Below are 144179 nucleotides of genomic sequence, written 5' to 3'. Positions count from 1 at the left end.
CGCTTTGGCTGAGGCATGCAACTATCCAATAGGATGTACACACCTACATGTAACATAGAGAGTGACAGCTATTCTAGCCATTCGTGGATGTGCTGTAAGAATGGGTGACGCAAGTAGAGGGGGGGGGACAATTGCTCATGTTACTCTGTTAGCGTTTGTATATTGTTTCACCTTCTGGTCTCGCTGATGCATCAAGTCTACATCAAAATCTTCTGCATGAGACATCAGCTGCTGCCTGAGTTCTCCTTTAACCAGCTTCCAGAAAACTTCCATAACACAGACTAGTGTCTTAATCTGATTCATATCTGAATATTGGTGTCCATGTTATTTGTGGTGGGAATTAACATTTAATTCAATTCAAAGCAAAATTAGAAAGAGTATGTTGAACACAAACAAAGTTCCAGTGTTACTATTTGGCCCAATAGGGACAGAGTTCTCAAAGCCACTGCGTTCATCAAGAATCTGACAAATGACTCTTATGATGAGCTGGCTATTATACCAAAGAGTCAGGAACACGCAGCTGTCCTCAGTCGTGTCACCATCGATCCGTGATCACGCGTCCTGCAGCCTGCTGCATGGTGGAAGAGGTGGTCATTGATCTCTCTTTCCTAAGTGTACAGACTCTGTGTATTTGATCAGACAGTTCACCGGTTCATCCAGCTCACAGCACACAAACATTTCCCCGGTATTACACCCAAGCACGCATTCCTAGCAGAGCTTAATGCTGATTCATGCTATTTTAACTGAACTCACTGAGCATATTCAGGTAAAACAGTTAGATCTAAAAATGTCCATTACATTAATATGTCTATTGTCTCCTGTTTTATAATGTGATCCCAGCCTGACTCCATGATGTTGAGATTAGCATCATGAAGCACCTGCAACACCATCCGTCACAGGACTCCTCAGTTTTCTCTTTGTGACTCCTGCTGTATGTTGTGGGTCGTCCTGCAGGAGAGAGTACGAATAGACAAGATTATAAAATGTCTTTAACCTTTTCAACTTACAATATACTATGTCATATCATATATACCACTGTGTATATATACTGTATATACACACAGTGGTATCTGCACATGGGTAATTTGGTAAATTTCATACAAAATAGACATCCTACTACACAGTTTTCAAAGGAAATGAGTCACAACTGCGAAGAATTCTAAGACATAACACCCAGTTGCCAGTTTATTAGGTACAGCCATAACTGATGCAATGTACAACCCTGCGATAAAAGTTACTGTCATGAAGGTTATAACATTCACCTTTAGAGAAGTTGTTGATTCAGCTTCATGATCTTTTGGGAGGGTGTAGACTGTGGTGCTGTTGACAGTGTTTCTTTAATCGATTTTCTTTAATTATTTACACACGTACTCTGTCTCTATTAATCATCATCATCTGGTCGTTTGAATTCATCATTCGTTTGAAAAGGAGTTTTCTAACATTCAAAATAAGCAAAGTAAATTCACGGCATGTTCCATGGAGACCATTCACAAATTCCCCCCTGTAAACAGAAGTGTTTATCTTGGGCACAGTTTACTTCATCATAACAGCCGTCTATCATGTTCACATTCCCCACTTGAAGTTTGTCGCCCTTTCAAATAATAAACTCTGTTTTGCAGACAGCAGAAACATGAGCGCTTGTACTTTTAATTGCGATGGAGCGCTGTTGTTTTCACAGACACAGTTTTGTCGTACGTGTCAAAACATGAAGTTCTGTTTCCAAATTTACATCTGAATGAGACGCACACCTGTGACACAAACACAGTAGTGAACCTTAAAGTGCAAATCATGAAAAAAGGGAAAGCAGAGATTTCATGATTTCATCAGGTTCTCCAGTGTCTTCTTGACAGCTGAAAATTAACTCAGGCTTTTCACCCTCAGGCCATATTTCATCAACAATCTGAAAAAGACATGTTCAGAGTCATAGTTACATTCTACTGTTTTTCAGGCCTCACATCAACTCTGATAGACAGAAACAAAGTAAAGCCTTCAAAGGGGGTATTTGGAGTTGAAGTTTAAAAAAACATGTAACAAACTAGAATGGCACTAGTTGACGTATTCCAAGGCCCAACAATCCTACACATAATTGTCTAGGAACAAGGAATTGATGTGATATCAAAATGATTTATTTCTCATAAAAAAAGCCCAGAGTATCAACCCACCATGACATCAGCCGTTGGTTCGTAAGCTGCCGTTTTGAAGCCTTGACTTTGGCACTTTGTCCAGCGACATTTAAACCAGAAGTTACCATATTTGGAGGCGCGCAGGGTGGAGCCTGACTGAGAGCTCGAGGACACTGCACGCCCACCTGCTCCTGCCACCTGCACCCATTGGACGGGAATGAACTGCAATGGGAATGCCCCAATGCATACAGTGCTCTATGGTCTATTTGATGCTAAATGGATCATAATTTACTCAATGAACATCAGCTGTATTGAAGAAGACTTGAAACTAGAGACTGAGACATAAACTCTTTATTAGGAAAATGTTTAATGATGTTATAAAGTGAGAAGTAGAGTTATTTTCTAATAGACTTCTATAGAAACATCCAGTGGAGTCGCCCTCTGCTGGTCATGGTGGGGCCACTTTCACAGAGACACTTTCAACCAGTTTACAAAATGCTGGTCTGTCACACCAGAGTCCTCAACTCCTGCAGGTTGAGCTCAGGGAACAAGAGAAGTTTGGTTAATGTCAGGAAAATGTTGTGGTTTTGGTTAAGTGTAAATTAACATGTTAAAAACTTTATTAATACTCTCGTCACTGCAAGTACTGCATCAGATATTCTGGCAGAAATCAAATATGTTATCTGCATTTACCTACATTCTTTATCAACATATTTAAAACTTGCCAAATCCAGAAATTTACAAGATAGGGCATATCCTGTAACATCACCCCGGGCTGTATCTCAGAACTAAGAGCTGCTACCGTATATTTCCATGGCAACAATAAGCAGCACCAGTAGCACCACAGAGCAAAACATGGCTCGTAATTTGTGGTTGTCTAACGATGTTGTGGTGCGTGCGATGAGGAAAAAGACAAGAAATCGTTTTTAGAGGCTGCTGTGATCTGTCTGTCATCTCTGCCTGATGACTTTGCAGAAGCAATGAGAAAATCTATCACATAAACAAGATGGAGTTGAAGTTACTATTTTTGTTGTATTTTCACACTAATATCTTCTTGTAACTGTTAAATTCCTCCAGAAGTCAAGGAGTTTCTACTGAAGCCACGTTTTTCGGTCCAAACAACTTCTTAATTCACGTAAAGTTTATCAGGGCGACTTTAGATCCTTTGTGCGCCATAATGAAATTAGATGTCTGAAGTCTGACGATTAAAATCTGAGCTAAAGTCAGAGAGAAACAAAGAGAGAATATCCTCATATACTTGTACTCATAGTCAAAAGCCATTGGTCATACTGTATTTATTTATGCTATTTTCATATTTTGTTTTATTTGTCTACTCTGTGGCCAATTTCTTTTTTCTCAAATGACTGTTTTTTAAAAATCTTGTTATTTCTTATGGTTAAGCACTTAGTAATATTGTTAAGAAAAGTGCCATTATTATTATTATTATTATTATTATTATTATTATTATTATTATTATTATTATGATCTACATCCTGCCCCTCCTCTGACAAAGCTAGTTAAAGCAAACCTACCCGCCCAGAGGCTGTGTGCAGTAACAGAGACCCACACTGAGCAGGAAAACAGGACTGTGGGAAATAGAAAATGTGAATATGGCCGCTGCTGTACCACAGAATTTGACATGTGGTTGCTGGTGAGCCCTGTGCAACTGTTCCCATGGGTTTAATCCGACGAGTGTGCTTATTTATTTGGTGCATTCCTCTGAGAGAGACACCAGTGCTTGGCCGTCAACACCCGGCACAATCTCTTTATTCCTCACTAACTTTAGAGCCGTATTTCATCCAGCCCAGCAGTGGTTTTCATTGAGGGCACCCGGCTACCTCACTGGATTTATTGTTCTCCACCCACTGCACGACTTCACTCAGATTTAGCCCATGACAACACAGTTTTATTTTTACTGTTTAGATTTCATCATTCGAACTGTTCAGCCTTGTCCTGGGGTGTTTTTGATCTCATGAACAATTGATTTAAAGCTGAAGGAGTGAACATTACTCCCCAAGATGTGTTAAAGTCTGTCTGTGATTCATTCTTTTCTTTGTGCTCAGAAGGATTTATGGAACTTCTTTCCCAGCAGGAAAATCATTAAATATGTGAATAAATGAATATGTCCATGATAAAAAATACAATATCTCATTAAGTCAAAATGACTTCTTAGGATAATAGTGCCTCTGTTAGTGAAGTTTTAAATGTCACGTCTCATTGTTTCAACTGTATAAAATACATGGGACTTTCACTATCACTCAGTACTCAGTGAAAGTCTATTCAATCATGTTTAGATATAAATACACATGGAAGAACCTATGATATGTTATCTCATACATTTTACTTTGTGCTGAACTGGCTATTGTTGGATTAATTGCATCTGCACTCAGCTAATCAGCTACCCCGGATATAAATCTGAAAGATGGAAATTACATTTTATTATCATGATTTCCAATTATATGATTATGATATTAACTCATTTTTCTACTTAAATTAAAACTTAAATTAAAATAGTTAGATACTGCATGATTAAAGTCTGAACAACTTTTGACAATAAGAACTGACACTGGTGTCGATATGCTGAAAACTAAAACACTGCTTCCTGCATGACCTACCTCCTGCATGATCTACCCCGGCTCCACATGTCACCTGAAGGCTTTTTGATTTTCCTGATGTTGTGAACTTGTCCTGACTCGGACATTCTCCTGTTATTTCTTGATATGTGAAAAGCAATCTCAAAAAAATGCCCGGGCCTTATTTTAGGAACATATTCTGGAGTTAATGCCTGAAAATTGCTTCTGTAACACGCTAAACTTCCTCAGTATTTCTATTTTGGAATAAGCTTCATGAAATTTCTTCAGCTGAAGTATAAAAGTAAACGACCCTGTGTCGACCATCAGGTTTTCTGTCGACCATCATCACACTCTGAACTGCTCAGTCCTTTTCAAACATGCAGGCACGGGTTTGACGAGAAGCAGGACTGGACTGCTGCCCTCTGTGCAGGGAGGAATTGCGTGTGAAAGACAGGGAAGGGGGGCAGTTTTTAACACAGTGAGTTGTACTGAGCTCCATTACACCCCCCCGACCACAGCACCATTAAAACTAAAGCTGTGAGCATCGTCATTTATGTCCATCTGCGCTTGTGTGGTCCAAGAGCGGTGGTGTTATTATCTCGGTGTGGAAGTTACTACTGTGTATTTGGTGGGAGGCCGGAGGCAGAGACCCGACTGTGAAAACATTACTTTTTTAATACAAAATCTGGTCACTGGGACAGAACGGATACAGGACGAACAAATATACATAAAGTAGACGTGGTTTTCAGCTTTTGTCCCAGCTGTGGTTCACCAACGTTTAGGGAACATCATGGTCCAGGGTCACTGCCGGGAAATGATGCTGAAACGTGAGCATTAACTTTTAAAATGTCCTACCAAGGTCTTAATTCCACTTTAATTGTATTAAGTGCTGCACTGCAATCGTTCCTATAAACAGCAATTGTTATGCACTAGTGGCCAAAAGGGGATCTTGGAAAACAAACAAGACATTTATCTCATCCATATGAAGATTTTGTACTGTCTGTGAGCACTTCAGCTTTATTTGTCACTTCCATAATTCAAGTTATACAATATGCGAGCAAAGTGCCATATACTCCACAGACAATGGTGCAGGTCACTGGACTGGGTTGGGACGACCGTGTGTTTGACCATTGACGACCATGAGTTTCCTGGGACGGACGCCACTGCTTCTTTCACCTGCCAAAGAGAAGTAGTACAAAGACGTTGTGCTCCCTTTATGTGTCACAGATTTACATGCAAAAAGTGAAAAATACACTTTTGTGTATTGTTTTTACACTGACAAACTCCAACATTTTGCTCATATAGATTTTTCTCACATTCGATCATCTATAAACATACTCATCTACTGTTGAAATTATTTGAAATTACTGGGAAACGGTGAAAATGGTCGTCAAGGTGATTGCATTTAACTGAATTGCATTTAAACTAAAAAAACTGACAAAGAAAACAGCAACAACAGTTGTTGAAATTGAAAAGGTGGAACTAGACATTTCCATCCATCCATCCATGTATCCCTCCATCATGGGACATTAGGCTTGAGGTGGAAGTAAATAACTTTTTTAAAACAATTAGTCAATTAGCCTTAATCCTACTAATCAAATGAAATACATAATTTCAGTTCTAGTAAACATAACATTTCAAACTCCACACACACACACTTTACAAATAAGTCATGTAATAGTTAACGCAGACAATTAGAAACGCTTTGTATTATGGGATTAGAGTATGTATCACCTCACAAAGAATCGTTTCTCACACCAGTCATGTTGTGAGAGTAAATTAAGTGTGATGCTTATACTTTAATGAGTGTGAAGTCAAGATGAAGCATGTCACTGCTGCAGTGGTAGAAGTCGTTTCTTTTGGTTTGAGGCGAGTGAAGAGCAGAGCAGAAAGTACAGGCTACTATTTTGGTTGCCATGCTTTTCGACTGTTTTAATGATAAACAGAGCAGACGAACCTCCTCCCTGCTGGCACTGTAAAAATCAGTCCAAACTGCCGAGCAGTGAAATAAAATCTGTTGTAAAACCAGGGGAAATTTGGCCGCCGTTTCTTTGCCAAACCCCTCGGCTGGCCTCACAGCACTTCAGCTGTGAGACCTGAATGTGGAGTATTGTTGTTTTACTGTTGACTAATTACTCCGGTTCCTGTAGGGGTGTGTGTCTTTTGTGTGTCCGGATGTAAAGTGTTGGTACTGTAACTGTGTGCATGTGACTTTATCTCTCAGTGTTGGCTGCAGAGACGTTTTACTTGCACGCACATCCTAAACAGTATTGCCCACTTTTTCTGACACGTTACAGCTACTTTTCAATCTGCTGGATTGTCTGAGACGTTCAACCGACATTAAAATGTTGTTGACAAATGTTGTCAGTCGGTTAATCAATTTATCCAACACAGGTTGGCAGCCAGCGGCCTGACTGCTGTGAATGTTGATTTTACCTTTGTGCATCTTAATCCATGAGAACCTGTTGAGCAAAGTCTTGCTTCAAATAAAAAAAACTTTCCATCCGGATTTCCTTTTCTTTCTGGGGTGTCACCCACATTCCAGCCTCTAGAGGCCACTACTGATGCTTTGGATTTTAATGTCAGGCTGTTTTTACTGATTTGTGTTTATATTCACAATTTTGGTATGATCACATATTCACACATCTACATACACACACGTTTACAGATTCCTGTAGTCTCCATAGTCTGTATAAAGATGGACAACATGACGGCTGCGCAAAAGTGAAGCCAAATGATCTGGATCACCCCCTGGTGGCTGGTTGTAGTAAAGGTCCTAAACTAAGAAAATCAAAGTAGACATTAAATCATTTTTTCTTAAAGATGGTGATGTTTGTTCAAGTGTTCAGACGGATTAAGGGCATAAATGTAGCAGTGGAGAACCTTCCCCTCCCGTTCACATCTAATCTGTGGGAGCGAGGGGGTGAATAAAACATTCACATCCTGCGGCAGAACAAAACCGCAGCAACGTTTTGTGTGCCGTTCAGCTTTGGTGAATTTTGACCTGCGATATTTGTCCCTTGCACTTGTTAGCTACTTTGCACCACCCAGATAGCTAGCTTGTCAGCTTTGTCACAGGCATGTACTGACTCTGGGATTGGTTGGCTTGAGAAAGATCCACCCATTGGATCCTTCGTTGCACAGGGATCGAAGGCCACATTTAAAGGAGCCTTTGAAATGGCCAAGTCCCACCACTTTGAAGCAGGTGGTCTTCAAATGCAGCCTCCAGACTGAGAACTAAGACTGAGCAGTGACATGCACTCATCAATTTGTCCAATATGTGTATCGGCAGGACCTCTATACCGTGGCTTCACACCTCATTCACCACTGCACAGACTCTGGCTCCAAATGACATCAAAAGTCCAAGAGGGCAGTGCCCATATCCAGGATATTTTAGCTTAATTTATGTCCAACAAGAGACGTGTAGTCGACGTGTCGTCCACCTAGTCAATGACTCCTGCACACAAATGCACACACAGACAGTTTCATAACTCTCCACACATGTTTGCAAATAACATTGCTACGATACAACCCTCTGTTGGTAGCATTGCTGTAACAACCAGCTCATGAGGGTCTAATCAGCAGCATCTCCACCACACCTCTCCAGCTACCTGATATACTGAGATGTCAGGCATTGTTAGGACTCACATCAGAGAAGATTCCAGTCAAGATTGTGAAGATTCCTCACATTAATAAAATATTTCATGCTGAGTCAGAAACATTTATTAAATTATTTCACGGACACAGGGACAAAGGAAGAAAGTGAGATCATAGTAGTTTCAGGTTCCATAAAGGGAAGCATCAGGGGATGTTACCTCCAGGGAAATAAGGAGTAAATCCTGCTGTTCACACCTTATGAGCTTAGATCATAGTGATGCAACTTTTAGTCCTTCCTGCTCATCTTTGGAGTCTATACAAAGTCTCAATATATATTTTTGTAACTAATCTAACTTGTATTGTTATAAATAGCCTCTGGTCTTCTCTTACACCTCATTACACTTCATATTTTTATACTTCTCTTATTTTCATACAATTATATCATTTTGACTTTGGCTAACTTTCGATTGAACCACCAACCTTTTGGGTGGAGGACGACCACTCTACCCCTCAGCCACAGCCGTCCCATTAATGACTTAATATACATATTTGAAAAGGAGTGAGAAGAAGTACACATTTATTTAATTCCACCCTTCTCCATAAATCATTAATTAATAAGGATCTCATACATCTATAAATATGTTTTTTACCTGTGCTCTATATTGTATATAAGGCACAAATAATATATGTAATAATAATTACAATATAAATGATAAAAACAAGGCAATATGTATATTTATACATATATACATTGTCATACACCTACAAATCAAATAGCAACACATTTGCATTGTTATTTACTTTGATAATTTTGCTGTTTAAAACAATTAGTTTGCCTCATAAAAAAGAAATAGATTCAGGCAAATGACTGGCCACGATCTGACGTATTTAATATGAGACCGTAGTCGCCAATGGCCCCCGACTGTGACGTATAATTCACTCGCCCAAAGCGCTAGCGGAGATTCCTGGGTCAGACAGGAGGTTGTGTCTCTGGAGGTGGATCATGGCTCTGAGGGTCACTCGCCTGGTCATCACGTCCGGAGCCGCTGCTCTCAAAGCGGTGAAGGCAGCTCAGAAGGTGAGGAAAGAAAACACGGCGAATATCATCGTTATTTGTCCTCCTACAACGTTTCAATTTCACAAGGACAAGCGAAGCTAACCAGCTAGCCTCCCGGTCGTTAGCATCACAAGCTGTCAACCACAACCCAGACACCCACTGGTTTGTTTATGATAATAATAATACTTCTGTCACAGTCTGTTCACAGCTGACCGGACTTTGAAGTAGTGGAATGTTTCATTATCAACGTCACATGTAATCTCGTTAACAGCAAAAACACCACGTAGCTACTCCAGATGTGTTGCTAGCGAACTTCATCCAGATAGATGTTATATTTAACTTCTTGTCAGGCCTATTGTTTTCCTCAGTTTATTTACGTCGTTCATCACATTTTATGTTTTTTAATTGTAACTTGTTATCTACAATTTCTAATCGCTTTTCTGTGTCTCGGCTCCAACTGGTCCAACATGCAGCAGCCTGACTTTTAACTAACACAGGTCATACTTCTTCATTGATTACCCATACAATGTAGAAGAGATTTCTAGATTCTTCTAATTACATATTAAACACTACACAGGCTGGCTCCTCATTATATTTCTGAATGATTGTGTCTCCTGCACACGATCTCCTATCTTCTGACCATCCCAAAGTCAAGATTAAAAACTAAAGGTGACATTTTGTGTCATGACTCCCAATGTTTCCCCTTACTTATAAAAAGTGCACAGTCCGTTAACAGTTTATTTATTTATTTATTAAGTAAATATTTTAACTTGGTATAGTCCTTATGGTTCCATTGTTTTTGTTTCTGTGTAGTTTTTTTTCTTCTATTGTTTTACTCTGTTATTTTCTTTATTTTTATCTCAACGATTGTTTTGTACAGCACCTTGTAACTTTGGTTTTCAAAGGTGCTTTATAAATATAATTTTACTCACATATTTACACGTCATTCGGCACTGTTGTTTTTGTATTGTCGTCCTCTCTCTGATGTCTTTAAGTAGTCCCAAGTGATTGTTAAAATCAAATCCATATATAAATCAAATAGAGAATGTAACCTAAACAGCCATTGAGTTCATAATCACTGCTAAAGTGCAGGCAGTTGTCATTTAATTTGGCTCTGGTTGTCTACTCTCATCGATGTCATGTGGGATGGACAATATATTAGAACTATTCTTCATTATAGAGCAAGACAACACCTGTCAACAACGTGAAGTTGAATCTCCACCTCTCTCTATTAGTTTCAATAAAATGAACCTTATAACCTTCAGTCTTTCTTTCAGTCTATATTTTTCTACTTCTACATACAATGAACAAATTTTAGTTGTTTTACCATATGTTGTGAAGTTTAAAAACACCCAAGACAATCACTGTCGGAGATAATTTAATTACTTAAAGCAAATCACTTTAACAGAAGTCGTAAAGGAATGGTTCTGTTTTGAGCTTTTTCGTCCATTTAAGCAGCTGATCACTGTTACCATGATGACAAGATGTTTCATTTAGCCATGTAGTTTGCATCAGGACTGGTTTATCAAGTGTGGTTTGTGTGGTAAGCTGAATTATTGTAATTCTTAGGTTTGGTGTACCACTGAAACACAGTACAAACTGAAATGTCAAAGGCCCAGTGGTTCGGCAGACATTTTATTTTTAGGCCCTTGTCTTGTAACGGGACCCGGTATCTTTTATCGTTTTAATACTTAAATTATGATTATGATTACAATGGGGCGTATTCTGGTCGTTGTTGGCATCTTGTTTTCAGTGTGTTTTGTTTTTTTGTTGTCATCCAGGCAGGTGTTCACACAAGCTCAGTGAGAAGCCTTCGTTATGGCTGGTGGACGTACGCACTGGGTGAAAGGACAACACCTCGGTTTAACAGATTCAGCAAAATCATCTCTGTGGATGGAAACTTGGCATCAGGGAAAGGAGCGCTGGCCCAGAAACTGGCTGACAAGCTGGGTAAATATCTCACAGCAGATTGATAAACTCTCCCTGCAATCAGTTAGTATAATATTATTCCCCAGCCAAGATATTGGATATAACATTAACCCTAATAAAGATATATTCGGGCATTTTTGGGGGGGAAATGTGCAGCTGATCATCTTGGTAGCAGGTAAATAATTTGATTATTGGTGTATATATATGGCCAGAGCTACTGAGATATTTCAGTTGGAGGACAATGTGGGCTGTATTAGTGGTGCCTACAGTAACATACAATTGTATCTGCAGGGATGCACTACATGCCTGAGCCTGACACTTTCTACCTGGACAAGATGACGGCGGAGAAGGAGCCTCTCTCTGTTGACTTCAATGGGATGTGCAGCCTGGAGAAGTTCTACACAGACCCCAAAGCTGCTGATGGGAACAGCTACAGGCTGCAGCTGTGGATGTACAACATGAGGCTGCTGCAGTACTCCGACGCCATCGAGCACCTGCTCACCACAGGTATCACTCACACAGAGTTTGTTTGTTTCTTTCCTTTGATTAATTTAACTAATTTACTTGGCAAACATTAGATTTGTATTTGTTTTAAAAATCATATTTGTGATTATCATGCATTGATTTCATGCTATTGACAGATTCATTTTAGTAATAATAAGTAATAATAATATTTCCTGTTTGTTGTTAAGGGATTTAAAGTGTATTAACAGCATCATTCTCTGTGTTTAAGGCCAAGGCGTGATCCTGGAGCGATCCCCCTTCAGTGACATGGTCTTCCTGGACGCCATGTTCAAAGAGGGCTACATCCGGAAGGAGTGTGAGTCTCAGTGTCACTAATATTAAAAGATGCAGACAAATAGTCTTTAACTTCCCATTAAACCTAGAAATGATGTAGTTAATTAAGTATTAGACAGAATTGTCTTTCTTTCAGTTAACCAAAATATAGACAGCAGTGTTTTCCTAATTCTATTCTGTGTATAAGAAAAACAAACTGTGGGACACACCATACTGTTCTTTTTACACATTTCTTGGTTTGCAGGCGTGCAGCACTACAATGAGGTGAAGGGCATTAGCATCTGTGAGTTCCTGCCGCCACATCTTGTTATCTATGTGGACCTGCCAGCTGAGGAGGTGCAGAAGAACCTGAAACAGAGCAGCAAGGTAACGAGACAAACTCATTGAAAACACAACCGTACACAGTCATATCTGTAAGACACAGTGATGATGTCAAATATCTGCGTCCTGCTCATTAACCTTCAATAGAGGGAAGATTATTCTATTTTTAACTGGAACAGTAACCGTAATCCAAGTAACAGTCACCTCAGACGATTGAATACACTCATCGGAGATGACTGGGGTTAGTGTGAATTTTAGGCTTAGAATAGTTCACTAATATTAATTAAAAGTCTTTATTCTCAGGCGCATCTTCAGAGTGTTCCTCTGACATACTTGAAGAGCATTGAGGATGGATACAAGAAGTCTTTTCTGCCCAAAATCAGGTAAGAAAAACTCATTAGATACTGTCAAATGTAATGACTGTAAAGATGGATGACATGTCAGCTCCCTAAAAGTGGAGCTAAACATCTGGATCGCCCCCTGGTGGCTGGCTGTAGTATAGGTCTTGCACCCCGACTAGTCCACATAAGTGGTTTAGACATGGACCAAACAAAAAATATATTAAAAAAAGCGAAATATTGACTGTTTGCCTGTGTTTTATTGTAATTTAGTGAAACATCAGAAGTTCTCGCTTACGATACAACCCAAGCCCAAGATATCGAAAAGGTAAGAGTGTATTTGACGGTAGCTGCTTGAATGATTATTTCTATGTTTAATTACACCATAAAACTTATCAGCTATTTTTCTAAACCAGTTATTTACTGTGTGCTGTCCACAGATGGCAGAAGACATCGATTATTTGAAGTTTGAGAAAGGTCCCTGGTTGGATCAGGATGACGTCACCTACCACCACATGAGGATGTTGTGAGTTCCTCATGAGTTTTGCATGTTATCACATTAAAATGCAAATTACACAAAGGAGCATTTGTCCCACAGGTGAAGTTGGATTCATACAATTTGCACAATTCACACTGTATTACACTCTCAGTCTCTCAACCCGAGGTGAATTATGTAGAGAACTGAAAATGCAAATTTGCTCTAATTGCTCTAATTACCCTTTGTGTGCTGCGCTTAGTTAATCTATTCTGCAGAGCAGGTTTTCAACATATTGCAGAAGCTTTTTTTTTTTTCATCTCTCTTCTCCTCTTTATTTTATTCTCTCTTTTTTTGCAGCGTGGAAGACAAACAGCAGGTTGCAACCCTGACCCACATACCCAGGTTCCTGCCAGAGATAACCATCGGGGCCCACGACTACGATGAAAAATACTATTCTTATAAATCGGTAGGTTGAGACTAAGTATTCCACCTGGCAGCTTCACTGTCATTTCATGTCTCTGTTTTTCATTGTGTGAATAGCATCTTCACAACACATCCACCCCCTAGCTTTAAGTTGAAGTTCTTATTAAACAGCAAAATGGAGAAAAACATGATTTTGGTGACTGTGGCATAATTGTATGCCACCAACAAGCTGGTCTGAGTGTTTCTGTAACTTTCTGGGATTTTGTCTATCGTTTAACCAGAAAACATTCGGTGTGTTCTGCTGTTCTGTGGACAGTGACGTGTTGTTGAATTGCGAGGTCAGAGGAGAACGACTGTGATCAGAATCCTCACCAACCGCAGCAGTAAAATATTCACTGTAGCACATCAGTGATGTTTCTGCTCTGTCAGTGACACTCGGTCAGTTTGCATGTTGTGTTATGTTTGACAATGAGTTCAGAGCGCTTCAACAGTATTGCTATGGTGATCGTCATGGATTGCTTGTAGAGTGCACATTCCTGCTGCAGGCTATTCCGCTTTTTCGACAGTTGGTGGCAGCAACGTGCAGGAAAATTAAACTATGTGGTCACAAAGGCAAAGATTTATAGACAAGTGTCGTTGAAGGTTTTAGTCGTACGTATAGTAAAACCTTCACTGTCATCACGTGATGGCTGCAGGAGCACGAGGGAATTCAATTCAGCTTTATTTGCATAGCCCCAAATCACAACATACATTATCTCATGGCACTTAACATCAAAATCGAGACCTGACAGTATTACAGAGAGAAATCCAGCAGCTCCCACGATGAAACACCCAGTGAAAAATGGAGAGAAAAAAAACCTTCCTCTCAGCAGGATGGAATGGGACTTGAGGACAGTGTGTTTCCATGGAGATGGACTGAAATGTCTGACCCTGTTATTCCTTATACTCCTTAGTGTTTTCCTCAATGGTTTTTGATACATGCAGGTCTGCTACATTTCATAGTAAGCATTAAAGATATGGTCACAGCACAGGGAAATTTCCCCTTTTACATGAGCTGCCAAACGTTTTAAGATGTTCACATTAAACTGAGTTTCCTCACATCACAGAAGGACACAAACAAACCTCCAATTATAACAAATCCAAACTAGAACTCAGTAGAGTGCATATCTCCGCCAAGGCCCAGCAGTCCCCTTATTAAACAACAGTTAAATTCACTAGAGGAGTATTGGAGTAATCCTGCTCACAAACAAACAGACGAAAACATAACCTCCTCGGTAGTTGTTCTGCTTAAGTACATATACCAACATATTCTGTTCAAATAAAGCATAGAAAGAAAGATGCACATTTGTATGTTTTAAACAGTAGTTTTTTAACGGTTTTTCTGACAAAGATGCTTGCACCTCTCCATCATAGACAATAAATACAGATGGACAACATGACTCCTCCCCTAGAGTGAAGCCAAAGCATCTCAATACCCCCCTGGTGGCTGGCCACAGTGTAGGTCATAAACCCCACCTCCTCCATGTTAGCATATAGGACATGGCCCAAACTAAAAAGTCAAAGTCGAGTATTTTTTCTCAAAGATATTTTAGGTTTGAATTATTTGATGCTACGAAAACGGGGTAAAACATCATGATTGACAGCTGTGACGGACTCGCGATTGGTTGAGTGCGTTTATCGGCTCCGAATGATGTCATTGGCACAAGCGGGCAGCGTTCGTATCCAGGATGTATTGGTTTCCTTTCTGGATAGAGGGAAGAAGTGAGGATGCATTGCCCATCTTTATTTAGTATATGAAAAAAGCTAAATTTATACATATGATTCATATAATTTATTTCGTAGTTATTTTACGTTTTCGCAGATTATTGATAACTTCCTTAGTGAAGTTTGCTGAGGTCTGAGACACTCGTGCACGTGATGGATTGTGGATGTGAAGAGTCCTCAGCTCACACGGGGTTCTTTGTGCTCATTAAGTTCACGAGTCTGCGACTGTGTTGAAGTCCTGACATTACTGGCGGACACGCTGCCCTTTTGTTTGGCGTTTTGTAATTACCCGGCGATAACTTATCTCCTCTATTGTGTCGAATGCTTTATTAAAAAATTCACATTATCGAGGAATCCTACCTCTGTCGAAGTCGATCCATACTGTTCTTTTTCCTTTTATTCCTCCACCCTCTGTGATGCAAAGCCTGTGCAGCACTGTCAGCATGATTGAAATCATTTTCTTCCGCTGAAATATTGAGCGACTCGTAGTTACAAGAAGGCAAATGTCAGATGTGGAATATTCTGCGGGGCTTTTGGTATCATCAGTCTTGGAGGGAAACATTTGGGTTTGACCTTTTCTGTTTATTGACTGGGGACTTTTTTTTGTCTCCCCTGCTGCAAAAATCAAGCTGCATTATGCTGCAGGAGGCTGTGACCCGACATTTTGTCGTAAGCCTGGATCTCCATGGAGAGAATGAGAAACTGTGACACGTGGCGGCGTAATGTTCCTCTGCACATTTGAACCAACAGATTAAAAGTCACCGAGGATATTTGCAGCACTGGTGCATTGCAGATTCCATAGTAAACAATAATGAAAAATGCAGTTTGATAGTTGATTACTCATTACTTTACTTATTAAACTGTCTAAACAGAGCGATTTCCTGCTGATTAAAATAAACATCCGCACTATTATACTTGTAAATCAAAGTCTTTATATTAAGTATTAATAGTGTCTCATTTGATACTGTTGGTTTTAATGTTCAGTCTGGTTAATCAACTTTGTCTTTTTTATCCCTGTAGCTTCCTGGGAAGAAGTACTCTCCTGGATATAATGCAGATGTTGGAGACAAATACATCTGGCTGAAGTGAAGGAGTTCACAGGTCCGAACTCTGGACCACTCGTCTAGTATTGATCCAGTCGTCCTCTGTTGTACATCCCCAATAACATGTATGTATTAAAAGAATAAATTTTGAATCTAATGAATGTCTTGTCTTTGTTTAAATTATATAAAATATAGAAGTTCTTCCATAGTTTACTGTCGTTCATTTTCTACAAGTGTCCACAGGAGGAGGTAGATGTAGTTATTTAATACATTAATAAACACTTAATATGATGGTGCTGTTAATCATTGAAATCAACAGCATGTAACCTTTATCGAGTCTTTTTAACTGTTCAGCTTTACTCTTCAACTTGCTGGACCGGATTCTGATAATTGAAGCTGCGACTATCGCTCAGTTCCACTCTTCTCCCAGGAGATCGTAATGAAAGAGGAAACCTTCTCCATATTCAGTCACTGAACCATCATTTTAATCAAGCTGCTCGTTTAAATTTAAAGAAATTGTGTAGTGTTGCTTCAATGTTTATATAGTGCTTACCAAAGCTAAAATGAGGATCTTAAAGTTTTCCCAGGATAGTGAAGGTTTATTCAAAGTTTAAAATTGACCATGTATTACTACATTTATAATTACTCTTTCTACAAATGCTTTTATCCAAAGCTACTTATAAGTGGAGGACATTTTTTTTAAAACTCACAACATTAGGCGCAACATTGTTTTCTAAGATTAGACAGTTGACACATCTCTCTTCATTTCCTGACATCACCTTACTTTCCCTCTCAGCACCATCATCACCAACATCCGCCTACTTATCTCTCAGCGAGCTTTCAGCCTCTCAAAGTTCAAGAACGTGTTGCTTCTGTTAAGTCTACTTATTTGGCCTTGACTTTTATTTTGAAGGACCAGACCCAGAGCCCTTATTCTTTGAAAGACTTGATTCGTTTGTGGTCCTCTTTCTGAGAGGGGCCGGGGTTGTAATCAAGAATTGATCAACAGCACAGATACGGGGATAAACTGGGCTCAGCCGCGCATGCAGGGGAATCGGGCGAAATCTCCAGTGACTAGTTGCTTCCCGCTGTCAGATCTTAGTGAAGATCTCACTCAAGTGAGTCCTCATCATCTGGCTCAGCTTCCTCTTCATCACAACAGGCTGTTACACAGCTCCCACACTGATCCAGCTGAACAAGACTGAGAACAGGTCACAACACATCCAACATTTCACATGTCCGCAGCGCTGGGGACTGAGACACAAGACGACCCCTGAGGCTGAGCGAAGAAGTGATGACCAAGAAAACAAGATCATAAGAAATCACCACATTTGAAATAATTATAAATAATATAAATATACAATTTTTAAAATATTCAATGTTAAATCACATGAAACATAAATCACATAAATATTTTACGATTACGTGATCGATAATGGATTTTTGGGGCCGATGCTGATTTTAGGGCAATAATACTGATATATTTTTTTTCACTGTTGCTTTCCTCTAGTGTGTTTTTTTTTTTTTTTTAAATATAAAAGGTTTGCAAAGTCTCCTGAAACACCTTGTCAGTCGTCTGGATCACACTTCTACGTCAGTGAGACATTACATTAGCATAATGCACCCCCCAGCAGCTAGTCTGGAATGCCCCCTAACAAAGTCAGACAAAACATTTATTCAAATGTTAAAGGCCGCATATTGAACACTGTGTTGTGATATGCAAGCCTTGCAACTATGGCAGCTGAGAAGGTCAATCTTGTGGAAGAAATCTCAGATTTAGATGACGTGGATTTAAATACATATTTAATGCAGAACAAAGTTTAGATTATTGCTGATTGAAACCAAAAACCCCACCAGGATGATTTGAAACACAATCAACTGGGAAATTCTTATTGTTTTAATGATAATCTCATTTTAATACTTTAAAAATACGCTCGATGTGACAATCTCTGCTTTAATCCATAAAATAAATTCAAATTAAATAACTATGATCTTATTGTATAAATATAACTTCTTCATAAAATACTTTTGACAAACATGTCCTCTAAAATCATCAATTGATGTGAACGTTTAACAGCAACTGCCACATTTGTGCAGACCTTTAGAATCTATTGTGTCACTGTCTTTTTAATATGTCGGGGTTTATATACATGTTTCTGCTGATTGGGTGACACCTCTGACATGCCCACAAAACGAGAGAAAACACACCTCCCACTGTTTCCAGAAAACATGTCAATCAACCTGAAAGTCGAAGGAAAAGTGATACAAAATGTTTTGGAACTGAAAGGGACCCAGGTAAAGTGAGCGTGGACATTTCCCTGGACCATTTATAGCAGACTGGGCTTTCTCAGGAGAGGGGCCTTAAAGAGACAGGAGCTAAAACCAAGTGTTTGAGACAGAGGCTGAAAAGAGGAGCTGCAGCGATGGATAGTCTGAGGACAGTGTTTTCTGAACCTTAGAGCATGAAAACCTTTTCAAGTAATAACACTAATTAAAATGATCAACCTGAACATGTCAATAACATGAACAGTTTACAAGATTTGAGGCCGAGGCTGAATCCTGATGTTTTATTTGGCTCTGTCTCAAGGGGCCACACTATGGTCGATTGGTTTGACCCCGACAGGCCGGAGCTCCTGCAGAGACACAGAAAGAAAACACAAGGTTTCGAGTTCAGCTTTCATGTGCTGCTGTAGAAGCGATTTGCATAATCCTTTAATTAATGTGAGTTGCGAGTGGCTCGATGCGTTTTCCAAAGCCGGTTGAGAGAGCGATCAAAGCTGCACAATCTGTAAATCCAGACCGGAGACAACGACCTGCCTGGTCTCCCCTCAGCAGAACAACAAGTTGTTTTTTTCCAGGAGACATGGACGGAGCTGGTGCTTCAGAAAAAACGGGACTTTTTTCCCAACAACATTTTCTTCCTCTTCTCCTGTGTCTGGACCTGCTGATCGAGACATTGCGCTGTTTACGATAATTATTAATAATGATTATGAATCTAAACCCTCTCACCTGTAGTTAATTTTAAATTATATTAATTATCTCATCAAAAATGTCTCAAAATTAATTATATTAATTGGCCTAGAAATATTTAACGAGCAGTCAAGGACTCCTTTTCCTACGTTAATCACCGCTTCTGAGAAGTTTCTTTGTCCCTTTAATGACCAGCTCCTAATTATCACCATGAGCTGTCACTGCCGGACAAAGACAACTACACATTTGGTCAAAACTAAATTTAGACAGGAAGAGTAGGACCAATTCATCAGTGAGTCGATATGAGCCTTTCACAGGTATAATGTTATCTACATTTATGTTCATAGATATGAAAACTTTTATTTTACAGAAACATTAAAGAAGAAGTTTTGGTGAAACTGTAAATTATCAAGCCTTAATTACATTTCTTTGTCATAAGGCTTTGATAACAACATCTTAGGAATCATTTTTTTAAATATCAGCTGAAATAAAACTATCGACATTTTTTATGCCCCAATATTGGCATCGGCCTTAAAAATCAATATCTTTTACTTTGAAAACATCACACTCAGCTCGTGAATACGTCCATTCCTGAAGATGCCACGTCAGTACGTCCGTATTTGCAGTGTGGAAAATGACGTCATTGTATGTAAGTAACTGTTTAGTAATTGTGTTTTTTTACTGTGGATCTTCAAACGGTGATGTAGCGAGGCTATTTCCGTTTATTAATAATATACTCATGTTACTCATGTTGTTTTCCAGCTGCCTGTAAGACGTACTATGAGCCAGTATGAATTTCGCTGTGATTCATATGCTAATTAGATCACACATTCGCTCCCAGCGGCACTCCCCCCTCACCAGCCCCCCCACTGCGCTACCGGTGGTATGTTTCTGCCAGGAATTAGGCGAGTTTGCAGGCGTTTGCAGTGGCGAAAAATTCGGCTTTTCGTGCAGTGAACGGGGTGATGTATCATGACTGATGGTTTATATTGACTGGTGATGGGGTTGAGCGCAAAGTCTCCAAAGGCAAAATGGAGGCATTCGTATCTGAGATATTTTGGCTTCATCTGTGGATGGTGGTAGAAGTTGGAGACACGTCCAACTTAATTTACAATCTGTGAACCACTTTAGTCTGTCTTCACAAAGATGTTCTTTAAAGTTCTGCTCTCCAGGACAGCGAGGGCGTTCTGAGCCCAGAACAAACTCGTGGCCAGAGAGACGTCTCCCTCCAGCACACAGAGCTGGTTCAGCCTCTGTAAACTTTGGGAGTTGATGAAAGTTATGCCATCCACAAAGGCGATGTTATTCCCTTTCCAACACTTGAAACCCAAAGTGCCACAAACAAGCCCGAGGGGGGTTCTGTCAGAGTGTTCTCTGACAGATCAAAGTGCTCCGTGTTGAATGGGAAGTCGCTGAGAGCAGTGGAGAGGATTTCTGTGTGAGGAGCTTCTATATTTCAGGTCTTGGAGACGGTTACATCCCTTATAACAAGCTCAAATTGCCCTCGAAGCTGAAGAGGTGAGAAATGATCGTGATGGAGAAGTAACCTGAAGCCAGAGGGAGAAAGAAAAATAATTAAATCTGCTTGTTATATTTCTTTCCATTCTGCTGCTGTAACATATAAAATATTGTGTTTTAAAGCAACACGATGCAACTTTCTGACAGTAAAGTAGCAGCTTCAAAATGAGTTTGATGGTTCATTGACTTGGATGGACAGGGAGAATATGCAGAGTTAACTGAGCCTGACAAGCATCCTGTTTTTGTGTCATCAAACTCAAATAAGATCTCAAGATATTTTGTCTGAACTCTGCATGAAAAACACTTTATAGCATAATGTGTAACTTTGGCCACTAGGGGTCTCTCAATCAAAAACAGTAACAAAAGACCTTGTTTGACGTTGTGAGGTAGCGCAGGATCATGGGAGTTGTTGTCTTCAACACCAGTGCTGATGAAAATGTACCTGACATAACCAAAGCACAAATCATGTTCGCCGATGAGGTAACATATTCAAGTTTTATTCACGTTACGCAGGAAATGACAATGAATAATCGTGATCCATGACGAGTGACCTACACCAAACAGGGGAGGGTAAAAACAGCCGACTGGTCAACTGGCTGCCATACACCACTTCATCATGAGTCACTGAAAGTTACAGCTGAGATGGAAATAGCTGCTGGTAAAAAGGATATGATGCAGTTAAAAGGCGACCAAAATAAAACGCCCCGTTACCTTGAGTAAAATTGTGGATTTCTTTGGGTGTGGACATTATCAACAAAATATATAACATCGGTCTTTAGACATTTTAATGCAGAATTATTCCATATTATATCCCATATTATATCATTTCTCAAAATGTTTTTTTTAAGTACCAGAGTAGTGCTGTGTCCTTGTGGTTTTTTCGACAGGTGATTGGCCTCAAAACACGTCTGTTTAGTTGTTTTTATATATTTTAATGAATTGTTACATATTTCATGTCAAATCGTTTGACGACGGAGCCTGACAGAATTAATCTCTATTGCCAAAAGATCCAATTCACCTTAATCTTGCACACTGAACCTTTAAAAGACAAATTTTCTAATTTACTGCACATCCAATGTAAAATGATTTACATCAACACAAAAAATGGTCTGAGTTTAGTGTGAAGGAAGAAAGAAAAGAGGAGTAAGTGCCTCACGGGTCAGTCAAAGTGTAACAAAGTAAGAAATCAGCTTGTCTTGGCCTGGACAGTCAGCAGAAAGTGGAGGCCAAGACGCCTGCCAGCAGCTGAAAGGAGCTTGTCTGCTCGCACTCCCAGCGCCAGGTCATCAGGCCGACTCAGACAAAGGCGCTGTGAATAATTGACAGCACAGCAGTGAGCTGCAGTCACATCCAGCTAATGGAGGATGGGGAGCGTGAGGCTGGCACAGTTTCCTGTCTGGTGTAATGTAACACTGAGGTCTGAGGGGAGAGGTTGAAATCTTCACAGAACAGGTTGCTAACTCTGGACTGGAAGCAGAGACATGGTGTTGGGGAGTGAAACCCCAAAAACTGAAATCCAGCTTTGATTGAGTCGTTCATAAAGTTGACAAGGGATGAAGCAACAGCTGGACCCTTCTTTTCCCCTTCGCATACATTGATCATCACAGCATAAATAAATCAATATATGAATCAATACAAACATCTGTAGTAGCTACAGGCCAATCTGTGACGTGATGATAACACATTTAGGAAAGTCTTCAATCTCAAACCTCTGGATTCAAAACACTGTTCAAATAAATGTCTAATATAAGTCTCACTTTGAGAGAAAGTGAGATGGAGAGATCGGCACAGATAGATAGACAGAGAGTTAGATAGATATATAGATAGATAGATATAGTGTTAGATAGGTAAAGAGTTAGAGAGTTAGATAGACAGAGAGTTAGATAGATATAGTGTTAGATAGGTAAAGAGTTAGAGAGTTAGATAGATAGAGAGTTAGATAGATATATAGATAGATAGATATAGTGTTAGATAGGTAAAGAGTTAGAGAGTTAGATAGACAGATAGATAGATATATAGATAGATAGATATAGTGTTAGATAGGTAAAGAGTTAGAGAGTTAGATAGATAGAAAGATAGATAGATAGATAGATAGATAGACAGATAGATAGATAGATAGTTTTGTGTACAACTAGCTCCTGTACAATCTTATGTACATTCAAAGCTCCAGTGTTAAACTGAAAAGACGTCATACAAACTGAGTGACTGGGTTTAATACAGTTAAACAATAACCAGGAGTGAGAGTTGAGAGAGTTTAAGATATTATTCATCCAACATTTATAATGTAAGTTACTTACTGGAGCGGCTGCAGGGCTCAGGAGGTAGAGCGGGTCGTCCACTAACCAGAAGGTAAGTAGTTACCTTCTGGTTGCAAACAATAATATTAATTTCATGGCATAAGACGCAGCACGGAAACAGATGATTCAAAACAAAACATGATGTTTTTCTCCAGACATGGCGTCCATGAAATTTCCTGCATTTCTCTGTTTTTTTTTTCTCTGCCTGCAGATCTTTGTTTGTGTCTCTCCTCCTCATTTCCTGTCGTCTGTCTCTATTGTTTCTAATGAAGCCGTGATCTTGAGCAGTCGTGAACTGGTGATTTAACAGTTTAACATTTCAATCCTTTTCCTGGCAGAGATAGACAATAAGAAAACCTATACTAACCCTGATTCGTATGAAGTGAATTTTTCCAGGTAAAGGTTGATAATGTAAAGGTCTCAGGAACTTATGTATAAAAATGTGATTAATAAAAAAACGTTTTAAATACAAATAACAATAATAATAACACATTGTATATGTATAGCACTTTTAACAAGGCTAAAATACATTTTACAGGATAATAAAAACAGACAGCAGATAAAAAACAGACGACTGTAAATCTAAATGTTATGTTATAATCAAACCTTAAAAAGAAATACCCACTTTAATATCATATAATTGGCCAATATTAAATTAAATGAATCTGGTTCTTTAGCTTCACGTATTGAGATTTATTTTAATACTTTTAAAATATTTTATTTTATTTTATTTCTTTTCTCGTCTGCAACATTTTTTATTCTCATATTTGTGCTTAAATGTTTTGATCTTTCTAATTTTTTTACTTCAATTCTTCATTTTTAACTTGTAAAGCAACTTGCAACTCACACACACACACACACATACATATATATATATATATATATATATATATATATATATATATATATATATATATATATACACACATAAATCCTGTCAGTATTAATTCATCATTTCCTCACATTTCTAACATATGTTTACACAGCAGTTTATTTAATCCCATCCGGCCTTGACTCCAGAGTTTCAGCATCAAACCGTTTCAGTCTACATGACGACAAAAGACCACAATTTAGGAGATTAAAAAAATCCCGTCATTAATCAGTGGCCTGAGTTTGCACCATGAGGCTGAATGGGTTCCTGGGTTTTAGAGGGAAACCATTGCTGCATGAGCTTTGTCATGTGTTGGGGATTTTGGGAATTGACATCCCTGCAGAGCGCTTGACTAAAAGCCGACTTTAAAGTTTCATCTAAAACTCACTGCCTCCTGGATTAAAACTCATTTAACGCCGTACGACCGACCGATATGGCACAAGAAAGTAAATTTTGTTCCACACAAACGGCTCTGGAAGCTCTGTGGTGACTCGGCGATGAAGCCGGGGGGGAAGATTACTGATGCTGGGGTTCATTTCTCAGCTGCAGTGAACTGTGGCATCATGGGAGTTCTCCTGAGCCTGGGAAAGAAAAGCAGAGCAAGTGGAAGAAAAGGGGAAAGAAGGATGTCACTGTAATGAAGGAGGATAATTACCATCAATCAATCACCAGAATATGAATAAAATAATTTCCTCACTCTCTTATTTTGTCTCTCTATGAGGCTGAAAAGGACGCTGGTCTCATGGCGTCCCATCATGCCTCAGTGCAGAGCAGCAGATGGCAGTGTTGCTATCTGGGAATATGAGCTTTGTCTCAGGGAAGGTTTATAGCTCTGGGCACATGAGCCTCTGGGTAACATCACTGAAATGGAAAACACACACAGCCAGATACCTGAGTTAGTGGGTGAAGCAGCAACACTTTATTTAATCCATGTGTTTAGCATCTGTCAACACTGTTTAAAATATGTATTGATGATGTAAGTGTATATAAATGTTGTTTCTTACCACAACTCCTCCAGTGAACCTCCATCGATGGAGGCTGCTGAATAAACAGAGACATGACAATATGATAAATGTTATTAGAACACAAATATGACTTTGAAAGCAACATTAATAAGCACTTTAAATGTCCTTGATGTGAAGTAACCACTGATCTTGATTTAATCAGCTATTGTACGATATTTTAATCCCCAAATTTTATGTGTAATGTTTTATTGGTTTTAATATTTTTTATTTATTCTGTTTTCTTTCATGAATATTTTTTATATTCATATTTTAAGCCTGTTTAGCACTTTGGTCATCCGTGCTTTTTTTTAAACGTGCTATATAAATAAAATTTGTTTTTTCTATTCATATCCCGAATATTTGGCGATATGGAAACTCAGCTGGAATAGAAAGCTGATGAACAGAAACACAGGGGGTCAAACAGGATGATTCACAGCATTATAAATGTATCTTTGTCATGTCTATTAATCTTAATCTTAATTAGCCTATTTAAATTTTATTCGGACAAAAAATGTCTTCAACAAAGAAGACATTTGTGCTGCAACAACACGGCTCTAAATGTTGTTGCTCTAGAGACCATAGACAGTAAACAAAGGTGGAGGACATGATGGCTCTGCAAAGTGAAGTCAAAACCTCTCGATCGCCCCCTGGTGGCTGGCTGCAGTATAAACCCTTAATGAAGCACACATCAAATAAATGTTTTCAGGATATTTTAGCTTTATTTCTGTATAGTGGGAGGAAGATGAGACATCTTCTTCATCTTTCAAAGTGTAAACATAGTGCAACAAAACATGCAACATACAAACATAACACACAAAGGTGCTTGTTGCATACGACTGGTGAAGGCGTGCACACCCGTATGAAAACCGTAAAAAGTAACATGATCTGAATAAATGATAAAAACGAAACAGATTCAAAAACAGCAGTTGTTGTGAATGATGCTTCGTTTTTGCACCATAGTTGCTGACTTGGTCCAAATTGGTGCAGTATCTTAGAGTTAATTGATTTAAACTGCTGAAGGAAGTATCTGGTTCCTGCAGAGTTGTGTTAACAGGATGTGCATTAAAAAATAAAGCTATTAAAAGCCTTCTGACTGGCTGTTTTTTTGTAGCTTAATGCTCCTTGGGAATGGTAGTTTACTTCTCCTCATAAAGGATGGTGTTATCCTATATTTTTCTAAAACGCAGCAAATCTTAAGTAAACAACAGAAAACAACTGAGAGTTGCTCCAGCTCCCTGCTCTCCCTCTCCTCTACTCACCTTCCCATCCGAGCAGCTCAGCACAAACATCCAAACACACAAAAATGTCCCAAACCCCCAAATTACAGTTATTACCTCCACCAAGGAGGTTATGTTATCGACCCTGTCTGTCTGTTTGGTTGCTTGTTGGTTTGTTAGATTACACAAACACTACTGGACTGATTACCACAAAACTTTGAGCCGTTTTCAGACATGAGCTCTGCAGAAAGTCTGCACAATGGGGCCTGGACTTTCTCCAGAGTTTCACGCATGAACAACACAGCCGGAGGTTCCCCTCAGGTGTGGAGATCGTGTGGTTTCGTTTTGGTCCGAATCACCGAAAAACTCTTAAACCTTCACTTTCCAAGTTCACATCTTCGCCTGCGGCCTTATACATGTGCGGCTCCTCTTTTTCATCCTGACATATTCGTCTTTGCTTTGTTTGTTTAGTTTTGCATTCATCGCATATTAGAAACATCATCAAGCTCCCTGCTGTATTTTCACGTGAGCTCCCTCGGACATTCTCTGCAGTTTGCACTAGGGCGCTCGCAGGAGAAACGACGTACTGCCCTTCTGGATCCTTTCTGGAGAGGATCTGGAGTTCAGGGCACGTCTGAAAGCAGCTTTGGTGGAAGGATGTGGTTTGGGTCGGGATTGAACTCATAGAATTTTGGTGTGGATCCTGATCAAGGGGCAGGAATTTTCACTTTCTTTAACATTTTCAATGATTTCCCAGAGAAAAGTAAAATTACTTAGAGAAACAAATCTGCTATGAATAGAGGAGTGATATCTGTAATGTGAGAATATCAATATCTCTTAAAAAACATCTTCAAATGAACCACAGAAAATAACATGGTTGAGTTGCTGTTAGTCGTCTTCACTGTGCTTCACTCAACACATTTATTCCCAGTCCACTAATGTTAATTATACAAGTAACTAACAACATCATGGTTAATTTGCTGCTAACAAGCGATAATAAATGCACAGTAAATTGTATAATAAATACATATTTTGATATCTATGTTGCTTTAGGCTTTAGGGCAGATATCAGGAAACTATTAGTTCCCCCTCCCCTCAATCTCCGGAGAGGTTTCTTCTGCATTTCTTCGCCTATGGGGTGAATCAATATATTGATCAATTTCATCTCTGTGTGCTCCGTTCTGCTGGAAAAATTTTTTTTCGTTTTGTGCACCCGGTGAAGAGCCTCAGCTTGTGCACACATTTTTATTTTACACGTTCCCACAGACTGTGACTGTAACAACACGAGGCATGTGACTGGACAGCGAACTGTGAGAGACCTGACAACATCTGATGGTTTCAGTGTGTTGTGATGTGACACGGTGGCAGAGTTCTCCGTCTTCTCCTGTGACAGGTCATATAATAGGGTTATTGATAATCTGTCACCTCCGGTACTTTATGTGTTGCTCCGGTTCAAGTGTGATATTTCAGTGAAAGCGCCTCCAGTTCTCGTGGATGTTTGCAGCATTCTACTGTACATTTCATCCACGCCGCGCTCCATTAATCTGACCTGTTATTTTCACACTGCCTCGGCCCTAAAGGTGTTACTCACATGTTTCTTTCTCTGGAATTCAGACGAGCTGTGAGGGATTAGTATTGATATCGACAAGGGCCAGATGCAGCATCAGTTACATATACGAGAGGAGCAAAGTTGAACAATAACCAGATAACAGTTGATGAGGGAAGACGAGACATCCGAGAGGTATGAATCAAACTGAAGGAGAGAGGATGAGGGAGGGAGGGTAGGAATAGAAGGATGCATGTACGGATGAGGGAAGGAGGATGGAGGTGTGACGGTAGGGATGAGGGATGAACAGATGAGGGAACGAGGATGAAGGGATGAGGGATGAAGAAATGAGGGAACGAGGATTAAAGGATGAGGGATGAAGGGATGAGGGAACGAGGATGAAGGAATGAGGGATGAAGGGATGAAGGGATGAGGGAACGAGGATGAGAGGATGAAGAGATGAGGGATCAGGGATGAAGCGATGACGGTAGTGATGAGGGAACAAGGATGAGGGGATGAAGAGATGAGGGAATGAGGATGAAGAGATGAAAGGATGAAGGGATGAATAAAATAGATTTAAAACTTCCACCTGTAATCTTGCAGTTTTAGTTTTTAAATTTTTTCTGTAAATCTGTATTTTCTCCTGCAGCGTGTAACCAAGTGTTACGACACTTCTCTTTCTGGAGGTGCACGTCCTGCCCGCTGTGCAGGGAAAGTCATGTGGTGGCAAGAAAAGAAAACATATCGAAAGACTCTGCAGGATGTTCAGTACAAAGAGAGAAGAAAAGACGAAACTGTAGCTGGTCCTTTGTGCCGACGTCTCCCTGTGAACTCGTATCAAACTGTAATTGACTGTCCTCGAGTCGGCTGAACCGTCGTCCCCGAGCTGCCTCAGTCGATGCATCGTGACACTTCCCTTTGACACGTTTTCAGAAGACAGCGTCAATATGTCAACCGGGAGAATCAGGCTCAACTGAAAACCTTCCTCATCTTTGTCTGCTTTGATTTTTTTCGGCGTGATTTTCCTGAAGGGTTAAGAGGAAATGTTATCGCTTAAGTTGCACGACGACATATATGTGACAAAAGGTCCAATGCACACTCGACTCGAATCAGTGAGACTCACATGCACATTGTGCATGATTCTGACAGGTTCACACCCTGGAAATGATGAATGCAACACGTGACTGCCATTTTTGCATTTCACTTTCTTCGCTCCTCTTCCACAGCTCGACCGATTTACAGATATGAGACTTTTTTTCACTGAATAAGCAAATTAATGCTGCAAAATGCCTTTTAAATGGAGTCATTACATAGTTTGTCCTTCATAAGTTGTTGTTATTTATGTTTTAGAAGTTTACAATGATCATTACAATGTTTACAAAGATGTTTACAATGATCACAAATATGTGCATTTATCTTTATATTTTGTGTAAAACAATTTTTAATTCATGTTCTATATATTTGGGTGTATTTGTGTAATTTATAGTTATTACCTTCGCCAAGAAGCTCATGTTTGTCAGCAGGATTTGTGTGAAATTTCTTGGAGGGGTGAAGAAAGTAAATGTTACATTGTGAAGGGATACAGATAAACGGGCAGATCCAGGATCTTTTTTTCCCACTTTTGGTGGAGACATGAGCTCTGGGATTACACAGAAATTACAGGATAGATTACCACAAAAGTTTGGGAATGTAGTCTGGGTCAGGAAAGAAGTGACATTTTGGTGCAGATCTGAATCAAATTGTGAGGTAGGGCATTTTTCAACATTTTCCTTGATTTCTCAGAGAATGATTTATGGATCTTGGTATCTGATATCTATGAGTGTGTGAGATTTGGTGCACAACCAAATACATATCAAATTACATGTGGTTTCATGAGGAGACTGTTGGAGAGACATTCTAGTTGTTGAAGATGTTTACAATGCATAAAAGATTTCTACATAAAATAATGTTTATTTTCTTAATTTAAGTTTCCTTAAGTAATTTAAGGATTATATTTGTGCTCTCTTTGTCATAAAGGTTTAATAAGGACATATAACGAATCATCGATTTTTTTTTTTTTTTACAATTATACATATCAGCATCATCCCCCAAGAGTCCATATCAGTCTGGTTCTACTTCTGGAAATTACACGTTCTCATTCCTTGACCCTGGTGTGTTAACGGTCCCTCTCCTTATGCTTTGTAGCCAACATGGCGTCCGTTGAGGGTGAGAACATCGTTTTACTCTCAACTTCTTCCCCATTTTGCACCATCCGGCTTCGCATACTGCACCCGGGGTACAAACTGTGAGCTTGGAAGTCTCCAGATTGAGACACGGCACATGTCTCGGAGTCTTCTGCTAATTAATGTGCGTGATACAGGCTCGCAGGATACATTTGCAGTTGGTTGGTGATAAGCCTGAGAGGAGGATAATGTGAATAGAAATTTCCTTTGTTATCTTGTGACTGATACAAATGGTTGTATAGCAAATGTAATTTCCAGGCCATTTCCTTATCTTAGCCTTGCTTTCCCGTATAAAAGCATTGCTTCTCATACTCGAGGAGCAATAAGATCGTGAGATGAATGACAACCATCCCTCTTTTTCAACCCAAAAATACATTTTTTTTTATTCTTGTATCCCCAATTCTTTCTCTCGGAGCACTTCAGTGAGGATCTTCTGAAAAAGTTGCGAGTGATGGACATGAGTAAGTGCCCTTTGCATCAGCTCGAAGAACAAAGCAGTGAGTGGCCTGATTGACAAGCTGCAGCCGAGCCCTCGGAGGGGTTCTTAATCTTCCCCTGTGAGAGCTGGAATTATCTTGCTGGACCTCCTGCCCTCTCACTAAGAATATGCCAAGTTTGGGAATTAGACAGCACAAGGACATGCTTCATCATTTTAGCTGCAGACAGGAAGGAATTTAGGTGAAAAGAACAAAGTTGGGCTGAATTCACCTACAGTTTCATTTAATCTGGGTTTAACCCCAAACACCAGGAAGACCAGTTTTCTGAGGGAGGTTTGGAGGATGGGATTTTAAAGGCGAAACCCAGACTGAAGCCATGAGGAGTGAAGTGGTTTCTGCTGTGGTGTAAAATTGAGTTTGCACTGAGATCTAAAAAGATCAAAACATGCAGCATCATTAGTTGGATAATCACAGGGGGTTACAGGGGGATTTTTCAGGGACTATTTCTTGGCTGGTGCAGCGACTTCCTGATCGATATGAGAGTGGCATCGATCTTCTGATCTCACAATACAGCAAATCACCACATTGTCTCATGTGAACCTTTGTGTATTTAAATAATGCTTTTTTGTTGATCACATTTAATTTGACCATTTATTTTAGGTCGTTTTATCACCTGAGAGTCTCAACCAAGCTACATGTCCTTGTTCCATTGTTTCCCTTTGATCTGGTTACTTTGGGTTTTTCATTGTAATTTATGGAGCGCTTTGAAGAATTTTGTCTGACATAAGTATATCCTGTCATCATCACCTACGTCGGCTGCTTCTAACAACTTCCTGTGATTGGTCAGAATATCCCACCGCTCCAGAAAAACTGTTTTTAAATGACAAATTAAGTAAACCATGGTTCCAGGACCATTTTTAATGAGTCAGCTCTTTTAATTTTTCTTTGCTTTAACTGTGAGTACTGGTCACGGAACCTCAAAGTAAGAATCGGGTTGCAACAAAGTTTGTAAATGTGTGCAACAAAATTGGTGGCAAGACCGTAACTGTCCTTCATCACCTGTGCTTTTCTGAGAGATTGTTACGAACTAAAGAGTCTGAACCTCCGGACCAAACATGGGAGGTGTGAAAGAGCTCTTAGATATCAGAGACAAATACATTCAGCTTCTGCACAAACAGAATATATTTAGTTTCATCAACATTTTGTTCAGGTCACATTTCGTTTGTGTCTTGATCACAAGAAAACAGTCGACTTTGAGTAAATAAAACAATCAACACCCCATCAATGAAAACAACTTCACAGCTTATGTTGATCACAGAAAAATTCTATTTCTTATCACACGTCTTGAGACCTTGGTGTGAAAACCAAATTTCTCTCTTGTGGCTTTTTCCGCAGATAAAAACCTTCTGACATTTCACCAGCGTAGACGTGTGATTGAGCTGTGTGGTGGAAAAGTACATTATGTCGTTAAACGTACTTTGTGGTCTGAACCTTTTGTGACCTGAACCTCTCCTTTAGATGACCTATTAAATGTGGCTGTGGGGTAGCGCAGTCGTCGCCTAAGCAGAAGGTTGATGGCTCAAATCCCAGCCCAATGCCGAAGAGTCCTTGGGCAAGATGTTGAACCCTTATTGGCACCTCATAGAAGTTGAATGCACTAATTGGAAGTTGCTTTGGATTAAAGTGTCGGCTAAATGACATGGAATGTAATGTAACTGACCCATTGTCATTTTTAGAGGACTTAACCTTCTGATGACTTATTTAGTTTTTCAGATCCTGTCTCAAAACTGCGCCCATGCAGAGCCAGTCTGAACTGGCTCATACAGCAGCCTTAGTTCTCCTACATAAGAGGTTTTCATTTGACTGTTCTCCGTCAGCACTCTGAGATCCCTGTGACTCTGTGTTGATCCTTTCTGCAGAAAGCTCTTGATAAAATACACAAAGACAATTTGGTAATCCAGCCTCTTGTGTTTTCAAATTTCCATCACAGCTGCCTGCGAGGCTGGATGCTAATTAATGTTGCCGGTGAAACACAGCAAGGCGTTAATAACAAATATTTCCAAGTTGTACCTGGTAACGAGAGACAAATCCGTGGCAACTATTACACAACTGTACATCAATTACCAACAAACCGATGTTAAAGATCTGTTCCAAGTTACTTTGAGATGATTGGTATGTTTGTGGATAGGCTGTAAAACATAGGCTTTATATAGATATATCTAGAGCATAATATTAACGTTGCAAAATGCTGCCAAAGAAGATTATCCTCATATGCGCAGCAGGCGTAAAGAAAGATCTACCTGCTGGATACAGTTTTGTTTCTTAAAGGACAGGAACAACTTGAGAGTAATTTTTTCTTTGTTGAATTAAAAAATATGAATTGGTTCAGCTTTTCTTCATTATATAGATTATTATAGACATTATCATTATTATTACCTAGGTTAGGTTATGGGTTTTGTTTTTCATTCAGGTTACACCAGGTTGTAGGAATCTGTTTCCTGAAATAATACGCTGGCTTATTGTTATTCCAGTCTCTTCTGTGCCTGTGCTTTTGTCAAAATTTCTCAATTTCTCACTTCCACTTGAGAGCAAGCTGTTGGTTAATTGGATTTTTTTTTTCTCCCTGGCAAATGAGGATTGTGACGGGGGCAGGACACACACACACACGCATACACACACACACACACACACACACACACACACACACACACACACACACACACACACACACACACACACGCGCGCACTCACACACGTGTTACTTTTAGGGACATTAAAGACTTTGGGTTAATTTCCTGGCGACTCCCTTACCCTAACATTAACCCAAGAATTAGACATGGCCTTTGTCTGAAATTGGACAAACCATTCCATCTTTATTCTGAAATATGTTTTCAAAGGTAATGACACACACACACACACAGAAAAACACACACAGTGACTTCAGAGGACATTACATTTACGTAACACATGCAATCTACCGACAAGTCCCCACAACATGAGTAATACCTGCCCCCTCCCACAAACACACAGTACTCATTACTGAGGCATTTAATGGAGGTTAATGTGAAACTGAGGGAAATTGCCAAAAACACCATTAAGACTATTCACAGATTGTACTGTGACTCAGATTAGTTTGCAGACTCCCGACTATTAAGTAGCAAATCTAAATATCTCAACTACAAGAGGGACTGACTGAAAAAAGACGACACATTGATCTGAGCTCTGTTAGCTGATATTTGTCTCAGAGACGTGAAGCCGTGAAAGTCGAGGGGAGCTAACAGCTCGCAGTGGATGTACAAAGTTCTTTAGTGCGCTCCCTAATCTACGATGTGAAAACAAAGACATGAAGCATGATTTAGACTCTCAGGTGAGAAAACGTCCTGAAAGAAATGAATCAGAATTTTAGTTGTTTTGGATTTTCCAAAGAAAAAAAACTGTTTCATGAATAAGAAATGTGTTTTTAATCTTTAATCAAACCTGAAACAAAAAAAACCCATTATATAATCAAGGTAACCCACAGTTCTCTTGTTTTTGAACGTACAAGAAATGTATCCCGCGATGAGGTTTCTTCTGCCCTTGTACCGGACACCTCAGTGTTCCTGAGCCTCGTCCCTGAAGTCAACCTTCATCCCGAGTGCAAAGATAAGAGCCTGCTCCCGATAAATAAAACAAACGCAGTGGGTAGTTTATGGAGTGCTCTGTCACCAGCAGTTGGATTCAGTTGAGTGGTCTGTTGTTAGTAATAACCCTCTACTGTCACAGTCCCAGCGATGTGAAGCCCCATTCGGACTGGGTTTATTTTCCGCCCGTGGAGGTTGGGTGATTTTTACCATTACCTGCACTGGTCAGTGATTTTAATCCCATAGAGCGAATGAGGGTAATTTTTCACTCCCAACCCCATAATAATTACAGCTGCAATTACCGACAGTTTTTTGCGAGCCCACTGGCCCGCTTGTAATTTAAATTCCATCTGGAGAGAGGTCCTTGTTTTTTTAAGTGGACCTCTGAGTTTGCTCTACATGAAGGACTGCCTGTCCTTCGACTTTCTGTTTTTGTGAGTGTGAAATTTGACTTAAGTGTGAAAGTGGAGTAGGCTGCATGTTTTCTTCATAAATGTGAACATGCCAAATTCACATATATCACACAATTATGATTTCTAAGTGGATTTATGAACGACGGATATCAGAGATCATGATTTCCCCCTGTTGATTTAAATGTGTTTTGATATTTTGGACCCAACATCCGGGTTGTATAGGGGGTTATCGTAAGGTGGTGTGGAAGGATTGGGAGGCTCTGGAGCTGTAGCCCCAAATCATAGTGTTTATGTCGTAAAGAACATTTCTTGCCAATTTTCTGTGGGTTTCTGATACAAGGGGTAGAAACAATAGTTCCATTAGGGAGATTTGTGCTGATCAGCCCCAGTAAAAACCCTTTCTGTTAGTAAGATACTTTACGACATTCGTGATTTAGGTTTCACCACAGCCTGATTTTGTGAAAGTTTGGAATATAATTACAAACATCACCACCAGCAGTCAGCAGCGGCTACATTAGCCAGACAGACATTACATTTGCCGTCCTCCTTTAGATGGCTGTTCCTCAATCAGCAGGCATCAGCAGAATGCTAGGGTGATATGGGAAAAGTGCAAGAAAAAGGAAAATTTGTATCAGTAATAATTATATTCTGATGTATAATATTATGTATGTATAATATTTTTGTATAGAGGAAGGTGTAAGTAATTATCGTTTAGCTCAATTCACTGCAATTCACTGCAATTCACTGCAATTAATTGCGGACTATCAAGCGGCCTCTTGGCGAATTGCAGCCAATTTCGTCATAACAGCGTGAACAGGAAGTGGAGACGGGCTCTAGTGATACTATCACAATATTTAAACTCTGTTTACTTACCTCTGTACTAAGCTCATTTAATTTGACTAACACGATTAATTACTGTGTCCCATAAGTAACATTTACTTGCCTACTCAATCATGTCCCAGAAGTAATTAATGTTAATATTTACTGGTGATACTTTGAATAAGGAATAGAACAGCTACTACATGGCACAAATACATTTTTTACTTCCTGTTATAACTCACCATCACTGGATTTGATTTTCAAACCGTTTCTTTATTGTAAAAGAACAGAGAGCAGTCAACGTTAGAATGAGGTGTGTTTTAGCTCGACACAGCGGTGCACCTCCAGTCATAATGAGGGCAGGCGACCTCATATATTTTAGAGTAAATGAACGTAGTTTTTTTCCAGCTTTTTCTCCTCAAATATCTCCTGCATTATTCTACATCACCAAGAGCTGCACAACAGTGGGAGCAGCAGTAAATTGTATTTGAATTGACAGCTCGATGGATCTGCCCACAGGCAGCAGCGTGTGGGAGTTGTCGGAGGCTCAGGTAGACTCTGTGTATTTCTGCTGTGATGCTGGAGCCTCCACAGGAAGCATTTCATTAGTTGAGAAGTCCCACCCTGTCACTTGGCTATACCCTCACTTCCACCGGCATCAGCGCACAATGGGTCTTCTTTTGTCATCAACACGTTTCCCGTCACTTCCTGCACGAATGATATTGATATGATGATTGATATTCTTCAAGCCTTAATAAGCTTGAATTAGTTTGACTTGCCGCTGCTTACTTTTCATGTTCTTTAATTAGTTTCACAAGTCTGCCTGGTCCTGAGCCCTGCCGGCTTGGTACCTGCAGGCTGTCATTAGATGTATAATGATTACCTGAAATAACTGTTGAGCAGCAGCAGTGTCGGAGATGCTGCTTGGATCTGTGAGTCACAAGCCTCTCCACGAACCGGCACACACACAGTGCAGCCGCATTATGGGTTATGTGTCTTGTTTGATGGAGACGTTCATGCTGTGAAAATACAGCGGCGTTGCATTTGTCAGACGCATATTTAGAGTGAATCCTCTAATAATTGAGTTTGCAAACTCAGTCAAGTGCCTCTCGCGCAGGAAGTCAAGAGAGGATCTTGTTCACCGCTGCTTATTAGCTCAGAAGTTTGGCGTAAAAAGAAACTTTCTCTGCAACTTTTCTTCATTTGAAAGGAGAGTAACTGGGCTGATAGGAGTTTGTGTAGGTGGCGCTGAAGTCAGAACAGAAACGTCTGAATCCAATAAATAAGCAGTGGAGGTGATTCTAACCACTTCATCTCATTTCTCTGGTTGGACATGAGTGTGTGTGTTTGTGTGTGTGTGTGTGTGTGTGTGTGTGTGTGTGTGTGTGTGTGTGTGTGTGTGTGTGTGTGTGTGTGTGTGTGTGTGTGCGCAAATCCTGCAACCTCAGGACAAAGACGAGAGCAATCCGAACACATGGAGGGCAACAGTTGGTGAATGGGACACATGTGAATCCCAGCGGGATGATTTAAAATGAGCACCAGCTGTGAGTCTGTTACCAACATGGAGTCATTACTTTATTACATTATTATTTCAATACATCAAACTGACAGAGATTCACTTATCACAACTCATGTCTGGTACTGTATATTTTCTGCCCAATTTAGCATGATTGGTGCACATAATTATGCACGGTAACCTCTACAAACACAGATGGAGTCCTCTCATGCAGCTCCATTGTCTGTACAGCTCATCTTTGCGGAGACGAGAGCGGAAATCAACACACATCAATATCGGCTTCTATTACGAGCTTGACGCTTTGATGTGTGGCCCGACCGTGAGGCCACATTAACCGACAGTTTGTTAAACCAGGCCGATTATCTGATCTCAACTCGGATCAGATCGAGAAACACGGGGAGCAGGAACACAACAGGCTGAAACTATATACTGTATATTTATAAACAAAGATGGACGACAAGTCTCCACTTCCTCCCATTGTACAAAAATGGTTGCGTCACAGCCGCGCGATTGGACTGTCACGATTCAAAGGCTCCGACAAACATGTCCTTCAACCCTCGAGCAACAGAGGCTCCACATATCCCACAATTCATTGCGTTTCTGAGACAAACTATAATAACAATTTAGCTATAGTACAATATAATAATATATAATATCATTTTTATAATAATTTAGCACCAATTATCATACATTAGGCATAATAATATATTTTTTGTTTTAGAACAGCTTCCGGTACACACGTTTAAAAAAATATCTTTTTTAAACGGTTTTAGTCAACCCAAGAACTTTTTTTTTTTGTTCTGTTGCTAGGCGACAGCTGTTTGGGCAGGACAAGCTGGTGATGCAATAAGAAGACCGTCACAGCTACGTCTTGGAGCCAGAGTTGGTGCAGTAATCACAGTTGTGCAGAGCCACCGTATCGAAGTACAATATACTTGACGTATTGTAAGTCATTCTCAGCTGTCAGCCATGACATTTCAGCCTGAATTAAACTAACTTATCATAAACACTAGAACTCAGTAGAGCTCACAGCTCCAAGACCCAACAGTTTCCTTATGAAACCACATTTGAATTCATTAGATCCAGATTTCTAAGTAGATCTGACTCCCCAAAAGTGAAGACAAAATATCTGGATTACCCCCTGGTGGCTGGCTGCAGCAGTTCCAAAACCCCACCTCCTCCATGTTGGCAGATGGGCCAGACTAGAAAGTCAAAGTGGCCTAGATTTTGAGTAAATGTTTCTCAAATATGATTTCTGTCATCCGACGCAGATCTTATCACACTGTTAAAGTGTTCAGGTCTGATTGGTTTTGAATCGTTATTTGATGCAATAATATCGGGTGAAATGTCATGATTGACAGCTAAGACAACATTTTTATACAAGTCAACTACAAACATTAACTGACAGCTGGAAATTTCTCTTTTTAACATATTAGTAAGCCTGTCAACTGAACCTGGTGAATGTATCATTTCAGCTCAATGATAAATGTGGCTTCGCTGGTACAGTTCGATGGTCCAGTTTTTCATAACAGCTCCACAAACTCACAGAGGCAAAGCCGCCATCGTTAACGAAGGTAGAGCAGCAGTAACGAAGAGCGAGGGTCAGGTGGATGCTCCTGCTCCTAGTTAGTCTGGACACGGAACACGCTCAAGGTTAGAGAAAGATGAGGCTCCTGTTTAAATGAAATAAAAACGTCAGCGCTGACACCATTATAATTAAAACCTGTTGTGGCAGCGTGGGACGCAAACACAAGCTGCATATAAATGTAGTTTGCGTGGTGCACAGAGTAGTTCTGCCTCCTTCAGCTACCTGGTTGGAATGTTGGGAGTGAACCTTCAGCCCAGTGTGAGGTGCAGCAGGTGAAAGAACAGCATGAAGTCCTGCAGAATAAAACCACAGTAAATCTCTCGTACTTCTGGAGGATTGAAATGAACTCCTGCATGTTTCATAGGTTCATACCTGGTGGGAACTGTGCAGCACCATGCTCCTCTGAAGGTCCCGTTTCCAGAGTGGTGACGTCGTTGTGCTTTGAATGTGGAAAAAACACGGAGGCTGCTGTAAATAACATGTATGTGTGTTCAGTGGATTTAAACAACATATTGTCACCACTTTTAAATATTGAAGAGCAGCACAAAAGGATCAAGTGTGACAGGCATACAAATGACTGCACGTTCATCACACTGACATCTGTATCGGCTTAAAAGTCTGGTGTTGGTGCTTGTTAGAGATATATATAGTGGGAAAGTAACAAAAGTGAAACATGATCGTTTGTTTTCAAAGACCAAATATGTTTAATCCAATTAGAAAGCAAAACAACAGACTGGATCTGTTCAATAATGTGTGATAAGAGAAGGACTGACCACACATAAGAGCTGCTTGACTGATATCCAGAACTGAATCTCCATCATCACTCACTGATTCACTGACTTCATCATGTTGGAAACTGCATTTAAATTTACTCTTGTTTTTTTTAGATCACATCCAAACAGGACCTCACATATGACCTCAAATACAAGAGGGAAGAACAAACTGCCAACGCTGCAGTGATTCACTCGTCTTCCCCTGAGGTATTAAAATACTATGTTTTACTCAAAGTGCAGATATCTTGTGAAATTGTTTGGACAAATAGCCAGAGAGAAAAAAATATTAAAAAAACAGCGAAGCCTTTAAAAGGCAAAGAGAAGTGTGACATTTTATCTTCCTTTTGTTTGTCCTCACAATACAGACACGCAGAGGCAGAGACAGCTCGGAATGGCAGCTCATACCAAATAGGCTTCTTTGTAAATATCTCAACAGGCAGTTTTCAATGGAATCAATTTTATTTGTAAAGCACCAAATCACAACACACATTATCTGAAGGCACTATACATAGAGGGGGTAAGACCTTATATCATAGAGAAAGCAGCAGTTGGTGACAGTGAGAAAAAAAAAAAGAGGAAGAAATCTCCAATGAAACCAGATTCAGGTTGAGGAGGTGAGGAGGAGAGTCTGTCTCGATCAGCTGGGGGAGAGGAGAGAAATGGGGGAGAGAGGAGGAGGAGAGGTGAGCGAAAAGGGGGAGAGAGGAGAGAGAGAGAGAGACCAGGAACTGTTCTGTAATTATCATATTTAAGCTCAGTCAAACTGGTTGTTACAATGAAAATAAGAAGTGATACTTATAGTTAAAAATAAGAGTGATTATAGCGCTGATAAACAATAATAATAATACTAGAATGTCACTCAGTGGAGCTCGTACCAACAACCAGGCCCAACAGTCCCTTACATTCAATCAAGACGACAAAAAAAAGCAGATCATAAAACAAAACGAAAAAGACAAATAAAACTACCCCTGCTTTTTTTCATCAAGATCCATGAATTATTTCCTGGGAAATGGTGAAAATGTCTAAAAAATCTCAAATGTAAAAGAAAGGAAAGGAAATTGAAAAACAATCCTGGAAAAACTAATTTTAATGGATTCTCTCTTGGCCCATGTCCCATCCTTACACCAAGTTTGCATATAAATCCCTTTGGTAGTTTTTGTGCAATCCTGCTGACAAACAATCAAAACCAAAGAGATGGACAGGGGTGAAAACATAACCTCCTTCTGCAGATGGAACAATAGTTGAGCGTACGTATCGCTCATATCGGGATCCTGCAGCTCTGGAGTCATAATGACCCTGCGGAACGAGGACGGAGAGGAAAAGCACAAACTACTGCAGAGAGACAACAAAGTTAATGACTTGTGGTAATGTGATAAAAACACATGGGGGATAAATAAACGCATTTATCTGAGCTCCAAATTGTGCTCGGTTTGGTCTGTTGGATGATTTTAAAGCCTCTGACGTCCTGTGTCAGCAGAAGATGCAGGAGTGTGTGGAAACAATATGTTGGAGCGCTGCTTTTAATGAGATTATGGAACAGTGCTGATGTGTTGATTCTAATGGAAGAAGCTACATGTGGGAACCAAAGAGTTGCAGCTGCAGGGAAAGGTGCATGATGTTGGTTGATGCACGACTTTGTATGAAGACATGTTTTTGTTGCTTTAGTATTATTTTATTTATCCTTTCAGCAAATTCTCACTCGAGCTTTTATGTATGTGTTCAGACTTTTCATTTTCTCCAACTGTCTTCTACCAGATAGCAGGCGAAAACACTTCTTCTAGATCCCATGTAAGTCCTTGGAGTTTGTTATCAGAAGGACTCAAGTGCAGGTAGAGAAGATTTGAGCTGAATTTTTCATAAACAAGGAAACAGACTCAGTCGGCAGGGAAGCAAACTGAAAATCCAAAACTCCAACAAACTCCAAAAGAAGAAAGTAGAATAACGATGGAGAGCAAATCTGAAACACAAGCAGCACAGCACCTGCAGGAAACTGGGACAGAAAAAGTAACTGAGACAGAAACATGAGACTGGGTGAATGGAGACAACTGGACAAAGCTGAGACACATTAGAGCAGAAGCACAGGAGGAAACAGGACAAAGACAGGAAGTAAAACATGCAAAGAAACTAAAGGTATATCATTTCAAAGTAAAACAGGAACTAATGGTCCAAATAACTGAAAAAAACAGCAACAACAAAGAAATTAAAAACAAGTCCAAACACAAAGGTTGAATGTGATCAGCAAATGTCAGAGTCATTTGCTTCGGAACTTTTCCTGGAGAATTCACAGTTAGCGAGTTTCTAACGATGCGACGGATGCAACAACTGGAAGAAGAAGAATATCTCAGGATGAAAAAGAGGAGCCATACACGTAGGAGACAGACGTCTACCTGGAAACACAAGGAGATTCGAGAGCTTTCAGTGATAAGGCCGGACGCTGGTGTCGATGTAAACCAAAACTTAACAGCAGAATTTATAGGTCATGTCCTGCCTCCTGCTGCTCTACCCAGGCTCCACCCCCTCAACTGAATGCTCCACACATTTTCCTGTTGTTGTGAACGAGTCTGCCCCGGACAATCTCCTGCTGCTTCTTCATTTCTGAAAGAAAACCAACGGTCTGGACATTTTCTGGAGTTCATGCATGAAAACATCTCATATACTCTGATGCAGAACTATATTTAACTAACCATTAGATGCGATGATACATTTCAAATTTCTTCCAATTACTTCAGACAACTCTATATTGAGATTTGCCAAAAATTGTCACCCCTATTTATTTTAATTTAACAAATATTGACTTGAATCCCTGCTGCCGCTGTCAAAGCTCCAGCCTGTAAACATCTTGATAATTCGAGAGCCTCTTTGCAGATGTAGCAGTGAAACCATTTTACAACAGAGAATTAACAATATATTCACTTTTATTATTAAATTATACATCTATACAATAGATCCTTAATAAAACTGCAGCTATACAAATCATTAAGAAGTACCCACATGATATTACCCATTGCAATAGAACCTAAAACACTCTGAGAGGTATGTATTCATTCTCTGATACTGGAGATCTGCAGACTATCACATTGTGAGACATACTTAGTTTACAAGGACATGCACAGATGGGCTCCGGAGGCTCCAGACCCGATCTTTTCACCAGGCCACTGTTGTCGCGTCACTGAAAGTCACGCGACCTTTAGCCGTGGCGGTGGTGGGGTTCCAGGGAAGGGTGAGAATTGTTTGTCAGTCTTTTCATCCGTCAGTTCATCGGCGCGACTCCAAATACATGACTGGAGCATCTTGGATTGTTTCCCTTGACTTTTTATACAGACATGTAGGATCCAAAGCAGACGGATTATAATGACTCGGCCGACACTGCAGTTCATAACAGGATACTTAAAAAAACAGACTGTAGGATTTTTTTATTTGTGTGTGTGTGGGCGTAGGCTTAACCCTAATGCATAGCATGTTAAGCTCAAAGCACAATAGATGTTGACAACGACAGCTAACCTGCCTACGAGCAGCTGAAGCCAGTGGATTATGAACTAAAACTGAGCTAAACACGCTGACATCTCTTTTCCTCTGGTGTCACCTTCTTGGAGGATTGCTAGTTCAATCCCTGGCCCCTCCAGTCCGTGTATCGCAGTGTCCTTCAGCAAGACACCGAAACCCAAGTTTCCGGCGTGTAGAAGCGCTATATGAACGCATTGTGACTGGGTGAATGTGTCGTTAAAACTAGAAAAGCGCTACATAAATGAGTCCATTTACCTTTTCTAGTGATAATGGTCTAAATAAAGTTCTCTCCATTGTTTTATTTTTAATCCATGCTTTCATCTGTTGGGTGTGTAATGTACTCCCCGGACCTTTAGGTGTCTTACTTTCGTCTTATTTTCGTGTGTATGATTTTGTTTGTATGATAAACCAGTGGAGGATGTACAGTATATAAAAAGGTGTTCTGCTTGAAATATATAGAAAACACCACTTATCCCTGTAATCCATATTGTAAAGAAATAAACAAATTATATCACTGCTGGCTTTAGCGCGGTAAAATAACGGACAGACAAAACTAAAATATTAGCTGGGTCCGAAATATTGTAGCCTCACAGTCTCAAGTCCAACACTGCAAAATAAAAATAAAAGCCCTGCCCCCTTGGTTTTGCATATTGCTACGCTAGCAACTGCGATGAAGGAATCACAACCATTTTTTTAACTGCGGTACAAATTCAACTCAAAGTACTGTGGTAAAGTGTAGTAGAGAAGGTACTGACAAACTTACTACTGCGAACGGAAAAGATGCAGGATTCCTGTACATACAATACAAAACTGCCAGAGTACCAAAGAGAGCGGATCTGTTCCTACACCAGTATGAGACGGTGGATGCGTGTAGATGCCAACGAAAGCAGTTTGATTGTTAAAACCCCCTTAATGTATGTATTCGTTGAAGTACTTTTTTTTTTGGTTATTTAAATACTGTACTATAATTCCGCTTTGCTAATTTCTTATTTCTGCTACTCTCATGGTACAATATACACAAGTGTTTTTAGATTTTTACGCACAGGAGAAATAACTCACAAATAAATATATATAAATAAAAATACATCACATAACTAGATTTATGTCTGGATGATCGCTCGACTTAAAAACCTGAAAGACTTGAAAGTGTTGAATTAATAAAAGAACTCAGAACGTCCTGGAATCATCTGACTTTTTAAGGTTTGTCAATCTCCATGCTACTTCAGACAGTGGTGCCGTGGGAAGATGATGTGAATAACTGGGAAATTCCTTTTATTTTGTGTAGTGTGGGCTGCAGAACTTAACCCCTGTATGCAAATGAAAACTGCCTTTTTGTGCAAATCACAAGGAAAACTTCTAAAATGTTGAAATAAAAAGTCGTATGCAAATTAGGCACTCATACAGTATAGGCAGTATCGTCCCCGTTTCTTCTTCTAAAACATTCACCACCACTGGAAAAAAACAAAGACAGCAGCGAACGCGCGCATATCTTACAAGCCTGGCCTACATTTCCTGACTTGCCAGTACAATTTAGTCCCACCGAAATGTGGAAAATATTCAGCATCTGAGGGTTTCAAACAAAATATTTGAAGTTGTGCGCATTCACGGATTAGAGCTCCTGCTCGGCGCGCGCGTGGCGTCCACCCCCTGCAGAACGTCCGATTTTTGCTTTACACATTTTGCAACGACAGAAACCACAGCAGCTCGATTGGGACAGTTTCACCAACATCAAATACACTAACAGCTGTAAAGATTCAGCCACTCGCTTGTTCTTGTACAGAGATGTTTTGTTGTAAGAAATGCTGAAGCGGCGCATCCGTTTCCCGCCCGCAAGTCCTGTTTGTGAGAGAAAGGTACTTTTGCAACTTAGGGCCGGAGAGAGAGCACGCTGTGTCAGATGTAGTACTCCTTCATGTTGTCCCTGATTGGGTTGTGGAGTTGCAGCTCTGTCCTGTAGTCTGTGTACACGCTTTGTCTGTGCTCCTCTTTGATGCTGCTGCTGGTGCTCCGCTGGGCCTGACGCTGCTGGTACAGGAGGCGGCTCATCACGGCCAGGGCGCACACGGCGATGAAAACCACGGCCGTCACCACACCTGAGAGCACAGCAGGGGAGATGCATCAGAAGGTGTCAGTCGAACACGTCCCCATCGAGCCTCTGTTTTTTACCTCCTGATCTGAACTGGTTATGTGACGACAGCTGCGATGACAGCAGAGTTCAAATACTGTCTTAAGATACAAAGTGCAAAACCTACATTTATGCTCGATTATTATAAATGAACACAATGTTCTGATGGTAATTATTAAAGGAAGAGATTATTAAACCAGAAACAAAATGTACCACCAAATACTACAATACTAACCAGGGACTTACCCACTGATGCTGTGAGGCTCTGTTAGTTTATTTAAATGATCATTATTATTTAAATTGTTTGTTTTTTAACAATGACCAATGTAATTGCATTGGTCATGACTGTTTTTCAGTGATTCCTCAAGATGTAGTTATCAAACCAATATGACAAAGAAATGTAATTGAAGTTCGATATTTTACAGTTTATTCATATACTATTTAATAAATAACCATAAATAAAACGGATACAACCAAATATATAGAACTTGAACTAAGAAAATAAACCAATTATTTTACGTAAAATAAATGCAAATCTTTTCTGCATCATAAACATTGCATCGAACATTGTAAACATCTAAAAAAACAACAAAGACAAACTAAAATTTATTATGAACAAACTTTGTAGTGACATTATTTCAGCCAAAGCACCTTCCTGCAGTTTTTATTCTGTAAAATAAAAGTTTTCATATCTGCAAACATATACGCTGATACCAATATATCTGCGAAAGATAAATTGGTCATGATCTATTATGATGTATATGTTTTATATTGTATATCGATGTATTTAAAAAGCATAAATTCATGTTTGGGTTTTTCGTCAGTTTTCTTGAATAAAATTTGATCTGATAACTTCATTTTTCTGTAATTCCACATCCACAGTTTGCTCATGTTACATAGGCCTCTTGGCACAGCTGCTGCTGACAGACCGGATTTTCTGGAGTCTTTATGTAATAAGAACTTAAACATAAATACTCATCAATTCTGCATTGTTTACTCTGTAAAATAAAACTTTTATTACCAGCATAATAAAAGGTGAAAGGCTCATATTGGCCAACCTCTAAATAAATCGGGTTCTAGTAAAATGTAGGATTTACTGCATCAAGTACGAGGAACTACCACAAGACAGTAAAACATAATAATTGCTTAGTGTTTTGATTTGCTGACATAAAATGCAGAGTGTGTTGATCAGCATATTTTCAATCCTGCGACCAAAGTCTTTTTAGCTTTTTTTGCTTTATTTTGTCTGTTTCAGATCAGTATGTCACATTTCTATTGTCGAAAAAACAACACAGTTAACAGTCAAATACAAAGCAGACGTTCCCTTGTTAAGAAAACACCCAGCAATCCTTTAACATCACCATCACCATCATCAAGTTCAATTTAAGCTCAAAGTAAAAGGGGCTTAACGGGCAATGAAATGATGAAAATGAGCTTCAGCTGAGGCTGAGTTATCAACAGAACGGAGAAAAAGAAGGAATTAAGAAGGAGGCAAATGGAGAGAATGACAAATAACACACAGCTGGGACTCATTTTCATTTAACCAAAGAAAAATAAAGCAGCGCAGAGGAGAGGAAAAAAATCTGAAACAGACCTGCGATCACAGCCAGATCTTTCTGGTTTCCGTTGCTTCGCTGCTCGTTGTCTTTATTGGCTGTTACTGCTTGATCTGGAAACACAGGAAGAAGAAAGAGAGAAGTCATTGATGTCCCCGTTATACAGGAGGTATGGTTGTCATGTGTGCTTCAATGCACTGTTGGAGAAGCAGTAGAGTTACACAGAATAACATGAGACAACGACATTTGGGTTTCATCTCTCTCCAACTCGCTGCAGGGGCATGTTTGAGTTTTCTCTCTTTAAAATAACACCAAGCAACTTTTTTTTACCTTAAAACAGCAACTTCTAAATTAGTTTGCTGGTTCCTGAGGTGAGTGTTTCTCTAATATCCTTAATAATCTGTTTGCTGAATCGCATTTAGTTAAATGCGAATAGTCAGGGACATGGAAATTCGCCTCCAAATGATTTGCTATTTCGTGCCGTTAAGCCTTGATGCTGAACTGTAGATCAGTTAAAAAGACGTAGGAGTCATTAAAAACAATGTTTATCCCAATAATCAACAGGAGACTTAAAATATCCTAAAATAGCAACTTCATTAGTATTTTGGGCCAAAGTTATATAGACACTTAATTATGTGCTGTTAAATTGTAATAGGGGGATTAAAGCGACACGATGAAACTTTTCTTTACCTTAAAACAGCAGCTTCATTAAAGTGAGTTTGATGGTTGAGTGAGTGTGAACATGGAGAATGTCTCCTCTCTCATTCCCACTCCTCACCCTGAACGTCTGTTCTATGGAACTTTGGTGAGTAGGTACGATCTCCTGTGAGAAGTGTGGAGCTGACTGAGGGTCACAGCTCCAACTGTCAGAACCAGGTCCAGCCAGGTGAAGAGATGAAAAGACTCAGAGGTCATTAAAAACCAGCGTTTATATCCAATATTCAGCAGTAAACTTTTGAAATATGAAGAATTCTGAACCGAGTTTGGTTGATTTGTTCCAGCCACAGCTCTTCTGGTTCAGGAAGCAGGGGATCATGGGAAATATCCAGCGTTCAGTTGTAAAGCAATAGTTAAATAGTCTTGCTTTAAGTTGTCATCCAACATACAGAGGCTGGGTGATAAAAGCAGGTTAAACCTCGGTCAGGGGGAAGGTGGAGATGATGGAGGCTGATCTGACGCCTGTTGACTAACACGCGTTCAGGTGTCGGACTGAATTTGTTATGAATAAATTAGCCTCAAAGCAAGTGACTGGTTGAATGTTGTGTCTCCACAAGAAGAGCTGATTCATGGAGCTGCCCGAACGATGAGCTCCACCTGCTAAACTCCAGCTGCTGCCCCCCCGGTCAGGACAGCATCTTAAAATAGTCCAACTTTTATTTACATTATATATAAATATGGATGCAGAGGTTCTATGTGAGTCACTGTCTTCCCTCACTTTACTGAAGACACTTTATGTCAAAACATTGGTTTCTGCACTTTGTTTAAAAGCTCTAATGGAAGCTATGCTGTGTGCAGCATTAGTGCATCTGTTCAAACAAAACATATACACACTTTTACTTGTGATTGACTTGTGCTGTTTTCCTTTTGCTGTCATGAGGCTGCGGACGGCTCCATCAATTCAAAATAGAACTGCAAGTTTGTTTTCAGGCAGACGACTGAAATGAGGCTGTTTGCCTTCATATGATGTGTTGACTTTTTATTTCCACTTTGAGCAACTTCTGCGGTTAAACCCAGGTTTCATCACAAAATTATATAATTGATCTATTGCTGCGTCAAGTTCACCTGCACGAAGTATCAAATCAAAACAACAGTAGGTATTTAATGGCATTTTAATGAACCATTTTAAATCCCTTGTTGAAACTCATTAAGTTTACCTCATGGGTTCAGCTGTTTTTCTGTTATTCTACAGTTTTTCATAACATCAATAAGTCCAGACATGGTCACAACCTGAGAATGAGCTGAGCGGGATAACGAGAAATGTCGGTTGTCGATTACGATATTGATTGGGATAAAAATAATTGATCCCAATAATAGATTTAGAATAATGAATTTAATGAGCTCAAAATATTGAGGTTTATCTTTGCTGTATTAAAGTGTTTGGACAGGCTGATCATTTTTTGGTCTTCACTCAGTTCACTGGCAGTCGCGGGAAGAATGTTTCAGACAGATAATAACCACAATGAAGCAAGAGAGAGGGCGAGTGCTGCCTTCAAATGTTGCACTTCGTGTTATTCATGACCTCAGACACCGGAACTTTCTGAAAGCTCTTTATTCTCAAGTTGTGATGAGTTGGTGGACATTTTTCAGAAATGCTGAATATATTGTGAATTCAGTTATACAGAGTTCTTGTGTGGAATTTGTATTACTTATCTGAGGAAATTGCTGATATTCAAACTTTCTGCCTTTTCATTTCGTGCATCAAGTGTCAATATATCGAGTGCATTGTATATCAAACATCGTCCAGATTGTGTGTTTCCCTGTGATTGTTGCATGAAGCTCAACCTGGAAATGACTGTGTGTTTTTACCCTGCAGAGTGTGCGAGGTGGACTCAGCCAACGCTCCACAGTTCGATTGGACCAACGGACCCCGGATGGTGACCAGTGAGCTTCCTCGATTGGTCAGCGCTGCCTTCAGCGGTGCCACGTGATTGAACTGGACCGAGGAGAGGCAGCCAATGAAACCTTTCGAAGCCGCATGCATTACCTCCTCGTCGAGGTTCTCGCTCCCTGCAGAGAAACAGTTCAGTGTTACTGACGGTGGCACGATTGATTTTTTCTAATTGCAGCAATTTCTGAGTATCTAAGTCAAGGAAGGTGAAATGAAGAGTTCGGGACAAATGTAGGACGACGGGGGGCTGACGTGGGAGTTTTACAGAAATATGCGGGGCGTCATGCGAGCACTTACTGGTGACTTTGCCCAATGTCAAGGATCTGATTAGGATCAGCTCTGCATCGGATGACAGCGTGTACTTTCTGTGGATGTCCTGGTCGATCTGGTTGAGTGGAGAGAAATCAAATAACAAGCCGATTACAAGAAATCTGAACCCGGGCAACACCAGCAGCAGCAGCACATTTCAATACATTATAGATTGAGAACTGTATTCTCTGCAGCTCCACACGGCACCGTGCATCCGCCCACCGCCGACTTTCAAGTCATTTAGACCTTTCCTGCGTCGGCTTCGTCGTGTTGAATCTGATGCATCACTTAACTTGATGATCTGCAATTGTTTCTGCAGGATTTCGATCTGGTTTACTGCTGTTTGTAAGAGGCCTGCAGCGATAAATGTGTAGTGCAGCCCAAGAGCTTTAAGATAGTGCGCAGAGAAGGTCACATCTGAGTCACACCTTGGATGTGATAACATGTGTCATAGTTAGATTCATAAATACAGTGATAGGCCTGTTGATTATTATACCAGTAGAGATGCAGTAATTTCACATAAAATATCTTTATTGTTGCGCTCAAGTCAAGTGTGTGGTATAAATGAGATTGGAAACATCTTTTTTTAGGATCTTTTTTAACAACATCTAATGGACTTCATCAGCAGATGGAGCTTTATTGTTGTCATCTCATGAGGTAAATGTGGTGATATGATAACAGGTGGTTTGACGTGAGGGGCGAGAGAAATACTGTTCTTCAGTGATGGGCGATATTAGTCCTTTCTTATTATAGTATTTAAATACACTGTTTATGTTTTATTTATGTTTTATTTTGATGATTGTTTGTATTTATTTTGTCTGTTGTATGGACCTGCTTTGACATTTTTTATGTTGTTAACACATATACATATTTCAGACCACAAAGTTTAATTAGGTGAATGTATTTTGACCAGAAAAACACCAATTCAATAGTTTTTTTCTTGTTTTCTCATTGGCTGACTCGACATTGACAAAACTATTTTACATTTGAACAATTATACTGAAGGGAAAATATATTTCCTGTGTCCCATCAACTTCAGATGAAAGGTTTCCTTACAGTGCTTATTACAACATTAAATTGGTCCCAACCCAACTAGAAAAGGTCTGGACACCCGCAGTCCTAAGCTACTGGGAATATGTGTTGTCAGAAGATCTGAAATGAAGATGAGCTCTAAAATTCACCATTGAAATCTTAAAATTCTAAAATTTACAGAAAGCCAATGAAGAGAAGCTTAAATGAGAGTAATGTGCTCAGGGATGTAAAGTTAATGTGAGGCCACTGAAACCACTCGGTAGAGATCGGAGGTAACATGTGGTGAAAACAGCAACTTAAAACCTCTTATTGCCCCTCAGCTGTTTAAAACTGTAACCTTGCTGCAGTAAAAGTAAAAATGCACTTCAGGGTGCATCAGTGTATCATAACTTCACCGCTGTGTGCGGTCAAAGGTGAAAACAGACCCGAAGCTTTCACCCAGAGGTGCAGTGAGCTGCTTTTTTATCCTGGTGCTAAGTTATTCTATAAATAGTAAAAATGTTGACACTAACCTCTGGTATGAAACGGACTGTGAACTCAGAGGACCACTGCTGAGAGCAAACACACCTCTCTATCTTTATTTTACACTGCACTGTTTGAACTGCACATTTCTCCCTGCACACTGGATATTGGTGAAGAGCAGCTTCCTGTCCATGTTGTTTTTTAATCTTCGCGGAAAACTTAACTTTAAGCATAAAAAAGCAGGTTGTATCATTCTCTAGTGTTCATTTATCATTATTTCACTCAGCAGGTATGAGATGTAGAAGTTTAAAGCAACACTGACGGTATGGATTTTTTCTCACCGCTGATATAAAGCAACAACTAACCGAGGCTTTGCGGCAGGGGAGCTTTGCCTGGCTCCCTGCGTCCGTGCATGGCGGTATTGCGGTAAAGCGGTTACCGTCACAGCCCTAGCAACACTTTATAACTTTTACTGAGCAACAGCGCCCTCTGCAGCAACACGAGGTGATTAATTTGGGCCTAAGTGGTTTTCATAGAGTATAAATCCATAGACTGTAACTAAAGATGGACGACAGGCCTCTAATTCCTCCTACTGTCCAGAAATGAAGCCAAAATATTCAGAACAAGAACGCTGCCATCTTGCACAAATTACGTCATTTGGAGGCAAGTCAGCGCAGTGGTGATCGTAAAATCTAGGTCATGCGGATACTCGTGCTTAGCGAGTCAGTCTGAGCTGCGATAGCATCAAATGAATAATTAAAAACAAACTTAACAGAAAACTGAACACTACCTAGAATAATAGAGCCAATTTAATATGCTCTATGACTTTTTAGTTTCATCTATGTCCCATTTAATAATATGGAGGAGACAGGGTTTATGGGACACCCTGGGGGGGCTGGGACACACAGAAGGAGGGTCCCAAGATGATTTCCAGTGATCAGGTACAATTAAAATACAATTCTTAATATAATGTTATCCCTTACTGTTCTAAAAGCAAAAAAATATGAGTTAAAGTAAAAAAAATTTAAAAACAGACAAATACTAATCCGCCTTCTGATTTTCTTTGTCTCCATGTGACCCCTGAGGTGAGTACAAGAGATTAGCGAAAGTATCACAGGAAACACTGAGCATGTGCACGTAGGTGACTTCATGTGAACCAGCTAACATCAATATCCTTTGAGATAACGGGGGTTGCAAGTCTCTGGCACGTTATTTTGGGGGTTGGGGGCTTAAACGTTTGAGACGCTCTGGTCGAAATGATGAAGTTACTTGTGTGTAAATGTATCTTCTGCTGTTAAAGTATTGCCCCTGGAAGAATATCCCACTGTTAAGGTACGTTGGCCAATGAGAATAAACTTCAAACCTATCGTGTCCAGTCCCCACCTGAATGTAGAGGTTTTTTCCCACTCTGTGGACCCGGATTCGATGGAGCCGTCCGTCTGCCAGGTTAGTGAGGACGGGGCTGAACACGTCCGGACCCCGGTCCGTCTGAAGGTGATACCAGATCTGCAGACTCCCTGGACACAGAGCAGGAAATTCACTATTGTGTTCCGAGCTCAATTTCAACTGTCATGTACATAAACTGCTTTGTATGTGTACATTGCAGTAAAATGCCAAATGATCACAAACAGGTGAAGTGAATATACTGGAACGATGTAGCTGCCTGCAACTGTAAATAGATGCTTTGCTATTTCTAAACTTCTTCGAGTGCCTTTTGAGATATACAAATATTTATCTCATAGCTCTTCACTCCCACACTGAATAAGTCAATATGTGTTCACTGTTTCTCCCACTCACATAAGGACGCACACACACACACACACACATATGCAAGCACACATTTGCCGGAAGATCAGAGAATCAGCGGGCAGAGTATTTTCGAGAGGAGCTGGGTCAATATTACAATTCCTCGTCTGTAGGTGAAGGGCTTTGTGTTGTGATTCATTTCAAATCCAGCAAGTGCTCCTAGATGACGGTCAGGGTGGATGAAGTGTCCCCTTCAGTGTTTACACAGACCCGGGGAACGTGGGCGTTCAGATATAACACGGGAGAGTGCATTAGGACGCGGACTGTGAGGAACACCCGCACACAGGTGTCACCCAGTATGAAGAGCCGAAGTTTGGAAACAGCTTAAAGGCTCCCGGCTTCGACCTTTGAGGCTTTTCTTGGGTCGATAGCAGGAAACGCTCGGTAGCAAGAGTTTGACATGTGACGACCTTTTCTGAAAACTTCTCCAGACTTAACGTGAGACAATTTAATCCAAATATAAATAGGTCTTAATGCTCTTTTAAAAGCTTATCAGAATTATGTTTCAGAACAAAGACGAGTAAATCTGCCTTTTTGTTTTCATGCACCACATGATAAGAATGAGCTGCAACACATCCTTAACTTCCTAAAATCCTCTCTTGGCATGTTTAAAAGTCGTTTAAAATCAGTTTTCATTGAATGATGTCGTTGCTTAGAACGTGCTTTTTATTTCCCCTAAATAATTCCTATATAATTGATTCTATGTTCTTTGTTTTTAATCGGTTTGCTGTCTTTTAGTATGTTTTTGTTTTATTAGTCTTCATAAATAAAGGCGAAGACTGTCAAATATTTTACTAATTTGGGCAATGCATTTGCATGTTTGTTTGTTAATTTGCATGATTACGCAAAAACTCGTGGATGGATTACCACGGAAGAACCACATCCATATCAAGGTGTGGATCCAGGAATTTGTGTAATTTTGAGACAGGACATTTTTTAACATTTTCATTAATTTCTCAGAGAATAATTCATGGATCAGGGGACTGATATTTATGAGTTTGTGCAATTTTGTGCGGATACAAATAAAACTGCTGATCTAGGGAATTTAGAACTGTTGGACCTTGGTGGAGTTGTGCACTCTATATTCTAGTTTATAATTGTGTATGTATGTTATTAATGTATGGACCACTATGCATCTACTATCTTTCATATTTATATAAATTGGTGTTCTGAATGAGTGTGTGTGTGTGTGTGTGTGTGTGTGTGTGTGTGTGTGTGTGTGTGTGTGTGTGTGTCCATTACAGAGGGACACTTAATTTTAATGCTTGGCTATGACAAATAAATGCATTCTAATCTATTCTATTCTATTCTACGTAAAGTATCTTCAAAGATGCAGAGGAACAGAGCTGCGGAGGTTCACTTTATTCCCTCGCCTATTATCAGTTTGCAGAGTTGTGGGGGCGGCTCCAGTAATATAATAATTCTGGCTGTGGCACCGGTAATATAAACAGTCTCTCTGATTCTCTGCTCTGATCCTCAGCTGTCAGCATTGTAACATGCAAATAAACTTTAAAAATGTAAGAACACATATGGATTCTTTTTTTCTTCATATTTCAGCAGCCTCAGATCCCTGAGGCGGCCATATTTGTTTTATAGGCACATCTGCACATGTCATAACAACCTGCTGAAGGTTAGAAAAAATAAAAGAACTAACATGGAGTGCAGTGGGTTTTTGATTAGATCCTTCTAATTTAAGTGGATTCCATTTTTCTGCCTAAACAGGATCATCTCTCTCCGCTTCCAATTGAACTCTGGTGGGTCTCGTTTTAAAGTGGGCCAACCCGCTGTCAAGGAAGCAATCTCCTCTGTAATAATGTGAGATTATTTGGTAACCCTGTCAGCCGGAGAGAGCAGGGACTGTTTCTACCTGTCTGACATACGCTATGAGCTGCGGTTGCAGTTTTTTGCTCTTTCTCACCAGACGATTCAAGTATTTTCTCACGCCTAGCTCCATGTTTATCCGTCTCGGTAGGATTTTAGTAAATCAGTTTGACCAAACACGACAAGACAAGAACGTTTTTAAGCAGGGGTCTGTCTGTGTAGAGTTTAAATCCCCTCTTCGTGACTGCATGAGTTTTTTGCTGGGTACTTCCTTCCACAATCCAAAATCATGCAGATTGGATGAGTATAACTGGAGACTCTGAATAAACAGCAGGTGCGAATGTGAGTGTGGATGGTTTGTCTCTTTGCAGCTGCAGAAGCTGTGTGTGAGAATGAAAATAAATATAAGTTGCTTACAATGAAATTCATTAATTGTGCAAAAAATATTTAGTCAACTGGGCAAATCTGCAGAGTCAATTAAGTCAAATTCAACATTAACAATTTGAATTAATTCCACTAACAGCAAAAAAAAAATAATCCAAATAATATTTTAATTTCAAATCAAATTCACTGAGTTGCCACTAAGCTTATTCCACCACTGCTCACCGGATCCAAACCTTTATAATAAAGCAAATACAACATTTTGGAGCACATCACTGTCATTTCGACGGAGGGCTGCAGACCTGAGGGCATCACAGGGAGCTTCACATGTCAAACGCTTTGTTTTCCTTCCCAATAACTGCCACTGTGTAATGATGTGGCATTTTATCTGAGTGAGTCTGAAACGGCTTCAAAGGCCTGTGGTTACATAACTGATGTGTTCATATGAAATGTGCATATAAATGTTTAACACAACCACTTCACGGTGGAAGTGTTCCGCTGCCACGTGTGCAACCAGGCGGAGGAGGTGTTTGCTAACAGTTGGTGATTTAAGTATTGAAATCTATAAATAGTTAAATGTATTTACCATTAAAGATTAGTGTGTTTTTATCGTATAAATGTAAAATCCGTATGTACCGTTTTTTGCCAGGATGACAGCGATGTACTGATGACTGAAGGTGCTGACAGTCAGCAGCATGGCTGGCCTCTGGGACGTGACGAAGCTGAAGGCCACGTCCTCTCTGGCCCGGCTGCTGCTCTCCGTGGAAACGCTGGTGGCCTGCGAACTCCTGTTCTGCATCACCGAGAACGGCTCCTGGAAGGTGTAGGTCACCGAGGACTCTCTGTCAAAGGACACCGACACCTCTGCGCACACACAGGAACACAAGAGAGGGGAGGAAAAAATAACGGTTTCAGTTCAGGAAGCGACTGTTTTTGAAACAAGATTAAGAGATAAAGCCGAGCTCACAGTCCACAGAGGATCCAATTTCCATTACACCTCTTAATATGAAAGTATTAGATGGAACAGCGATGGTCATGAGCTGTGGGCAGTGACCAAGAGATCGCAGATATACGCAGCCAAAATTAGTTTCCTCCGAAGGGTCTCTGGGTTGAGATAGGATGAGGAGCTCTTACACCCGGGGGGAGCTCCTCCACGTCGGAAGGTTGTTTGGGCATCTGATTACGTTGCCTCCTGGGCTACTTCCTTTGGAGGTTTTCCATGCGCCTCCAACTGGGAGGAGACCCCAGGTTACACCCAGAACTCGCTGGAGGGATTATACATCCCATCTGGTCTGTATACGCCTCAGGATCCCCCCCCCCCCCCCGGTTTCCAAGGAGAGGGATGTCTGGAACACCCTGCCACCACAACCCGACCTCGGATAAGTGGCAGAAAATATATGGATGGATACACAGAACAATCCGCACAACGCTTATCACTGAGGAGGTTGGAAATGTAGTTTGCCTCATGGGGAGAGATAACATGAAGTCTGTGGGTTCATTTAAAATGCATTAATGAATATTTTTGATATTAGCATTAAACACAACCACTGGCTTTATTGAAATGTGGCCAAACCCATGACATTCTTCAGAGAAGTAGCAGAAGGACTGAAAATACACCTTCTTAGAAATATCCAGCGATAGGGAGCCTCTCTCTTTAAGGTTAATGTGACCTCCTGAAGGTGAGTGTTTTTGTAAAATGCATGTAAGTCATTCTGGTGGCTGTGGGTGAGGAGGTAAAGCGGGGCATCCACTAACTAGATGGCCAGTGGTTCAATCCCACGCTCCTCCACTCTGCATGCCTGAGGGTCTTTGAGCAAGACACTGAACCCTTAATTGCCCCTGTGCATGTTAATGGATGAATGTTCCTTGTACTTAAAAGGGGTCAATACGACTAGAAAAGCACAACATGAATGATTTATATTCAATTATCTTCATTGTTACAAATTTCACGTCTACATATAAATACATAAATGTTAATTCCTAGGATAAACTGCTTGAGATAAATCATCATTTATGAACATGCACCTGCACATTAGGAATACATTTGTCCTGATATCTTAAGACCCAGTATAGAAGTAATGGGTTGTTAACCGGTTGTTTGAAGATAAATAAAAATATATGATTTAAAGTAATGAGAAGACTTAATCAGGGCAGTTTATTCCAGTTTGTGGGAGCTTTAAACTTTATGATATAAACAGGTTAAATCCCCCCCCCCCCCGGTCAACTGTGACACCACAATTATTAATATTAGCAACTCAGAATTTCAATTTTTTATGATGAAAGATAAATGATTGGAACAAAAGATAATTAGTTGGCAGAACTGTAAGAAATTGAGTCGGCCTCAAAATCTTGTGCAGTGAGTTGCCTTGAAATTTTGCGTTTTCTAAACCTTTTCATTTTTTGCAGTGTATGCAATAATATGGTTATATTTAAAACACGAGTTACAAGTGACTTTAACCACCTCTAAAAGCAGCTGACAGTCTCAGGCGGGTGAGAGAAGCTTCTCCACAAGGAGACGAAGACAAGAACCCTACTTCAACACAGCGATGATTCCCAAGTGCCGTGGAAGCATCCACACCTCTGTTACCTCAACAGATGCTGGGAGTTCAAGTCCCTTCACAACCAAACTGCTCTGGGTTTTGATGTGTGAAAACACTCTTTTCTTAACTTTCAAATTAAATTTGTATTTCCTGGGGTTAATGGAGGGTGGAGGGGATGGTTGCCTTCATACTAAGACGCCATTACACCACCGTCTCTCTTCACACGTCTGGGCAGCACATTCACAATGTCTCAGTAGAAGGTGCTAGCACTTCCACTGAAGCAGATAATCTCCAGCCTACTTCAGCTCAGCCCTGTATCACAGCTGGACGGCTTGTTTTAACACAAGTGTCTGGCTTATACACTAAATAAATAAAAGAGGAAAAAATGTAGAATAGCCTCGGTTTGGTTCTATTCAGTCGACAGCTGTCACACAACACGCTTTCCCACCGAGGGAACGAACAAAGAAACAGACTCAAATCAACATAAAACATGGACATGCAGAAACACAAGGTGGGGAAAAATATAAGTAAAGTATGGAACAGGATAAAAAAACAAGTGACGCAGCTTTTGTTTTCAAAATACAAAATCTGCCACCATACGATCACACAGCTGACGGCATTCGCTTAACAACTTCCTTTTACCATCAGAGAGACAAGAGAGAGTCTACAATGTGGAATCTTATACGTGCATTCATTTTTATATTTTACACAAAACAAATATTTTCTTAATTCATGTTCTATATTTTAGTTTTTTTTTATATATGTTATTCATGATACAGTTTGCGATTTAACTGTAAAATATGAAGCATTGATTACATTTATTTGTCATCCGCATAGACTGCAAATAAAGATCGACGATATTCTACTTTTGCACAAAAATTAAGATAAAAATATCCAGGATACGTGTGCTGCTAGTGGGGCCACGCAATCGAGGTCTAGCTGATACACGCGCTGGGTCATTCGCAAGTCCATCACAGCTGTTTCACCCGGTTTTTATATCCTCTAATACCTAATAAAAACCAAACTTATCAGAAACATGAACACTTAAACTTACTTCTTGGTTCATCTTCTAACATGGAGAATGACTAAACTACTGCCAGCCACCAGGGGGCGATCAAGATAGTTCTCCACTTTTGGGAATCTGACACGTCATCCATCTTTCAGTCATAAGGACAACATCTTAGCAATCATTGTCTTATTATCTAATATCTTTATATATACATTGGTTGATAAAACGTTATCGGAAATGTTTTGCTCTTTAATTTTTTTGCTCTTGTATTTGCGCTGGGTTTCAGTGTCTGATCAGTTCTGTTCTTGGCTCACACACTGCAGCAGATAATTTGGTCTAATGCATTTTAAATGCTCCTGGAGTCTGGCATCAGGACAAGTATTAATTGTGTCTTGCATTACTCGCACTTTTATTGGAGCACTCTAATGGAATAACCTCGGCAGTGATCGATTCTTTGTTTCGTTGTAATCAAAATTTATCTATTAAAAGAATTACATGACGCCTGCTGCTTTTGTTTAATTTAAACCGGCGAAGGGCGGGACTCACCTTGGTTACAGGTGGTTCCCCCGTAGGCGGACAGCGAGCAGTCGCAGATGTAGCCGTTGCTCTTCTCGATGCACCTCCCTCTGTTGTGGCACAGGCTGCTGGAGCCGCTGCAGTAGCCGGGACAGCCGGAGCTCACCCCGGGCGTCATCCTGGCCCTCTCCTCCAGGTCGAAGCTCACGCCGTTGACCGTCAGCGTCCTGATGCAGCCCAGGAAGCCTCTCTGCAGGGACGCCGTTCCCCCTGGGGAGACACTGGGCGTTACATCACATCTGATGTCCGCTTGCTCCGCTGAGAACCATCTGTAATGGCTTTATAATCATGGCTCCCTTTAGGGTTGACGAGGATTTACGACAAGCAGTTACTTAATTCCAGCGTGCATCTTGTGCGACCCTGTAGGCACTTAAGCATATGAAACCTCATTATGACTAAATATACAACGTAATGGATGAGACAGCGTTCGATGAGACATCTCTGTGAGATGCACATAGAAAACAAATGTTTGGGACTCTGGCAACAGCTGCTTGTGTACAGCGTGTTTCGTAGAGGTGTGAGAAAGTGCATCACATTGTTTGCCTATTTCTGAAAGAAAAAATAACAGGTGGGAAAAGTCTCCACCCATGATCCCCCGAGGCTGACAGAAGATACTTGTTAAATCCTGTATCGTTTCATAAACACAAACATCAACACAACACCCTGCACAATCCCACTTAACAACACCAACGCAGTCCGATACATGTATTTTGACAACTTTATCAACAGGCCCAACAGCCTGAGTAGCTAACTAAGGGAATACAATAACAAATGTATTAAATAAAACAATTAATCGATTTTTTGGTCAAATAAAAGTTGCACTCCAGCCCTCAGCGTAAATAAACTTTTCCATCCATCCAGATGTTTTTTAATTTGTGTTTGCAACAAATCCAAAAATAAAGTTTCAGGAACATTCTAAATTAATAAACATTCAAATAATCCACATCCTCCAAACCAACGAAACAATCAAATTAATACTGTAATTGTCTGTTTTCTAAAATGTCTGCTAATATCATAGAATAAAATCAGGTGTGAGACATAATTTCATTGCAGTGGACATTCCCTGATCCTCCCTCCGACATGTGTGTAATTTTGATTCAGTTCCATGAGACGAATACGATCTGACAGAATGAAATCTCGTAGGTTCATCAGTTGTTGTTTTACATATCAATTACAACACGTGTCGTCCCGTGGTATACGACGATCCAAAATATCTAGAAAACAACTGTTAAAGATGTTGGCGACAGCTGCTTGTGCACAGTGTGTCTCACAGAGGTGTGACACACTGCAGCAGATTGTTTTGCTCATAATTTATCTGAAAGACAAAAATAAAACAGGTGGGAACAGCCACCTCCCATGATTCCCTTGGGCTGACAAACCATACTTGTTAAATCTTCTATTCTTTCATGTGGCGTGAAGCTTTGAGTGTGCACACTGCAGGGAGCTGGCATGTGTCTAGTGTACATATGTGTTTTTTATTCCATATACACATGTTATATGTAGTAATATATAGCAGGAGAGGCTGGTCTATTGGGAGAAGGCAGGATATCATACAAGCTGTTATCTGTATTATATAGTGTGAGGGTGTCTTTCCTGCTATTTACCCGTGCTTCCTGTTAACGGTCACACAGGTCATTTCTCACTCCCTACCAGCGCTGGCTTTGTGTAGCGTGGGCTTGTGTTATTAATGCCACAAGCTGCCGTTTCTCATCGGAAACTTCCCGTGTCGCCTTTGCTTGTTTTAGCCGACAGACGCTATAAAAACCTCAAACCTGAAAGACCGAAGGGACGAGGCTCAGGGGTTCCAGTCCCCTTTTAGAGTAATTACAGGGAAATGACACAGAAATCAAGAGGGAGAATTTAAAGGAAGTAATGGACAGCCCTGCGATGGCACGTACAGTTCTGCAGAAATTCTGTGTATAATAGAGTTTTGCAGTAATAACTAGAGAGGCACTCAGTAGAGCGCACACCTCCACCAACAGTCCCCTCATGTTCAATCAAGCTGCACCAAATTGCACACACTCACAGATATCAGTCCCCTAAATGTGCCTGATTTCTTCCATTAAGATCCATGAATTATTCACTAAGAAACTGGGGAAAATGTCAAAAAAAGCAACTGTGACCATGAAAAGCAATGCAGTGAATATTTTCACTCTTTAACCGTCAAACTGCTCGAGAGAAATAACCTCGACACAGTACGATATGGCAAAACAAAACATGAAACTAGAACTGCTACAGTTTAACAACAATAACAAATACATTTAAGAGATCTGAAAATATGAACCTGTACCAAACTGTACACACTCATATCAACATATTAAATTAGGATTTGCGCATTATACCCTGAAAAATAACGACAACGTTGAAAAATTGCCATATTTTGTGATGTTACAACATTGGGAAAAATCCTTGATCTGCCCCTGAAACCACATTTGCATCTAAATTGTATGGGTTCCTTTCAGTTCCAGGCTTTGTTCCTCCATCAACATATTTCCGGTGCCTTTTCTCTGAGTTAAAATATTTAGCCTCCACATTATGTAAAAATCACATTCTCCTTTTTGGTTAATTTCCTTTCACTGATCAGGTTGTATTTTTGTACCACTTGCATTGAGAGTCAATTTATTAGAATTTTTTTTACAGCTGTAGCCTTTGTTATATTCCAAGTTCTTATTTCACTAAAATGAGCAGCAAATATCCGAACTAGCAATCAGTTCTCAAATGGCAGAGCAGGTCTTTGCAAGGGACATAATCACATGTTCATCGTTATTTTCTTCCAGAATCCAGATAAAAAAGTTCTTTCATGAAATGACACCATTTCCCATTTAATCTTCACCAGATGACATGTTTTTCTGCGATCCACAGAGGATTGTTGCTTTTAGTTGTCATTTAATTCCTCTGATATATTCATTCTTAAACCAAATGATCCGTTAAGTGCATGAACTCGGGCCTAAAATAGAGAGAAAAGTATTTTTTCTGTTGTCTGTGTCGCTTCCAGAGGGTTGGTGCATTATTAAGGAGACACATTAAAATGTCAGCGGGGGAAAAGGCTGCTGGAGAAATGTGACACGAGAAAGAGAGCAGCCTCGCTCCTTGACCAGAGTAATAATGAAAAAACAATAAAATAAATGAGTTCTTCGTGGCAGCCTATAGGATCGCTTTGTAAATCTATATAAATGCAATAATCAGAGGACATTTAAAGAGTTATTGTTCGCTGTAATTATCTCCACATGCGCTATGAGGGGTGACCTCCGTAGTCCGACTACATTAGAGGGGACAGGGGACAAATGCAATGTTATTATGAGATGTCAGTATCTTTTTTTTTTTTAATTAGACAACTGGAGTGGGTTTCTCTGACCTGGTGTGAAACAGAAAAGGAAACCACAGGGGAATTTATTTTCCAAAACAGAGGGATGAAGCCTTTAGCTTTACTGTACCCCCCCTCCTCCCCGCATTCTATTTAATGCAGACTCAATATTTTTTAATAACTATATTACATTTTACTACCCTCATTTATACTATAATGTCGAATTTGTTTTTATTCTACTATATTTATTAAATTTTTTCACTTATCTATTTATTGTAGCTGTAATGTCGTCCATACAGTCTAGGTGTATTACAATGGAAACACTTGAAGACCAGGGTTTGTGTGAAGGCCGCCAGTATTGATTACCGCAGACAAATCATGTTGTTTCAATTACATTGGCCCAGAATGGGTCTAAATACTACATTACCTAAGATCCGGAGCCACTTTATGGATGGAGGGGAGGCCTGTCTTCACCCACAACTGAAAAGTGAACTAATTGTGTTTTCAGACTTCTTAATGGTTTTATCTCGATCTTCCACCCACCATTTACCTGATTAACCAGATGTTTTTATCGTTTAAGAAACAGACGGTTGGTAACGCAGTTGTTAATCATTAGACTGATGATTTAGTTCAGGGGAATGAGGCCAATCCAACAGAAGAAGTGCTCTAACTATAAGCCACATAACTTTGTCTGTGGGAAAACTAGCAGGACTTTTCCTTCCAGAAGCAGCTGCTTCCAAAAATACCTCCACTCACTTTTTATGTCTATCACTTCTTCAAAAATTAAAGCACTCATGACATGAGAGTGTTGTATTAAGACTCACTTCAGAAAAATCTGAAACTTTTCATTGAAGCTGCATTCATGAATATTAACATGTTATAAAAAAGTAACGAATGATTAACATTTATAACAAAGGATTGTGTGATGTGAAAGGTGTCAGTCCAGGTGATGAACCAACAGAGAAGTGAGTGTTTTACTGAACTTCAGCTCATTGCTTTGGTTCAAATTGATCACAAATCCACTGTTTGGGTTCCAAGTTGCTCTCATTAATCAAACTTTTCACCCTGCTCAGCACCAAGCAGCTGGGATGTGAACACAGTGGAAAATTCAGCAGCTATAGAGTCATTGTTGCTCCAGCGGGAGTTAGTGTAAAGTGTAAACCGACCGTGACGTCACCCATTGCTTTGTGAGCTTGCATTTTGAAGCCTCGAAATTTTTTCCAGCGCCATCTTGATTTTTTTTAAACCAGAAGTAACTATGTTTGGAGGAGCAGGGGGTGGAGCCTGACTGAGCTCTCCAGTACAATGCACGCACACCTATTACTGTCAATCACATGGTATTCACGCCCCAAAGCAAACTGCTTTATCATCTATTTGACTTTAAATGGACCGTATTTTACAAAATGAACATCGTGCTGTATTAAATAAGACTTGAAATGTTATAAATCAAGTGGGAAGTCATTTTCCATAGAAACTAGCGGACTAGACTAGGTGGATTCACCCTCTGCTGGTCATTAGAAAGAATACAGGTTTAAGGCACTTCCGCATTAGCTTCACTCTCTGGACCCGGAGTCGAAGTACGTTTTTCTATACATTCCATGGTTGAGACAAAAATTCATCAGGAGGCCAGAGACATGATCCAAATCAATGTGAATGTTAAAAAAAAAAAAGTATGCTAACACTAGGTCAGTGTTCTGAAAAGTTTTCTGCACTGGCCTCAAAATGGGCAAAAATAAATAAATCCCTGTTTCCGGGGGAGGCTAGAGGAGATTTGTTTTCTTTCAACAGCGGCACGGCCCCTGAGAGAGCACCGTTTCTCCCGTGGCTCCTGAAGACACACAAACACCTCCCATAGAAAGGTTCTGCAGAACACCTTAACCATAACTATGACATTTTTGATTCAACTCAGGCAGATTTGACCCTCCAGAAATGCCTGGCCAGTGAGGACGCATTCTGGTTATTTTGCTAACAAGTGAACAGCACTCCTCCTCCCCTATACAGGAACAGTATATGGAGCTTAATGACCAGCCTACCTATGAAGAGCTGGCTGCTGAGCCGTAAGCGCAGGTGCCCGTCAGCCGGAGCCTCCAGGAAGCGGAGGGGGAGCTGGTCGACCTGCAGCGAGGCCTCCCGCACGTTGCGCTCTGCCCTCACGTAGTGCCACTGCCTGTCATTCAGGGGCAGGTGGGACTTCACGGACAGGACCGCCGGACCATTTCCCACATCAAAAGAGAACGTCACCACCGAGGGAGCTGCACACACACACACACACACACACAAATGTGATATTGGGTTTTTTCATGGTCTCCTCTGTCCTCCCTTTCTGATGCAATGTGATACAATGCTGCTGGGAAAACTTGATGACCTGAATAGATTTATGAGGGGGCTCAGCTGACAGCTTGTCAATATTTCACAATGCCTCTGATGCTGCAGTAATACATAACGGCTACAAATATCCTGAGAACTCCTCCCCGAGGTTTGTGTAGAAAACGCACTGTAATCAACAATTTCGCATCTTTTTAACGACTGCAATAAATAAACTAAAGCGGTGCTGCTGGAGCTACCTCTGCTGTCAGTGCAAATGTACTCTGTGCTTATTAAATATGCTGTTTGGTCCAAGTACAAACAATCCTAAAAGACTACAGTGCATTCCTTAATTGGTTCTCATGTAAACGAGCACCTTTTTTTTGTTCCTTCAAAAAATCTAAATATATCTGCAGCCTTTTATTTCCTTGTTACAGTAAATCCACAGCACATGTCTATTATGTCATGTGCTATAATCATTATGGATTTCAGCTCCACTAAATGTGTAGCAAGGAGATGCTTTTAACGTCTCCTTTGGCAGCATGACATTGCTGTTGACTGTGTCATTAGGATTACATCATGCCGGGCGGACCTGACAGCCGGCTTCATGGGGAAATTAAACTGTCAACTACAGTACGACTAGTATTTCCAAGTGAGGAAGGCAAAAGAAATATCACTGACAGCTTTTGTGGCTGTTGTTAAGTATGGTAACTCTTTTCCAGTCTGCGTGCGTGCCCTTGTCATGTACTCTGTGTACTTTGTGCACTTCTGTTATGCAGGTCTGCGAGTTGACTCACAGCTGAGCTCCACTCTGATGAAGTCTTTGAGGCCCAGGTTCTCCAGAAACACTCCTGAAGGAGCGCTGGTCTTGAAGTGAAAGGAGATATCAGAGGAGAGCTCTGCCTGCAGGGTGGGGAAGTAGAGGTACGACGACTCCTGGTAGAAAGACGCTGCATTCCATATGGACTCTGACAGAGAGACAGAAAATAAAGAGGGGAGTTGTAGAAGGAGTAAAAATCTGAAAGTAAAGTGCAGGTAGGAACATTCTGTGAAAATTCTCTAGTGAGTGACACTCTAATTGCAATTAGAACGTCATTCAGTAGAGCACATGTCTCCGCCAATGGTCCCCTTAAATTTACACCAAATTGCACACACTTATAGATGTCAGTCTCCTAAAACCCCCTTTTCCAAATGTCCCCAAAACATCATCTCACAATGTTGAAGTTAAGAAATTCCAGGATCCAATCATTCAAAGTAGCCGAAATGTGTGGGGTTTGGTAAAAGACGTGGAGTAATTACAGCTTCCCCACTTTCCAAGAGTCAAAAACTAAATAACACCTCAGGACGGACTTCATTTTTCCATTTAGTTAAGTCTTGAGTTAAGTCAAACTCAGAATATAACGCTATCTCTATTTTGAGAGTCTTTGGAACCAGATAACACAAGAATGGCTCTCAGCGAGCGCATACCTCCATCAAGGTTAACACCATGTCTTGCAATGTTAAAGAAAGTGGAAAAACAATTCCTGGATATGATCCTCACTGTGGATCTGATCTAATATTTATTGGGTTCGTACTTGGGTCATACAAAACCCTGCCACACAATTTCATGGAGATTGGTTCAGTGGTTTTTGAGTAATCCTGCTAACAGTAAAACAGAGCAGATGTTAATCAAGTCAATCAAACCACATTCACAGATATCAGTTTCCTAAATATGCCTGATTTTTTTTTTTTTTCCATCAAGATCCACAAATCTTTCCCTGAGAAATTGGTGAACATCTAAGAAAAAAGAACACATCAATTCACCAAAGAACAATTCCTGGATCTGCTTCTTTCTCTGGAACCAATCAAAAATATAATGAATTCTTTCTTGCTCCGTGTTCCATTCTTCCACCAAGTCTCATGGACAGCGGCGCACACACCTCTTGGCGGTGGCAATAATGAAATGCAAAAGAGAAGGGATGTACTGAAATCAGATCTGCCACCAATTCTTCCCATGTTGATGTCTGGTAGAAAGCTGTGATCTCTGGTGTAAAACATTCTCACACTTTGTCCACCCGTCCATCTGTCTCCAGGCCCAAGCACAGCTGTTACCCAGGGAACTGCAAGACGTCCATTGTCAGCAAAGCATCGAAATAGAAGATAGTTTTAATCATTCTTAGCCTGCGTGTTGCCATTTTGTCTCCACCAATATTTTACCAATCTCAAACGATCTTGACGTTTGAATTCCACTTATTGTTTCCCATTGGATCTATGCAAGCATGCCATGTGTGTGGAATTTCTGCAAATGTGTGAAACATGTGTGTGAAATGTCAGTGTGAAACATATGGGGCCACTCTTCCTCCCAGCGTGAATAAACAGCTGAGCTCAGTATATATATATATATAAAAAAAGTGTTCTGGAATCAATCCAAAGATTTATCTTCTTTGAAACTAGTGGGGGAAATATTTACTACTTAATGCCTTCCTGTAGCTTCTGATGCAGGGCAGAGTTATTCATGCACGTCGGTCATTAAGACATGAACGTGATTTATAAGGTAAATCAGCCGCAGCTTGTCAAAGTGATTTGTTCGTTAATGCCAGGCATCATTTTATTGTGAAGAATCCTGCGAGCAGCTGCTGACACGCAGACAGGTGAGCTGCAGGCTCTGATGCGCCGAGCTCATGTCCTGTCAAAGATCTTGACACGAGCTCAGGAGTTGAATGGGGAAAAAAAGAATAAAGAAATACAGGAAGAAGCTCCTGACGTGATTTAAAGAAAGGTTTGAGAAAACGCCGCGACTCTGTCAGCAGATACAGAATCTCAGCAGAGTTCAAACACAGTAGCACACTCCCACATGTATTGTGCCATTTTCTTGAAAATCAATTTTTAAATGTTCTTTATTGTGTCAGATTTATATTAATTGAAAATGTGTTCAAAATAAGTATATCAAAACCGTAGACTATAATTAAAGAAGGACAACGTGCCTGCACTTTCTCCCAATTATGAAGCCAAAATATCCAAGATACAGCTGCCGTCATCTTGTACTTGGAGAAAGCAGCCGTGTCCCCCAGGTTGCCTCCTTCGCAGGACGTCTATGAACCACATCTTTAGACCAGACAGTTTCCATCTTGGCTCATCGTTAGCTACTTTAAGCTGCTGCAGCTCAGCCGCCCCACAAAGGAAGCTGGTTAGCTACGTCACAGGTGAGAATCCTATGGGGAGGTTGGATCCACCTATTGGATCCTTTGTTGCTCAGGAATGGCGCCTCACAGCTAGAGGCTCGATATCACAGTCCTGCCCTTGCACATGCTCAACCAATTGCATGTCAGTTTCACCCTGTTTTTATATCATCAAATAACGAATTAAAACCAAATTTATCAGAAACATGAACATGAAACATGTTTGATTTTTTAATTTGGTCCATGTCCCATCTGCAAACATGGAGGAGGCGGGGTTTATAACCTATATTCCAGCCAGCCACCAGGTTTCAGATGATTTGGCTTCACTTTTGCATCGTTATATACAGTCTATGATAAACAGGGGAGCAAAGAGCCAACACAGCTGTTTATTTTGTTACCAGAGATAAAACCAAATCCAGGTTCTTGGGTTTAAATATTTGACCCAGCAGCCAGTTCAGTTGCTTCTGTGGCAAAACACTCTTTGATTCTAATATGATGATTTCTACCATACGCCACTTTTTCAATGAGCCGTTTTGTTAGAGGACATAAAACACAAAATAAAAATTCAATATCTTTTGTTTGGAGAACTCATTGCTGCAGGATGTTGCGCGACCAGAGTTAAATGATAACATCAAAAACACCATTAAAGTAAATCAGTTTCTCATATAAAATTACTGTGTCTGAAAATGTCTTATTAAAGAAACCAAGGATGATTTCAAGGTAATGACGCAGACTCTAGTTCTGCAGCGTTACTAGAAATGAAATGCACATTATCTACACCACTTACACTTCAGGGAAAATTGTTTGCTATACAATTACTTACATTACATACAATTTTCTTCTCTTTTATTCACCAATATATAATATAATAGTTTAGATTATGCGAAGAAAGTCACATAAGGCTGAAGGAAGAAAAATATTTCATAAATCGTTGCTGGAAATGACGTAGATGTCTTCTCCATAATTTCACACTGTGTCTTTCATCCATTATTCAGCCTGACATACATGGAGTCGTTAGGAAACTGTGTTATCTCCACTTGAATTTAAAGTAGAGTCATGGGGTCTGAACTACATTTGACTGCAGATGAGCAACTAAAAATTCCCCGCCCCGTGTCCGCGGCTCACCGTGGGACACGAAGCAATAAATATCGACCATCTCTCATGTTCCGGTGCTGCCATCCAGCTCTGCCAACCCCCCCAACCCCCCCCAACCCCCTCCATTGTGGACAAGACAGACAGACCCACTGATGACTGAACACAACAGATGAGCTTTAACTCTCTACCCAAAGATAAACCGGAAAAAGGCACGAGGCATAAAGACATCATCTAAATGTGGTTTGCCTGTGATCGGCCCTAAGCCTCCATCTGCAACCAAATCTAGCACAGCAGCGTCAACACTGAGGTGATCACCTACTGTCTCCATAACAACGCAGAGGGCCGATGTGGTAGATGGCTTTCGAGCCTGTTCTGTTGGTGTCTCCGATTACTATCTGGCTGACTGGTAGGTGGTCTTTATAGGAGAGGATTCCCGTGTCATTAGCCCTGTGACAGACAAAAAAAAAAAGGAAACAAATAAATAGCTGTGCAGAGCCCTGGAGGGCTGGATGCCTTTATGGGGGTCCAGATAGAGGCATCCATTCCTCTGCATTAGCACAGAACGCAGAGTAAACACATTAAAATGGGAGCAATCTATCACAATGCAGACAACTGCCGCTGGAAATATGCAAACTGAGCCGAATCCGGAGAAGCTTTGGAGTGGATTAACACACAGAATGCAAAGATCCAGGGCGTCTAATAAACCAGAAACTCTAATGCAGCCTTTGTTTCTCCATTCAGCCCCTTTAGAAATTATGATTAGCTTGATCATAATTGTAATATTACGTGCGAGCTGTAATTAATAAGACACTGGTCTGTGAAACTGTTCTCACACATCCCAAAACAGAAAATGAGCTCTAAACATTGGAATGAGGAAAATTACATGAATAAACATTTATTTAATTTTGAAGGAAACAGTGTGAGCTCTCTGTGGACGCTGATAGGTGCAGGGGAAAAAACACTACACAGAGTCTGAGCGGCTCCTGGGGATCTGTGAGTGGTTTTACTCATTTAGGAATATTTACTCTATGCAAGTCTCTATTTAGCGAATGCCTAACGAATGATTTGACTAAAAACTCATAAACTAGTTGTTCGCTGTAGTCACTCCGTAGAAATGCTGGAGAACAACTTTGAAAAAATCTTTTTTTGTATCTTTATTTTCTTTTATCATAATTATTTATTTACAATTTTCCTGAGCCAGATTCTCAAGACATTTTCCAGAACATTTCCTGCAGCCCCCTAGTAAAATATCCAGAAAATGTCAGAGTAAGAATACAGCAGGAAAATGTCACGTAGACAGAGACGTCACCTTGTAAAGGCAACGAGATTCAAGAGCTTTGGACATTAAGGGCCTCATTGTCTTAAGTCTTTTTACTTTATTCAAGTGTGTTAATTCACAATTAGGACCTTATATTGAGATAAGTGTGAATTAGATATACATTCAGGTTATTAGGTACACTAAAGCAGTCTAATATAACGGTCTGACAGTAAATCCTCTTTCATGGAGGTTATAATTTTCAGTTTGTGTTGAGCCTGTTTTAGAGAGGTGCTGATTCAACTTTATGATCATCGTTAGGCTGTAGTTTATGGTGCTCTTGAATTGTACTGCGCTGTCTCTCTTATTTATAAGCTGATGTAAGTGGAGGGTGGACAAAATGATAGGAACACCTCTTTTGATATAAATATGGTACAAAAAAAAGGACAGACACCAAATCTTTGGGTTAGAAATGTCAAATATGGAGTGTCTGCACCACGTACCATGCATCTGTATCGGCGTCACAGTTGCAAAAGAAGTTCATGTCGATGCAGTTCTCCTCCAGGCTGCAGGAGCACTGCTGGACCCCGGGCAGGAAGCCTCCCCAGTAACTCCTCTTTTCTCCTTCGCGGTCCAGCCACCAGGACAGCGGACTTCCATCTGTAACAATACACCAGTCCCAACAGTCAGTCGCCGCTGCCACGGCCTGATGCCTGCCAGTGCCACTGCTCTAGCTCAAGTAGGTCAAGGTCATGGTCTATTTTTGGAGGATTTCATTATTTTGCTTCACTGGCTTTATCCTAAAATCCAAGAGGAAGAAATATATGGAAGCAAACTACATTTTTTTAGATAAGACATTGAGAAAATCCTGTTCTTCCAGCAGCAGCTGTGCCAAGAGGCTTACGCAACATGTGACAAAAGCAAATAAAAACAGTGAATGTGGAGTCAAAGAAATACAAAGTAAAACAAAGCCAAACGCTTTACATGATTAAAATGTTTTGGGTCACAAGTCAACAGATCAAGTATTAATCAAGAAAGATGCAGGAAAGACAAAAACAGGAAGTATATGCTTCTAAAAATACAACAATATGTAATATAAAAACTACACATGGCTATTTATGTAAGAACCTGACTGATTCATCAGTTGGCCGATAATAAACGGCCGATATAAGCCTTTTACAGACATATCACTATCAGTGTTTATTTGAAGGAACAAACAATGTGCAACGTTCTATATATTTTTTTGTTTTTGTTTTATGGTTGTAAAATAACAAGCCTCAATTATATGTTTTCGGTTTTAAGCGTCATCGTAGCAGTATATAGAGATATAGAGATATATCTCTATATATATCAATATTGGACATTTTCACTCACTTATATCAGTATTGACATTGGAGTCCAAAATTTGTTATCGTTCAGACTCCAAATCATATTCACGATCAAAAAATAAACACAATAAAAGTCAATGGCTTATATAGAAATCATTTGTCAAACTTAAACCAAGGTTGACATTTCACAGTAAATATAATTAAACATAACGAGGGATAAAAAAAAGTCGAAGACGGAGAGAAAGGAGTGAACAACAGAAGAAGAAAATAATAACTCACAGAGGAGATTTGGTTTCGGAGCTGTTAATTTCTGATAAATCATTTAAATGGACCCGTCTCCTCATGAATTATGCACGTTGAACTTTAACCGAATAGGCAATTTTCTTCATTGCATAAATGTGTTTGTTTTGATTCCCCGCTCGCATTTCATGATAACACTCCTGTGAGTGTCAATGAGGCTACAGCAAAGCCATAACTGCACAATTCATTACCTCCACTATGAGGTTAAGTGGTCCGGCTTCAGTCATCTGTCACACAGCGTGACCCTGCATCAGAGATGAGCCCAGCGGCAGAGAAAAGCCCATTAAGCTGCATGTCAGAATATACAATTAAGTGTCACATGCGATGCTGCTTTTCTTCCCACTCGTACATTAGAGCTGCATTAGGCAACGTTTTTATGTATGGATACACATGTCCTATTAGTCTAAGTCACAGAATCGGGCGGAGGTAGGGAACAATGCAACGTCTCATCAGCTCATCAGATAACACAATAGTCCACACGGCTGCTTAACGGCGTCATCAAATAAATGTTGGCAATAATGAAGAGGGAGGATGAAACGCAGGCTGCACAAGCGGGGGGAGGCCGGATGTCGTTGGCATTACAAAGGTTGAAAATAACACTCGCCTTATTGTCTTTACCCTCGATCCCCATCACTGCAGACAAACCACATCCCCTCTGTTCTGCTGCCTGTTTTTAAACCGCCATCCAGTCACCGAACAGGTACACAAATAAGAAAAGGCAACAATCAATAGCCCCTGAAGTAGAGGTCAGTCTCACTCTCTCCCTTAAATTGGATGGATATGGACAGGAGTTACACACGACGAGAAAGCAAATGCATCCCTCTCCCTACCCTTTATTTATTTTTACAAGCGCTGCACACAAAGCCCTGAGAGTGGCTGCGAAACGAAGGAGTTGGGAATTACAGGAGCATGAAAGATGGTAATGAAACATAAAAATACTTTCAGCTGATACATAAGATGACATCTATTTTAGACGCTTTTGTTCGGAGTAATTGGCAATAAGAGCATTTAGACTCCAAGAAATACTTGGCATCAAAAATCGGAAGCGCATCAGTCTCAGCCAAAGACTAATGCCCACTGCTCACGAGAGGATTATCGGAACAATTTTGGGACTGTTTTCAGGCCTCCTGACAATCACAGGGATGTTGCCGATTTGAGACTGAACAGAACAGATTATCTGGTCAAATGATCCTGTAGTGTGAGGGTTTTACAGATTTAATCTTACTGAACTGAATCGGTGCCTTGCCGATTTCCTCGCCAATTTCAAATCTGACTGACTCGTGTTGTGAGCAGAAACCCACAGTAGCCAATGAGAACAGACTGACTGGGAGGCATCACTTGCGTACTTGTGCTAAGAACCGAAACATGGTTGCCTACATGGTAAAAAACACTTTTATATAGTATAGTGTTCTGTTGTGCTAAACATTACAAAGCCGGCAGACGATGCTGGCTGTCCACCTCCCTGTTGTTTTTACTCTGAAGTCACGTTTGATCATGTGAGTTTCTGTGGGTCTCTGGAATCACTGCTCAGAAACCGTTTAAATTCCAAATGTGTGGTTTTGCGTCTAGTGTGAGCGTTCTCAAGATTAAAAGATTAAGAGTCCTTCACATCTGTCATCTCCCACTATTGTAAAATCAGTTCAGATATGATAATCATCCAGTGTGCAGCAGGCATTTGAGCAAAGTGATTTTTTTCCCCCCAGTAAATATAAGATACATCTTAACAGCGAGTGGCTGGTAGGCCAACATCATCATTCTTCCACTGCTCCTCATCTCCAGCAAAGATCTTTGACAACAGTGAAACATAAGCATAAAAATGATCTCTCTCTGGTTCCGCTGGTGCCATTTTCTATAAACCACGACCGACCGGAGCCGGTCAGGCGGACGGCGATGAGCGTGTTGCAGATTCTAATGAAGGTTTTCCAAATGCCAAGTTGCGTCGAGGCTTCATACAGAAACAGCATGCTTCATGTAGACACATGAAACAAATGCCTTAAAAAAAAAACATGTACTGCTGGATAAAAATAAAACTGTGGAAATAACAAGACTGGAGACTAGGACACCGAGAGGAGCAGTCATTAAATCGCTGCTGCGTTAGAAGCCACACACCCAATTCTGAGCAAATTTATCAGGGTGTGTTTAAGAATGCAAATCAGGTGAGAGCTGAACCCATAACTACAAGCACATTAAGTGAGTGAACATCTGTTTTTTTAAAGAGAACAGTAGAGATTGACATGTGAGATGAGTGGAGACACGTTGAGCAGCTGAGCTCCATAGATGGAAGTGCACTTGAGCTTCTCTCGGCACATGTCTGCATCTGCAAACCCAGAGCCGGCTGCTTTGAACAGCTACTGCTTTCCTGTAAATTAACATTTGGCAAGTGCAATTTTGTCCAATAATTAATTTGAACGTGCTGTTCTGCGGGTTTGTTGTCAAAGGGGATGTTGTTTTGTGCACATGCAGCACGATGATGTGCAAGGAAACATTTGACCATTTCTTTCTGTCTGTTCTCAGACAACAAAGGTACCCATGAAAAAAAAAAAAAAAATCAGTCTCCCTCTGAAAGTCGTCATGCAGCCATAAAATAGCTTGTTTTCTGTCTCTCTTTGAAGTCTAGTGTGATAATGAATGTGTTTGTTTGCACACGCGTGGCACCAAGGGAGGAGGCGGAAACTGGGACATCATGAATGTTTCATGATTTAAGAGCAAATGTTTGGATGTTTGGGACGGCATAGGTGCAAGAGCAGTTCAAAATGAATGCACACAAAAAAGATTGGAGACCGCCTCACCACTTATTGTGAAAACACAAAAAGGCGAGTGAGGCGAGGGTGTGTGTGTGTGTGTGTGTGTGTGTGTGTGTGTGTGTGTGTGTGTGTGTGTGTGGGGGGGGGGGGGGGGGGGGGGGGGTGGTACTGTTGGGGCAGCGGCTCCCAACGTAACAGAACAAAAACAGCCTGATTTTCAACTCACACTGTCACAACAAACACTCCCCTGACGCAACAAAGTAAAGTAACGGCAAACTCACACAACTTCCATAATAAGGCCATGTCCAGACCGAGTGTAGCAGTCTCCTCATTTATATGAATGAATAATGAATGATGGCAACGCAGAAGGCTTGATGAAAGGGTTGATTGCTCAACTTCTGCCCAATCACACACTGCATCTGGCACTTGGGTGGCCAAACCATAGGCTGTGAATAAAGATGGACGACATGGACCAAAATATCTTGGACACGAGCGCTGCCATCTTGCGCTGGGGGCGTCTTTTGGAGACAGTTTCTTCAGCAGTAATCATGGAGTGTGTGGAGCTGTGGTAGTGAAGTCCCACCAATACACACACTTCACACGTCAGGCTCAGCTGTCAGTCGTGACTTTTCACCCCATTTTCACAGCATCAAATAACCAATAAAAACCAAATTTACTGGGGAAATGAAACAGAAATAGAAAAAGAAACCATCTCTGAAAAAGCTTACTTGAGGTGCACCCTGACGTTTTAGTTCGGCCCATTTCCCATCCACTAACATTGAGGAGGAAGAGTTTATGACCTATACTGCAGATTCAATCTTATCATATGCAATCAACCAAACATTCACACTCCTGGCAGATTACTTTGTGACACCGCTGCCATATTTGTCTTGTTTACTTCAAGATTGCTATGACCAAAGGAAGGTTTAGATGAAAAATATGGGTAATTTGTAAAGTGCTTTCTTTAACAAAGTTAGAAAATGCTTAATAGAATGAAAAAAAAACGTAAATTAAAAGAACAGCAATTGAAACAGAGGAGAATAAGTTAAACAAAACATACAACAACACAATGTACCTTTAGTATTAAAGAGTCGGGACTTCTTGCAGTTGTAAACCATTTCCTGTTGGCACTGCTCCGACCCTGACACGATGGCGCGCAGTTGTTCGGCCGACGCGCTGTAGTTGAAGGTCGTGACGTGAGGTTTCTGAGGAGAGGAGCTCTGGACTGTGACTGGAGCTGAAATGTTGTGGGCCACCACCGTCCACACCTTCTCTTCTGGAAGACAAAATTCAATCTGTTAACATAAAGCCACCCATAAATTCCCTCTTTAAATATTTGACCGTTGGTGATCTTATCCACACAGCGTTATCTGTACGATAATTTTGCCCTCTGTGAAATCAAGAGTGCAGGATGTACGATAACATGATCATTTTGTTTACACATCTCTTCTCACGTGATGTCTTTTCAGTCAATCATGCTTGTGATGATGAACGTGACCATTACGTCGTGACTTGTGAACTTAACACAAGTCCTTCCTGTCTCATTTTTCAAAATAAGAGCCTTGTGCCTTGCCCCTAAATCACTTTGGAATCTCGACAAAGCTTCGAAACGTCGGTATTAAGAGCCCCATCCCTACTCGTACGATAATTTTACTCAAAATATCTTCATTTTAAGCTTCTGGTACGATACTTTAACATTTCCCATCTGGCAACCGCCAGTATCAACACCTTCTCCACCACTAAAAGGTGTGTTAATGTTTACCCTAACCCACTATTCACACCTTTTACTCTAAATACAGAAGAAGGTGTGTCCTCTAAAGACAATTAGTTTGTAATTCCCTGCACGAAAAAAATACATAGTTAGCAATCTGCCCACATCTTTCACATTCATATATTTTCTGCGCTCTGAATACTACATAAGCATATTGCATTCACTAGAAAAAAGAAGTGCTCTGTCTTTTGAATTAACGAGAACATACCTCAAAATCCCAAGAGAGGCTCTTGTTTAGCCTACTTTGAGATCATTGAAGCAAAAATGTCCCACCTGTGTAGTTTGATCTAGTTTTATTTTGGTCTGAGTTTGAGAAATAGGGAGGCACTTGAGTATTTAAGTAGTATAGATGGCATTGATGTCAGTTTGTCCGCTTTACGCAGGTCCCTTAGGGCTTTGGGGTTGTTGCAACGGAAAGTAGCGAGGGTTTTGAGCTAGCTCGTTTATTCAGAAAGTAAGAGCAGGACTTTGTTCTCAAGTGAATATAATAGAATAATTCATAGAATATAAGATCACATACAGTTAGTTGACAGATATACAATATTCAGCTGTCTGCAATATAAAAAATTAAAGAAAACCTTTTCATTGCATTATTTCGGATGACACCATCGACTGTATATGAAGATGGACAACACGTGTCCACTTCCTCCCACCGTCAGTAATGAATCACAAATATCGTGGATACAAACGCTGCACCCTCACAGCGAAGACGTTATTTACAGGTGGTTTGCTCAGTACCAATTGGGGGACGGAGCAGTGGTAGCGAGGTCCCATGAATGCATGCGCTTTCCTGAACGTGAGTCAGTCTCAGCTGTCTGGACTTTTCCCCCATTTTCACAGCATCAAATAACTAATAACACAGATTATCGAAAAAACAAGAACACTCGTCGCATCACGTTTGATAAGAACTACCTAAAATGACAGAAGCCATCTTTGACAAACATTTCTTTGGAATGTAGTTTGACCTTTTATCTTGGTCCATGTCCCATCCGCTAACATGGAGTGGAGGGTTTATGACCTATACTGCAGCCAGTGACCATGCTTCACATATGGGGAACAGTTGTCCATCTTCATATACAGTCTATGGATGAAGCAGGACCATAGTGCTATGTTCAAGAAGATACAAACACAAAACTAAATATTTTTAAATGCATTTAAACACAGTTCATGGTCAAATAAAGCACCATATGTAATGAGAACAGGAAACTGACTTGAAAAAGTAGGTCTGATGTTTTATTTTTACAAAAATAAATAATTATATGTTAAGTGGTTTGATGTATCATGTTGTTTTGCCGTCGCTCTGACCCATTTGTGTCATATTTACTGCACAGCTCAGCATTTGGCCAAGTTCATTAACGACTCAGTGAGACGTTGTGTGTTCTTGGCTGAACCATCTGTGTTGCTGGTGACATTTCACAGATCTCTGCAGATCTGCATCACTGGAAAAAAACGAATAAAAGTACTTGAGCAGTTTCCATTCATTGGATTTACTCCCTTCTCTACGCCCAGTCTGTGAAATTAAAACCTTCAGCGTCCCCAAAACAAACCATGAGCCTCTCTAATTTGAATTTCTGACTCTTTCCGACTCATTTTCTGCGCATAATTTACTTTCAAACAGTGTGTACGATAAAATCAGATGAAGACTCCATCTTATTTCCATCCTCACTCAATATTCATTATGTGGATTTTGTGTTTACTCTGCCTTAGAGGAAATCCCTCTCCGCTTTTTGATTGATTATTCACATTAGGTTGTGAGGCTTACAGTTATTTACATCTCTAATAGATTCTTTAATTGAGGTCAAGCTGAGGCATCACTGCTGCTGAGGGTGAGACAGAAATGTTAGAACCACACAGCAAAAAGATGGCTCTCCTCCGTAATGACATGAGCGGTACATTAACCTTGAAAAGGACAAAGTATCTGGGAAAGTTGTGACAGCTAACTGATGAGTACTGTCTCCACAGTGTCAAAACGGAACACTCTGTGTTTTGTGCCTTTATGTCACGAGGACTGGGAATCATGTTGCGTCTCTCTCCCTGTCCGTCAAACGTCACATCTTTGGTGTCACAGTTCAGCTGATGCAGAGCACGGTGGCTTCACAGGATACCACAGGGTCGGATGGAGGCCGTGCTTCTACGCTAGTAACACTAGACTGGTTTCAGACGCAGTTTTATAATTTACACTAATTGTTTACTGCAGATCAGAGGTTTTTAAAGAGGGAGGCGGGGCTCCCCAGGGAGGCTCCAAACTGTTTCAAGGGAGGCTCTGTAAACTGAGGTAAGAAAAAAAATATTAATATTTTTTAAAGCAATTTTACATTAGTTATCAGAAGAAAATCACTGAAAGTAGCTTTAATGTCTGTGGTTTGGTATAAAGAGATGCAGTAATTACTGTTTTTCCCACTCTCCCAGAGTCAGAAACTAAAAAATGCCCCAGGACAGACTAAATCTTTCCATTTAGTAAAGTCTGAAGTTATATCAAACAGCAAGATTACGATGTCTCAGCTCAGTTGTTGAGTGTCTATGGAATTAGATAACACTAGAAGGGTGCTTGGGGAGCGTATACCTCTGCCAAGGTTAACGCTCTATCTCACAATGTTAAAGAAAGTGGATCTGGTCCTTTATGTGGGTCTGATCCAAAGTTGTAAGGTTTCAGTGGGTCATATCCCACCCTGCCCCAAAGTTTCATGGAAATTCTTGTTGTAGTTATTGAGAATCCTGTTGACAGCCACACAAACCAACAAATAAACACAATTGGAAACACTAGAATGGAGCATATATGCCCAACATTCCCATCCATTATCTTTTCTGCTTATCCTTTTAAGGGTCTTGGGGTACACCCAGGACAAATCGCCAACCAAAACCAATCTACATGTCTTTGGACTGTGGGTGGAAGCCAGAGGAAACACGGGTAGAATATTCAAACTCCACACAGAAGAGACATTGGCCGCGAATCTTCTTGCTGTGAGTCTGTGCTCAAATTTAAATGTATATTTCTCGGACCATTACCTATCCTTCCACCAAGTTTTGTGAAAATCTGTCCGGTTGTTTCTTGATAATCCAAACAAACAAACACACCGATGGACAGGTGCGAAAACAAAACCTCCTTGGTGGAGGTAATAATTATGGCCACCGAGGCATCCAGAAATTTGAGCTCAACTAAGTAAAAGAACTAAGGTAGACAGAGAGGAGGCTTTTCCCAAGCTCACTCTGACGCCCAAAGATTTAGAATCCCAACCCTGCAGATCATTAAAAGTCAAACAGGAAACTCAGTAGGTGTTCAAAACACAACAAGTTGCCCTGAAGTTTGTTTTGGATGTTTGTGCTGCACGGAGCACAGTACCTAATGATTTTATTGACGGCTCTGCCTCTTTTTTTCTCTTCCTTTAGGGAGAGGTCAATGATTTCTCCTTGAGCGACACATTAACATCAGGACATTGTACTGTATTTCTAAAATCAATGGACAAACCTTTGATTTAAATATTCCCTCTTCACTGCTGAATGAATACTAATGTGAACCATGACTGTGGCAGCACATTTAGGTCAGAATCACCACCTAAACAAAAGAGAACCCAAATGCAACAGGTGGATTTCTGATAAACTCACTGCACACCTTCATTCTTTCCTGAGGACTAATAATTTCCAGGCTGGTCACTTCTTTATGGCGCCGTTATTAGTTCAAAATGTCAGCCGTTGCATGCAAAATATCATAACTCACTGGCACACCGCCATGAAAGTAACTGAGCAGATTCATGTTTCCAGGGGGATTAGCCCTTTTGACTTTAATGACCACATGCTCTGATGGAAATTGTAGCCTCTAGAGGCCACTAGTGATCATTTAGACTAAGCTTTTTAAAACGTTATCTTGCCGTGACACTTTTTTAATCTGAGCAGCTTTTACATGGCTGATTTCAGAGGAAGGCGCAGGAAACGTCTTGTGGGTTAATTTAAAGGTCCAGTGTGTACGATTTTGGTGAAAGGCATTTATTGTCATAAATGGAATATTAAATAATCATGGTGATGTGTTTCATCTAAATTGTATGAATTGTAGTTTTCTTTACCCTAGAACGGGCCCTTATATTAGATTTTTATATTTAAATCCTCTCTACAGAGGCCGCCAGCTAGCTTAAACTAGACAAACTAAACACCTTTTGAGTTTTTATGACAACTGAAGGCTGCCTCAGGTTCTCTTTCATGTTTGAAAGGGGAGGGTGAGGTGAGGGAGATTGAGCTGCAGTATGCAACTTCACCACTAGATGTCGATAAATTCTACACACTGAACCTTTAAGCAACGGGTAAAGTCCACTGATGCTCCAGAAACGCCTCGTCAGTACCTCCGGAGTGAAATGATGTCACACGTTTCCATAATGCATGCCAAGCTAACAAAGTTAGGTAGAGCGATTTCCTGCATGTACTGCAAGCGGTTGACCAATCACAACAGAGTGGGGCAGCTGGGCCAATCAGAGCAGACTGAGCTTAACAGGAGGGGGGCATTAAAGAGACAGGAGCTAATCTCAAGTGTTTGAGACAGAGGCTGACAAGATGAGCTGCAGCAATGAGTTTGAGGAAAGTGATGTTTTCTGAACATTAGAGCATGTAAACAATACCAAGTAATAACACAAATTAAAATGATCAACCTGAATATGAGCGGAATACGAGTTCAGATACAGGATATAGTGCCGTGTGAAAACAGCAGAGATAAACTCTCAGGAGCTGAACCAGATGGACCCTAATGATTGGTTACTGGAGGGTAGACATTAAGATAATGTGGTGTGGATCAATGCAGAGTGATCTTTAAGTGAGTGGACTTTCTGCCACGTCTCATTGAAACTCCCAAAAAAAATAAAGGTGACAACATGGGGGCCACAGTGATCTCACCTGTCATGTTGCAGTATACCTGTGTGGGCCCCAGGGGACCACTCCCATCTGGATCAATGGAGTAGAAGCCCGAGGAGCTGCCAATCAGCTTGTACGCCTCACAGGACGACTCGTAGATGGCTGAAAGCAGAGTGGGGACACAAATCAGTTATTGCTCCAAGAAACAGCCCACGCTCTGACAGCTTTCTCCTGCACACTGCACACATATTTACATATTTTTTGTTTACATATGGATGTTGGTGTTGTATGTTGTTGTTCTATCTAAAGTCACTTTGAGCAGTTTTTGATCTATATGGATACTGTAGTTATATATTAATGACTGAAAGGCCTGATCAGAATGCATTTACTACTAAATTCATGCAACATGCAACCCTCGACATTAAAGTATCTGATCACCATACTGTCTTATTTATAGCCTGCCTCTGTTAGTTACTGTTTTACTGGTGATAGTGTCATAAATCAGCAATAGTCAATTGAATATGTATAAGATGACATGTAGAAAATATGGAGATAAATAAGTAAATAAGTAACCTAAGTATATAGAGGAAAAACATAAGCTGAGAGTATTTTATCGTAACATAATAATCCTATTTATGTTGTTTGTGTCTTATTGTTCCTATTTTCAATAAATATGTTTGACATTAAACACACAAAGATCATGAAGGTGTTCGAAAATGTTTTCAGGATGAGCACTAATGTGTTTACGGAGATTTTATCTACATTAACTCGGCAAAAATAAACAAAGAGAGGCCACTAATGTTAATCCTACATTTTTCTCCAGCATGACTTACATTGGAAATAAAACATATTAGTTCATGTGCTATTGCGTCTTTTAAATATAACTTGTAGTCCAAGAAAGAAAATCAGTGTAAAATGAAGGTAGTTGATTAGCCCAGCATGTTAATAATCCAAAGACTTTTTTTCCCATATGGTTTTTATCTGTGGTGTTTGGAGCAGCAGAAACTACACTACATTCCAAACTATGTCCAAACTGTGTCTCTAACACAGTTAACTTGTGATTGGCTCCAAACACTCAAGTCTCAGAGATTCACGTCTGAGCCGCACACGGAAAATGTGTTTCTGAGGGAAGCTAATGACAGTTGAGGTGAAAAAAAAGGACCTATTTTTAATTCAGCAGTTGCTCTTTTCTGTCATGTTCCCTCTGACGTGCAAAAAAAACAAAAACTCACTGCATTTGCCTGCATATAAACAACTAATCAGTATTCTGGGGCAAGGGGATTTCACACATAGTTTCCAGCAACAGTATCTCCACAGCTGATATTAAGGCGTTGTCGGGGGATGTCAAAAAATGCAGCCCGGGAGGAAAAACTCCTACATGTGGAGTCAGACTGAACTCAGCCAGTCTGTAAAGCTATTTAAGAATATCGCAAAAAAACATTCGAAAGTGGGTATAGCAGTGATGATTGTAAGGTCATGTCATGTTGAAGCGGGACAAGTTTTTTTTGCTCTGCCTCTCAGGGCACAGAGCGACTCTGCGAGCGAGACAGGAAAAGATGTGTGTGCAGAATCAAATGACACAGCTCAGTAGACCTCGAATAAATGGGGAGGTACAGAGGCTGTAATGGCAAGTTTGAGACAAGGTGGTGAAATGAACTTGAGACGAACTGCTCACAGTTGTGACAGGTCGCTCCCGAGTATCCCGTTCCCGAGCAGTCGCAGGCCAAGGAGCTCCACGTCTGAGAGCAGCGGCCTCCGTGTTCACACAGGTTCGGGAGGCACCTGCGAAACCATAAAAGAAATATGGTTTTAGAGTTTGGTTATTTTCATTTTTGGTTACTCTAGTCGTCATTCTCTTCATTAATCAGTTATCAAATCTGATCAGACTTTATATAAATAGCAATAGAGTGAAATGCAACACAACAGCAATGGCACTCAGGCAGGGGCGGATTCAGGAGTGGGGCCATGGGGGCCAAGACTCCTGTCAGTAGTCTTTTTTAAAAAATACATAAATTAGTCAATAAATTAATAAACTATTCACCTACTAACAAATGAAAAAGGAACAATTTGTTGGCTTTGCTCAAAGCTATAGAGCAAACAGTGAACGTTGAATGATTTACTCAATCAGGAATTGTGCATGGATGTAGGAAACATAATTTGTCCCTCTGTGAAAATTGGGGCCCTTTTATGGTCCCTGATTTAGAAAAATCCTTGATCCGCTACAGCACTGAGTAAATCGCAAGCAGCACCACATTTCCCACACTTTCAGATATCAGTCCTCAAAACAAGCTCCATGAATTATCCGTGGGAAAATGCTGAAAATGTTGAAAAACATCTTATTTCACGATGTTAAAGAAAGCCCCATGAACTGGAGCCACAATTTAATGGCTGCTTCCCTGACCAGAGTTTCTTGGAAATCATTCAAGTAGTTTTTGGCAACAACAAACAACAAACAAATGGAGTTGGGTGACCTCCTTGGTGGGGGTGAGGAAATAAATAAAAAAATCTGAATAAAAATAAAATTGTTAGATTAAAATAAAATGGATTTAGAGAACATGAAGCAAAACACGTAAGATATGTAAATGTCTGTTTTGCCTGAGCAACAGTTCCTGTTCCTGTTGATTGACAAGTTGTTAATTGTTTCAGCTCCAGTTTACTCTTAATAGACCTTTGTCTTCAATTTAGCCAATTTTCCAGCACATGGATTCATAAAATAAATCACACTCTTAGTCGCAGGAGAAATTACAGTAATTTCTTGACAGCTAAACAAAACAAATCTCCAAGCGTTTGTATTTGGCATCAGTAGAAAATACTTCTTTTGTCAGTGTTTACGAAGCTGATCTTTTATTTATCAGGTAAGCAAGACCCCTGTTCACCGCTCCGCTTTATTCTTTTGTCTCCTGTTATGAACACAAGCTTTTGAACTTGCCCAGAAAGAATAATTTGCTGTTTATTCATGTTCCGTGAAGCAACATTAAAAATCAAATAACAAATAACAATAACTGTGAAAATCATGGCTTCTCACACAGTGCCCTTGTCTGAGTTTCTGAGAAAGCTGACACATCGAGGTGTTTGTCTAAAAATAAAAAGCATTACTGTCACCTTCAGACTAGAATGCCCGTTAATGGGATTTCACCACAATGAGCGCTCCACAGAAATTTTTAAACCGCACTTTTCTGATTAATAGTCCCTTCCTCAAGCCTCCTCCAGTTTCACATAATTGCCAGCCTTTCAAGCGTGCATCTATAATTTCATACACTTTCATCTCTCACCTATTAACTGCAGTGGAGTGGGCCAGCCGCAACACAGATAAGGTTGCACCCACTGGTTTAATTACCATCAAGCTATTTTCTGTTCTAGTGTTCACGAGTGCCCTTACAGGTCATGAAATTACAGTAGCCGGCACACCCAGCTGCACGCTCACCGCAAATTAAGTCACGCGATTTAATTACACAGACAAAAGGAAATTAACAGAGATAAGTAAATTTTCTCATACGCTCGGGTCATTAATATGCAACAGTCACCTCAAGGCAGTAAACAAGGCATCATGTTGTAACCTCACATCAGATAAAAGCACAGAGACACATTATAGACTATCTTTGTGTGACATATGCTTCATAATGCAGATACTGTTGATCTGTTGTTTCATGTGTATCTTACAAATTTTAGGTTTTTCAGATTTAGAGAAAATATTACATCAAATAGTTTGTGCAATACTTTAATATGATTAACTATTTTGGAATTGTTCCACCCAAGGCAATTCAAAGAGCTTTACCTGATATATAAAAGGCTTCACGACAAATTCAAGGCAACTTAAGACAATATAAAAAAGAAATAGATCATTTAGAAGATACATAAATACATAATAAGGTTGGGAACAGACAGCGGACTCATCCCAGATGATCTGAAAGGTCTGGAATCTGCAATATATTGCACATATTTATATATCTTACATATCTTTATACTTTTTCTTTTAGTTTTATTCTTTATATTTTTTATTGTATTATATAGTTATTGTCATACAGTGCTTGCCTCTTAATTTGCTTGATCTTTCCCCCTATTTTCTCCTGAATGTTTCTTCCCCACCTCACACCAAAACAAATTCCTTGAATTTTGAAAACCGACAATGAATCTGAGTCTGGATGGTTCATAACTAACAGTAGATCAGAGATTCTTTGACATAACTCTTAAATCATTATTCGTATTATTTTCATCACTTCACCAGAAAGAGAAAAACCCCCTTTGAGCTCATCAGTCACTTGTTCATTGACGCTGCATTTGGCCGTGAAGCCTCACTGTCATCGTCGGCCTTGGTTACAGCAGCAGGCAACCGAAAAATCGTTCTGATAAACCCACTGTGCATATTCCTAATCTTGAACGGTAGATAATCAAAGTTAGCATCTCGACACGACTCAAATAAATCCTAATTTTGTTCCGCATCCGCTTGATGTGTAAAACATGTTTGTCATGTCAACTTAATAGGATGATAATTTATTCGTGTTGTGTCTGTCAGGTTGATGTGAAGACCTTCTAGTGGCCAAAAAACGATCAGTGAGGCTTTAAAGATTTTTCTTTATACGATTCAAATGGTTACAAATGTGCTTTTAAAACATCTGAAAAAGTTCATTAAGAGCTCTATTTCAGCCCAATTACCACATTACATTCAGACTCATTCATCAATATATTAAGACACAAAAGGTGTGTGCATCTCCGCTCGGGGGAAAAAAACTTGTCTCATTCAATCTTTCTGTCATTTCCCGCAGTGCATCCCCTCGCCTACTCACACGACAGACTGGCAGCGCTGTTGTGTTTGCATATCCTCCGACAGCGAACAATCTGGCCTCGAAAAAGGTAGTTTGAAATCTGACAGAGGAGCAAGTCTCCTCGGGGCAAATACAAGGATAAAAATGGCAGTCTGCATGTTTGTCTCGTTGCTGTAAATGTTCCGAGCCACAGGCAGACATCCAGCGAGCTTGTGGGTCTGCCGCTCCCGTTCACAGGGCCCACAGCTGTGCAGGGTAATGAGGGATAGCACGCCACACAGGACGGTAGGAAGCAGCTTGTTAGCATAGCCCTCTGCCAGAGAAGGTGTTACCGAGACTCTGTTGCAATTTAATTGGATGATCCTGTCAGCATGTTTGTCTCCGTGGGACAAGATGTCAGTGACTTTCAGGCTTCTCTGTAGACAACATAGTGCCATCCACAAATTAACCAAGCGGGCATGAATAACTCTGCTGCCAACTTGGATAATGTTTCTCCCATTTTTATGTCTGACACATTTTGCCTGTTGGATATCACCAAGATCTCTGTGAGAGGTGTCCTCTAATTAAATACAAGGGTAAATAAGAGATTTCATCACCTATCTCTCATGTTGCACGTGTCGAACTGAAGCTCGTGGTAATTTCCCAGCAAACCTTGCTGCACATGACTGAGATTCGTTGGCTGGCCGTTGAGGAACATGAGCCGCATGCAGCCTTGGAAGGACGGAGTCGGGATCTGGCAGTCGGCCACCGGGCAGCCTGGATGGAGATAAAACATGATGCAAACTTTGGTTTTACTGTACAAGCAACATAAACCTGGGAGGAAACGTTCTGTTACAGTGTCTCTGTTAAAGGTGGGCTAAGCCATTTAAATCCAATACATTTCTCTAATATCTATACGTTCTGGTTTCAGTACACAATTCTGGATCTGTATTTGGGAAACAGAGAAAGCTGAGAATGCTGCTATAGGTCTAGACTGCTGGGGGAACCCCCATCATGCACTGAGCACTTCTCCCCTTCTTTCTGTCGCTCTGCTTCCACATTTATTTATTTATTTTACTACATGTCACTAACTTTGTGTTTTTTTCCCGTCCCATAGTCTCTCTCTCTCTCTTTGCAGGTATCTCTGACTCCAGAGCTGCAGGATTCAGACAACAATAACTATTATTATATGAATTGTTGCTGCTATCGTTAATAACATCTTTACATCCAGAATTATCACTCTTATTGTTTTCATTATGGCAACTAGGTATGGTTGTAACTAGATGGTACACAACTGTTCCCGGTCTCTCTCTCCTCTCTCTTTTCTTCGGAGTTTGGTGCAGCAGCAAGACGTAACGCTTCCTTTTTATTTACATCACATCCACACCAGCGTCGGCTCCTATCATCAAAAGCTCTCGGATCTCGTGGTTTCTCCAAGTTGACGTCTCCGTCGGTGTCTCCTATGTGTATGGCTCCTGAGATGTGTGTATCCTTTTTGTTTTTAACAGTTCTGTATCCGTCGCATGTAACAAATGTCGTCAACACGCCCACTCGCTTGCGGTGAATCCTCTGGAGGATATCCTTGCTCATTCAGACACTATCCAGAGTTTTTACTACAAGGGGCTGGCAGGAGAAACCCCGGACTCAGACATCTGGGGGGGATGGAGTTTACTTGTTTTAAACTTAAGTTCAAATATCCATCTTTTACTTCCCCCTCAAAGAGGAACATAATAATGTATCTTTAAAGTGTGAGAATCCACAAACCTCCAAAATACAAGTTGGCTCTTGACTCCACTTGTTCCCACAGCTCAGTCGTGGAGCACGGCTCTCCATCCACAGTCACAGAGATCTGTAGGTTCCTGGTGTCCAGACTCACTGAGTGCCACAGTCCATCACTGACTCTGAGACCTGCAGAGGAACATTTCGCATTTTCAAACAGTGAAGTCAGCGGCAGCACAGAAAGTTATTTGTTGAGCGCCTGGAGGCTGTGAATGGTTTCCATCACTGTGCTCTTGTTTCATCTAAATGTGTGACACAGTCAGAGTGGCAGTGTTTTCGAAGTATTTCCTGTTATCAGGGCTCCATGCAGCAATAGCCACGGGAGCACGAGACTTTTGATGATTCATTTCCCCGGTGTTAATGTTTAAGTAAAGATATACACCTTTTGACACTGATATTTCTGTACCTGCCAACGCTGCAGTCAAATCCCCAATTTCCCATCAACACTTTGCCTTTCGCACAGATGTTTCTTGGCATCACACGCAGTCAGCCTCTTCAAAAATAAGTCAAACAACCCCCCCCCCCCCTTTCTGTGTCACAAGATGCATTCTTGATGCATATTTTATCATCTATATTTAGTTGACGTGTAAATGAGTAAGATTGATTCTAATGTCAGCTTGTCGGTGTTAACTAATTACTGTGGACTTTGCATCGTTTCCACTGATGTAAAACTAAGCCCTGTACTCACCTACTGTATTTTATAATTCCACATTTCACATGGGATTACTGCGGCTGTAATTCCTCCTCTCTTTGTTGATTTGGACTTTGAAAACCTATGAGCATGTACCATATGATGCATTGCAACAAATCACAACAGTGTATACAATAGTTTAAACTAGTGCCTCATTGACCGGCTGCAACATTACAATGAGGCTTGTATGTTAATCCCTCAGTAATAATTATGATAACGTGGTAAAGCACAAAATAATAATAATGGCCAAAAGATTATCTTTAGAAAGCTTGAATAATAATAATCATAATCAGAATTATAATATTTGATTATTAATTATTTAATGTAAAATTATATTTAATATTTATTGTGTGTTATATCCTCTTTTTGGCAAAGTAATTATTCTAAATATGTTATCGTATGATACAATCCACAAAATACTGACAAAATATCAATTTACATTTTATTAATTATTAAAGACGCTTATCATCTATATCAGGATATCATGACAGCCCTAATATAGTATAATATAATACTGTCTTCCTGTCTGAAGCTATTTTGCTTTTATATAGATTTTCTTTATAAAGTTAAATGCACTGAAGTAACAGGTTCCTTTTAAAGTGGACTTTAAAGTTGACTTTCATTGACACCTTGCTGTTACTTACATAAAGATCCTGCTTGATTTCTGAAAATTATGTTTCACACAACTCACATTGTTTTTAAGAGAATCTTTCATCTACTTTAACTCAACATACGACATAAAGACAGAAGAAGACTGAAGGTGGGTGTTGCAACGACTGACGATTAAGATGCTGTGTTCAAGCTTGTATGTAAGTGCAGTGGCAGAATAAATAACACATGTTACACATATTAACAGTCGTCAGCGATGAAGTTATACCCATATGATTACTGTAAGTAAGGAAAACAAATCCAAAGTATAAACGTAGCTAGCGAAATTGTTTCTGTGTCATTCTAACTGTCGAGACAAGAATAGTATCAGATAAAAGTATGTATCTTATTGGTATCATAGTAAAAAAGTGAAGTAAAATTTGAATTCTATTTCCTTAAAATGTCAAACCTGATGACCAAACACCAAATCTTATGCTAAATCAAATTTATTTGACCCCAAGGAACCAAAATCAAGCTGAAAATCAATCCAAAAGAGTAATAATCCAACCCAGTTTCAGCTATAAAACATTTCTTTCAAAATGACACTGACATCTTCACCGAGCTGCAGCGCTCAGGAAAACAACACCATTATTGCGGCGGTGACTTGAAATGACTGAGCCACACCTCCGTTCTGCCCGCGCTGACTGGTCCCAGACTAAATTTGCATCCAAATTGAGCTGCGTGTGCTGCGGCTCGGGAGCCGAGCAGAATGCACCCTGGGAGTGATTTGAGTTAGTCCAAAATGAGACGTGTCCAAGCTCCTGGGAAAAGTTGAGATTTTCACCCAGTCCACTGATGCCTGTCGCTTACAGCAGAACCTTTTATCCCGCAAGACTGCGAGTGCCTTGGGCATTTTTCTCCACTCCATTGACTGCTTCACGGAATAAACAGTGTAGCCGCGAGGGACTGCAGGCGAGCATCAGTGGGAGTTTCCTCTTCCCCCCTTTCAGCTCATATATATATCATGATCTGCTCGCTATCCTGCTGCTGGCCAAGCTGGGAGTGTCATAGCACTGCCCAGCACGCGAGTGTTCCCTATCATAGCGGTGATCTGCATGAGTATTGCTGCCCCGTCAGGAAGAATAAAAGCTCTGCCTATTCTCATGTGTGAGACGACACCTTTAAGCCCCACTGATGCCTCCTGGAAACACACATTTCAAGGTTTCATGCCATGACTACCGACCTCAAGCTCTTCCAGCACAGACAGGCAGCGTGAGCTCAATGAAACAAAAGCTCATCTTGCTGTTTCCCGTCGTGTGTGTCTCTTTGTTTGAGGATAACAAAAATGAAGCCTATGGCTGTTGATGCAGATGATGTTGAGGCCGAACAGACGAAGAAACAGATCAATATTTGTTCCACACTAATGCTCTTGAAGCCTTTATCAAACACTGGCGACTGAGTTTATCCTTAAGCGATTCTACTGTCCACTTGTCAAACTGAATAAGAGTTTTAAACTAAGAGACATTTCTTATAAAACTGAAAAGCCGGATTAAAACAGCAGGTTAAATATAGAAAATCTGCAGATTTACAGGAACCCAGGATGAGCCCCACGGCTGTTTAACGATTGCTCAAAGACCTCTGCTGCGCTGAGTTTGACTTCGCTATGAGCTGTGTGATACCTTCATGCCTTCACAGGAAAGCGGTGAGAAAAAGTGAAAATGCTTTAATCTATCAACTTGATTTACTCTCAATTAAAATCCATAGTTTGAGATTCACAACTTAACTTGGAATTCATTTGCTGCAATAATTTCATTATTAATGAGGATAATGATTTTTAGCAGCTGATACAAAACATATAATGATGTTGCACAGCAAAAGAGGCATTAACAGGTATCTCTTTAAACTTAACGCGACCTGAACCCCTGCACAGCATGCAGTACAGATTCAGCAGCAGTCAGTCTGGCCCTCTCCGCTCCGCTCTCACTGTTTGTTATGAATCAGCACATCCATCATACGGAAGATTTCCAGCGGCTCCCAGGATCACGCAGCCTTTTTTCGCACTAGACCAGCATTATTGCAGTACCCTGGTGTAACAAGGGAATTTACCCCCCACGCCCGTGTTTGATGCGGTGCACTTGCAGAGGACGAGTCTGCGTCTTACACACATTTGCAGACAAGATCCCAGGGATTATCTCTCGGTGCGTTTAAAATGTTAATGGTCTCCATGGTGGGTGGCTACATTAGCCTCTCCTGAATTTGAAACCGAGATGCTATCTGCACGCTTGCTCGATAATAATTTCAGCGGCAAGTGTGACCTCCAACAATCCACCCAAGGAGGAAGCAAAACAAGGAATCAGAACGAAAATCAGAGAGTGAATAAATAGATAAACACCCCAAATTAGCGGAGACGTCGATTCATATCAAAAGCAATGTGAGATTACATCTTCACTCTGCTAAATTAATTTGTGGCGAAACTTTCACTTCACACATCATTGCAAACAATAAGCAGACTCCAGGTCATATTTCTCGTGTGCTACAGCCATAACACCGATAGGCCCCCAGAGAAGATAATTTAATGCAGTTTGAGGAAAATTATATAAAAAAGGAATATTTTCCCTGAGCTGCGGTGGTTGTCTTCTCCATCTGTATTTCCCTGCAGCTCACCGTTTCTTGAAAGTCTGGCTTACCCAGCCAATCATAGTTATCGGAGTTATCTCTGCTAAGCAATCCCATGCACAGAATTGGATCAAATTTTCTCCCTGTGAAAAAATAAACTTTTTATTGAGGACAAAGGTGATAAAAGTAAGTCAGATGCAATTACTGGCACCACTTAGCGTGCTCTGTTTCCAGATTCTGGATTAGGATGAGTGACACTGTCTGTCTTTGTCTGTCTCAGTTAAGTGAAGCACATAAAAAACAAGCAGCCTGTCGCACTTTGGGGTCGACATGCTCAAGTAGATGCATCTCAAGTTCCCGTCAAGTGAGATTTTAAAAAATGCACATGTATTATCATCTCTGAGGTCAAGTTTTAAGGACGTGATTCTTTTCCTTTCTTCCACAAAAGTAGTTTTTTTTAAGTAGACATATGATGATTTTTCAAATGTAAAAGTTCTGCAAAGTGAAAAAGTCCAAAGCCTGTAGTAAAGCGAGCTCCTCTCCACCGCAGAAAAGCCTGAAGCTCCTGATGATCCTGAAATACCTCGTTACTAGACTGGCCGATGCTTTCACACCAGCGCGATGTCACGTAACGTCACAATGCCCCACATTTGCATAATACAACACAGCAAAACAGTAACAAAGCCAAGCTGAGCGAGAGCGGAGGCCGACATTTCCTCCACGCGCTAGAAGCTGTCGACCAATCACAGAATGGTCCGGCTGACCAATCACAGCAGATTGAGCTTCATCGGGGGTTAAAACCAAGTGTTTGAGACAGAGGCTGAAAAGAGGAGCTGCAGTGATGGACAGTTCGAGGAAAGTGATGGATTTTCTGAACATCAATACACAACACAGCCTGAATATGAGCACAGTATGTTTCCTTTAAATAAACGCACTTAAAGGAATGTTAAGATTAAGTGTTCCTCGTTTGAGCTCTATTTAACGTGTTGGATATGTTTCCAGTGTAGCTCACATGTATTTTATCTTGTACCTCTTCTATCAATCAATCAAATCAATCAAATTTGTTTTGCATAGCTCATATTCACAAATCACAATTTGTCCCATAGGGTTTTAACAAGGTGTGACAATCCTCTGCCCTTAACCCTCAACAAGAGTAAGGAAAATCTACAGTGCCCTGGTGTAACGAGGGAATTTACCCCCCACGCCCATGCGGTGCACTTGCAGAGGATGAGTCTGCGTTTTACAGACATTTGCAGACAAGATCCCAGGGATTATCTCATGGTGCAATTAAAATGTTAATGGTCTCCATGGTGGGTGGCTACATTAGCCTTCTCTTTGCTGGAGCATTGCATTGTGTTTCCTGGACTGTTACCAACATGTGCACGAGTCAAACAAAAGAGTGACCCAGTCACCAAAAAACCACACAGCACAAGTAGAGGTACCTTTAAACCAAAATACTTTTTACCCATACGTGATGAGACCTCAGTTTCTGAGCGACAGTTCAGGTCCTACTTGAATTTACATAATTTCACGATTTATAACAGGTATTGTTTATTTTGGATGTTTGTATCATGGTTTCAGCCTGATTTAAAAATCAATAGACCCCCTAATTACTTCATGTATAATCATGTATTCACAAAAGTCTAATGAAAAGTTAATCTGAGAATTTTGTATGTTAGTGTTAATGCAGCCATGGACAATCCTTTTTCATCTCATGTCTTAGCATATGTGTGTGTGCGCTGTGCACTGACCTGTGGAGACCTCTGACTTCTGTTGTCCGGAGCTGTGGAGGGTCACACGCAGTTGGGTGTTGCTGATCTGCAGCTCCAGTCTCTGGGGCTCCGGGTTCAGTGGCACAGACAGCAGCAGCCCATCTGGGTTCCACGTCCTGAACTGGAAGCGAACAGAGAAGCCTCCCGTGGCAGATGCTGCTGATGGAAGCGACAGGAAGCTGCTGCCGGAGCTCAGAAAGGTGCAAGCCACCAGCTGGGGCTGCGAGCACGAGAAGGTCACGTTGCCCTGGAGGATGACAAAGCCAAGGACACCGATTTGCATGTATCTTCAGCTATGTTCGGGGAAAGCTGGTCTCATGTGAAATTCATTGTTATGTGTTTCAAAATAAATGTCATATGCACAAAAAGGGGCCAGATGGTTAAAGAGCCACGAGCAAAACCTTAACCTAACCTCAGCCAGGATCATTAAGTGACATCTTTTGTTGGTTATACCGAATTATCTGTCATAAATTATAAAGTAATCAGCAGCAGCAATTAGAAGCCTACTACTAAAACGGAGCCATTAATTCATGATATTAATGCAGCTGCAAAATTTCATAGTGTTTGATATGTCACAGATTTCAGTTAAAAACAACTTTTCATGTGATTAAAGGAATAGGTTGACATTTAATTAAGCTTATTTGTTTCTTACTGAGACGATCGATACCACACTCACTCTCCCTGCACCTCTAAAGCTCAGTAATCAACACATCAGATCTCCTTCGTTAAGTCTCTTCAACATGGTGCATCGTGCTGGAACTTTCTGTCCCTGGTCAGTCGGGTCTGTAGCCCCACCGGAAATCACAAACTTGTCATTCTCACTTTTCAGGTTTTATACAGATCTTTCTAAACACAGGCCAGCTGGTTGAATTCAGTTCTTATATTTAGATTAAGTTAACTCGCTGCTCCCTGTCACTTCAGATTTTCCATAAAGACAAGAGAGTGGTATCAATCTTATCATCCAATTCCGCAAGAACCATCTTATTCATGTGTATTGTTAATGGCCCAAGGATGGGCAGTGTTAAATTTGTTGCGATTTGAACAAGTGATACGTCTGATATTGATAAACTTTGAATAAACTGGCGACACATAAGTGACGTTATTCTGCGAACTGAGTTGGGCTTCACTGAACTTTGACCAAACAGGCGAGCAGCTCTTTGCGTAGCAGCAGGTCTTTTATCCCGCGGCTCAATTACTGCAGGTCACTTTTACTGTTTTAGAAAAAAAAGCTGCAACCAGCATCTCCATGGACCAAACCACCCTATTCCAACAGACAAGTTTAGAAGGGACACGAGTTAAGAACTATTTCATTAAGAATAGCATATTACATATACATATAAATAACTCGTAAATCTTGTTGTTTCCACCTAGAAATTGAAACAAACTTTATGTGGGTATTGAGGAAATCCATTTGACTCAGAGGCCATGTAAACATAAGCAGAAATGGATTGGGTCCGCTGAGAATCCATGGATCTATTGAAGTTTGTTCGCTCCAAACCGATACCGTGAAGCAGCCCAACGTAAAAAAAACATTTCAGTATATTTCTGTGCAATGCAGAGGTTGTGTTAGGTACATTCAAACTTCAGACTGGTCATGTCTGTCGAGGTCAGAGTCCTATCAGTCCCGACGCCTGCAGGGCAGCACAGAGCAATCACAGCTCTTTGACTCTCAATGTGATTCCTCTATCAACCTCAGGGAGATTGTCCCATTGAAATTCCATTACAGCTTCCATCTTGACACTCTCCCTCTCCACCTCCCTGCCTCTGTTGTCAGTAAAGGCTTTTTAACACAGCAATCAGACATTAAATGGAGGGGGTGTCTCAGATGAGATGTGGCTTGTGGCTCTTTGGCCGACCGGTCTGATTTGTGTGGGAGGTCGAGTCTCTAAATGAATCCACTCACACACTTGGACTTAATGAAAGAGTAGTTAAGATTGCAGTGGACGTAATGATTTTTTTGAAGTTATACCCTCTTTCCGATTTCTGACCGGCATACTTTAAATCGGACTAATCAAATATAATCAAATCTCAAATAGAAAACAACAAAGAGAACTTTAAAACTTTTACTTTGCCACAGTGGTGATGTTGGATGGTTTGTTAGATGAAAATAACATAGTAACTGTAAAAATGGATCAACCGAGATATTCATGGTTCCCTGATGATGTATCCTGAAAACTCTGGGGATGTCCTGACATTAGCCATGTCCTCCTCCCCACCAGGAATAGATTACACCGACTTCGGCGATCCTGAGTTTTCGTGTAGCGCCATCATCAGGCCAAAATTTTTGCTCTTGTAAATGTGAAATTCCTATCGACTGCTTATAAAGATGGATGACATGACAGCTCCCCAAAAGTGAAGCCAAAGCATCTTGATCACCCCCTGGTGGCTGCACTGTAGGTTATAATCCCAACCTCCTCCATATTAGCAGATGGAGCATTGGCCAAAATAAAAAAGTCAAAAGTGCACATTAAATTATTTTAGGTAGATCTAATCACACAGTTAATACTTAGTTAATTGATGCTGTAAACGCAGTGAAATGACATGATCGACAGCTGAAACTTGGCGGGACCTTGATATTGCAGTTCCAACACCTGACCACTACTGTGCAGATTCTCCACATGACAACACCAGCACGAGACAGCAGCACCCGTTTCCATAATATTTTGGCTTTACTTCTGTGTCATCCATCTTTATTGACATCCTGAGCTGAACTTTGGGTTTAGCACAAATTGGCAAACACTAGCATGCTAATTCCCTTTGATCTATCACACATAAAAACATTACAATTGTTAGCAATAATACTGTGAGCATGTAAGCAAACTGGTGTTAGCATTTAGCTCAAAGCATCGGTATGACTACACAGAGCTACAAGCATAGCGCACTACTACACAATGAACTTCATTCTTTTAGTGTTGATTGGTAAAGCACACTATCAAGTTTAATTAAGTCTAAACATAAAAAGCTGGAATTTAAAAAAATGAAACATTGAGAATTAATAGATGTACAAAAGCAGGTTGAACCAAGAAGAAGTTCTGCAGTGATCTTTATTTACAGCCTGAGCCTCTCAGAATGCCTTTGTTGCCAACTTTCTCTTCCTCACCCTTTCTGTAACTGTCCCTTTCTCTTGAAATATAAATAAATACATTTTCCCTGGTACAAAGATGTTCTGGCGTAAGAATGGAAAAATGTCTCCGGGAAACCATTTGGACGGACTCATGCAGGATCTACAGAGGAAGCTGAGGATCCTGATCTGGCAAATAGAGCTTCCACAGAGGTATGTTCTCACAGGTGTATCTGCACATATGTCACAGTAAAGTGAAAAAGAAATGCTATCTAGAAATGCTAAATATACGTAATAACCAAGACATATATTTTTAAGCTGTTAAATATTTAATCTCTAATTAATCAAATGTATGTTTTGATTAGATATCTGTTGAAAAAAAAGAATATTGGTTATATTCTTATCAGATTTTGAAAAACCCAAATATTATTGTCTGTATAAGCCTGAAAAATCAAGTAGACGTCTGGCTCTTAAGCCTGAGCGTTTCAACATCCATCTTCAAAAGGAAGATCTAATGAATTTCGCAGTATAGAGTACGTGCACTGAATACAGATGTTCAAGCAGCTGACTCACTCTGACACATGCAGACACTCTGAAAGTCCATCAAACTTACCACACTGTGTATCTGTGGCTTGCGTCTCTTTGCCAGGTCTATGATATTGATCCCGTTGTAGTAAAGGTTTTCCATGCAGCCGTGGAAGTTCTTCCTCAGAAAGGTGCCGGGTTTACCAGGCAGCGGGATGCCCCCAAAACTCAGCTGCACGGTGAGAAGGAAACACAAGAGGTGAACCACTTATCCCTGGATACAGAAATGGATCCAACACGAACAGGTACAAACATGCATATTCATGCCTGCTATGTTTATACAAATAATTTCCATTTCAATTCTGTTCTGTATTTTACTGTGGAACCATCATCAGGCAGGGTAGCCTCAAAATACATGAAGCCCACACACTTATTCTCACCAGTTTCTGCATAAACAGCTGAGCCAGTGATTCAGCAAGTGAGAAAACAACACCCACTCACTGAATCCAAACACAGTACACTCTACAGTGATAACATGAACGCAGTATGTGAGCCTCTGGTCTGCAGCTTTTCATGGTTTGATGTTTGTCCTTTCGTCAAACAAAGGGGAATCTTGATGCTGCAGCAGTTTGGGAAAGACCTTTTCTTTTTTATAGCGTGGCAGTACCCTTGTGCAGAAAGTATAATCCATAAACATTTTCTTCTTTGTTTCTGATTCCGCTGGAGGGACTTGGCTGGCCTGCACAGAACCCTGACTCCAGCCCTATCTAATGCCTCTGGGGTGAACTGGAACACCAGCTGTGAGCCAGGCCTTATCGCCCATCATCAGTGCCCACCCTCACTAATGCTCTTGTGGCTGAATGGAAGCAAATCCCCTCAGCAAGGTTCCAAAATATTTCTGAAAGCCTTCCCAGAAGAGTGGAGGCTGTTATCGCAGCATAAGAATGGCCACGGTTTCGGTATGACATTATTTTGTCATTGCTTGGGTTTGGGCTGTCCTCACACTTTTAGTCATGGCCAGGAGTAGCATGTTTGCTGTATTTCAACAATGCATCTTTAAAGGTGATATCTTTAGGAATTTATGCTTGTCAACCCCCTGACCCCTTAGAGGGGAATTATTGTATTTTTCAACCTGGGCCTTATGTGTTTAAATGTGGGAGTGTAAATTAAAGACACTTTTGAAATTGGTTCAGTAATCCTCGTGGCTACAACGCGATCTTACAGGGCAACTGCGACAGTCTATAAAATGTCCACAAAAAGTGCAGTGATACTGCCGGCAGAGGCGATATCATGTGAAGAAACATGCATTACACACTCACATTTATAACAAAGGACCCATGTTGAAGAATATCACAATACCCCTTAAATTACTGTTGCTAGGCCTGTAAAATCTTAGCATAATTTTTACTCAATGGTTTCAGCCAGTTTTGCAGGATAAGGTCGACTAGTTATTTTTTTTCAGATTTAGCTAATTAACCCAAATCATTGTCTCAAGGTAATCTAGCTAACTTAATCTATCAAACTCTTTATACACAGAAAATTGCTGTCAAAATTCCATGTACACTTCTCCATCTTACTGCTCCTATAAGTCAAAGCTTTCTCTCCTCCTCTCTGCCCCCCTCCGATTCGTGGTGTTCTCCAAGGCTCCACAGTTGGTCCCTTATTGTTCTGCACATAAAAGTGTTGAATTTCTCAAAACCTTCTTCAGCTAAATGAAAAGAAAACGGAACTAATTCCCTATTTTAGAGAAACATTTGTGAGCCCTTTCTGCAAATATCAAACCTGCAGCCAGAAACATGGGTGTGATATTTGACAGTGACCTTTCATTTACAAAACAAATCACAACCGATAAAAATCATGTTTTTATGGGCTAAGGAGCAGCTCAAAGATCAGGTCTGTTCTCTCTCGGCCTGATCTTGAGAAGGTCATCCATGCTCTTATTAAATCTCAGATAGATCATTGTAATTCTTTGTACTCAGGGGTTGACGTAGAAAGCTATCTCATGCTTTAAGACTCAAAGACAAGATCATATCAACCCTGGTTTAGTCTCTCTTCAACATTTACCAGTAAGTTTATGCACTTATCTCAAGATTTTTTTTAACCTTTAAAGAAAGTTATGATTGATTTCCCAGCGACATTGCTGCGTTATAAAAAATGGTCATTATACTTATGCTTTCATAATTTGTGTTCAGAGCTTGATGATGGTTGTCTGGCCTCCACTGAGTACATTTATTAAGTGGTAAAATCACTCTAGCTTACCTTCAATTTACGTAATTGCCTCGGCTCATGGACTCACCTCATAGTCAACCTCCAGCGAGTGTCCTTCTCCTTTGGTTTGGAAGTGCTGTGTGTGGGAGTCCACTGTGAGGTTAACCTGCTTGTTGAAGCGCTCGATGTGAACAGAGTGCCAGTGCTGGTCGTCCAACAGACTGCCCACAGTGACAGCAACACGGCCGCTGCTGAATCTCAGCCGGCTGTCATCTGGGGAGGAACACAAAGGGAAGAGCTCAACACAGTGAGCAGCTTTACATTTTCCCACAGTGGAGACAGGCGGAGTTCAGACGTAGAACGAAGGCCAAACAAAAGCATGTGTACACAGAATTATGCCCTTTCTGTTCGTTCAGATGACGTACACTAGCCTACCAACACAAATACGGGGTGAAGGTAGGTATACAGCTTGAATAGTTATTACCTCCTCCAAGGAGGTTACGTTTTCACCCGTGTCTGTGAGTGTTTGTTGGTTGGCAGGTTTGTTTGTCAACAGGATTTTGCAAAAAACGATATAACAGATTTCCCCTGTACTTGGTGGAAGGATGGGACAAGGGCCGAGAGAGAACCCATTATATGTTGGTGTGGATACAGACAAAGGGGCAGATCCAGGACATCACTTTCTTTAAATTAGAGGATACGCTGTTTTTGACATTTTGACTGATTGCGCAGAATATAAAGCTTGGATCTTAGACTGATATCTGTGATGGTGTGCAATTTGGTGCAGATCCAAATAAAGATCTGGGTCTGGCAGATTCAAATGTAGTTTCATAAGGGACCTATCAGCCCTTGTGCGCCACTGAATGCCATTCTAGTTTGGACAATGAATTTCCGGCTGAATCATTTCTGTCAAGTAATGATGAACTAACTTACTGTTTCAGTCATTTATCAACTAAAAATGTCAAACATCTTCTGGTCTAAGGTTTTAAATGTGGCAATTTTCTCAGTGTCTGATAAAATAATAGTATTGTTGAATCTTTTTTTTATACAGATTCATCCTTTTCATTTGCTTTAGCTCTTTTAATACATCATTTTAATGTTTTAATTTTTAACTGCTTTTTGATTTTAAATTGATTTCTTTTGATTTTGTCTCCATTTTAATATTCCTGTATAGCACCTTGAATCTACCTCTGTGTATGAAATGGGCTTTTTTTTATGTTGTGAAGCAAACAGGTGAAAGTAGGGCCAGATGTACCAATGACAACCATCACTCAATCATGAAAAGAGCATCTAAAATGTGCATGTTGTAAAGGCCTCTCAATATTGCAGGGATTCCAAAGTCACCAAGGGAACATTGACATTTAAGACAAAATTCCTCTGTAAGCAAAACATTTGCGGGAAAGGTTTGTGACGCATCGTTCACCTAAGTTGAGGTAGAGGTCCAGTCTTCCTCGGTGGAGCTCCAGGGTGATGTAATCTCCTCTCTGCCCCTCTCCGTGCAGCAACACGCCCTCGGCCTGGTGGCTCTTGAATCGCAGAGAGATCACGTCCTTCACCGTTGACATGGACTTCTGGTTAAACCGATACAGCAGCGAGCTTCTGCCATCGAAGTCTGCCACATAAGACTCTAAAGGAAAATGAGAGTGACCCTTAAATTAGTGTTTTATTCTGTTAAAACTTACAATACGAAAAATGTGCTACTTGGTTGTGAAGATCCCACTGAGATGAAGTGAAACTTTTTAAAATCACTGCCAAAGTGAACCGAGCAGGTGTCCTAAATGTGCAACATGTTACATTTAGATGGTGCCAGAGAAAAGAAGGAGTTTGGAACACAAGAAGTGGAAAAACAAAGTGTAATGAGGTGGCTGTGGCAGCAAACACTAGAAGGAACAGCAAGTAAATACAAAAACAACCTGGAGCGATGCATAGCTTAAATAGCACGCATGTTTTATCAAGGAATTGTATTTTTTTCCTATATTGTGATGATATCCATTCATACTGAAATCCTCATGATGTCATTTACACCATACAATGATTTGGTTGATCTAAACAATCTGTAGATTCTGTTATTGGTTGAATATTTTATTGCATTACAATACCATATGCTAACATTTGTTTGACCGAATAGTGATTTCAAGATGACTTCATTCCTACCATCTGACCATACATTATTTTTGTTACCTAAATATGCTTTAGGCCACATCTAAAGTCCAATAAGATGCAGATAAACCTTGAAAAAATCATGGACATCATATGATGATCAATATACGATTTAGGTTTATCTATTATCTGCGGATTTATTTTATAAACTTTTTTTTACCATTTTTATCTTGACCCTCGACCTTTGACCCATCAGCTCCAAAAGTTAACAATCTAGAGATACCGTCCCAAGTCATATTCCTACCAGGTTTAATAAAAACCCAGCATTGCGTTGTTGAGTTATGTTGCACACACACACACACACACACACACACACACACACACACACACACACACACACACACACACACACACACACACACACACACACACACACAGGTTAAAATGTGAATTGCTTCTTCAGTCATTTCATTTACAGCTTAATGCCTCCTGCTAGCTTTCTGTTCCTTAATGCAAAAAGATCTGTGAAATTGACTCAAAAGCCCCGGGATAATCTGCTCGGTACCAACACTGGTTTTGCTGTAAATGTATTTGAGTAACACAGGGTGACCGTCTGCATATTCTGTCCACGGCGGCTCCAATAGGCCGCTGTCCTTTGTAGCGTTAACGTTGGCTCCATTCCACTTACAGTAAGTCAGCCAGTTCCAGGGCTGTGGCTTTGTGCACGCTCGCTCACTGGCATGTCTTACCTTCACACCTAATAAAGTGCAGCAATCGATATACCTGTGCTTTGCCTGCCATTTTGACAAGTCGAGAAATGACTGCCATAAAAAGTGTCTGTAGGAGCTAACTGCACGGACCGCACGGGTTTATCAGTTCCCACACAGTCTGTCACGACTCGTGCAATTTCGTTAATCACTGTTCGAATGTGGTCCGGCTCTGCGTCGTCCCGCTGCAGTGGTAGTGACAGCCGGGCTGTTGCAGCAATATAAATGAATATGGAGTATTTTACACAGTGATGAGGACTTTTCTGCACACAAACAGTTTTTGCTCTACCTATAAAACCCTGTTAAATTAAAGGGGAATCTAGAACTCTACGACCACTCTCCATCATACAGTCCAGGGAGAGATCAGTTAATAGTATGGAGCATTTTCAGTGTCACCTCTAGCTTCAGTAGAGACACGTATTGAGTACTAAATAGTCTTTAATGCAGCAGAATGAGTTGCATATAAATTGTACCTCGCTGTGTCTCTGTCTCTCTCTGTCTATTTTGGCAGATAAGTATTTCCAGTAGCTGGAGTCGATCATTGGCTTTATTGTAATTCAGATTTTCAGTCGACACAGGCAGACGAGTGAATCCAAAAATACCCAGAACAAAAGGAGGAGTATATGAGGCCACATTAGTTTTATACCTGCTTATCCAACATTAATACCCTTCAGTGTGTGGAGGTTGGTCGTCATAAAACTCTCTCTGTGGGATATTCTGAGGGTGTTTCACAGCGAACTGACCGGCTCATCTAGTTAGTGCCGCTTCATAACACGTGGGAGAGGCGTATAAGTGATTCCCCATTACATGCATTTGTATTGAGGACGGTTCAGGTTATTAATTTCACTGTGTGCGTGAATCACCTTTTCCTTTCACTCTGCACACAGAGCTCCGGCCTGTTTTAGTTTCTCATCATAATGACGAGCACAGATTTAGACATTTCTTACATTAAATATTTTAGGACACTTGTTACGAAAATCATGATAATCATAAAAAATTTAATGTCAGAATTTAAAAAGAATTACAACTTTATTTACTGATGGTTAGCCAAGCATTTATGGCAACACACATGAGTAGCATAATGAAAATGGGGCTCGGCTTCTGCAGTCAGATATACATATTTCCGTGTACTATTTATATTTATACTGAAATATTTTAACCTCAATGCTAGTATAATGATTTAAATATCTGATTCAAATTAAGAGAGAATAACAAATCACATTAAATTCTCTATCAATCCTGAATTAAATTGCTGAATTGATTATGCTGCTACCTCTTTCGATTTTGTGGAATAACAAACCTGTTCATAAAAGCTTGTATTTTTCATTTAGAGGTAAAAACTAGAGGGGAATAAAGTAAGAATCAGCTAATTATTGATTTATCTAACTTGCTAGCTTCCATGTGAAAGTTGTTATCTTAACTCCAAATGATATTTCAGAGCTGTTGGTTTAAGCTTGGAAAGTGGTGTACTTTTTTAAGTGGTTAAGTCATTAGAACACCACTGCTAGGCAACAGCAGCACGGATGCTAATAATGTTATTGATTCAAGAAGCCAACAGTCGGTAAAGTGGATTCAGTGTGAGTGATATTTAGGATGAAGGTCTGTTGCATATAGCTGAGAGGGTCTCAAATGCAGACACGGACGCTCAGACTGGTGAAAGTGAATTTAATGATACAAAACAAAACAGGCTTGGGGTAATCATTGGCAGGCAAAAGGGAAAAAGAAACACATAACTGAAAACTGAATGGAGACGCAAGGAAAAACCATGGATCCATGTACCATATAAACAGGATAACTGAAAACAGGTCTGAGAGGACAAAGACACAAAATCACTCACTAATCACTATATAGTGAGTTTGTCATTTTGTAATGGAGTCTGAATGTTTGGTGAAGTTTTCATACCCTGTATAGTGCACTTATTGTTTCCCACAATGCATCGAGATAAGTAGTGCACAACCGATGGTCACTGTTTGTGAAATAAACATTTACAATTAACTGTGGGATTTTCCACAGGCCAAAGTTATTGCAACAATGACGTCTTACAGACGCAGGGAAAATGTGCTGAGTTGTGTCCGAAAGCAGAGAAAATTTTGATTATATAAACGGTTATACGATTAAAAATTATGCTATATTATATTGACTTATCATAAAATGAAAAACAAATTGCCTGGCCTTTACCATTTCTGAAAAAAATCTGAAAAAACACCATATCTCATGGACTCTTTATATTTTAGGTTTAGTTTTCAGTCAAGCCAGTTAAAAAACTGTTCTCACAAAATGAAACGTTTATATTACATAATATTTTAGAGAAGTTAGTGAAACACATGTGATAACTGAGTTTTGCTGAGTTTCGCCCTCGTGGAGCAGCATTGTTCTTTTTGGAAACCCACACACCAGTGGTGCCGACATGCGTCATCACAGGCTGATCATCCAGAAAAGCAATTTCCACATTTCCTCCCAGGTTTGACACTTCCTGTCTTTTTTACTTGTGTCTGTGAGGCAGCTTTGGTGCGTGTTTCATGTTTCAACATGTGTCCGCTGACACCATCTGAAGCTGTTACCACTGGACTTCATGAGGAGAGTCTTACTCACAGTCCCTCCTTTGTCTTTTTTTTGTGTCCGTTATGTGGGTCACCTTTTTCTGCCATGGCAGAGCAATGACTCCATGATGAGGCCCACATAGGGTCTGAAGGCAAGCTATCCTTTTGTAAACCCTTAAAACCCTTTTCCATTCATTTCCATCTATTTACATTTCCTACTAAGCTTATTACTAAATATGGTCATAATGCATGTGTGACCCCTCAATAAATAGACCATAACAACTTCTAGTTTCTTGTTTCGTATGTCGCTAAAGCAAAACCTTGGCTTCATCAGCTTATACATTTATAAAACACTAATTTTCTGTTTTTGTCACAACTTAAATATAAGATGATTCATTTTCACAACCCTTTAGGTTAAGTTAGGGTTAAGTTATACAAACAACTAAACACTACCGCAATACATTCAGCTGATTTCATAGTTGCTATACAATTCACTTGTATCTGTTTTTTCTCCGTAACAATCTGTGGCAGATTAAATAGTAGCAGCTCGTTTTAGCCGCTGGTGTGACTGTGGGTTAGTACTTAGCACTACGGCTAAACACCTTGCAACAATGTGCGAGACTTCCGGGTTGAAATAATGATTTGTTTTCCTGCTGTTATTCCCATTCTGCAGACATTGCATGAAAACAGCAGTAGAAAACTATATATACTGTATATGCACAGAAGGGCAAAAAAACTGATATTCAAGAAAATATATTTCAAAATTGCACATGTCAATTAACAGACTTCGAGAATAAACTGTAGTACGAACTCCTTAAAGAGTAATTAATTAAGCTTGTGCAAGCATTAACACTGAGCCTGCGTTTTTCTGTGTTTCTATAGTTGCAGGCTGTATTTTGCATCATTTAGCTGCACACACTGCTGGGTTTGTTTGCTGTAGCTATAAAATAACAGGTTACCTGCTATCTAAACCTCACACAGAACTGTCACACATACAGTATTGTAAGAACAACTGAAAACTGACAGAGTAAAGAAAAATGGGAACAAAAGTGTTTGTTTAGTGCATTTAAAATGATATCTACCTTGAAAAAGAGACGCTGAATTGAATTGCCTAAGCATTTCGATCACAACCGAAACCCTTAACAAGAGCGTCACCAGATGTTTCCACATTTGTCTGGAGCTGCTGTCGAGATGCATCTAATTCACAGATTTATTCTGGGAGTGTTGAATGTGGGGAGATCACGGTGCATGTGAGCCGCTCACGCTGGCTGTCTTTTGATTAATCATTTTCACTGCTGGTCTGCAGCACCAAACAGCATGTTAAAAGCAGGTGTCGAGGAAATGGTTCTCATCGCTCTCGATCAGGAGAGCAGCTGCAGAGCTGGAGGTACAGTGTAAATGAACAAATCCTTCTAGGTGGTGTAATTACAGAGGTTTGATGTATAGACTGAGTGCAGTCCTGGTGTGGTGTTAATAGCAGTGTGTGCTACTCACTGTAGGAGCAGCCGTACACCTCCACTCTGAGGCCCATCCAACCGCTGGGGTTCCAGTCGAGAGGGACGAAACGCAGGAAACGCGTTCTCACAGGGTGGGACAGCTTGTTCTGGACAACGGCCTCCGAATTCACATTCCCGACAAACCTCTGCAGGGAGATGGAGAGAGAGAGTGTAATGACGGCATGAAACTGAGCGACAGCAAATGACTTGTACGATTTTCACCAGCGAATACCTGAAATAAAGCAGTATAAAAACTAAATCCTTGAATAGCACAGGAAACAATAAAGTGCTGACAAGACTGACTCAAGGGCAGCGTCTTCCTCCTATCCTTGAACATACTATATAATGTAAAGTGATAAGAATCGTCATGTGGTGTAGAAATATGAGACTATCTGCTCAAACAGGTCAATGTGAGACGGAGGAAAAATGACCACTGAGGAAGCCAGGGGGCAAAATAAGAGCTCTCGTATTGTGTTTTCTCCCTGCAGAGCTAAAAACAAAAAACCTCTGAGTGCTTGCGAGATGTCATTCTTCTTTCTTCTCCTCCACCCCTCCTCTACTTTCAGTCTTCACGGAATAACACCAGGGGACATGAATAGAGAAACAGAGAGCGGATGACAGATGGACACAGAAACAGAGACAAGCAACCTCTGCTGAATGACTGATTACCATCCGCCTCATAACGGATTCTAGGCAGGTGACATATCAGATCAATAGGTACTCGTACTATAAAGAAAAAAGAAGATACATCATTGACAGTAGAGCTCCGGGCTTTACTGAATACTTCAGCACAGTCAGAGAAGGCCAATATTTCAGCTTTCCACAACAACGGAAGCACAATGACTGGCAGCACAAATGACCACACGATGCTTGTGGAGCGCTGCAAAGCAGAGGCATCATTAAATACACCAGGACGCTGCTTCTTGGTTGATAATCAAGGTAACAGTGTGACTGTTAAGGCTGTTATTGTGATTTATGCCACCACTTTTCCATTTTGAGCCATTTACCGAGCGGGGCCTGGTGGCTAGGGTCTTAAAACATGTACGAGCAAGAGCTAATTTATACATGCAAAGAAAATTCACAAGAGGGATTAACAAATGGCACTGGGACTTACACGTGTGGTTGAGGAAAACGTATTACTGTGGCACTACAAGCTGCAATTACAGCGAATAAAGAAAGAGAAACGTACCTGCTTCCCAAAAATAAATCATAAATATTCACAGCACTGAGGTATTCTAAAAACCCTTTGGCCAGAAAATTTCAAATACTGTAGTTATTAGTGTTTTATTGAGAATCAGGTCGATGAAAGTATGCGGCTGTGGGCTGCAGCCAGCACCTTGTTATTTTCAGGCTTTGTGTCCGACACACTGCAGCAAGACTATTTGATTGCTGTGCATTCAAAAGCTGTGATTTAAGGCATCTGAGACTGTGGCTGCTAAGCCCAAGTATTTCTTTACAACGTAATTAAATGAAATATTCATGACTAAAATTAAAGGTCAGGGGGACAAATACTCTTTTGGAATTATTTATTCATCAAAAACGGTAAAAAACTTGGATGATCCTCTTCATCACGACTCTGTTGGTGTGGTGCGATGTGACTTGTGTCGAGCAATAAAAGCAATTAAGTTTCCAAGTGTTAATAAATCTGGATTGAAATGTTGTTTAACTATTTTCTCTTATTTAACATCACCTTTTTTCCAAATCAGCCGTGTCCTGCACCTGATTGGGTACTAGCAAAAAAGTTGTGTAACAGGTAAAAAATAAATGTCTAATAATTCCTTTGTACAGAATTGTGTAAATTCTTGTGTATAGAATTGTGTGAATTCTTGTGTACAAAATTGTGTAATTTCTTGTGTACAGACTTGATGTACATGACTGTGTGTGCAGCATGTGTGTTTATTCACGGCGACGGCTCATATATTATCAGGTCTGTGCAGGTCCGGATTGGACTTGGAGATAATAGTGGGGAACAGGTTGGGTCCAGTGTGGAGCTGTTGGGTGCTGACGGGTGCATAGTTTGCAAAAATGGACCCGTGCAGGACTTTGCTTTGGACAAGAGCGATTACAGAAGATTACCAGGAGAATACAAAATTCTTGAGAAATAACCAAAAATGGTCTGACGAAATTGCACATAAAAATAATAAGAAAAAATAAATGTTTTCAGGGCCTTCGAAAATTTGAAGTACAAGGCTTTTGTTTTCTTTGAATAGGACACTTTCTATGTCTGGTGTACGTGCTGCAAGTTTGATATACAGCTGAGAAACTGTTCTTGCCATTAAACCCAATCTTTACACTTGAACTCCCAGTTGAACTTCTGGAAAAAAACTAATGAACCAAATGAACTCTGAGACTGCAGAGCAATCATTCTAACAAAGTCATTAACCAACAGCACTCACACACATCAGCATGAGTCATTCGTATTCAACAGCAACATCACTATACAAGAACACCACTGAGACTGTCCTGAGCTATATGACGTTTGTGTTCTTTCCTCTTTGGAAAAACTTACAACGGAGCATCCTGTGTGTTTCCGGCTGGGGACGAGGCAAAGACTCTGGATTAAGGCCTGAGGGTGCAGAGGGTTTTCCATGGGGCCAGAGGACAGCGGCTGGTCCTTATCCGCATAAACAATCCTAACCCCACAGTGACTTCATTATTTCTATTTATGTTTCTGTCAGTGTGGAACAGTGTCCCTCCCTGTTCATTAAGACTCTTTGCTCTTCCTCTCCAGTGATGAGCTCCCCTGTGTCAGTTTTCCTTTATGTTGCATACAGCTCAGGCACATAAGTTTATTTTAATCAATTCACTGGGGGATAAATCATGCTGCAGGCAATGAAGACAATGCAGCATTTTCCATGTGGCCACTGTCCAGTTAAACAGCCTCAGACAACGCATTGATGGCTACGAGCACATGACCTTGCCACGAGCAGAGATGCATCGCTTTCGGAGCGCACCGGAACAATGATTCCCCTGTGTGAGGAAATAGAATATCCCCAGTTTGCATTAAACGGTTGAAATTCAAAGGTATTTTACTGCCTGAAGATCCAATCTGATCAGTAAGCAGATCTCATTCATGATAGTCAACAAATGCAATGGTCAAAGTGGTCACATTGACATTTAAGGGGTATTGATTGATTCACAACATCATCCCACTGATTGGGTTGCATGCATGAAAACATTCCACCTTAAAAGTTGTCGGTTGCTGCCCGTTTCTGAACAATTTTTTCGACCTAGCTAATAATTGCAAGAGATGAAAAGGCAGCAAAATATCGTTTGATTCATCATTCACTTCGGATTTCTTTATTTGTGATGAATTTGCAAAGAAGCCTTAAAAAGGCTGTGAAATAATCTAGGATGGCTTCTGCTCCATCCGTAATGTCTGCTGGAAATTAAAGTTTTTATAGCCTAGCTTATTAGATGAGCTTATGCCTGCCCTGCAACTTGTCCTTGAGGCTCAGATCTGTATATGGCTGGTACTCTATGTTAACATGTGCATGTCTTCTGAAAGAAAAATGGACAGAACTGACGATATACCGAGCAGAACCATCAGGAATTGTGGGGAGCAGCGTAGCCAGACGTCCATAGGATGAGAGGAAGACATTTTTAGCAACGAGTTTGCAAGTTGCTGAGAAACTACAGACGTTAATATGATGTTACTTCACTTGAGGAAAGGAATAACCAGTTACTGCAGAACAGCTGAGAGGAGATTGGATGTGAGTTGGTATAAAAAGTGGAGGGCCGTTCGAGACTGCTATGGGCCGACCTCTAATGGACGAATTTCTTAACGTAAAGAATGCAATGCAGTGTGTGGGGAGTGATGGTTACATCCTATTTGAAATGGAAATGCAATTTTTCAAATGAAAACAAAGCGTAACTGAACTTTGAGGATAGATGTTTTGGATGCAACCTATTACCTTCACAGCATTGGCTGATACTACTTAGCGAAATGATTGTCTGACAGTTCTATTCTCTAACAGGATGAAACTATGAATTCATAAAATCAGTCTAACATTTGGTCATGTGCTCAGTTAAATGTATAAATTGCCACCGAAGGAACAGCGCCTTCCTTCGCTTTAACTTCTGTTTGTGTGCGTCATCAGTGTGGCCCAGCACTTAAACAAATACCATTACACCTTTGACCATGAGTGAAAAGCCGATGCTGTGACCAGGACCGATCAGGTCTCTGAAACGTCTTCACTCTCTATAGGAAACTCTCTCTGAAGCCTGATATGTGGTCTGTTCTCTGCACATTAATCCACAATGATAATATTAACATGGTAATGTGTAATGGTTGTAATAATCACCTTGTTTATAAGCTTAGATTAATGTGTCAATGTGCTTACGTCAGCTAATTAGCGAATTAGCAGTGGTAGCCTTATGATTTCATAACTCTGTTGGGCCTTGGTGGAAGTATGTGCTCTCTGAGTGCCTGTTTAGGTTAAATATTCACGTTGCTTGCCACCCGCCAATAAACTGAACGAAGAAGAAGTAAATGTTATAATAACTGATCTGCAATTTGATATTGACTTCCGACTACACTTTGGATTAATACAAATACAAAATTGTTGTACTTATATGGCACCTACATGTAGCACTTTGTAGTTTGGCTTTTTTTTTTAAAGCAAATTGTACTTGGTTCCTGTTGTTCTGGGTTTGTACCCTCATGGCTGAATGTACTTACTGTAAGTTGCTTTGGATAAAAGCGTCAGCCAATACTGTAAATGTAATAATATTTTCTTTGTGACTGAAACCAGATGAATATGTGAGTTTAAATGAATCAACACCCCCTAGCTATGCTAATCCTCATATTCCTCAAAGCAGAGGCCTTAAGGTAGTTAGAGTGTATTTGAAAGCCTCCTTCTCAGCTGCACAAAAGCAGTGGTAAGGAAATAGAGGTGACACCAGATGAGAAGTCCGGGGTCCACTAACGTCGGTGGGGTTCATTCTCTGGGGACCCTGAATGTCAGTTTAAAAAAATTGTAATTGCAATCCAAACCGTTTTTGAGATAGTTAAGTCTGGACAAATAGATTGACATTGCCTCTGTAGAGCAAGTTAACATGGCTAAAAACATCTTAACGTATTATTCATGAATAATGATTTTTAGACCAGGCTGCATAACATTCTAAGCACTTTCAGCATGCAAGGCCAATCATGCACACACATATTAATCCTTGTAAGATCCATCTACCTGAACAGCTAACAAGAAAGAAAATGAATGTTTAAACTCCCCCATTAAGGAGATTTTGTTTTCCCCATTAATTCACAGCCACATTCTGAAGAGATTTCAAAAATAAGTCTATCCAAGGATAATGATGTTAATGTGCCTCCACTGCTCGAATACACACCTCTTCCCACCTATGATTTTTTGCAAAGATCATCCTGCTAATTTACCATGAAGAAGAGTGAATATATTATACAGAGAATAAGATTAACGGCAGCTCTGCCTTTTTTATTTTAGAGTTTGCTTTAAAGGTATCACCAGGTACTTAGCTTAAGGAAAGGCATTCAAGCGCAAGTCTTTCATGTCAGTCACTCTTTGTGTTTAACGGAACGTAATGTGGTAAAAGTACACATTTCATCTCATCAAAGCTCCCGCAGACATAGGTAATTTGCACAGAATTTCTCACCTGGTTTTCACTAATTAGGTTATTATCAGCTTGTGAAGGAGTGCAATTCTGTTGTCTCACATATTTCTCTAACGAGGCTTTGCTCGGAAACACTCCCGCAGACGGATGGTGACGTCACCACTGTTGAACGAGCAAAGTTGAACGAAGGGAGAAACCGTGTTAATTTGAATGTGGTTTGGGATACGTACACATCGTAAAGAGGAAATACAAAACATTAAACTGCTTAATTTTTGGAATTAAACTCCAGTTTACTTAACAGACACAGGCTGTCATTCTCAAGGTCTGTAATGCTGCTGCCAACTGGCTGCAACGTACTAATCAAGTACATTTACTGAAGTTAAATTACTTTCAACATCTTAAAACGTCTTTAAAACCCAAGTAATCCCAACAGAGAATGGCCTCTCATCTATTTCACTTGTTTGTTGGAACCTGACAAGATTGGGCTGGGTTTTGTGAAAAAATTCTGAAAAGATGTTTGGGTTCCGGTTCAGTCATTTGGCTGCTGGCCTTTCTACTTGATGCCATTCGTTATTGTTTTGGCCAGGGATAAATTGTTGGTTTTATCGAGTTTCAAATTGAGTTCCACACACACAAAAAGTTTGGCATTTGCAGTGGCTGCATTGGTTTGGTGCCCATGCTTGCCGAACCCAAAGGCCCATACCGAAAAAGTATGTGACTGCTGTAGTATGTGTGTATGTTTACCTGTACGGCACCACGCAAGGGGTTTCATTTCCAGTGTTAATTCTTGTTTGTGTATCCAGGGGTGGAGCCTTATGATGATGTTGTCAGTGGGTCGGTAATTTCCTCCAACGCTTCATTTGAGAGCAGGATGGACTATTTCCCTAGAGCTTTGCTTTACCATCAACAATTGGCCAAAGTTTCAACTTTGCTCACAACAAATTTGATGAACTATTAAACTGAATGTTAGTCATGCACCAAGGAGGAAAAACAAACAGTTAGCTCAGGGGCGGGGGAACCTTTTTCCTATCAAGGGCCATTTACATTTTTATAACATCCTTTGAGGGCCATAATGAATTATTGAACACATATATCACACCAACTTCTATAATGCAATCGCTGGTGCTGCTTCTTTATGGTGACACATCTGATGTCTGATGGTAATGATGGATGATGCTACTGTCGACTGGTTTTCTGGGTTTGGATCATTCTTGAGTCTTGAGTGTAACTGAGACTGTGACAACAATCTCTTACAGTCTCTTCACAATGGATACATCTAACATACACTTTAGAGAACTCAAGCAGTGGGATGTTGTTGCTTGATTCTTTGCAGATCAATGATTTCTTGTTGTAGATTATCAGACACACCAGCTGGTTTTACATGTTACAGCAAACAGCAAATGTTTAATGTGCGTTTAATGTCCTGAAACCTCTCAACAAACTTTGTATATTCAGATGTCGTAGCAGGTTGTTGCTCATACAGAGAAGAAACATGCACAGTGTTTGCATGAATGCCAGTTTTAATATCAGGTTTTATAGCAGCTCCACAAAAGCAACAAGTATCTGCTCTGAATTAGGTTTCAGCTTCTTGGCGATCAACTTGCTCACCTGCTGAACATCTGCATCAGAATATGGTGTGGGAGTTGCATGTTGGGGATTTAAATAACGCTAAAGACTGATAAATATAATCGTCATTACCTTCATTCTAGCATATGCTCACTTTGTTTAGCTCCACGATCCGGGAGATTAGCCTTTTCATCACTGCAAGCAAACTATAGGAACACTGGCTTGTCTATTACCTCAAAAAAAGGATATTTTTTTCATATCTCATCTAACCTGCTAGACTTTTCTTGTCTTTAGGGTTGCAGAGGTTATGTTTTCAACCCTGTCTGGTTGTTTGTTTGTTTTTTTGTAAACAAGATTACGCAGAAACTGGATGGATTACCCTGAGACTTGGTGGAAAGATGTGATACAGGTCAGGGAGGAGGCTGTTAAATGTTGGTGCAGATCCAGATCAAGGGGCAAATGTAGTTTCACTTTCTTTCAAATAGTTTTTCAACCTTATTGTTTATTTCTCAGAGCATAAATGATGGATCTTGATGTTTTATGAGTCTGTACAACTTGGTGCAGATCCAAATAAAAATGGTTTCAGAAGGAGACTGAGGTATATGCGCTCTACTGCACCCCATTCTAATGTTTATTCCAGAAAAAAATTGATTGCTGTCATGAGATTTTGTGTGTGTGTGTTTGTGTGTGTGTGTGGGGGGGGGGGGGGGGGTAATTATGACCTGTCTCACAGGGCAGATCAAAGTGTTGGGCCATATGCATCCCAGAGGCCAGATGTTCCTCACCCCTGCTTTGGCATCATCCTCCATCATATTAAAACATGCTGTCTATTATAACACATTTTAATGCAGTAAATTAAAAAAATATATGTTTGTTGCATACCATCTTGTATTGCTGCAGCTGAGGTCTACAGTAGAACTGTTGAACCACAGCCCAGTTTTATATGGAGCTAATTTTTCTATGGAGCTAATTTGGCTCAGTGTTCGCACAGAGTGGCTGAGAGCTCACAGTCATATCAGCAGATGCTGCACTCTCATTAGTCCCCTTCAGTTCAGTGTCTGACAGTGAGCCGTTACCTTTGAGCTTCACTTGTTAAAATGCCAAACGGATGAGGGTTAGTTGCAGCCAAAGGTCTCGGTAAAAGCTGTAGTTAGTCAGCTTGGGTCTGAGTTTCATTAGAATCTGCAGGATCCTAAATTGCAAGTTCACATGTACCGCACAGAACCCCACACCACAGGGAGGTGTGGGGTTTTCATTTTCCGTGTGAATGTGCTTCTAATACACATTTTGTACATATGTCAAGTTTCCGGGGATGTTGCTGTGTTGATTTGGTGCGGTGCAGCACTGCAGCACTTAATATTTGAAAATAAAGAAATCAGCGTCTTTCTCTCGTCTCTCTGAGTCAGTTACAAAGGGCGATAGCTGCGGGTCATGTTGGTGGTATTGACACAAAATGTCTCATCTCCTCACTGACTGCAGCTCTGTTTCCTGTTTGCAGAGATGCAGTTATGATATGAGGACTGACAGTGTGTGAAACAATCTGTGAACTGTCTAGCACCATATCTCCAAAAATATTCATCAGTCACTGGATAACACACACAGTCCTGTCTCTCACCATTTACATACTTTATGTTATTTTTGGAAGACTGTACAAAATATTAGTTGTGCTATTTTGTTTCGATAAAGACATTTACTTTTGGTTAAAAATCTATAATGACAAAATGATCTGCAACAGTTTTTCCAGATGGTACATTTAATCCTGGGCTACCATCATGGGCCCCCAAATGTTCATAATTGAGGTTTTTATATGTGATTTCTTTTTATATTTGAAACCTCCAAAAGGAAAAAGGAATATTGCTTTCGATTAATGTGTTGTTGTTCTAACATCAGATGATTTGCTAATTAGCAGTAGCAGCAAAGAAAAACGATTTTTTTGGGACGACACTATAATGCAGATGAATTATCTCTGACGAGGAACGCTATGTTTGTTATGTCATTTTGTTTTGGATTACACCAAAAACACTGGACAGATCACTATGGAATTTGGTGGAAGGGGGGAAGAAGTCATTGGATTTTGGTTCAAATCCAAATCAGGGGTTGGATCCAGGAATTTCTTTCACTTTCTTTAACATAATGAATATTTTATATAATTTTCACAGATTTTCGGCAGAATAATTCATAGATCTTCATGAGAAAAATCTGACATATTTAGAGGACTGATATCTATGAGTGTGTGTGATTTGGTGTCATTGAATTTAAGGGTCATTACATAGGGACTTACACATTTAAGTCTGCTTTAGTATATTATTACAGGGCTTGTGGAGGGAGACTGTTAAAAGCCTGTTATTTAACCTCATGATGTTTGATTCCATCTAATTCCTACATTTTGGTCTACTTCAGATAATGCATTTTTAAATACGGAGGAACATAAATAATTCAAAAATCCCCACACAGCACTAGACATAATGATTACCCCATGTATTTGCACTCTTTCTTCTCAGCACTCTAAAAAAGAGTACACTTTACAGCAGTGACAGGCCAGTGGGCAACGACCCACGCGGCTTATTTGACTGTCGGGTAGCAAACACGCTGGAAAACAATGGAATGTCCTGTTAGCAGCCTTTGACGTTACTGGGCCAAAGACAATAAAGGAAGAATCACATGTGCTGTTTATTCGGACTGCGAGTGACTGCTCTCGCTGACATAACATGCTGTGACATTACACGAACGATAAAAAAAGCAATATCATTACCGCGTTGACACCAGATATTTCCCACACTTTGAAATATGTCTGAAAAAGTGAGGGCATATGTTATCAAGTGAACTGTAATGCAGTCAATAAATTCCACAAAGTGTAGCACATGAAAACGATGCGACAGAATCTAATTCTTACTGTCAGTCTTTATGATCTGTGTCCAAACGTAAAAAATCCTGCAACAATCACAGCCCACATAAACTATTCATTGACCTTGCTGTTTTTTATTTTTATTAACAGTTCAACATTTTTGGAAATATGCCTATTCGCTTTAATGCCAATAATTTGAAGGAGATTGATTAGATGAGGTCACTTCTCTTACTCAGCAGGCAAAACTGTGAGCAAAACGTTCCTTTACCAACCATAACTTGATATTCTGACATTTCCGGTTGTGTTGTAATTTGTTATTATTCATTTATTTGCACAGATTAACAAAATACATAAAAAGTGACAGGATAAATAATTTAGTTTTTATAGCCTCTGCCTTAATAATTCAGATTTTTAAATTTCACTTAAAAAATTCAAAATTAACATGCATAAAATGATTTAACAACCTATGAGAGTCAGCACACTCACACACATAATATGCATAGTACACAAATATTAACAACAAGATAAACAACTCAATAGGTGTGTATGTTATGTGGATGAGTTTGGGTCTTTTGGTGTTTGATAAAATGTTATTACTATTTCTATATTTCTCTTGTGTTTATATCTATACTTTCATATTTTAACTTGTGTTTATATTGGATGTTTACTTATTTGTCACTGTTTACTATTTTTCACTGTAGACCTCATACAAGTTTATCAAAATGTAGCTATTTGAGGAATTGTGAGCCACACTGATTGTTTTTATGCTAAGTGGTGATGCTAAGCTAGGCTAATTGGTTCCTTGCTGTAGCTCCATACTCTACAAGTCTTTCCGTCTAACTCAGGACAATTAATCAAAGAAGCATATTTCAGACAATAGTGACCTCTTCCTTTGACCATAAAAAGCCTTTGAGTTTGTTTCTTATACATCTGAATATTTCCACACATTCCAAATTGTTGATTTTACTGTCAGAAATTAAATAAAAAATGATATTGATTATATTTGGATTCAGTTGTAAACAGCACAGCAGCAAATCAATGATGACACCAATGTTATACAGAATGCTGATCAAGTGAAACACTTATATAGACTCACCCCTACTCCGTCCTCGTGCCTGTACTGTTTCCACGCCCGGCCCGTGTCACTGTAGAGCAGCAGGTAACTGCTGACCCAGTCCCAGCTGTCATAACGTCCCTGCGTAGCCACAGCCGTCACCTCCAGCTGCTCCTTGAGGTCCACCTGGAGCCAGGGCTCCTGGTCGGTCACCATGGGGGACCAGCCTCCGGCTCCTGAAGGAAAGCAGAGTAACAGATCCATTAAACATCCATTCTGTCGATGAACAGTGGATTGTTGTGGTTTAAGCTAATCGCCTTCGGGCTCAGGTTGAAAGAATTTATTTCCCTTGAATGGACAGAGGCAGGTTTGAAGGTGGAGTTAATCTTCAGCTGATAATGATCAACACCTTCTCCATTCTTCTAAAATAGCTGATTCATTCTGAAATGTGTACGGCCTCTGGTAAAGCACCTGCTAGAAATATTTTGGTGATTTCTCGACAATGTAAAGGTGATTATCTTGTTAGAATTCAGCGGCGGTCGCGTAGAGTCCGTGTCTAAAGCTCTCGGGAGCTGCAGTTGTCGAATGTTATTTATTGAGCAGTAACTCCCTCTTACTTGAAAGGCGACAAGTTGTACCAGAGGAGTGACCGCGACTTAAAAGACGAGACATCATCTTGATGGTGTCACAATAAATTTAGAATCAAGTCAAAGCAATCAGACAGTTTCCTTTTCCCTGAGATTGATTTGACATTTGAAAATAGCCACAGTAAAACAATTTATTGGCATCTGTGTTTTATTAGTTCTATATTTCCTGTGGCAGTCGACCGCTCGCACTGTTCTGGGGTCAGTGCCCTTTTGACAACAAACTTGGGACTCTGCTAAACAGAGAAACGTTTGCATGCTTCTCCCTTTAGAGTTGGAGACATGTGCATCTAATCTATGATGTCATGAAATACATCGTGATCTGTGAAATGCATCATGGGAAATGCAGTTTGTTTATTTGCTAGCTCTTCGCCTGTAAAACATTTTTTTTGTTTGCTGTTTGCTGGCTATATTATTATTATGATTATTTTTTAATGTTCGCTTACTTTAGGAAAAAGGCAGTAATTTACAATGAGGGCCACTTTTTTTGTTTTTTATTTCATGTCTTTATCTGCTTCAGGATGAGAAATTAAAGTTTCAGAAAATTCTCAGGTTTTAGGTGGTTGTTTCAAAGAATGCTTAGGATTTAGAGGGTGTTTTTATTCAGCGCCTTCGGGTCTTAATGTGTTAACATCCATCCTATATACGCTTGTCCTTTGTGGAGCCAATCCCAGCTGACGTTAGGTGAGAGGCAGGTTACACCATGGACAGGTTGCCAGTCTGTCACAGGCCTGACATGTAGAGACAAACAACCATTCATGCTCACATTCACACCTACGGGCAATCAATCCAGCCGGCAGAGCTTTGGATTGTGGGAGAAAAACAAGTGTACCCAGGTGAGAACATGAAAACTCAGAGGTTAGAGCCACGGACTTGTGGATAAAGACGGACAACATGACAGGGAAGTGAAGCCAAAACATCTTGATTGACCCCTGGTGGCCGGCTGCAGTGTAGGTCAAAAACCCCAGCTCTCCCATGTTAGTGGATGGGGCATGGAGCAAAATAAAAAAATCTAAGCACATGCCAAATATATATAAATTCATTTTAGGTCGTACTTATCGCACAGATATATAATCATGTGTCCATTCCCCTGGTTGCTTTGCTTTTAAATCTTTTTTTGATTTATCTTAAAAAATGGGTGACACATTGTCCATCTTTATATGAAGGCTATGGTTAGCCCACCCTGGTGCCAGATGTCGTAGGTGTCCAATGGGGCAGAAGTTGAGCAATCGACCCTTTCATCGACCACAACCTTCTGCTTCGCCACATTATCCATTCAAATAAATTCGTTTTTCTAGCTCGCCATTGGACAAGTGCGTGTATTGGCAGGAACTTGCCTTTAGCCAGGATATTTTTGCTTCATTTTTGCACAAGGGGGGAAGTGGAGACGCGTCATTCATCTTCATTTACACACAAACCCAAAATGTTCTCGCTGTGAGGTGACAATGCCAATCGTAGTTTCACCCCCAGGACTCATTTTAATCACAATAATAAGTCCCCTTTCTTTGCTGTACAATAGTTTTCTGTTTTGCACCTTTCAGAAACAGCACCACATGTACAAAAACATTTTCTGGTCTGCTGCCTCTTTTGTGATTGTTCACTGGTATCTGCTGGTGCACCAGGTGGGTGGTGCGTGGCCAAAGCATTAAGAAACACTGAGCATTGTCTCTACTCACCATCTCTTCTGTTGAGTTTGGCATTGTACGCAGCATATCTGACTGACGACTGAGAGGAGCTCTGAAAGGATGAATGGGGCAACGCTGATACCAGAGGACCGATGCAGTTATCTGGAAGAAAACAAAAAGAAAGCACACACCATTCAGAAACCCTTAACTTTGAAACATTTATTGTTGCATTTGTATTTCACATGCAGATCTGATTATGATAAAGATGGTTCTGAAGGGCTCTCGCCGCCTGTCATGCTTGGGTATTTTCAGCCGATGGTAAATAATAGAAAAATGCATCCTGGGAGAAGTTGAACGTGCTGATGCGAAGTGCACCTTTACCTGTCGGTGGCGGAGTTTCGAAGCAAAGAACTGGGGGAAAATAAATAACAGGGCAGCCTCACTTATCCAGTTCTCAGATGCCTCAAACAGTCTATTAACCCGTGCACTGACCCCTGAAAACCACACACAAAACGCTATGACTCCTTTTGTGAGCATGTGTGTGTTCGTTTTAATCCTGCACTCTGAGATTACATCACGTCCAACAGGCAGGAGCAGATTAAGACTCCAGTGATCTAAAGCTGTCAGCCTCATCTTCCTCTGACCAAACCCGCCCGCCATAAAAGCGGCGAGTCGCACAACAACATCCTCTTTGCTTTTTGGCTTCACATGAGTGCAGAGCTGCATTACGGCCTCTATCTGGGAACGTAATGAAAACTGGCACCAGCCTGATTACAATTATCCCTGCTCCCTCTCCATCAGCGTGTAGTTCACTCTTTCGAGTGTCAGAGGCTTTTTTTTTATTTTTTAGATGCCACTCCAGTTTGAGTTCAGACGGATTCTGAGCACATCTGGAGTGGAAATTGGCCATCCATCTGGCCGACAAGAGCACAGCAGAACTGACAGCGTGAGCTCGTTTTCCTTTTGGGCGTCCCTGTGAATTTCAGCTGACCTGATTTGACTGCTCTCAGATCGCTTGCCAAGAGATTCTTCTAATCCTGATTTCAAGTGTGACTAAAGTGGATCAAGCTGTTTTGTCCAAGACTCAAATTATGGCTGAGCTGCAATGCAGTTGCAGATGTTCTTTGGGGAAATGAGAACATTGGCATGGCGTCTTAACGCGCCACGACAAGCACTGGAGTCATTATGCAAGCGCAGCACTTTTAATCTGTCAAAAGTCTCTCCGATTCTACTTCTGATCCTTAAAGGAGACCTCTCGCTCCTCTCATCTCCCTTCCAATCTGTATCCATCCTCTCTTGAACGATTCATCTGCGGTTGAAGAGCTGACAAACCCTCTCTGATATAAGCCCACACCTACAAAGCGTGTTCAATTGCTTCGCTCCTCCATTCCATCTACACTTGACACGAACATACACTACAAATGAGACCTTGACAGCATAAAGAGGGCTAAACAAACCAACAATATTTTGATGGTGTAACACATGTTCTCAAATTGACAGGTGAGCCTCAATTCGCTGGGCGTGTGCGTGCAGAGAAAGTTTCTTGCAGTGTGGTTCTTGCAGGCCCTATTGTTGTTGTTGTTTACAGACTCGGAGCGGAGCTAAATGCCTGGCTGTCAGTCAGCGAAGACTTGGATGGATGGAGGCTCATTTGTCTGCAAGTCTCAGGGGATTGAAACTCCAAAGGAACCCAGACGTAAATCTCAACGCACGCACATAACCGCTGGCTGAGTGGGAACACTTAATCTCCCTTAAATCAAACATAAAGTACATCGTAGCTGTACACCCCACTGCTAGGAACCAGGTTTTTCTCGGCCGACAGAAGGACAGCACAGAAGTGACATGTTGACTATTCTCTCATCGCATTAAAAAATCAACAACCAGAGTCAACACTGTTTGTCAGTTGCATCATTATCACCATCTGACAACACGACCCTCTTAATGAAAATGTAACCCAGATAAGAGTGAGAGGTAAAATTGCAGGGGGACAATTTTACGGACATTTGGTTTTCAATTGAAACGGTGCAAGTGGGACACGCTCGAATTCACAAACTACCGTGCCTATTTACCATTATGAAAGACAGTGGGCCTTATTTACTAACTGTGCGTACGCATAGATCTGTGCTTTAACCGTGCGTATGAATGTTTGACGCACGAATCTGGGATTCATCAATATGTGCGTACCTAAATTTGAGGAGGAACTGCAGGAGGAACCTTTCTGTTACAGGTGTGTGTGTGTGTGTGTGTGTGTGTGTGTGTGTGTGTGTGTGTGTGTGTGTGTGTGTGTGTGAGTGTGTGTGTGTGAGTGTGTGAGTGTGTTCGTCTCTGTCCCTATTCACGCAAACTGATAATCACAGTTATACCATGCCATAAAATCCGGGTGAAATGTCAGGATTGACAGCTGAGACTGACTTGTGATTGGTCATTGGGACCGCGATACCACCATGATCACTACTACACCGACTTTGGCACCAAATGATGTCACAAACGCCAGATGGAGTGGAGAGGCCTTGTGCATCTCTATCTACAGTCTTTTCTTTTTAAGTATTTGAATTCTTCGGCTCAGAGGAGCGACAGTACATCAGACTTGCTTACACAGACAGTTATTGCTGGACGGATCAAGTCTACAGTACGTTGGCGATGGTCTTTTCTTAGGATTTATTGGAAATATTGCGAGTCTCATCCTTTAATACTTTTTTTCTCCAATATCCTTGTACTGTCCACTGTCCTTTCATTTTAAAATTAATAGACGCTCTCTTCTTACCATTCACTCCCCAATGAATGACTGCAAACATGCTGAGATTCAGGGTGAGCTTTCATTCTGCTCTTCAGTCTGTAAGATGTTCATCCTTATCAAATAAAAAACAGCGACACGCGGAATGAAAACTTGTTTCATCTTTTGATTTCACCGACATCACGTATCTGAGAGACACAAATGCCGTCTGGCCACAGGTTTCATTTTAAAGTGGTATAAGACGAGATCCTTGAATCCTTCCCTGTCAGCTATTCAGTGTTTGAGAGTGGAATCGACTCAGTCTGTACATGCAGTCGCTTTTTCCATTGCTCGCCTCTCTGCTCATTAGCGAGCGCCTTTACACCAGTGTACGAAACAGAGGCTCCTCCACAAAGAAATCAATTATCACAACAAAGTGCCTTTTGTACCACACATCGGGCCGGGTATTTTAAGCTCCAGCAGCGGAGGCATCGTCGCACCTGAAGCTGACTACACACGTCCAAGCCAAGTAAACACGGCTCGCCAGATACGAGGGAGCCTGAGCTTCCTCTAGGATATCGAGTCTCAGGAAATGTACTAACAGTTGAATATGAAAAAATGCCAACGGGATTTCATAAAAATAGAACACGCGATGGAGGTAGAGAAACAGGGAGAGCGGATCGGAGCAGGCTTCTCAGTCTGGTCTGATCCTCTACAGCGTGTGGATCAAACCTGTATGATGAAAAACAACTCACAGGATGGCTTAGAGGAGAAGTCGGTATGACTGAACTATTTACATTTCAGAGGGACCCATTGAACTTTTTATTCCATTATAAATTACTGATTATTTTGTAGAAAAAAAAATATAAATATGGAATGTAGAAAATACCTCATACATACTTTTTCCAGTTGAAAAATATATCTATATGAATTGAATGCATCTTGATCAATAAAATACAAAGAATATTGTTAAACTTTTATCCATTTTGACCAAATGCAACTTAAACATTCTGTTTACTCATTACTCTGTATAAAAGCAGTGCAATATTATAATATATTAATTATTATATAGCTGTGGGAGCCCTTCTACATCTATAACTACACCTCACTTATTATACACTCTATTGAATTATGAATAGATGAATGTGCCTGGTAATGGAGAACCTTTTACAATGTCCTATTTATACTTTTACTTTAGTAAAGGGTTTAAAAGCTTATTCCATCGCTTTCAACAACTCTTAAATAAAAGACAAACAGGTGTTTATATAGGTCAGGATATAAAAGTGATGTTTTTTTTCGCAAATTGGTTTCAATATTCTTGCAGGGTTATAGGGTTTAAATATTTTATTTACCTCTACTTGTTAATATTTCAAAGAACTGAAAAGTCAAAGAAATAAAATTTAAATTGCATGTCTCTGAAAATGGATCTTTGAAAGCTCGAACATGTCCGTCCTGAAAGAGCGTTCGCCTTCTGCCCAGGAAACTTCTTACAGAGTGAAGTCAGCAGGAAGTTAAAGGAATGAACATGATGGGTTTTCACTGAATGGTTTCTGTTTGTTTGTGGAGGACGATAAAGCAACTGTCTTTAGATAAATTACAACAGTGCAAAGAAGGACACAATAGAACAGATTTTAAGGGGACACTGGTTATAAAAGCTGCATTGAATAAAATTGAATGAAAAAAAACAACAACAAAAACAATATGGGATGAATCATTGTTGCCTGTTTGAAATGGCTCCAAAAAACCTCAAAGTCTTCATTTGCATAGCTTTGAAATAGTTTCTGTTCTGTACATTGAAAACAAATTAAGCAATTTATCAAAGTTGTCGTGTGTTTATTTGTCGTGATCGACTATTTTGACTGATTGTGTCATAAACTCAGAACAAGGTCCACAGGCCGAGAGAGAGAGAGAGAGAGAGAGAGAGAGAGAGAGAGAGAGAGAGAGAGAGGAACAAGAACCGTGTTACTTTGAAGTTGATCTGAATTGAACTTTGCGAGATGCGGCACTCATTGACATTTGAATTACTCAAGAGATGATCATCAATTCATTAAATTAGTTTCTTATTCAATTCCCGTTCTCTATAAGAAATGATCCGTCCATTGCAATTTTTAAAACCAGGTTAAAAACATTTTAAATAAGTGCTTCTTACTAAGCTATTTTACAGCGTCACACCATCGTTGTATTTCATTCTATCTTTATTTTATTACTCGACACAATTCAATCTATTTCATTTGTATTATTTTTCTCTTTGAATTTATTTTCAAAAACAGATTCAACCTTTCAATTTCTTTTACATCTTTAACTACTAGTTTAAATCTGTTTAAAACTGTGCTTTCATTTCTCCTTGTGGTTTTGAATGTGTCTGTTCAGCACCTTGACTCTACCTCTGTGATGTATGGCAAAATAAAAACAACATAGATGATATAACCTTCTGATATAAAACCACTGGAACCATATACGCATAGCATCTACATGACAGTGATAAACGCACATGAGCAAAGGCAGACTGTTGGAGTTCAGTCAACACAGACCACAGCATCAATAATATCAAAGGTTAGAGTGATAGTATCCGGTAACAGAGCGGCCTCAGACCCCTGTGTGGCACCGATAAAGCTTCATATGATACCTCACAGGGCCTGACGGGCTTTGGAGCTCAGTGACCTCTGCTCAGCGGCAGCCCGCGCGGAGCTGAGGTATTGGCTGACAATTAGCACCAAACGCCGGCTGAATTCAAGGAAGCACACATCAATACAAATGATTGAGAAACACTGGATACTGTAGCACTTCATTTCTCTGAACACTGCATATAATCTGAAGGGACCCGCCGCCGAGGCATTTACAGGCAGCCTGCAGGATGTTTCACTGGGCTATCGACAGCTACACATCTCATCTGCCAGACATTAATTATTCAGTCCTCATCAGGAATGGAGTGAAACAGGATTTGTGTTAATTTTCTGATGGCTTATGGGATTACTGGCAGCATTTGACACTACAGCTTGATAAAGATAAGGTAATAAGGAGGAAATATGTTGTAGTAATGAGCATCAATGAGTAATTACTATTATGTAATAACTATCATGGACTGTCATCTCGGTAAAATCATTGATAAGACGTGGAAACTTAAGTGATAACAGATAGTTTGATATCTTTATTTATGTAGGAAAAGGCAGCTAATTTTTAAACAGATTATTTAAAAAATAGAACCTCAGGTTGTAAATGTATATGAATTGTATTTGTTGGCCACTTCATCACCATATTGTATTTACATGTGTTGAGATCAGATACGTAAAGAGGATTATCCAGATCTGCACCAAATTCCACCTGTTTCTAGAAATTACAGCTCGACACATGCCTATATTTTGACTTCTGTATTTATATGCAGACTTTTTAAGTCTTATTGACGACTCAAAGCTCTTAAAGCTCACGTCACATTCACTCATTCATGCACACATTCAGAAATTGTCTGCAGAGGCATCAGGGGAAATTTGGGGTTTAGTATCTTGCTCAAGAATAATTCTGCCTTTGATCCAGGGATTGAAAAAATGTAAGCATCCGCCACCTTAATTTAACCCACTCCTCCTTTTAGCAAGTTTCAACAGAATCGCAAAGATTTGTATTTTTTGCATAGTCCTGCAAACAGACGGACAAAGAACAATGAAAAGTAGAATGGATGTCTCCTTAACATGTCGGATGTTTTCACTAAGATCCATGATCCATCTCACAATGTTTAAAAAAATTTTTTTCCTGTATGTGCCACTTTATCCGGATCTGCCCCAAAATTTAACACCTTCTTCCCTGACCCACACAACATCCTTCCACCAAGTTTCATTGAAATCCCTCTTGTAGTTTTTGTGTAATCTGATAACAAACAAGCACATTTCTATGAAAACAAAACGATAGGGTCCTCGCACCGTCAGTGCTCGGAGCCTAATAACCTCCTTCATGGAGGTTACAAAAAGGTACTTCAAGATCAATTGTATAAAATTAAAACCAAGCCTTTTTAATGAAGGCTTATTAACAGAGGTTGCTCTTCCAATACTGTATCTAATGAGAGTTTGCTTCAAATGTTTGGTGAATAACGACGAGAAGCTTTTTGCAGTGTGCATGTGGCGCGTTCAGCGACCTCAGCCGGCGGTTCGAAACAGTATTAGGTGGAAGAAGAGTTGATCAATCATGAAGAGCATGAAGACAGATTTGAAAGCACAGCATACCTACAAATAAATATCCAACATTGATTTATTATTCTGACTATGGTGGAGACGAGTGAGAAAGAAATCTATAGAGAGAGTCGTTCACATTGAGTTGTATCGGGAAAGAAGAGGCTCTTTTAAATACCAGATGTGTCTCGGAGGAAATGGTTCACGGTGGAGGGTAATTTCCCAGCAGCGCTTTACATTCGCATTTCGAGGGCAGTCATTCACACAAGACACATTTATAGATAGGATGCCTGTGTCACTGGGCTGCCCCGAGTCTCTTCTGAAATATTTACTGCTCCAGAGCTGCGGCAACAGGCGGAATGAGCCCAACAGCGACACACAGTAAAACCATATTTACGCACTGTGAGAAAACACACCGCTGTCACATCTGGTGACAAATCCTTGGTTCCGGCATTCAACGCGTTATTGGCTGATTAAAACATCCTTAAGTGGCTACTTCCTGATGCCCAGGGTTTTTGTGGATGGGTAGAGGCTAAGAAAAGAAGCCAATCACAATCTGATCCTAGAGAGTGACTGTGTTCTGACACCCTGGTTGGAGAAATAAAAATGAATTTCCTAATGCAGCATTCACGTCACATCAATTAAACCGTGATTATGAGCAACCAAGTGGGAGAAAGTGTTCACATTAGCCTCGGGCTTGTAATTCCGCGGCGGAGATATCTGGAGTTTCTGACGCTGACGATATCTCCAGCTGCAGACATGTCAACAAACAGCTGGCACGAATGTGGCTGTGCATGCAATACCACTGGCAGTTACATCAAAAATAAAATTCAAGATTCTTTATTGTCATTGAACCGCTGCAGGCAGCAACACAACGGAAACGCGGCGGCACTCCCTGAGATTTAGAAGACGGTTTAAAAATATTGGGAAAAGTAAATAGAGAGAATACTACACAAACAGAAATATACCAGTGCAATTTATGGATATATTAATATTTAAAAGGAAATATGAACATTTATAAAATTATTCAGTGTGACATAGTGTGGTAATGAACAATAGATAATCATTGGCTAACAAACCAATACTAGCATCCAATATTAACAGCAATACAAAATTATTCAGCTATTTTTACAGGATATTTACTATAAATGTACATTTCTAACTCTGTTACATACAGTTTGTTTATTCCACTGGATAATGAACTGCCACACAAACAGAACTTAAACAAAAGAAGCTAATTCTCATTGTAGATGGTTAGCACTAATTAGGTGCGTTTTCGTCCCGTTCTGTCAATACTGTGTGAATGCAGCTGTAACAGAGCCGTCTACCTTCCTCCCTTATTAGCAAAGAGCTGCTCATTCGTTGGTTTTCTGTGGCTAACATGACAAACAGGTGGGAGATCAGCAGCAGATAACGCAAACACTTTGAGGAGCCATAATTAAAACCTTGCCATCGTTGGGTCTGTCTGCTCTTTGGTGTTTGTGCCAGGCTGAAGATTGTTCATGAGGTAAAATAAGCATCTCTCTGAACAAACACTTCTGCAGCTCAAACAACTCCGGCGGAGATACATCTTCTCTCCAGTGGATTCAGTTTCCGGAGCTGCGTGCTACCCGTTAAAACTTTCATTTGTGTCATGTCAATAATTGAATCCTTCGTAGATTTGAATCAGCCCCTTCAGTATTGGATCAGGCTCAGGAAGAACGCAGTGGGTCTGTTACGTCCGACCGAGGGGACACAACATAAAAATGGCCATGGATGTCCAGAGAATTTGCAGTCCGACAAAAAGTGTTTCTATGAAAACCTGAGTAAAAGGGGTTTCTGGGCGAGTACAGCCAAAACAACCAACAACAAAAATCGCTACGAAACCTGGAGGCACAGTCGGGTTTGGAGTTTGGGAAGAGGAGAAGCGAAAGACATTTTTAAAGTTGAAGCCATATCAGTCTCAGCTCAGAAGACTAAAGTTGTTATTTCAACGTTAAGTTTAAATTTTTAAGTATCGGATTGTGATTGTGGCCAATAACTCAACGCGTGTCCTCAGGAAATACACTGAACTAAACTGAAATGCATCGATTTCTGAAGCGTTCATATTTAGACCAGTGAACAGCCCACGGGTGTTTGGTTTTTATGTTCTCTCTGCTGCAGTGTGCTGCTTTTATTAGAGACGCTGCTGTACGTGTTATAAAAGTGACTCTTTTCTGTTTTCTAAATTAAACACTGCATCGTAGTCACACTGCATCGAGAGCCGCTTCATTTTCTCCGAATGCTGATCCTGTGAAAAAAAGCACCCCCTGATTTTTTGGTCGTTTTTTTTCTGTTCCATTTGAAAACAACATAATCAATATCAAATCACCGAGTGTGAAAATCCAGACCCGTGCCTGCTCCTCAGATAATCACACAGTAGTAATTACAATAATAACCTGTGATATACAGAATGTGAGATCCAGCCGGCAACAAGCAGACCTCTGCAGTTTTTTTTTTCTCCTCCTGATTTAAAGCCGAGTTTGTTCATTCTGGAGCCTGAATGTTCAAACAGGGTCTTTCTGTTTTTTGTTGGTCTCATTTTTCATCACTGTACCCGTCCCTCGCTGATTATTTCATCCATCTTATTGGCACAGTCGATAGAAAGTGGGTGTTGATAATCCTTTCAAACCCTCTGCCAGTAACACAGAAAATAAATAGAGGATGAAACTTTCAGACTCCACGGCTATTTGGAGCATATTCATTGCACTCTATAGATTGGGAATCGGTGCAGCGTCGCTGTGTGACCAATGCAGCTGGAAATGGAAAGGCCTTCACTGGCGCCATATTCATCACAATAGATTTTGTCTGCTCCCGAGAGATCAGGCAGAAATTATTCCTCCAAATAGTCTTATATCATGTATCCATTGTATTTTCCTCTGACTCGTTACGATCAACAAGCATCTTTTTTTCTCCCTGTGCACTGAGCCTGCAGCTGACGTCGGTATAAAGCCTCTGAAGGCTGAATTCTTCATGTCAAAATATGTTTAGAAATTATTATAATGGTCTCTTCATTCCATGTATCTCTGAAGGACATCAATAATAATGGAAATGTACTGTATATTAGAGAGACATGTTTATCAGGTATTGAATTGACTGACTGATTGGCTCAATCTTGGAGGCCATCGTCCATCTTCTGTTGGTGAATTAGCCTCTGGGGACAACAACCAATATTTTGGGGCTTCCTTTGAAGATGGTGGATATACTGTATCTTCTGTTCACCGTTTATAGTCTGACTTGTTTCTTAAATCACAGGAAACACCAACAGTGATACTTTTTGTTAATGTTTTAGGTCCAGACAACATTTTGGCATCATCTCCACCAACAACTATACGCATATGAATGCAGATATGTTAAAAAGCAGATAGCCGATTCCTTCAAAGAGCCAAAATGTTCGGCTTCTTTAGCTCTCCACATAATATATCAAGATACTGATAATTATCAGGATGAATGTCACATTATTATTTCTTTTATGTTTTAAAACTGACTTCTGCTCCTGAGTAACGGTTGCAGAAATGATATCACGGTAATTATTGATATTGTTTTATTTCCCATCTATATATCAATGCAGATAAATGAAAAAGCTAATGCATTTCGGTCAATGTGTTTCAACACTTTTGCTCTCAGCACCAATCAAACCCTCCTCAAACGTGATTGGTCAAACTGAAAAAAGGAAACCAGACGTTTACGGTCCTAAGATCCTGTTCTGCATAATCTCTACATCGAGATTAGGATTATATTAAATCAGAGAATCCTATCTAATCCTTATATTGTTATAATGCATCTTTTATACATTATGATACACATGTCGTGATACTATACTGACAGTACAAGTGGAGTGAATCACTTTACCACCGACATTCCATGCTCTCAGTCAATGCATAAAAAACCCTGAAACGACAGAGTGAAGACAGCAGCATCCGTCTGTGTATCACGGCAAAGAAAATCCAAGATAAGAAGGAACAAACTGATCTCAGGGAGGTAAAACTCAAACTGCGACTCTCTCCACTTCATGTCTCCGCAGAGCTGCAGTCACTCAGAGATCATGCACGGAGCACAGAAATGCTGCATTTGCTCCTTTTAACCAAAAATCTGTAAACACAGAGTCATTTGCAGCGGTGCTGCTTTATGCATCGTCAGCTTTGAAAATTAATTAATTGTGATGTTACCTGGTCGGTTTTTCACATGAAATAATCCCAGAACAAAACCAAAGAGAATTCAGGCAATAGTGATGCTGGTAAAACATGAACATACTGTATATATTTACATAGAGTACCAGTTCTACTGCAGTTAGTTTCAGTTTTAGATGAATTTTGAGAGTACATTATTTCAGTTGACAGACAAAACTGCAACATAACAAATTCAAAAAAAGGATGAATAGATTTAATGCCGAACTTCAGCCAACATCTGAAACATATCTGTAAAATTGTTTTTGTACAAAAAGCTCACATGGGATCAGAATTAAGAGGAGGGTAATCCTCGTGACATAATCAGATATTATTTCTCTATAAACTGTCATTATATTGTCATATGTCGTGCAATGTTTCAAAACAGCGTCTTTAGATCTTTGAGCTGCCCATTTCATTCCAGTTGGTTTCGTCTAAAATTAACCTTCAACCACCAAGTCCAATCCAATCCATATACAACAACTACAGGGGGCAAAACACGTGGCGCACATCACATACACATGACAGCGCTGCAGCGTAGCCAGTAAACAAAAGTCCTATCCTCAGTCCTCAGCTATGGACGTTTTTAAAGACATTTGTGGACGTAGTGAAGATGAAACCAAACAAAAGCACACTTCCAAAACTTGACAGTTAAATTGTCTGCTTCGAAAGGCAAGAAACAAAGACAGTGGCCCTGAAAAGTAAATTAGAACGTCAACTTACAAAATACAATAGCAAATGAGAAAAACACAACGACAAATCACAAAACACATCAGCAATAACTTCTGATGGAAAAGGTACCAACAAGTCTCGCTGCTGATTGGACGGACCCACTTTAAAATACTGAGAAAACGCGATTTGTTGTTGTGTTTTCATCTTTGTCGTTGTGTTTTGTGATCTGTTGTTGTGATTGCTGCTCCGGGGCCACTGTAAATAACATAATAACACAAAATAAAAGCTTCATGTATGGCTTCCGTCGTCTTCTATCTTTTTTCCTGCACCAAGAAGGTTACTTTTTTTCATCTTTCATTTTCTGTGAGCAGGATTACTCAAAAACTACTGAGACGATTAAAGTTTGGAGCAGATCCAGGATTTATTTTTGTTTAACATGGCGAGATGAGCTGCTAACCTTGGTGGAGGTACACGCTCTCCATGTGCCCTTCTAGTTGCCTGTTGTTTTCTGGGCAAATGAGAAGGAGGATGTGATCAGATCTTAATTGGATCTGCTTGTGGACGCGGGGGACACGTATTAAGAGGAGGTGTATTTAAATGTAATCAGGATGAAATCATATGCAGCTATGATCTGGTTGTGAAACCCATTTTTATGCCAGGTGTAAATGGAGTCTCAAAATAAGTTTATTGTATGTTTAAACATGAGGAAAAGTGCCGGCGCACCTGTCACACCCTGGTGTTCTGCCTCATTTACCTTCTGATAAATTCATCACGCCTTGAATATGTACAGCGGAAGGTGTTCCTCCACTGCCTGCTCCACATTCATTAGCAATGAATGAATCTGCAATGAGTGAACCTGCAGCTGCATCGCCTCCTTCGCACACACACACACATACACACACCATCACTCCTGTCATTATGCTGAATGCCAGCCCGGCTCAAGCACGTTCTAGGTGCTTCAGATGGGGAATAATTAGTTGTGAAGTATCCGCCTGCTGAGCAGACTTGAAGCAGGGAAAATTTTAAGTAAATATATGTGGGCGGTGCATTGCCACACGGGGAACAGATTCAAGCTCATAAAAGATGAATGTCTGGTGCAGCGGCCTCTACCTGCTGTGAAGAAATCACTGTAATTGTAGCAATATTCCTCCAACCCGTAGTGAAAGGGTCCTATCGGCTAATGGAAGCCTTGGGTTTCCTCTCATAGCAGGAAACGCTGCCTTGAAAGAACATTGTGGTGAAAGTAACAAATATATGAAAAATGAATGTAATTGTAAAATATATTGAAAACAAATTGTACATTAGTTTTTTCGTTTTCTCTTTTGAACAGTTTCAGTTGTCATTTTTGTAAAGTTTTTATATCAAAGGAGATGTTTCTTCATATCTTGTTTTCATTATTTGTATCTTTTCGATGGCTCGGCTGGAAACAGGATTGTTTTCTTCCATGTGTGGGTACGGGAGTGTGTTCGAACAAAATAGCTCAAAAGCACAAACATGGTAGGAATACGCCACATGATTAGCTCTTAAAGCTGATTTGTAAAAGTTCAATGGTCAAAGTCCACAAAAATAGGCACTAGAGACAATCTGAAGCTTGTATAGATTAAAAAAAACGATTTCCCATCACATGATGTCATTGCATAAGTGAGATGAGAACAAAGAAATCACATAATGACGTCCTGCATAGTTCAAAACTGCATTTTTCCAGTTATCTCTGCAACCTTTAGGATTATAGACAAAACCTTGAAGCTTATATCGTTTGAAAAATACTTTATGATCATAAGGGGGAAATGATATCATCACTATAAAGTCAGACATCATATAGTGTAATTTTGAATGACAAGCAAATTTGGGTGACTAGATCCTGAAGGTCTTTTCTGAATGGGAACAACATAAATCCCATTGCTTTTTGGGTAATTTATAAATGATCCAGCTTTAGTATCTAGACTGCTTTCAACTGTACAGGATATATTCTTCTCCACTGAAGTGGCTCTGTTCTATGAGCCTATGTTTATTCCATCCATTCACCTTTGTATGTTTGTAAACAACATTCTGCTATACAGTTACATGAAAGGAAATTCAAATTGAAATGTATATATTTCAACAGATTAAGTATTTGCAGATTTACCAGTGGCCAGTGAAAACAAAAATAAACAGGACAAACTTGGAGTTTACAAAAAAAGGTGTATACGTCTACATCTGAGGATATACATATGCAGCCTCCGGCCCAAACACCGAGCCGAGCTAAGATAAGGTGAGCTGAGCTTCGTGCTGAGTGCACCAAGACAAATCTGACACCAGTCCTCCATCCTGATCCTGACAACCAACAAAAGAAGCTCACCTCAAAATGTCTTCAGTAACTAAACTTCACTGGGTAACTGTGGTCAAATTAATGTCATGCCTCACTCTTCTTGTCACGGTAAAAGTTATCAAATTCACTTTAGAGCTGGGTGAGAATAGTATTTCAATTTCAAGTTAAATGTATATAAATCCAAGTGAGGAGGTATAATTTTCTGCCTCTGATTTGTAAAATGTTTAGCAAATGTTCCTCACTCTCTGTTCATAAAGAAAAGTTTAAAACAAAAACCACTGTCGTTAAATCTAAAAGAAATAATAATGCAAAATGTATTGTGCTAATTATCGATATCAGCTGATATGAAAATGTTTATCTTAATAAACGTATGTCCGTATCGTCGAGCTCTGAATTACTTAATACTGTTGTAATGTACATGTTATTGATCATATATTTAAACCCTATAAGCATAGTTCTTTGATATTGTAATCATCATCGTCCAACAGCTCCTTCCAGCACGATCATGCTCCGTGTCATAAAGCAAACATTGTCTCTAACTGGTGTCATGAACATGACCATGAACGTGAGCTCCGTGAACTTCAGTGGCCTCGTCAGTCAACACAATCACCTCCGAGATGTGGGAGATTGGCAGCGTGAACGTGCAGCTGACAAATCTGCAGGAATGATGTGTCGAGTAAACATGGAGCAGAATCTCAAGCCCACGTCGTGTAAATCCATAACAGGGTGGAACTCGCCAGAATGAGTATGAGGCTAATGTCAAAACAATCTCTCAGTCCATCTGCTGTTGTCTGACGATGAATTTCGCTTCTGGGTACAACGGCAGCAAATTTGGGTCAAATGTTCCTCCACACAAAACACAAACAGTGATACTTTATGAATGGTGTTTTAGGTCCAGACGACATTCACGCTAAACTCCAATAAAAGTTACCTTCATGTGAATACAGCTAAATTAAAAAAGCCTGATGAATTCCATTTAAAGTGCTCCACCTCTCTTGCTTTACCTATGGGCAACCAAAGCCGGCTCAATCGTGATTCGCCGAAGCAGGGACCAGAAGCGTCCACTAAATCTGGTCCCTTGTTTAAAGATTCTACATATTCACATACAGAAGCTGTTTATATGGATTACTGAAGTTCCCTGCAGAGTAGATATGACCAAAATATCTCCCGATATCCCTAATTATCACGATAAATGTCACGTTCATGTTCCTCTGAAGTTCAACGACTGAGTTTAGCACCTCAGTGTTGTTTTATTGCCCATCAGCCCTTTAACAGAGTATATTTTACTGTATTAAACTATTTAGAAAGCGAGAAAATGTAGTTTTACTGTCATTTAGTGACACAGCATCAAGTAACTGCTGCTGATCGATGACCGGCTAAGCGCTGACATCACCGACAATGCGTCACTGTCCCTTGGTGAAGCCAAACAAAGTGCGAAAGGCTCCATGAGGGGAAGAGCACCCGCCACCTGAAAAAGGCCACACAAAACAACCATGACACACGACTCTGCCCCGCTCCCCACCCATCCCTTTGTTCCTGAGCGATAAATATGAGAGCAGCTTTTTGACCTCCAGAAGCATCGCAGTGCTCCGTCTCTGCGCGGCACGTCAGCCCTGATCACAGCACACATCTGAGAACCACGGGACTGTCATAAATGAGTAATGCAGCTGTCAGTTTAGCTCAGTTCCTCACCTTAACATAAAGTGCTTAAACCCTAACACAAGCCCGGTGTCACACTTGCCCTCAGAGAGCAGACAAACAGATCAAGTGGTGTCATGCCTCTGGTGTATTGGTTTAATGATACCAGGAAAAAAATTAACAACACATCCGGAGATACTAAAATGTTGCTTGAAATGAACAGATGGTTTGTGTTATTTATAAAGGTAGGGGCATCCTCCAGGGAGCATGATAGAATGTGTTTACCAAAAATCAGAAAACACATCATCGGATTTTTAAATAAAAATTGTAAATTGGTAAAAAGTTGTGTAAAGATGTGTCAAAAATAATATTTCTTTAGGCCTGAAAGTGGATTTAGTGCGAAATGATAAAGTTTATCCTCTGGAGAACATGATTGTCCTGAGTAGAAATGATCCGCCACACAGACGGTAAATAAAGATGACAGCGCCTTAAATGTGATGCCAAAACATCTGGATCGCCCACTGCTGGCTGGCTCATAGGTCCTAAACCTCCTCCATGTTAGCACATGGGACAGGGACCGAACTAAAAAAAACATCTAATCACACATTTTGATATAGATAACCTGTTTAATACAGGTCAATGTAAAAAAAAAAAAATACTACAATATTGAAATACTTTACAATGTACTAATCACAAAATAAAGATAAAGAATCATAACCGCCCCCTGGTGGTTAGCTGCAGTATAGGTCGACGAGTCGTCGATCTTTGTGTACAGTTGATGATTTGCCAAGTGTGAAAGTGGAGATTTGTCCATGATTATAAAGGAAACTTAATCTTGAGTTTTTGTTGAGCTACGGCTACTTTCTGTCTAATTTCAATATTAATTGTTATTTTTGCTTTATTTAGTTTGTTTGCTTCATATATATATATATATATAGTTGTTTTTTGTTGTGTCCATGTGGGTAATGTCAAAGAAATTCAATTTAAATAAATTAAAACAATTCATATTAAATCTTTTTGTTTTTAAGGTGAAGAGAAACGAGCACCTTGGGTGAGTGTTACTCAGAAACAGGTGACATATAAAAAGCTGATAAAAAAAGGTGAAATTATACCATCCTGGTCTGGAGACAAAACCTGTTCACAGCCTGAGCTCGTATATCACTGCTCTATGTCTCCTGTCTCTACTTGTGATGGAGGCAGGTTGTGTTTTAATTAACACTTTTTTCTTTTTTCAATTGTTCTCCATGTGTGCTTTGGCTGCGTGCGTGCACACACACACACACACACACACACACACACACAAACATACATGTACACAGACACTGATGCAACGAACAGACCCTGTATATTGATGTGTTCTGTCTGAAATCTGACATTTACTGTAAAATCAACAACCAAAGCCCCGATCTGCCGCCCAGTTTACGACATTCTCCCAGCTGCTATCCTGCTAATAAATCCACAGATCACTGTGTGACGCCTGTCTGTCTGTCTGTCTGTCTCTCTGTCTGTCTGTCTGTCTGTCTCTCTGTCTGTCTGTCTGTCTGTCTCTCTGTCTGTTTGTCTCTCTGTCTGTCTCTCTGTCTCTCTGTCTCTCTGTCTGTTTGTCTCTCTCTGCGTGTCTCTTTGACTCTCTCTCTCTGTCTGTGTCTCTCTCTATCTCTCTCCGTCTGCACTTCAATTGCCAGGTGTGTTTCTGAGCACCCTGGGAAGTGCTGTGCCCACTGTCGAGTGCTCTAAGAACAGTTGTCCAGACACCAAACCCTGACACCCCCCTCCCGTCTTAATTTTAAACTGTACTTGCTGTGATGTCACTGATGATGTCAAAACCATGGAACAAATACTACAAATAAAGATGAATAACAGAAAACAGGACAAACCTTTAAAGGTATTTCTTAGTAACTATGACACTTTTGCAAACACTTACTAGTAAAGTTAATATCATCTAAAGCAAAATGGCTGCAATAAATCCTACATTTATTTAAGGTATAATGTTTAGGTTTGTTGAAACGTACTAAGACAATGACAGGTGTTATTTTGAAAATGATATATCTTATTTATAGCTTATTGATGAGTGTGGACACATAAACACCTCACTAAGGAGTCTATTACAAAATAATAATAATAATAATATTAATAATAATAAATAGCATTACTGTATAATACAATTGTAAGATATTACTGTGTGAATACCTTGAGATCATGTATGTTGAGTTTTTGTAATTTAAAATGTAATTAAATTTGGTTAATTGAATACATTTTTCCTATATAAATGTCCATAGGATTTGCCTTTGATTCTGACAGTGTGTTTAAAATCAGGTTCTATAGCAAATATACATATTCATTCATATTATTCGTATATTGATGCATATGGTTTGTACACAATTTCTCAAACAACTTAATAGGATTACATAATTTATTATAACCACTACTAGTTACCACTATGAATTAATCTGCTGATCATTTCCTTGACGTATCCATTAATCAATTGCTCTATAATATAAATAAAACAGCATAAGATCTGACTTCCAATTGTTTGTGTCGTCCAGTATTTAAGATTCAGTTTACTGTTCAGAAGCCAGGCGAAGCAGAAGCTCTTACAATATAGTGTTTCTAATCCACACACATCAACACACATGTTAATGCAATCAGATTCAAAACAGCTTGATATGAAATGTAAAATAACTCGGTTCATAGAAGCACCGTCTCCATCAGACTACATCTGAGTGTGTATGAGTGCTGGGTCCTGTATGACAGCAGCCCCCTGCACAGTGGAGCTGGGGCCACTCAGCACTTTCTCCTCACCATGTCCAAACACTGACTCCTGCAAATACAACATACGAAGAAATGGAAACATGCGTGCGTGACAGAGCCGGAGCTGCAGAGCGCGCTGCACCTGTCATGTGCGCCAAGAGGAACGGACCTGTTTGCTTGACCTTCACATTACGCACCAGGCAAAACCAGGAGGGAAATATCAACTTCTGCCCAAACCACCAAACACGTCTCTGGGGGAAAAAACAGCCTGTCAAGTGAACTTCAGCACATCTGCTCAAAACAGTCGCTTCAGCCTCCAGCTCCTGCAACAGCGGGAGGAAGAAGCTGGAGCAGCAGCAGCAGTAGCAGCAGCAGCAGCATCCAGGCGTAAAAACTCAGCAGCCTCCAGTCCGGAGCCAGGAGACAGGAGCTCACAGGTGAGCTGGGGCGAAATACTCACAGTGAGAGGCGGCCGAGGCTCCGCTGAAGACGCTCAGAGTGTAAAGGGAAACCATATGCAGCAGAAAAACCATCTTCCCAGGCGTAATGTGGTTTATCCGTGCGTCCGCGGAGAGGCAGAGACAGGGCGGATATTCCTCCTCGCTCCTCCGGCGCGGAGGCATAGAAGGATGTGGAGGAGCAACCCGCTTCCACGACGACACTCCCCGACTGAGACACTGCCTCTTGCTCCCTCTCCTCCTCCTCCTCCTCCTCCCTCCCTCCCTCCCTCTCTTCATTGGAAGAACAGGAGCACTGTGGTGATGCACATGCAGCCGCTGCAACACACAAGCAGCCGATCTACAGAGAGAAGCAGCTGCAGCTCCATACATGTGCACGCGCTCCTGTGAACTTTACACCGACATCACATAAAATGCACACATGCCCTATGTATGTGAAGGCGCTGACAGGTGGATAATGAATCAATATGTGAGCTATACTCTGCAGCTTTTCGTGGATCAGTGTGAAGCATCGTCTCACTGGGAGTTTTGCCATTTTACTCATGTGTTGTGCAAAGAAAAGAAAATGTGCAATGTTTTTAATCTCATTTTCAAATGTATTTATGGGTTTGTTATTGGCTTTAATAGCATGACTTAACTACAAAAACATAAATAATAGTATATTTTAAAACCAGATAAGATATATGAATATCCATAAGTAATATTTGTTTAATATTTTCCTTTATCATATTTGTTAAATTCTCTTTCTCTTTGTTAGACCTGATTAACTGGTGTCCATACACCTCCAGGATTGCAATGTCCTGACACCTTTTGCAATAACAACATAGAAATCCTATTTTGCTCTTTAGTAACCATCTTACTTTAGTGCATTTTTGTTAAGCATTGTATGGTTTTATGAGCTTTCATCAATTACATTAATAACAGTTCATTCATTAGTTTGTCTATGATTTACCGAAACAAAGTTGTGCAAAATTGCCTTACATGCATGATACATATTAATTTGCTCTTATAAATCGTATTAAGACACAAATAAGGGACAATGGGTTTCTCAGTTAGCGAAAAGAAATAGTTCATAAAAGTACATATAAGGTTGTACGATAATCTGTCATGTCTATAATTGTTAAAGAGCTGTTTTCCGTCCAGAGGACGTTCTGCCCTTTTCCTGAAGGTGAAACAGTCCATTGGAAAAGCTCTGAAAAAACTAAATGCTGGAGAAAAGGTTTACCACAACCTGATGACCCAGAATGTATCATTATTAATCTATTATAACTGAATATATGTAATAGAGCCATTATTTACACTTCATAAGTTGTATCGTTTGGTGTGTGATCATGACAAACTATCGTTAAACACAAAGTATGGCTGAAGCTGAAGGAAATGTTATTGGTTTTTCACAAAACATCTGTAAAACTTCATGGGGGAAAGGACATGTTGAACTATATTGAAGTTTTTTATCTCATGAAGAAACTGAGAGAAATCTTCAAATTCAGTGTAATTCATCCTCTGGGGAACATGAATGTGTGCACAAAAGAATCACACATATGTTAAGTTCACAGAGGGAAGTGTTTGTAGAAAGGTGTGAACCACTAATAACAGCAGGAGGTAGTTTAATGAGACTAGATGAGAATTATGGACACTTGAATATGATTGTTTATGCCGCTCACCCCAGGCCACACTGGTGTCACACCACAGCACCTTCAGTGATAGACTAGGACCGGAGCACCAAGACTTTTCTTTTTGTGGCCATCCAACTGTATAACTCCTCCTGTTGTTTGTTAATCATCAAATTAATTCAATATCATATGAAATATTTTAACTTATTTCAATATCATGTGTAATATTTTCAATTTATTGCAATATCATGTCCAATATTTTATTACAAGAATTTCCTTCTGGGATTAATGAAGTCTTATCTTATCTTCTTATATAACATGTTTATTTTTATTTTGATATGTTTGTGTTGTTTATGATGTTTATATTCAGGGTTGTTCTTAAATTATTTGCATGTCATACGATCATATTAATACTGTAACACCATGTATAGATGTTGGGATGTGTCTGGACCAAAGTGAGGGACCAATGATTACCACCATTCAGCGCCATGTTTTACATGTCACTAAAACAATATTGAGACAAACGGCTAAACTGTTGCACCAGATCAGTAAAATAGGACAAAAATATACGAGATATAGTTGAAGGGATAAATGAGATGGTAATAGTGGAAGACATAGAGCAATAGACGTAGTAAAAATTAACAGAGGAAGCAGAAGTGGTGCATTGTGCAGCTTTATGTGTTTCTCTCCTGGTTTTCCCCTCTGGCTGTTTCACTGCTCATATTACATGGTCATCTTTTCCTCTGAGTAAACACTGCATTTATTTTCTGGGTCTGAGGATGTGTCATATTCTTTGTATTTCACTTTTATTTTGGTGGAGACGTCTACAGGCTGCAGCGTTGTCACTCAGTCCTTTTTTCGGACTAATGTCTTTCTCGGTTTCACTGTCCACATAATGCAGCACTTTGGAGAATGTGTTCACTGCAGAAATAGCATTAAAGTAGATTTTGAATTTATGCTGTAGATGTCCGACAGGCTGATGCTCTTTGTTACTTTTGTTGTTATGGCGAGTTGATAAAATGTCTTTGTTCTCACTATAAATGTCAGCGGCGTATTTTATTCACTTCAAACATGCTTGAAGAGACATTTAAATATGCAGCTTGGAATAATAAAATGTGTCTGATAACAGTTGAGTCACTTAAAAATTAAAAATTACTTTTGCACATTGAACTGTGAGCAGACTGTGAATATGCAGATAATTTATTTCTGCACTTTAATCACTGAAAACAAGGCGTCTCCAAATTCTCCAAATAGGTGGTTGCTCGTGTGTGTGTGTGTGTGTGTGTGTGTGTTGGCGGCTTCAAGTTTCAATATCACAATGTGTTTAGCTTCATTTCGCACCGTGATTGGTTTTGACGTCATATTTAAGTTGAGCACATGAAACTTTCTTCTTTCTGAAGACAGATGTGAAAATGTTTGACTCTGACACATGAATCAGTCTGAACAGTAAAGGTCAAACATCAAAGATAAAATCAAATAAATGATAAGCGTTGGAGCAGTGAACCATACCCTGCACACACTTTAAATATATATCACTCAATGCTAAGTTCTTTATATCGTACTAATACCTTTTCATTTATAAGACGATGATGAATGATCGATTCATCTAAATATGCTTTAAATTGAGTCTCTAATTATTATATTTTATGAAATGAGTTTATGTTTTCAATCAGGATGTTGCATTCTCACCATATCATCATAAATTATTTTTCAATTTATATAAGCTTCAGGTCTTCTACATGTTTATACTCCTATAGGAGGCACAGATAAAGAATTTTTGAAATATGCATGGTGTCATTTCTGACTTCATTGTGACTTATTCATTACATTGCTAGTGACATCTTTCAAATCCCTTTTCAGAACATAGCTTTTTAAAAAACTCCATGTTTTATCTTGTTTATTATTTTACTGTTATTGTTTTAATGCTGAATTTTTATGTTTTATATCAATATTATTTTATTTGCTCATTTTATTTGTCTTAATCCTGAAACCAACTTAAACGTAAAGCACTTTGTAACAGCATTTTTAAAAGTATTAATCGTTTATTATTATTATTATTATTATTATGAATTATATCACGTCATATGATGGTAACCATTGTCTGATAAATATACTCTTTAGATTGTCTCTGTAACTGAGACAGGTTATATGTGGTTATATGTTGGAAAAGGTTTTTTCGGACCCTAGATTTGTTGACCTTTGACCAATAAGCACCAAAATGTAATCATGTTGAGATAAACTCTAAAGTCAAATTATTGAGTTATTTTGTACATATACACACACACACACACACACACCGGGGTGCCAGCTTAGTGCATCATAATAAAATACATTTTTGAGAGGAGAATCATTAATTCTACTAATTCTAGTTTTGCTCACAGAAGAAACTCTTTTAAAATTCATGTGGCTAGTTACCACCATGAAGTAAAGGTATGGAAAACGTGTTGTACAAGGTTTACAAAGCATTATTCACATAGTCATTCAAATTAAATTAAAAATGTACTAACATTAGCTCCGATACAGGATGCATTATTCAACACGTTGTGCAATATACAATTCACGCTGCAACACACAACTACGCTGTACTGCAGTACCGGTGCAGGTAAAGAAGGAATATATATACTAAGATGAAGTACAGTATATAATGTATCGCTCCTTTGTGGTAACAGACACAGGAACAGATCAGAAAAAAACGAGGAGGCAGTTTTTGAAGAAGCTCAGTTTCATGTGTTGTTCTTCTGCTGCTTTTCCCTCCGGCTCTGACACATATTACTGCTTCCCCACCAACGTCACTTCATTCCACAAGTAAACGCAGAGTTTTGTTTTGGTGCGAGACCGCTCGTCAGATTTGTGGTATTTTATAATGAAAGGAAAAAAACAAATCTTTGAAAACATAAACTTAAAAAAGATAAGGTATACAGTAGTTTAATGTGTGAATATAATGGTAATTGTGAGGAACACAAGAAAAGAGACATCACATCAAAAGTATAAAGAGAAACTCACCCTCTGTAGCTTTATTTTGTCACAGCCCCAGACGTACGCACTGAAAATAAATCCGCTCTCTTTTATCTCCTGGAATTAGTGTGTTTTGTCAACTGTGTGCAAATACATTTACATTCAAGTCCAGCGTCCTGTAACAGAACGGATATATTGAACTGGAAAGTTACAGGAAGGTTCCTGAAACAAACACAGGGACACAGAGGTAGTGCATTTCCTGCCAATTAGAGCCAGTTAACTGCAGCATAACCTTGGGTCATTATTCAGAGCACATGCAGTTCAGCTGAATATGGGAAAATCTGAGATTACAGTTTACAGGCAAATAATAATTATACAAACAATGTGTGTTTACTGTACTTGGGTTCATTGGAAGATAGAACGTTGGAAACAATTCTATTTTTACGTTGTCCTCTATTACTTTATTGCCCTCTATAACTTTATCATAATTGTAATTGCACTTTTCATTGTTGGTACTATGAAATATTTGTAAAGATGAGCAATACGTCTCCACTTCCTGCCACTATCTCATTCATAGCCAGAGTCTGTGATGTAGCAATCAGGGCTCGGAGATATGGTATCGAGACTACCAATTCATAAACATAATACGTTGACATATATCCACCTACTTTTTAAGTGCAATATCCATTCTGCGCACTAACAAAGACATAACCCGTCTTCTATGTTAATGTTTTTATTAGCCTTGTATTTATTGGTTGTATATTTACTGCTTTCTTAACGTGCACTTTGATTTTGTTTAGTTTGGTCCATGTCCCGTTCATCAACATGGAAGAGGCAGGTTTTATGACTTATGCTTCAGCCAGTCAGCCGGGGGAGATTGAGATGCTTGGCTTCGCTCTCAGGGAGCCATCAATCTCCATATAGAGTCTGTGGTCAGGACATTGTCAAAGTACTTACATGAGCTATTGTTGTATCTTTTTACTTTTACATAAACCCTGTTTTAACTGATTACCTGTGTCACTGTGGAGCCGCCAAAGAAGCTGTAAAGTGACAAATTATAATTTTATAAAGTTCAGATGGAAAACGCGTTGGCGAGCAGTCGATTATTGACGCAGAGCAGAGTTGGGATTCATTCGGAGCCACGTTTGTGTCCAATACTCAACGCTCTCCTTTCAGCTGCATTGTGATCTCCCTCAACTCCTGAGGGAAATATCTGCCTCTTAGCTGCTAAATGCTCCACCGTGCTCAGTATCTATATTTGCTGACTGTGTGCTGCGGGGTGTACAGTGGTATATACAGTCAGTAACAGAGTCACACACAGCAGCAAACCGTGGGTTATTGGAGCTTAGTTTCCTGATGAAAACAGCTGCTTGCTGCAGATATAAATGTTGCTAATGACAACGGCGAGGACAATTTGTGAGCAGTGAAAACAAAGCAAAGAGTTGAAGG

At 40.1% G+C, this 144179-nt stretch overlaps 2 protein-coding genes across 2 annotated transcripts; one reads left to right on the top strand and one right to left on the bottom strand.

Moving 5' to 3' along the window:
• The first annotated feature begins 9212 nt into the window (after nucleotides 1-9212).
• ndufa10 (NADH:ubiquinone oxidoreductase subunit A10) lies at nucleotides 9213-16605 on the top strand. The gene is made up of 10 exons (XM_034574604.1): nucleotides 9213-9371; nucleotides 11132-11300; nucleotides 11571-11786; nucleotides 12013-12099; nucleotides 12322-12443; nucleotides 12702-12781; nucleotides 13010-13064; nucleotides 13177-13262; nucleotides 13572-13680; nucleotides 16422-16605. Exons 1-10 carry the CDS (start codon nucleotides 9297-9299, stop codon nucleotides 16488-16490), a joined length of 1068 nt encoding a protein of 355 aa, XP_034430495.1. The 5' UTR covers nucleotides 9213-9296; the 3' UTR covers nucleotides 16491-16605.
• Nucleotides 16606-42152: 25547 nt separating this feature from the next.
• Nucleotides 42153-138456, bottom strand: LOC117755036 (contactin-associated protein-like 5). The gene is made up of 24 exons (XM_034574501.1): nucleotides 138165-138456; nucleotides 119333-119443; nucleotides 117055-117248; nucleotides 105960-106107; nucleotides 100482-100685; nucleotides 99147-99331; nucleotides 96939-97082; nucleotides 93244-93511; nucleotides 87583-87726; nucleotides 86436-86595; nucleotides 82752-82858; nucleotides 81119-81238; nucleotides 75548-75748; nucleotides 70604-70760; nucleotides 69165-69292; nucleotides 65390-65560; nucleotides 64322-64540; nucleotides 58955-59194; nucleotides 55496-55723; nucleotides 52235-52368; nucleotides 49346-49433; nucleotides 48967-49167; nucleotides 46479-46553; nucleotides 42153-44852 (listed from the first exon to the last, which is right to left on the bottom strand). Exons 1-24 carry the CDS (start codon nucleotides 138439-138441, stop codon nucleotides 44653-44655), a joined length of 4104 nt encoding a protein of 1367 aa, XP_034430392.1. The 5' UTR covers nucleotides 138442-138456; the 3' UTR covers nucleotides 42153-44652.
• Between the last annotated feature and the right edge of the window lie 5723 nt (nucleotides 138457-144179).

The sequence above is a fragment of the Hippoglossus hippoglossus genome, chromosome 21 (assembly GCF_009819705.1).
Source record: "Hippoglossus hippoglossus isolate fHipHip1 chromosome 21, fHipHip1.pri, whole genome shotgun sequence".
Lineage (NCBI taxonomy): Eukaryota > Metazoa > Chordata > Actinopteri > Pleuronectiformes > Pleuronectidae > Hippoglossus > Hippoglossus hippoglossus.
Note: the sequence above shows the minus strand (reverse complement) of the source record. Positions and strands in the feature narration are given on the sequence as shown.

Excerpts from the sequence above, each read along its gene's own strand:
- LOC117755036 (XM_034574501.1), bottom strand. The coding sequence starts at position 138,441 with ATGAAGAGAGGGAGGGAGGGAGGGAGGAGGAGGAGGAGGAGGAGAGGG. Across the intron at positions 87,727-93,243 it reads GAAGTCAGAGGTCTCCACAG|GTCTCAGAGTCAGTGATGGA; the intron begins GTCAGTGCACAG and ends GTTCCTCTGCAG. Across the intron at positions 69,293-70,603 it reads GACGCCGATACAGATGCATG|GGCTAATGACACGGGAATCC; the intron begins GTACGTGGTGCA and ends TGTCTGTCACAG.
- ndufa10 (XM_034574604.1), top strand. The coding sequence starts at position 9,297 with ATGGCTCTGAGGGTCACTCGCCTGGTCATCACGTCCGGAGCCGCTGCT. Across the intron at positions 9,372-11,131 it reads CGGTGAAGGCAGCTCAGAAG|GCAGGTGTTCACACAAGCTC; the intron begins GTGAGGAAAGAA and ends GTTGTCATCCAG. Across the intron at positions 12,782-13,009 it reads TCTTTTCTGCCCAAAATCAG|TGAAACATCAGAAGTTCTCG; the intron begins GTAAGAAAAACT and ends ATTGTAATTTAG.